This window comes from Vitis riparia, chromosome 18 (assembly GCF_004353265.1).
Source record: "Vitis riparia cultivar Riparia Gloire de Montpellier isolate 1030 chromosome 18, EGFV_Vit.rip_1.0, whole genome shotgun sequence".
Lineage (NCBI taxonomy): Eukaryota > Viridiplantae > Streptophyta > Magnoliopsida > Vitales > Vitaceae > Vitis > Vitis riparia.
Genome location: NC_048448.1, coordinates 37,390,133 through 37,525,073, shown reverse-complemented (window position 1 = coordinate 37,525,073; position 134,941 = coordinate 37,390,133). Strand labels below are relative to the sequence as shown.

The 134,941-nt window shown below is 32.2% G+C and overlaps 8 protein-coding genes, 1 long non-coding RNA gene and 2 pseudogenes across 14 annotated transcripts in view; 7 read left to right on the top strand and 4 right to left on the bottom strand.

The window, feature by feature from the left end:
• Window positions 1–18,856: 18,856 nt before the first annotated feature.
• On the bottom strand, window positions 18,857–21,115 carry LOC117907019 (pentatricopeptide repeat-containing protein At1g71420-like). Its single transcript, XM_034820343.1, has one exon. It carries the CDS (start codon window positions 21,095–21,097, stop codon window positions 18,872–18,874), a length of 2,226 nt encoding a protein of 741 aa, XP_034676234.1. The 5' UTR covers window positions 21,098–21,115; the 3' UTR covers window positions 18,857–18,871.
• A 107-nt stretch (window positions 21,116–21,222) lies between these two features.
• On the top strand, window positions 21,223–27,577 carry LOC117907021 (RNA-binding protein 7-like). 2 transcript variants are annotated; one of them, XM_034820346.1, is made up of 4 exons: window positions 21,223–21,261; window positions 26,348–26,559; window positions 26,886–27,054; window positions 27,173–27,577. In XM_034820346.1, the coding sequence occupies exons 1-4, from the start codon at window positions 21,228–21,230 to the stop codon at window positions 27,340–27,342; spliced, it is 585 nt and encodes a 194-aa protein (XP_034676237.1). In that variant the 5' UTR covers window positions 21,223–21,227; the 3' UTR covers window positions 27,343–27,577. The 2 variants fall into 2 exon arrangements, with proteins under 2 accessions (XP_034676237.1, XP_034676236.1); XM_034820345.1 differs by lacking the exon at window positions 21,223–21,261 and adding an exon at window positions 23,188–23,332.
• Window positions 27,578–32,047: 4,470 nt separating this feature from the next.
• LOC117907020 (endoglucanase 3-like) lies at window positions 32,048–35,648 on the bottom strand. Its single transcript, XM_034820344.1, has 6 exons — window positions 35,435–35,648; window positions 34,384–34,887; window positions 33,791–33,940; window positions 33,584–33,695; window positions 32,604–32,767; window positions 32,048–32,506 (listed from the first exon to the last, which is right to left on the bottom strand). Exons 1-6 carry the CDS (start codon window positions 35,645–35,647, stop codon window positions 32,174–32,176), a joined length of 1,476 nt encoding a protein of 491 aa, XP_034676235.1. The 5' UTR covers window position 35,648; the 3' UTR covers window positions 32,048–32,173.
• An 8,841-nt stretch (window positions 35,649–44,489) lies between these two features.
• LOC117905825 (mannan endo-1,4-beta-mannosidase 5-like) lies at window positions 44,490–46,211 on the top strand. The gene is made up of 5 exons (XM_034818689.1): window positions 44,490–44,819; window positions 44,921–45,115; window positions 45,219–45,341; window positions 45,464–45,666; window positions 45,818–46,211. The coding sequence occupies exons 1-5, from the start codon at window positions 44,490–44,492 to the stop codon at window positions 46,209–46,211; spliced, it is 1,245 nt and encodes a 414-aa protein (XP_034674580.1).
• Window positions 46,212–54,063: 7,852 nt separating this feature from the next.
• Window positions 54,064–56,508, top strand: LOC117906414 (mannan endo-1,4-beta-mannosidase 5-like). Of its 2 annotated transcripts, XM_034819430.1 has the most exons (6): window positions 54,064–54,401; window positions 54,941–55,045; window positions 55,151–55,345; window positions 55,436–55,558; window positions 55,665–55,867; window positions 55,964–56,508. In XM_034819430.1, exons 1-6 carry the CDS (start codon window positions 54,324–54,326, stop codon window positions 56,319–56,321), a joined length of 1,062 nt encoding a protein of 353 aa, XP_034675321.1. In that variant the 5' UTR covers window positions 54,064–54,323; the 3' UTR covers window positions 56,322–56,508. The 2 variants fall into 2 exon arrangements, with proteins under 2 accessions (XP_034675321.1, XP_034675320.1); XM_034819429.1 differs by having other exon boundaries at window positions 54,309–55,045.
• Window positions 56,509–58,022: 1,514 nt separating this feature from the next.
• LOC117907847 (mannan endo-1,4-beta-mannosidase 5-like) lies at window positions 58,023–59,913 on the bottom strand. Its single transcript, XM_034821508.1, has 5 exons — window positions 59,475–59,913; window positions 59,184–59,378; window positions 58,952–59,074; window positions 58,642–58,844; window positions 58,023–58,542 (listed from the first exon to the last, which is right to left on the bottom strand). The coding sequence occupies exons 1-5, from the start codon at window positions 59,805–59,807 to the stop codon at window positions 58,185–58,187; spliced, it is 1,212 nt and encodes a 403-aa protein (XP_034677399.1). The 5' UTR covers window positions 59,808–59,913; the 3' UTR covers window positions 58,023–58,184.
• A 1,291-nt stretch (window positions 59,914–61,204) lies between these two features.
• On the top strand, window positions 61,205–63,240 carry LOC117907566 (mannan endo-1,4-beta-mannosidase 5-like). Its single transcript, XM_034821153.1, has 5 exons — window positions 61,205–61,682; window positions 61,785–61,979; window positions 62,151–62,273; window positions 62,375–62,577; window positions 62,666–63,240. The coding sequence occupies exons 1-5, from the start codon at window positions 61,350–61,352 to the stop codon at window positions 63,021–63,023; spliced, it is 1,212 nt and encodes a 403-aa protein (XP_034677044.1). The 5' UTR covers window positions 61,205–61,349; the 3' UTR covers window positions 63,024–63,240.
• Window positions 63,241–69,559: 6,319 nt separating this feature from the next.
• LOC117905824 lies at window positions 69,560–71,213 on the top strand (annotated as a pseudogene).
• Window positions 71,214–78,496: 7,283 nt separating this feature from the next.
• On the top strand, window positions 78,497–85,005 carry LOC117906317 (annotated as a pseudogene).
• On the bottom strand, window positions 79,712–83,169 carry LOC117906318. Of its 2 annotated transcripts, none has more exons than XR_004649792.1 (2): window positions 80,201–83,169; window positions 79,712–80,111 (listed from the first exon to the last, which is right to left on the bottom strand). It is a non-coding gene; the product is annotated as an uncharacterized LOC117906318 (long non-coding RNA). The 2 variants fall into 2 exon arrangements; XR_004649791.1 differs by having other exon boundaries at window positions 80,206–83,169.
• A 39,279-nt stretch (window positions 85,006–124,284) lies between the features above and the next one.
• LOC117907546 (disease resistance protein RPV1-like) overlaps window positions 124,285–134,941 on the top strand; it is a 22,929-nt gene continuing 12,272 nt past the window's right edge. For 2 of the 3 annotated variants that reach the window (XM_034821123.1, XM_034821122.1), the window contains exons 1-6: window positions 124,285–124,879; window positions 128,488–129,574; window positions 129,700–129,981; window positions 130,067–130,169; window positions 130,252–130,401; window positions 130,633–131,027. In XM_034821123.1, the coding sequence (XP_034677014.1) occupies window positions 124,371–124,879; window positions 128,488–129,574; window positions 129,700–129,981; window positions 130,067–130,169; window positions 130,252–130,401; window positions 130,633–131,027 (2,526 nt within the window). In that variant the 5' untranslated portion in view covers window positions 124,285–124,370. The remainder of the gene's footprint in view (window positions 124,880–128,487; window positions 129,575–129,699; window positions 129,982–130,066; window positions 130,170–130,251; window positions 130,402–130,632; window positions 131,028–134,941) is intronic. The other variant, XM_034821125.1, reaches the window with a different exon arrangement.

Below are 134,941 nucleotides of genomic sequence, written 5' to 3'. Positions count from 1 at the left end.
AACGTAAAGAATCACTTAATTTTGTTTGTCATTTAAGCAGCCCAAGGCGCCCTGGTTGAGGAAAAAAAAAATAATAATTAAAATAATATTAATTATTAATTTATATAATAAATTTTTATTTAAAATTTTCTGTACATCCTTTTTTATGAGATGTAACAAGAGTCAAAAAGTAATAAAAAGAAGGACCCACCCAATGCAAAATTCAAAAGCACCTTTGTTCTTTCCGTTTGTACACTAGGAAATTTATCTCCTTCACTTTATTCCTTTGTACCGTCCCATGGTTAACCTATTACATTGAATAAAAAATATAATAATTAAAAAATATATATGTTTTTTGAATATGACAATTCAAAAAATAGTTCAAATCTATGAAAGTTTGCAATAATCTAATTAGAAATTAATTTTTGAAAATGTAATTTTATTTTAATTTTAAAAAACCAACATATTTATTTATTTATTTTAAAATTTTATTTAATAAATTTTTTTAATAATACTGTCAAATAAACTCCAAAATTATAACAAAATTTAAAAGGAAAAAAAAGGAAAAAACAGAAGTCTTTGGATATTGAAAGACTTCTCTTTGCCTTCTGAAACAAGTTTAGATATTGGTGGTTAGACTGTCCCTATCCTCCCCGAATTATTTCTCATAAGCTGTATCCCTATAGCATATATTGAATTATAGTGGGTCCACATGTGGCTAAGACCCTACTTCCCTCCATCATTAAGCCCAAACTTTCCTTACTCTTTTACAATTCTACTTTTATTTTTTTTTTCCTGTTTGGCATTCAACAACCAACCATCTTTCTTTCGCAATTTTCAATGTCATTTTGTACATTTTTTTCCCCTGTTACTTGTTCTTTTCTTTTCTTTCCCATTTGATCATATAACAGCTAAAGTTTTTTTCTAAAAGCATAAAAAATAAAAATATGTCAAATCCTAGTGGCTAAATTTAATTAGGCCATAAGACCTCTTCAGGGATATTAAATTGAGGTTATTAAATTATTTTTTTTTTATCATTTTCATGATGAGGAATATTACAATAGAAAATAAAAGTTTATCAAATTGATATGTGAGGTCAAGTCAATACTATTGGTATCATAGACTTGGTTCATCGAAAATAGAAAAATAATAATAAGTCATATCATAAAAATAAAAAATGATATCCACCAAATTAGGGGTATTATCGTGCACGGGGCATTGTGTTATTGGTTAGTAAATAGGGTAGATTAGTGACATAAAGGTAAGGAGCATTATGTAAGTGGGAGACACGCCATACAATTTTTGAGACTCATTTTGGTTGTTATACTATGATCTTGATAGGTGGAAAGAAGCATAAACCTCCATGAATTTTTTTAAGGAAGAATTCATATTTTTAAATCCTCAGTCTTTTCCTATTTGTAGTTGGTACTACTATTCATATGGAACTCAATTATATTTGTTTTAGAACTAAATGACATCAAAATTAGATTATATTAGACTTGAAATGAGTCCAAAACAGAGCCATCAATGGGACACCTCCAATTAAGAAAATTGTTTGACTATTTTCCAAAGTTAATTTTGATTTCCTGTAATTTTGTTGTGAAAGATAATCTTTAATTTATAAAATCCTTTAATACTATAATAATTAAGATATTAAATAACTAGAAAAGCTTATAAAATAAAATAAATTAAATAATTGAATGTATAACATTCTCTAACAGTAAGATGACTATTAGATACAAATATTTTTTAGTTTTAATTAATCAAAAGAAATATAAGAAAAAAATTACAATGAAAAAACTTTATAAATCAGTATCATGAAAATAAAAAGAAAATCTGAATAAGTATTTGGAAGAAAAAAATGTGAAAGGAAAACAAGAGCTTTAAAATATGATTAAATTTTATTTTTCTTCATATTACATTTATAATTTTTGCTATGTGCTTCCATCATTTTTATTTAGTGGTGGCAACTGAGTTGTGACTTTAAATTTTCAAGTGTATTTTGTGATGATATTATTTTATTCTTATAATTCTTATTTTACATTATTGTCATGATTATGCTTTGAGATTAATTCTAATTGGCAAAATTAAAAATATTTTTATATATTGTTGTTATTATGTTTCTAATTTCCTTTTAAAAAATTTATTTGGTGTTGAACATGCTATTAAGTAACGGATGGTTAACTAAGGCTAGCTTTAACTCATGGTTTGTTGAGCAATGATTAAAATTTCAAAATTGGTATGATGGTTTGGAGGATTCAAACCACAATTATTCAAATTTTAGTGCATGAAAGTCCTTGTGATGATTGTTCGTAGAAACTCTACGCTTCATGAACCATGGTTTTATAGAAAATTATTAGTGAAGAAGGTAGGGGTGTTCTTAAAAGGGGTTATGGACTTTAATTTAACAAAAATTAAGTCACATTACTAAGTTTTGTAAGTCATCCAAGTATATGGACTAAGGTGAAAAAAGAAAAAAAGGAAGAAAAAAAGAATTAAACTAAAGCAATATTAATTGTTTATTTATATAAAAAAATTATTTAAAATTAGTTGTTAATCAATTTATGACATATTTTAAGAGTCATTTGTTCACCAATGTGTTAAAATATAATGAATGGCGATGCATGGGTAGAAGACTCGGGTCAATACTTAAAACTCTTACTTTACTAAAAAGAAAAAGTAAGAGTTAGGTTGGTTTTTGTCATCTCTAAAAATTCTAATATCTTTAGTAGATAGAAAATGTGACTTCACAAGAAAGAAAGATACTTTGTTGACAAACATAGGTGGCCACTTTCTAGGCTTTTTCCATTGTACATTGTTTTATGGGGCATTGTGAGATTATTGTTTATTTTAACGTACAATTTAGATGAGTTTCATTTTTAATAAGAGAGTTTTTTATGGATTAATTATTTTCTTATAGATGTGATACAAATTTTTACTCATAGTAATATCATTATATCACAAATTATTTTGAAAAAAAAATAGAAATAAAATGATACTTTGTTTAGATTTTTACGTGATAAGATGAAGTCATTAATACCATAATTATCATAAAATTTGTATTTACAAAAGTCATATAAAATAATTATTCTTTAGAATAAATATCTAAAACTTATGGGAAAACTTGTTAACATCTTAAAGTCAAACAAGTCAACAAGTCAATACATTAAGGATCATTTTGTCATTTTAGTGCTTTTGTGGGGTTGCCTTAGTACCAACAAATCAATACTCGTTTGCTTTTATTTTTCTTTGAGTAGGACTATAGGAGTCAAGGTCTTCCCATGCTTGTTTTCTACTTTTGCTTTTGATTTTCTTATTTTCCCACTCGGTAACAAGGTCTTTAATGATAATTTGCTAGGGGTTTCCAAGCAATGATGAATACAATAATTGATGAAAGCAGAGATTCAAAAGAGTTTTACAGAGAGTAAAATCATACGCTCTTTATATTTATATAATATGAAGAGAGAAATCAAGCTTCACTTAGTAATAATATATTTTTTTATTACAAAATATCAAGGATATCCTACAAAAAACTATAGCATACTATTACATCTTTTATTACTTTTAATCATATAAAGTCTATATTATATTTTACACAAATAGTCAAGAATGACAACTTGTTATCTTTTTTTTTTTTTAAAAGTAATTTAATTTATAAAGATTGATATTAGCCTAAACAAAGTTGTTATCCTATCATCTTCAAAATTGTGACCTAGCTAATTAAATTGGTGCTACGATTATTAAATGAAAACATTTTTATTTTTTATTTTTTATGAAATAAAATAAGAAAAGCATTTTTATTCCAATTTCTTCTCATCCTATGAACTGATTAGTATATGTGGTGCATTGCTTTAGATAACATGAATTTAAAGAGAATATTTTAAAAAATAAAAATGAATAAATCTTACTCTTTCATTATCTTTTTTTTTTTTTTAATTATTTTGATTAAACTCTTTTTTTCTTTTTCTTTTTTCATTGGAAGTTGTTTTCTTTCATTAAATGAAGTGGTGTGTCCCACACGGTTTTGTAAGATTAAAGACTTTTTTGGTTTTTCGTTTACCAAACAGTATAAGTAGCCACAAGCTTTAGATAATATATATTTAAAGTGAATAAATTTCTTTTTTATTTTCAATTTCATATAAATACAGGGATGTTGCATAATGAGGAAAATTTTATAGTTCATTTGTTGATTAAATGTTATTTTTCTTCATATTACATTTATAATTTTTTCCATGTGGTTTCGTCATTTTTATTTGGTGGTGGTAACTAAGTTGTGACTTTAAATTTTCAAGTATATTTTGTGATGATATTATTTTATTTTTAAAATTCTTATTTTGCTTTGTTGTCATGATTTTGCTTTGAGATTAATTATAATTTTTAAAATTAAAAATAATTTTATATATTGTTTTTATTATGTTTCTAATTTCCTTTACAAAAAATTTATTTGGTGTTAAACTTTTAACAAAATAATAACAAATAAAATAATTAAACTCCTAACAATAGAATAAACGTTTTATCAGTAGTGGAAGATTAACTAAGGTTAGCTTCAACTCGTGGTTTGTCAAGTATGATTAAAATTACAAAGTTGGTATGATGGTTTGGAGGATTCAAACCACAATTATTCAAGTTCCAGTGCCTCAATGAAAGTCCATGTGATGATTGTTTGTAGAAACCCTACACTTCATGGACCATATAGTTTCATAGAAAATTAATAGTAAAGATGGTAGGGTGTTCCTAAAAAGGCCTATGGACTTTAATTTAACAAAAATTAATTCATATTACTAAATTTTGTAAGTCAATCAAGTAGCTACATATTGACTGAGGTAAATAAAAAAATAAAAAAAAATTAAAATTAGTTGTTAATCATTTTATGACATATTTTAAGAGTAATTTGTTCACTAATGCTAATGAATGGGGATGCATGGGTAGAAGATTCAAGACAAGACTTAAACCCTTTCTTTGGTAAAAAGAAAAGGTGAGAGTTAGGTTGGTCTTTTGTCATCTCTAAAAATTCCAATATCTTTAGTAGGTAGAAAATGTGACTTCACAAGAAGGAAAGATACTTTGTTGGCAAACATAGGTGACCACTTTCTAGGCTTTTTTCATTGTACATTGTTTTAACTTACAATTTTGATGAGTTTCATCTTTAATAAGAGAGTTTTTTTTATGAAATAATTATTTTCTTATAGATGTGATACAAATTTTTTTCTCATAGTAATATCATTATATCATAAATTGTTTTGAAAAAAAAAATAGAAATAAAATGATAGTTTGTTTATATTTTCACGTGGTAAGATGAAGTCATTAATACCATAATTTTCATAAAATTGATGTTTACAAAAGTCATATAAAATTAATTATTCTTTAGAATAAATATTTAAAACTTATGGAAGGGTCCATTAACATCTTAAGGTCAACAAGTCAACACATCAAGGATCATTTAGTCCTTGTAGTGTTTTTGTGGGGTTGGCTTTAGTACCAACATATCAATACTCGTTTTGCATTTACTTTTCTGTGAGTGGGAGTCAAGGTCTTTCCATGGTTGTTTTCTACTTCTTGCTTTTGATTTTCTCATTTTCCCACTCAATAACAAGGTCTTTTGATGACAATTTGCTAGGGGTTTTCAAAAAACTTTTTCAATATATGTTCTCAAAATTCAAAAGAAAATATAGAGAGTAATTTCTTATTGATGTTTACCAGCAACATTATTTTTAATTTTTCTTTTTTACTCTCAAATTATTCAAAAACTAAGATCATAAGAGAAAAAATGATGTAAATAGCTTCTTAAAAAAATTATATAAAATTATTATTAGTGAAAAAAAATATATAGTTTATTTGTGCTCAGAGGCCTTATTTGTAATTACGTATAAAGAATCACTTTAATGCACCCCCTTCTCATAAAAAATATATAGTTTATTTTCATATAAATTATAAGCAATAAAAGTGTTATTATTTATAATAACATACTATATCATACAAATCACGTGGAAATTATAGTGTGGAACTAAAGGTCAATTAAGGATTATTTTCAAAAATAGTTCCCAAACAACAATTTTTAAAAATAATTTTTTAATATTTTTTAGATAAAAAATTTATTTGAAAACTTAGAATATTCTCAATCTATTTTTATATTTTATAAATTTTCTTAAAAAGAATTTTTTATATTTTTAGTTATTTTTCATATTTATATAATTATTTTTTAAAATACTCTCCAAAAATAATTAAAATATATTATCAACATACACCTTATTTTCAAACCAAATTTAAAAAAAATCGGTTTCTAGGATCATTAGAGTGCATTTTATTATAATTTGTAAAATATGAGGAATATGAAGTCAATGTAGGACTGGGCAAAATAAAAAGAGTCAAAAAGTAATAAAAAGAAGGACCCACCCAATGCAATATTCAAAAGCACCTTTGTTCTTTCCGTTTGTACACTAGGAAATTTATCTCCTTCACTTTATTCCTTTGGTCGTTCAAAAGCACCCAATGCAAAAAGTAAGGTCGATGAAGTGTCATTCACGTGGAACGGATGACGTGGTGGGAGGCAGAAAATGACAAAAATGGAGAGACTTGAATGTGGTGGTGCCCACATGGATGATGAAGTGGAGAATGCTGGCAATTGCCTAGTTCCACGTATAGACGGTAGTATTAAGTTTTCCTTGTCATGTGTAGGTCCCAGTGCTGTGGAAATTTGGAAGGGTGATGTGGCTTGTCTAGATTTCTTGTCACGCGTTTCGATAAGGGATGCCGACACCATTAGACATGACTAGATCTCAAAGGTTTGGATAGAATGTTTACATAAATTTATTTATTTATTTTATTATAAATTACAAAAGAAAGTTTACCATTCCCCGCCTTCATTTAAACCCTAAATTTTATATAATTATCAAACAAATGATTTTATTTAAAATTTTCATAAAATAAATAAATATATTCAAAATTTTATATATATTAATGAATTATTAAGTTTAAATCAATTTTATTGCGCTTTGCATAAGGGATGTGGAGGTTGAGCTTCGATGAACTTGAGGAGAGATTGAGTTGCTCAGTCAGTTCATGAGGTTGAATGGACAACAACCTTAAATTTTTTTTATGTGGTGAATGACGATTTGCCTAATCCTATTACAATTTTTTGGGTTTTTTTCTTCATAAAGCACAATCACAATTGAGAGATTTTTTTAAGAACTTCACAATTTCAATCATTCTTTTCTTTTTATTAATGGATTGTTGAGTGTTGATGTAGTTTGTGGATGTAAGGATCATACTAATCGACAAACCACGTTAAAAATTTCACGTTTTTCTTTATTTTATATTCATGTGGTTTTAGTTAACATATTTGTCACATAGGTTTTTTAATTAGTCTCTCACAAAAAAAAATTAAAATAATTTAAAAGGAGGGATGAAAATTTAGACATAATTTATTATTGATATTGCTTAGAAAAAAAATTAGATGTTAGATTGAGATAAAAATCAAAGTATAATGATGAATTTTACAATTTATCATTTTTTTAAAATTTGGATTTAACTTGAGCTACCGTAAGTCAAGTCCTGCTAGAACAGGTTGAACTTACTCCAAATTTTTTTTCTCTAAATTATTTCATTTTTTAAATTTTATTTCCTATATTTTTATACTAAAATTTAAATAATAATTAAAATAGTCCTCAAATGGACTATAATACAAAAAGGCAATAAATTGAATATATAAGGTAAGATAATTTAATTTTAAAAATTATATATATATAATTAGAAAAAAAATTAATATTAGTTTGTTATTATGCCTGTTTTAGAGAAGTGTGGTATCGTCCCTTAGTACACCATGTCGGAGACTCCAAGCCAAAATGATGTAGTAGAGAGGTGAAATCGTACTCTTAAGGATATGTTAAGTATGATCAGTCATTCCACTTTGCCAGAATCACTTTGGGGCGAAGCTGTCAAAACCGTAGTTTACATTTTGAACAGAGTCCCAAGCAAAGTAATAGCCAAAACCCCACATGAGTTGTTATGGACTAGCAAGAAACCTAGTATTAGGCATTTACATGTCTAGGGTTATCCAGTTGAGGCTAGGCCTTACAAGCCAAATGAGAAAAAATTGGACTCTAGAACTGTGAGTTGCTACTTTGTTCGGTATTCTGAAAGGTCAAGAGGTTTCAAGTTATATGATCCCTCAACTAGGTTTTTGTTTGAAACGAGCAATGCTAAGTTCATTGAGGATGTTGAGTTAAGTGGGAAATAGCCATTAAAAAATATGGTCTTTGAAGAAGAATCTGTTAGTATTCCTATTATTGCAATTGGACATGGTCATATTATATTTGATGACACTATCCAGAATGTACAACCAATAATAGAGATTGTAGATACACTTGAAATTCCTCTTACTCGAGTTGTGGAACCGGTTCAAGTTCATGAATAGGTAAGTCAAGAACCTCAAGTACAAGTGCCATTGAGGAGATCTACTAGAGAAAGGAGAAGTATAATTTCAGATGATTATGTTGTATATCTCTACGAACATGAGTTTGACATGGGTCTGGAAGATGATCCAATTCAGTTAGTCAAGTCAAACAAAGTTCTGATTCTGAAATGGGATAGAAGCCATGAATGATGAGATGAAATCCATGAAAGACAATGGTGTTTAGGACCTAGTAGAGTTGCCTGATGATGTAAAACCGATTGGTAGTAAATGGATTTTTAAGACCAAACGGGATTCAAAAGGCAACATTGTTAGGTATAAGGCACGCCTAGTCACAAAAGGTTTCACTAAAAAAAAAAGGCATTGATTATAAGGAGATCTTTTCACCGGTTTCGTCAAATGACTCCTTTAGAATTATCATGGCACTTGTGGCTCATTATGATTTAGAGCTGCATCAAATGGATGTTAAAACTGCGTTTCTTAATGGTAACATTGATGAGACAATATACATGGTGCAACCTGAGAACTTTGAGTCTAATGATTCAAAGCAACTTGTATGCAAATTAAAAAGGTCCATATATGGTTTAAAGTCGGCATCCCAACAATGGTACCGAAAGTTTGATCAGGTGATTACTTCATTTGGTTTCAAGGAGAACACCGTTGATCAATGAATATATCTCAAGTTCAGTGGGAGCAAATTCATTATCTTGGTGCTATATGTAGATGATATTCTACTTGCAAGTTGTGATGTAGAACTTTTGCATGAAACCAAGTGATTTCTATCCAGTAAATTTGACATGAAGGATCTTGGTAATACATCTTTTGTGCTAGGTATACAAATCTATAAGGATAGTTCAAGAGGTATACTTGGGCTATCACAAAAGTCCTACATCGATAAGGTGCCAAGTAGGTTTGGCATGAGCAATTGTGCACCAGGAGACACACCTGTGGCAAAAGGCAATAAATTTAGTTTGCACCAATGTACGAGAAATGAACTTGAGATGAAGGATATAGAGAGGTTTCCCTATGCCTCGGCAGTAGGAAGTCTCATGTATGCACAAGTTTGTATGCGTTCGGATATTGCGTACATTGTTGGAATGTTGGGTAGATATTTGAGTAACCCAGGTATGGATCACTGGAAAAAGGCAAAACGGGTTATGCGGTATTTATAAAGAACTAAAGATTATATGCTCACATATCGAAAATCCAATTATTTAGAGATCGTGGGTTATTCGGACTTTGATTTCATGGGATGTCTTGACAGCGGGAGATTCACTTCAGGCTACATCTTCATGTTGGCCGGAGGAGTAGTTTCATGGAAAAGTGTTAAACAAACACTTATTGCTTCTTCCACTATGTAGGCATAATTCATAGCCTGCTACGAGGCATCAAACCATGGGATATGGCTGCGAAATTTTATCATTGAGTTGCAAATTGTTGATGGGATTGAGAAACCATTGAGAATCAATTGTGATAATAAGGCTGTAGAATTGTATTCTAAGAACAACCGAAGTTCATCAAAATCCAAACACATTGACATCAAGTTCTTGGTTGTGAAAGAAAGAATTTAGAGTCTTCAAGTATCAATCGAACACATAAGCACAAATTGCATGATTGAGGATCCACTCACTAAGGGTTTGCCACTCAAAGTATATCATGAGCATGTCACACATATGGGTGTTGTATTTATTAATGATGTGCTAGGATAGTGAGAGTTTGTATTTGGGTTATGTGTTTGTTTTCTTGATATATTATTATGTTTGTGTTATCTATACAGACTTTAGTTTTAAAGACTATTGTGTTTGAATACTCTGAATTGAAATGATGAGTTTCAAAAGCGGTTTAGCATTAAGTATTGAAAGTGGAATTTGACTATTTTTAGTTAATCTTCAAGTCTTGTGCATTTTTCTCTCATTTTTAACCAGAAATACGTGGAAGTGAGCCATTAATTAAAATTCAAATTGATGAAATAATATTCAAATTTGTGAATTTAACCCTTTTTATGTTTTTAATGGAAAAGTAACTCATTTTTTTACATGAATATCCTTTATCATTTCAAGTATTTATATATAGGTTTTAAAAGAAATTATTATTTTTATAAAAAAATAATGGAAGTTTTTTTTTTTTTTTTGGTCTAAATGAGGTCAAAAAGGGATAAAGGTTAAAATTTAAAATTTGAGTTTTCAATGATTCTTTTAATTAAATAATCTTTAAAAAATTTAGATATTGGTGATCATAATGTCTTTTTCTTTTCTCAATTATTTTAAATGTTAGTGATTAGAATGTTTATTTCCTTTCTCAATTATTTTAGACCTAGGTAAATAGAATGTCTTTTTCCTTTCTCAATTATTTCTCATTAGCTGTATCCACTTGCCCTTGATTTATAGTGGGTTCACATGAGCCAAGACCCTACCTCAATCACTAAGCCGACTCTTGAAGCTTTCCTTCACTCTTTTACATTTCACTTTTATTTTTCTTCCTTTCAGCATTCAACAACCAACACTCTTGCTTTTGCAATTTCCAATGATATTTTGTATATTTTTATAAATGGAGGTGGGTGGAAGATGTGACTTCATGAGAAAAGATTCCTTTGTTGACTATAGGTGGCCCTTTCCGTGGACATTGAATTATATTTTAGATGAGTCATATCATTCGTTCATCAATGGGTCAAAAAGTAATAAAGGGGGGTGGGTGGAAGATGTGATTGCACAAGAAGAAAAGATTCCTTTGTTTACCGGTATAGGTGGCCTTTTCATGTGGATTGAATTATATTTTAGATGAATTACATTTTTTGAGTTACATTTTTTTTAGATGATTTTCACCTTTAATAAAAAAGTTTTTGATGACATCATTATTTTCTTATTAATATGGTACAAATGTTAACTTATACTCATATCATTATATCATAAATTTATTTTAAATATATATAAATATAAATAAGACAATAGCTTTTTTGTTCCTCCAATTATAAGTTAAAGATACCAATACCTCAATTCTCATTATAGGAAAGATAAAAAAAATAAATAAAAATTGAAAAAGAGAATAGTTTAACACGTTGTTTCCACATCTCTATATTCCAATAAATTAAATTGAAAATGAGTGCATATGCCATCAAATAAAACTTTGAACAATAAGTTTTTTTTTAATAAAAAAAAAAGTAAAAAACAATTTTAAAAAATATGTTTTTTTTTTAAATATGACAATTCAAAAAATATTTTTGAATCTATGATAGTTTAGAATAGAACTCACACTTTCTAATATAATTTATCCACGTTTTAGAAAAATATTCTCACGGTTTTCCTAAAAAATGATGTGCAAGGCAAATCTTCCCTAGTTAAAAATTTTAAAAATATCATAATACACTTGTTAAATATAAAACAATCAAACCTCGTATTTTTACATTTATAATATTGTCTTTACCCTTCATATTTTTACATTTTACATTTTATAATAGTGTCTTTGTCAAAACAATAAGACAGTCTTCAATTGAATTCTGCCTCTGTGAAAGGTGTTGCAGAGGTGAAGAATTTAAGTTGGAGAAGAAAGACAAATTCTGATCTTAGTGACCAGAGAGAAAGGAATCGTAAAATTAGTAGCTGAGGAAGGAACCCAGAAATTTGCAGGAAGGGAAGTGGGCACTCTAAAGTCTAACAAAATAACCTTTGCCCTTTTGCTTTCACACTTGCCTTTTGCTTTGGCATTATTCATGTGGGCTCTCCAAACTTGTCATTTTTTATTTCCATTATTTATATCAAAATAGTGGAAGTCAATCTTCAAGTCTTGTGCATTTTCCTCTCCCTTTTAACCAGAAATACGTGGAAGTGAGCCATTAATTAAAATTCAAGAAAATATATGTATATCCATATTCTATTCCCTTATTTATCGTTTATAAACCTCATCAACCAAAGTGGAAGAGCGAATATTTATAAGAGAAGTTTCTCCTTTTCTTCTTTAATTTAACCTTTCAATTTGGGTTTAACAAATATTCTTTTAATCTTTTAAATTTAAAATTTTTAATCTAGAAACAAAAAATATATATATATATAAGTATAAATAATTCGATTACCTTCGTAACTTGAAATTTTTTGGAAATTTTAGTGGTTTCATATCCAACCTACACAATTTTCATATTTTAATTTAAACATTAAAAACAAAAAATAAAAGTAAAAAGAATCTATGAAAGTGTATATTGCAATTACTTTTGTATTATGGAAGAAGATGAAAATAAAATATTTATTTATTTACTTATTTTAAAATTTTATTTAATAAAAGACTTCAATTACAATATCAAATAAACTACAAAATTATAGCAAATTTTGGAAGGAAAACTTCTTGTGTCTTATAAAAAATTGAATTGATTCATTAAAATTGATGAAATAATCTTCAAATTTATGAATTGAACCCTTTCATGTTTTTAATAGAAAAATAACTCTTTTTTTTTTTTTACATAAATATCATTTATCATTTCAAGTATTTATATATAGGTTTTAAAAGAAATTATTATTTTTATAAAAAAATAATGAAAGTTTTTTTTTTTTTTTGTTGTCTAAATGAGGCCAAAAAGGGATAAGGATTAAATTTTAAAATTTGAGTTTTTAATGATACTTTTAATTAAATAATTTTAAAAAAATTTAATTAGGTCATAAGACCCCTTAAGATGTATTAAGTTGATGTTATTCAATCAATTTTTATTATTTTCATGATGGGAATATTACAATATAAAATAAAAGTTTATCAACTTGATAGGGTAAGTAAAGTTAAGGCATTACTATTAATATTGGACTCAATTATATTTGTTTTAGAACTAAATCATATTAAAATTAAATTATATTGGACTTGATGTGAGTTCAGGATAGAGTCGTTAACAAGAGACACTGCCAATTACTTTTATTTGATGACCATGAGATTTTTATATTAGTTAAAGATCTCATTTTTATATCTATCTAATATATAAAAGTACAATTTATATTTTCCTAAACTAAAATAATTTTTTTTTTCTATTTTAACAAATGAATTTTTTTTTTATTCCTCTAATTTCTAAATTTTCTCAGTAAAACATGAAAAACATAGAAAGAGATTGATTTAAAAACATATGCTAGTATTAATTTAGAAAAATTAAATATAAAAACTATTTTCTAATTAAGAAAATCTAAAAATTCTTTGATTATTTTTCAAAATTAATTTTACTTTCTTATAGTTTTCTTTTTTTCTTTTTTTTTTGACGGAGATAATCTTTAATTTACAAAATCTTGTAATATTATAATAATTAAGATATTAAATAACTAGATAAAATTATAAAATAAAATAAATAATTGAATTTATAACATTTTCTAAAAGTAAAAAAGATAGATATTTTTTTTGGTTTGAAGTTCTCGAAAGAAAAAAAAACTACAATAAAAAAATTATAAAATTGGTATCATGAAAACATAATATGAATAAGTATTTGGAAAAAAAAAATGTACGTGAAAGTAAAACAAGAGGTTTAAATATTAAGTTTTCTTTTTCTTCTAATTACATTTATAAATTTTTGTTTAGTGATTCTATTGTTTTTATTATAGTGGTGGTATTTGACTTGCAATTTTAAAATTTTCAAGTATTTTTTCTGATGATTTTATTTATTTTTTTAAGTTCTTATTTTTCTATTGTTATCATTATTCTACTTTGAGATTACCTTTAATTTGAAAAAATTAAAATAATTTTTTATATTGTTGTTATTATGTTGCTAATTTCCTTTAAATTAAATATTTTATTTTATGTTAATTTTTTTTTATAAAATAACAGCAAATAAAATAATTAGACTCCTTTTAAACATATATTATATACACAATAAGTAGTAATTGGAGGATTGAAACAACAATTATTAAAATTTCAAAGCATCAACAAAAGTTCATGCAATCCTTAATATATTTTTACATTTTATAATACTGTCTTTATCCTTCATATTTCTCTTTCTTTTGTTTAGTTTCGGTTGGGTTGAGTTCTTGCTCCATAAAAGTTAATGGTGCCATTTGGATCAGTAGCTTCCCACAATTCAAGCATCTGATCACCATCTTCACCAATCTCTCTCTTGCTAGCTTATCCCACAGGATGAACATTTAGATATCTGATCAAGCATAATGTCTCTTCAGATATCTGCTAGCTTGTTTGAATGTTTTCTCATCAATAACTTCTTTCAGATTTCAACTCTTCAGTCTGTCTCATTGCAACCTCTAGTTTGGTGTTGATGTCTTAAGTTTTCCTGATTTCCATTTCAACCATTGCCTTCTCAATAACTTCAATTCTGGTTTGCATACCTGTAAGTTCGAATATCCATCTGGCTTCATGACAATTTGATCTTCACTCAAATCTCGACCCCTTTCGGCACACAGGTGACTCACTGATTTAACTGACAACACTATTGTTGGGCTTTGCCGTGCTTGAGTGAGCAGAATCCCCTATTTCAAAGGAAACATAGAGCAGGGACCAGAAATTTAGGAACAGTGAATAGTATTGGGAAAGCCATGGTAGAAGCCATGCATGAGAAGCCATTCCATGAGGCTAAGGGAGAAAGCCCAGTGCATCAAGCAGGAAATCTATTCCTCGGTCAGAACTGCATTAAGATGGACAACCCATGGGGAAGTAATTTTTGTGACCAAGTGGATAGATTCAACAGAAAGAGTGGCTTGGTGGATAAAGTGGTGAGAGGCCTATCTTGGAGGCCATTCTCATTTTTCCTGTATGTGTATAGCATCATCTTGATGCTCCCTGGTGCATCCAATGGATTGCTACTAGAGGTGTCCAATGGGCTGTGGGCCGGCACGACCTGATATTGACTAGGCCATTACGGGCCAACATGCCGGGCCAGCACGACCCACATAAAAATCGTGTCGGGCTGGGCCGACCCATGCAAGCCAAATAGGTGGCCTAGCACAGCCCATAAGCCCGCAGGCTAATAGTGTCGTGCTTGCGGGCTGTGACCCATGAGCCACTCACTTTTGTTAAAAAAATTAATTTAATTTTTTAAGTCATTTTTTCTTAAGTTTTTTTCATTATTAAATAAAATTTCTTTTTGTTACTTTAAACACCTCTGATAATTATATTTTTTATTTTTTATACACCTCTAATAATTATACTTACATTTATATTTATCGAATTTGTGATTGTAAAATTTATAGAATTTATAGTTTTTAGTTTTTAAAAATAGTAAAAAAAAATTATATTTAAATTTTATTTTATTTTTTATCAAAATAACAATAAATTTAAAATAATGGAATATAAAAGGAAATGAAATATAAAAAAATAATTCTTTTATTCAATATTTCAACAAATTACATGAAAAAAATAATGAGACAAAAAAAAATGTGAGAATTGCATCACTATAGTTTGAGTACATCTCAACTGGGTTGACATCCAACCAACTATCAATCATATGCATTACTCAACCTTTAAAAATTAGCTATATTTAATAAATTTAAAAGAAACGAACAACATATAATTCTTCAATTATCATATTCACTTTTCTCTTCTTATTCAATCTTCATTCTTCTTTTTTCATCTTCAATCATCATCAATCTCTTGAACATCATTGTCTGCATTGAGATGCAATTTCTCGAAGGTTTCTATAAGTTCATCCTCTAAAGTTTGAAGTCTCATGTGTCGATCTTCCCAATCCTTCAAACATGTCAAAGTTTTTAGCATCTTTGCTGTAAGAGTTGTCCTTCTATCTCATATTATATTTGCAGTTATAGAAAAAGAAGATTCTAATGCTACAACAAACACTGATGGGGTTAGTACATCACGTGCCATTTTAGATAGTACAAGAAAATTGGATTCATGAGATTTCCACCACTTCATAATATCAAAATTTTGTACTTCATTAGGGGATAGGTATGAACAATAATCAATATCTAAATATTTTGAAAGATCAGACCTACTCGAAGGACCAACTTGTCGTTTTCCCTTAGCTAATTGTAAAAAGAATTGATCATTTCCAAATGTAGATGAAGTTATCGTACTTGAAGAGACATTACCATATTTATTCTCATAATATTTATATAAGTTGTTTAATTGTTCATCTATCTTACCCTCTGGTTCGGATGGTTGGTTCATACAAATAGTTATGAAATTTAAAATATTTTCTACACCTTCAACCTTAACCCTTGGATCCATAGAAGCAACTAAATAATAAAGTGATGGAATAGTCTTCTAACATTCCAATAAAAAAAAAAAAAAAATTTCCATTTGTACGCATATTTCACTAAAAAAGGGATGTTCCCTATATTGTTGAAACACATAACTCATGTTGCAAATACATCTAAGTGCTATACAAGATGTAGGAGTATATACAACAGAACACATGTTAGTAGTATAAAAAAAAACCTTCAAGAAATTTAAAAAAGCAAAACCTTTCTCTCAATCATCAAAAGTTATTATAATTTCACCTGTCTTACTATTGACATAATCTGATAGTATGTTATGATACTCTACACAAGATTTTAACATTAGGTAGGTAGTATTCCAACGATGACCGATATCACGATGAAATTTTCTCTTCTTCAAACCTATTGATTGACATAAAGTATAAAATTCTTGTAATTTGTTAAATGAATCAAGAAATAGTATGGTAGACCGTATAGCCTGTGATGAAGGTGATATTGATTTTAAACCATCTTGTACTATTAAATTAATTATATGGCAAATACATCTCACAAGAAATATTTCACTTAGTGGACCTTCTCTAATTGTTCTTACAAATAAATTTATGACACTTTTATTGTTTGAAGCATTATCAAAGATAATACAAAAATTTTTGCTTTGTATCTCATATTCTCTAAAAACACTTATCAAAGAATCATATATGGAAGGCCCATCATGAGGATGTAATACTTTACGAAAACCTAATATTTTCTTTTGTAATTTCATATTGGAATCTGTATAATGTGATGTCACACATGTAAAAGGTTCATTATTTTGATTAGTCCATATATATGAGGTCACAGATATAATACCACTATGATTTTAAATTCTTCAATTATTAATTGTTTTTCATTTAGGTAACATTTAATTACATCATTACAAGAAGTAGTCCTAGGAATTCTATGATAGGCTGGTTGAGCATACTTGTGCATGAAATGTACAAATCTAGGATCTTCTCCAAATGTCAATGGAAGCCCCATACTAGCTATCATTCTAGCTAACCATTCTCTTAGGAATTGTTGATTGTATATAAAGGGGGTCATTGAAGATATATTAGATCCTATTTCGTTTTGACTTATTTGGAATTGTCTAAGGTCTAATGCATCATTTTTTTCGTACATTGTTCGGCATGTCTTTTAAGGTGACCTGTGCCACCCTACTAGCTTTGCAACTATATGTTTTTTTTTTACAATATTTACATTATGCTAGATTTTCTACCTTTCATCTTGTATTTTGTCTATTTATTATAGTAAAGTGATTCCATACTATAAATGTGTGTATACTAGCCCTAGGTCTTTTGCCTGTGGGATTAGGTTAGGGAAGGTTAGAGGGAAGGACACTAGAGGAGGTGAGAGTCTCGTCATCTTTAAAAGGATTAAATTCATTACATGCATCAATACCAAAGTCAAAGTTTTTAACATCTAGGTGATGATGATCCATTTTTAATTTTAGAGGAAAAAAAATAAGGTAAAAGGAAGAGAACAATTAAATTAAATATATAGAATTAAAATAAATAAATGAAATAACTAAATATAAATATTTCAACCTTGTGAATGATGACCACTTGTAGAGTTAGTAGGTATCTTTAGTATTTGTAGAGTTAGAAGATATCTTTACCACTTGAACAGAATTTCAATTTAGAGAATTGTGAAAAAAAGAAATTAAAGAGAATTGTAAACAATATAAAGAGAGAGAATAGAGAATTGTGTGAGAAATAATTAAAATGAGGGTATTGATAGAAAAGTATTGGTGAGTCATTTACTTATTTACCCCTAAAATTAACCGTTATATAGTTGTTGAGAAGGGTATTAGAGATATTTGACATAAAATATTATAGTGAGTAATTTACTTATTTATCCCTTAAACTAGCCTAAGGGTAATATAGACACTTGACATAAAAAAAAAATAAAAAATAGCTTTTGATTTACTTTTTTACCCCTCAAGCTAGTCGTTATATAGTTGTTGAGAGGGGGTATTATAAACATTTGACATGTAATAAAAAGTAAGTAAAAACTGAAATTTAAAAGAGCCAAGGGGGTCGACACAGTGGGTTGTTTCTTTAGGCTCAACATGACCGATCCTTTGGGTCGTGTTGGCCCAGCCTGCTATAGTGTTGGGCCATGCCGGCCCAACCCGATCTTATGGCGTGCCGGGCCACGGACCAAAATGGGCGGCCCGACCCAATGGACACCTCTAGTTGCTACCATAAAGAAAATTCTTAGAAAGTTAATATTAACTGCAAATCATTTCAAAGCAATGGACAGATTCATCTTGATGATCTCCACTATGTTTAGTAATAGTGGTTTGTCACCAATAATCATTGCAAGAGCACACCTTCGCTTTAAAATGGTGAAAACGGTTTGAATCTCTCACAACAATCTCCATGTCAACAAGTTCTGATGCCAGCTTCATAAAGTTATGACAATCTACACAAATTCGGATATTCTTCATAATCTTTATAGTGTTCCCATTGCAACACATACTACCTACATTCATCAAAGCAAAAACCAAAGCCAGCTTCTCACTGTGGTAATACAGTTGCTCCTCTTTATGTTCATCTTCTATGTCATGCAAGGCCAAACTTATTTGAGGCATGTAACCCAAATCCTTCAATCGCCTAACTAGCTCTTCAAGCCTGGCACATATGGCCTCCTTTTCTGGATGTTGTTGGCCTCCAGAGGCAAACTCATGTACCTGATTTCCAACCTCAATCCAACTCAAACCTGGTTCCTTTCTCACTGTCTTCCCTTCCATCTCCCTTCTTATTAATCTTGCTTCATTAAAACGACCATCTGTACAAAATATGTTTGACATCAATACGTATCCTAATGAATTATTGGGATCCAACTCCTTTAGTTTCACTGCAGCTAACTTGGCCAACTTGGTTTCACCATGTTTCCTACAACTTCCAAGCAAAGCACTCCAGACCACTGAATCAGGCTCCATTGGCATTTTGTCTATAAGCTCCTTTGCCTCAGAAATTTGACCAGCTCGACCAAGAATATCAACCATGCAGGCGTAATGATCAAGTTGAGGAACAATACCATGATTGTTAGACATTGTCTCAAATATTTTAGCTCCATCTTCCACCATTCCAGCATGACTACAAGCTGAGAGGAGAGCAACAAAGGTGGCGCCATCAGGTTGAGCATCCATTTGTGAAAAGAGCTGCAATGCCTCCTTACCTTGCCCATGCATAGCATATGCCTTCAACATTGAATTCCAAGAAACTATATCACGGGATCCCATTTTGTCAAAAGCTTGCTTTGACAATGCAACGGAGCCACACCTAGCACAGGCATGAATCAAGGCATTTGCAAGTACAGTGTCATCCTCAAATCCAACTTTTAGAACATGTGACTGGACAGTCAATGCATGCCGCTCAGTTGCAAGACCAGCACAAGCTTTTAAGACAATGGAGAACATATGACGATCTGGAGCCAAACACTCTCGAAGAAACTGCCGAAAGAGGAGGAGTGCTTCTTTTGGGTCCTGTTCTGCAAACGCTGCTATAATCCCAGTCCAAGAAACAACATCTTGACGGCCATCCAATTCCAAGAAGATCCTATAACAATCACTAACCTCTCCTCCTAGACTAGAATAAGCCTTGACCAAGGCAGTGGCCACTTCAATTTTTGAGATAAACCCAGTTTTTATAGTAAGACACTGCAATTGAAAACAACATTCAAGACCATCACCCATTCCACACAAGCAAGGAAAAATGCTGACCAGTGTGGCACGATCAAACCGAATTCCACCAATGTGCATCTGTGAGAAGAGCTCAAGTGCTCGATTTCCACATCCACAGACCTGAAACCCTGCAATCATAGAATTCCAAGAAACCAAATTGCGAAACCCCATCGCCTCATACACATTCCAAGCCTCATCCGCGCCACCACAACTCTTGCAATACATCATAATAAGAGCATTCCCGACATAAACACAAGAATCAAAAGAAGTCTTCAACGCAAGCGCGTGTACCTGCCGTCCACAATTGTCGTCCCCACCACAAGCGCTAATCACGCTGGCAAACGCAAACTCCGTTGGCCGGTGCCAAATCAACATGCCCCTAAAGACAGTAAAACACTCATCAGACCGACCATGCTGGGCATACCCAGAAACGAGAGCAGTCCAGGAAACAATATTCGTCTCCGGCATTTCATCAAACATTTGGTGGGCATAATCCAATGACCCACATTTTGCATACATGTTGACAACATGATTGGTCAAAAAGAGGTTGAAATCAGAGTTGGGGTTGTGTAAAAGCATGTGGCGGTGGAGAGCTTGGCCTAGGGAGAGAGAACTGCGGCGGGCGCACGCCTGGAAGAGAGCGGCGTAGGTGTGGTGGGAATGCACGAGTGGAGGTGGTGGGGTGATGGAGTAGAAGAGTTTGAGAGCTTCTTGGAGGTGGCCGCGAGAGCAGAGAAGGCGAATGTGGTGGAGAAGATTGATGGCTTCAGAATTCAGGGAGACGCCGGTCGTGCTGAAGCCTCGGAAGAAACCAGAAAAAACATCCCCGAATAACCCCAACATCACCTTATGAATATAGAAGGTCCATTCAAAGTCTGATCCCAATATCCACTGGTGGGGACTGGATCCTGTGCGGTTCGGCTCACGACTTTTACTCTTCTTTTAGGGTTTCGATTCATCTCCCAGAGATATCATGTCCGCAAAATCTGGTTGCTCTGTTTACATTGGTAAGTTTCGATAAATTATTTTTCCCGTTCTAGAAATTGATTTTAGACTGGCACTCGACGGAGAAGATTTTGATTCCGGGTGGAATTTGAGTTGATGGATGTTTGGTGGGGAAGTTTTATAGGAAACTCGATTTTCCGAGAATGTTATTTTCTAGGAATTGTTTCCGTTGGAACAAGAGGGGATTCTTGGAGAGAAGTTGGTTGATTGGGTTATTTTGCTGTTTTATGGTGGAGAAAACTATGGTTTTTTTTAATCAATTACTCATGATAGTAGTTTTTGTTGTCTCTTCCCCTATTTGTTACCCCTTCTTTACTTTCCGAAAACAAAAGTGGCCCTGAAGAAAGTTGAATTGATTTGGTTGTTTCGCTATTTTTGTGGTGGAGATTGATTGTGTTTTATAGTTCTTAATTTCAGAATTCGTGATTTTATCTGCAGTTCGGAGAACATTTTGATTTAAGGTGTAATCAGTAACATTAATATGCTGTTTCATCATAACAAAAGGGTATCTTGTTTTAATTTGGTTTTGATGGCTTCAGAATTCAGGGAAAGTAATATTTGTTGCAAGACCTACGCAAGCTTTTAAATAAAAAAATGTCTTAAGACTTTATTTTTTTCTTCTTTTTCTCAATTTAAGTCCTATGAACCTTAAATCATTTTTGAGTAAGATAATTTTATTTTAATTTTTGTTTATTTTATGTCAGTAGAAAAGTCAGTTTTTTCTTTTTTTTTTTCTTTTTTAATCTTTAATTTGTTACAATTTTTTCAATCCAATTTATCACACAAAATAAATTAAAATTTAAAAATTTTGGATAGCTTTTTGTTGAATGGAAATCAAATTAAATGAGAAATGTAGTGTGAATTGATAGAGTTATCATAATATACATATATGAGTAAAATAAGTAAGATTTCAATTTATCGCAAATAGGTGAAATTATTATTCTTTCATCGATAAAAAAATATATAAAATAATCTAAAATTATTATTTTACTCTTAAATTTCATTTATCAAACCTCGATATCTCTTCATCCTATAATAAGACTTTTTGTTTTTTAATCTTATTGATTAGTAAAAAAAAAACTCTCAAATTTATTTTTTTTAAATGAAAATAAAAAATTATTTTAAATTATCCACATGGGTATTATTGTTAATTTAATTTTTTTTTTTCATTCTCATTCCTATTTTTACCAAATATTAGATTGAAAATGAATAATTATTCCAATTTTGAATTTCAGGTTAATCCAAACACTAGAAATAGAATCATTTAATTCATTTTTATTTACAAAAAAATAGAAACAAAATATTCATTCTCATTTCTTACTCTCACGTACCAAACACCCCTTTAATGAAATTATAATTTCAAATCATGAGAAGAACCAAATCAAAAAACACAATCATGATGTAATTAGCATTCGTATAAATACTGTTTCTCAAATAAAGATTTTAAAAATTAATAAAATGAGTTAAAAAAAAGAATAAATGTTTTAATTAAAAAAAATCTATCAATTTAATGATACAATATACAACATCGATAAAAAATTGTAACATTATCTTAGAAATTAAGTATAAAATAAGCATAATTAAAAACTCTAACAATTATCTAATTACCTGTATTCTAACTAAATGTTTGAATATAAGTTAAATGTCATTTTTTAACTATTTTTTATTTTACAATAATGGAGATTATTTTTTCGAAATAGTAAGTATTTTCAGCTTTTTAGTTCAATTATTCTACATAAATTTTAAACTTTTTTATTTCCTTTTACGAATATTATTATCAAATTTTTAATATTTTTTCTCTATTAAAAATATCTCACCTACTTGACGACGTGGATTTTTATGATTGGCCAGATTCAACCGCCAATACAGAGTTGTAATGAAATAAGAACTCGAAGGCGGTGATCGGATCAAATCTCTTTATATAGAAGGTCCATTCAAAGTCTGATCCCAATATCCACTGGTGGGGACTGGATCCTGTGCGGTTCGGCTCACGACTTTTACTCTTCTTTTAGGGTTTCGATTCATCTCCCAGAGATATCATGTCTGCAAAATCTGGTTGCTCTGTTTACATTGGTAAGTTTCGATAAATTCTTTTTCCCGTTCTAGAAATTGATTTTAGACTTGGCACTCGACGGAGAAGATTTTGATTCAGGGTGCAATCTGACTTGATGGATGTTTGGTGGGGAAGTTTTATGAGGAAACTTGATTTTCCGAGAATGTTATTTTCTAGGAATTGTTTCCGTTGGAACAATAGGATTCTTGGAGAGAAGTTGGTTTATTTCGTTATTTTGCTGTTTTATGGTGGAGAGAATTATGGTTTCATCTCTATTTGTTACCCTTTCTTTACTTTCCGAGAAATTCCTTTTTTTCTTTTTTATATATATTACTCTAGATCGTATATACCGCATTTGTATATTTAAACAAAACAAAAAAATTATTCAATTTGTATCAGATCAGATGATTTTATCTGTGGATCGACGCAAGCATTTTGTCTCGATAATCTTCCGCTAATTCATTCCTGAAAACAAAAGTGCCCCTGAAGAAAGTTGAATTGATTTGGCTGTTTGGCTATTTTTGTGGTGGAGATTGATTGTGTTTTATACAAATCAGTCATAATTGTTGAGTCTAATTTATAGTTCTTAATTTTCCATTTTTTTTTTTTTGCTTTATTATAATTTCAGAATTCGTGATTTTATCTGCAGTTCGGAGAACATTTTGATTTAACGTGTAATTTTACTTGAGGTTGTTGTATGGAGAGAACTTGTGAGAGATTTCACACTATACCGGAAATTCATTTTTACCAGAAAGATTTTTTTCCCTGGGAAAGTGTCTAAAGCTGTCTTATGTTAGATTTTTTATGTTTGTGTACAAATATTCATTGTGGTCCATATTTCTACTACTTTTGATTTTTTGGTCAAATGAGAAGCTTAATTTTTGGAGAAAAGAATTTTTCCAGGCAAGTGTTTCCATGGAAACGCACTGATCTGATGGAGAAAATTTTGTTGATTTGGTTGTTTTGCTCCTTGTTCGTGGAACAGTTAGGGTCTCATATAATATAGTCATAACTTTTTACTTTTTCATTTGATTTCCATTATATATAATTTTTGCATCAGTGGTAAATATGGAGATCTTGGATGTGCATGATTTCGCACACTACACTCAATATTTTCTAAAAAGGTTTCAAAGATTGGTGGTGAATGGAGAAATTATTTGCGTGTTGTTTTCAGTTTTTATCCTTTCATTATTTCATTTTTTTCATTTGTATATCCTTGCATATTGGTGCTGATGTGGGTCATCCATTAGGTGATGTATATGCATCTTAGGAGGTACTTTCCATAAAACTTGTTGCAACTTGCATAGTGTTTCTTTGGAATTACATATGTGTTGCAGTGGTTGGGGAGACTCATTTCTGATATAGCTCGGGAATATCTGGAAAGTTTTGTGTCAAAATATGCGGAGCTCACATTAAGCCTTGTTTGATTAGTGTTGGGATCAGGATTGGATCTCTCCAGCTATGGTGCTTATGGAGTGGACTTTGTTGCATGAAGTTTTTTGTGCATATGGTGGGCAGAACTGTTGACATGGGGATGTGCACACACTTTATTTGGAAGATGAACATAAGGTTTTTGGTAGGAATGGAAACGATGAGGGGAACATAGAAAAACTTAGAAATGATTACAGTTTTAACACTATAATTCTAAGGAAATAATCAATGGCAATAGGCTTGGTCAGATTCTTACATTAAGTGCTGAATGTGGGGATAACAAGTGGATGCCTTGAAAAGTTTGAATTCCATCATTCAAAAGCAACAGATTTGTGATGGGAGGGTTAAGATAGTTCCTATGTGCTAGGGGTGCCCCCTTTGTTGATTGGGTTATTTAATAATACTCTTATTTTCCTATCAAAAAATTAGGGTGGGGGGATGTTGGGGTTTGAAACGGATTTGCACTGTCAGTATAACATAGTATGAGAAAAGGTATATAAAATAATGACATGATCAAGTTGTGGTGAGTTGATTTGTGAATAGCATTATGAGAAGAACATGTAATTATTTATTTGTTGGTTGAATGTGTTTGGATATAAATGTCAATGGTGGAGCCTTTTGTTTTGTTTTTGTTTTTGTTTTTGTTTTGTTTTTTTTTTTTTTTTTTTTTGTGGTGGTGGGTTTGGTTGGGGACAGTACAATATTGCAAAATTTATTTCAGGAGGGACAAAGTTACAGATTTTCTTAATGTAGCCTAATGGAAACCATGGATTTGAATTGAGTGAAAGTGGGTTCAAATCTCTACAAATGCAATTTTCTTTTCTCTTCCTGAAATTTTCATGGGAGGCACTTGCCCTCTAGACTCAAGGTGGCTCCACCACTGGAAATGCTAAAGTGTCACACCCTAGACACTTGATAATATTGGATTATACGCTGTGCAAGAGTGTTATGGTTTCTAAAGTCAAGCTATTAGTTTCGTATTCTTCTTCTTCCTTTCTTTTTTGCTATGGTTGAAAGATTTTTTTACATTGTTACTAACTGATTATTTTTATTACTTCTTTTCATCATCATCCCTCTCTCATATACTTGCAAACTAAACATAAATGTTCATTAGGTTTCTTATTGTAACATGTGTCCAATGAAATGAATGTATTTGTGTATATATATATATATGTATGTATATATTATATAAAAGGGTCATATGTTTCTGAGAAATGAATAATAATTTGCAATTTTATAGTCAAATTCAGTTTCCCACCACTGTGGGGACTGTTGATTCGGCCTTTATCGTTACATGTGCATGCATGAACATGCACAAACATTAGGTGTTTCTTTCTAAATGCATGGACTTGCACGGTCATAAATTCCTTTTCTAATAATTTTACTGCTGAATGTTTTCTACTTTTTACAATCTTTTCAATCCTCCTACAGCTTTTGTCTGCTGAACTGCTTGATACTTGCTGTTGCATAGTCTGTCTTTTCTTTGCATAATGTTATTTATGTCTTTATGTTCAAGCTATTTTAATAGTCCATATTAATATGCTGTTTCATCATAACAAAAGGATATCTTGTTTTAATTTGGTTTTAATTTCTATTTTACATAGGTAATTTGGATGAGAGGGTAAGCGACAGGGTTTTGTATGATATTCTGATTCAGGCAGGGCGGGTGGTGGACTTGTACATTCCTCGTGACAAAGAAACTGACCGGCCCAAAGGTTTTGCCTTTGCTGAATATGAGACCGAGGAAGTTGCAGATTATGCTGTCAAGCTATTCTCTGGCCTTGTGACACTGTACAATCGAACACTGAAATTTGCGGTGAGACCTCATGATCTGTTGCTTCTACTTCCTAGCTATAGTCCCTAGTCTAATTGCTTTTTGGTAAATGCCTTGTTTGCTAGAAATGGTTACCTAGATTCTGTCATTTGGCTTAATTTTTATGTAGGATTAGGTTCTTTTGTTTATTTATTTATTTTTAACACATGGTAAATATATGGTAAGTGATGGAGGGTTAGTGTTATTTTGCATTATTTTCTATAAGATTTCTTAGCTTACGAATGTTGGGAGCCAAAACTTTTAGAGCGCTGGCCCAATAATCTCCTACATGGGGCTCTAGATAATGACAAATGAACTCTTCAAAACAGATTTCTGGGCAAGATAAGCCCTCGTCAGCAGCAATCACTCCCACATCAAATTCGTCCCTTGAACCAAAACCTCATCCTGTACCATTTAACAATATGGAAAATTCTCAACACTCCATGGGGTTAAGAACGCCTTGCAGATTAGCAGCTCACCCAGTAAATTATGCACAAGGTGATGTATCCTTCTTTAATTTTTTATTTTGTATGTCACCCTCATCCTTTTACTGTAGAAACACTCACAATGTTGGATCTTTTTACTTACATGCTGAACTTCCTTCTATTTTTGTCAGTGCCAGCATCCTCTGATACATTACACCAACCTAATAGGTATAGTTCACAACTCGATGGCCACAGTTATGACTACAGTCGAAGAGTTTTTGGGGCAACATTGGATAGCATTAGCCGCACTAGGTCAAGATACCATGATTCGAGTAACCCAATAACTTATCCCTCTTACTAATTTATCGCAAATTGATTAGGGAGGAACTCTCTTCTATGCCCTAGAATGGTAGTTTTTTATATTATTAGAGCGATTTAAGTAACATACCTGTTGTGTAATCTATAAGGTTAGTGAAAGATGACCAGCCATTTAGTTTTCTTATGTAGTTAATCATGCTAATTAGGTGTTCTGGTTTTGTTATTGTACTATGCTTATCATGGTTAGACTTTTGAAGTGGTTTTTCTTATTTTACTCACTCAAAGTATTTGAAACTTTCTATATCTTAAATGCAACCATTTAGTTTTCTTATGTATTTAATCATGCTAATTAGGTGTTCTGGTTTTGTTATTGTACTATGCTATCATGGTTAGACTTTTGAAGTGGTTTTTCATATTTTACTCATTCAAAGTATTTGAAGTTTTCTATATCTTAAATGCTTTTATATTAAGTTCAATTTTAGCTCTGATAGTATGGATCTATCCATTTTATGAGTGGTTGTGTCAAGAAAAACCCTACACATTCTAGCTCATGTAGAACTCTGCTCTTAGGCAAGGATAAGAATATCAGTTTTGATAGATATATCTTGAATTTTATGGATATATCGAGATATATTGGGAAATTATCGGCTGAAATTTTGAAGAAAATATCGATGAGATGGAAATGGATAAACTTTGTATTGGAGATTGATATATGTATAATTATTTTTCATTTTTAAAAATGTTTATAATTTCATTTGTTAATTACTATACAAGACTTTTGATTTCTATATTTTTAATAATAAATTAAAAGGAATTTGAAAATAAGATAATTAAATTTAATTAATTTATTATACTTAATTAATTTTTTACAAAAATGTTAAAGATTTAAGTATACTTATTGTATATATATATATATTATATAGTCACTTTTATGTAACAAGTGCAAGTTACATTAAGTGGAACAATGCACCGGAATATCCTAGTAAGTGGGAAACAATCCCAATAAATTTAAAAAGATTTGAAAATTTTGGTTGAAGGATATTTTTTAAGTATTGTTATGTCGGGGTTGCTGACTTTTAGTGACATTTTAGTTATTGCTCTTAAGCAATGTTTTGTGAAACTTTCCAAGCTTGACAATCGTCCACAAAATAGCACAAACTTACGCTAGAACTGGTGCATGACTAGAAGTTCTCTACTAACCACTCGGTAGGGCTTCATCTCTCCCTATTGACAAACCAAACAGGGGAAATGAAGGCTTAGTTTGGGAAGTATTTTACAAAACAGTTCTAAAGAATATTTTTTTAGAACAATTTTTAAAAGCTATTCTCTAATATTATGTAAAACAAAAGTCTGAAAAGTCTGTAATTTTATGTAGAACAAAAATCTGTTTCTAAACTTGAGTTGTCCTTAACCTATTTTAAATGCTTTTAAATATGTTTTAAAAATAATTTTTTATTTATAGGGCTTTATTTTTAATCATTTTTTATATTTGTATAATTATTTTTTAAAACAATCTTTAGAAAACAAGTGAAAAATAATTGAAAACAACTAAAAGATGTTTGAAAACGCTATATTTTTTATTTTTAATAACAAAAAAACTATTATCTATTTTTTGATTGTCAAATATGTTTTATGTTTTTTTTTTTAATCTTGGGAACATCAACGTGTTTTCAAAAACAGTTACCAAACAGGGTCGAAACTTAAAGAATTCTTGTCACTGAACTATCTAATTAAGAGTGTATATCGTTTTGAATGTTGGATCTACTCTAATCCCAGGAACAAGATGCTCAGGTTGGGTATTTGAATGGACACATGATTTCAAGTTGATGGGCCATCCTGGTCATATATGGCTTTGGTTTGCATTAGGCTCACTTATCAGGTCATATATCAAGTTGATTTTGAGTACTTAATTCCCAAATTGATTGTCTAAATCTATTATTTCTATAATTTCAAGATGAAACTATATAGGTATTCTTCCATTTTTCCCCTTTTCTCTGTCTGAATCTTATTCGACTTCCTAACAAATCATTTTGTTGCCATATATTAACTCTTGCCACTACAACCATTGTTCCTCCTCGGTTCTGTCTGATCCAGGCAATATTTTATATGGCACAAATATTGTCCTAGTCACTTCAGTCTACTGACTATCCCAATAGTTGAACTGCTATCTCAACTTGATGTTGAGTTTAAGTATGAATAATAATTATGTTATATAAACTATGTTATGCTAAATAGATGACTTGGGATGAATGGTAGTGGAATTAATGATCTACATTGCATGAGAAGAATCATAGAGATACTGAAAAATGATAACTAGAAGGGACGAGAAGGCTCAGTTTAGGGTCTTGGTCTGGGAAAATTTGGAACAACATAGATATCTTCTTCAAGGGTCCTAAACTCATGGTGATTATTTATAAACTAGCCTTATTTGAATTGAGCCAATTCCATTCAATAAAGTCACTGCGCAAAAGAACCAATTACTTGGTAGAAGCATGTTTGAAAAACTGACTGTTGCATATTGGAATTCTAGGCTTTGAGTTTGGATCGAAGCTATCTTTGCTTTATTTGTGCCCAGAAATTGGTAGTTTGGCAATTCTAAGTTAAAGATGCAGAAAAGAATTTGCTTGTTGTTTGATTCAAGAATGGGTTTTCAAGCCTCTGTATTTCTCTGTTCTATCCATATGGCAGAACAATCTCTATTTTCCTCTGTTTTCTTCAACCTAGCTACTGGAATTTAAAGTGTGTAGAACTTGTTTCTGGCCTTCTGGGTGTTGGGTTGGCCTCTTTTTAGGCTTGTGCTACAGTTCTACAAATTTAGGCCATGTTTTCTTATCCTTCAACGTTGGAAAATCCAATATTAGTTGAATTATCTTGGTAAGGTCCCTTTTTTTTTGGGTGCAATTCTTACTGTTTTAGGCTTCTTTCTTGATCTTTCAAGCTCCTACCATTCTATGATATTGAATTATCTCTTTTGATACCATATTGGTAAGTTGATTGAATAAGGTTACCACATGTCTAGAGAGACTCCGATGTTTAATACTAAATTAATAAACTATCAGCTCCTTTTTTTAATTATGTTCGGCGATCCCAATGTAACCCCGTTTATGTCAGTTTGGGTACTGAAAAATCAGTAGCATAAGATGATCCTTCTACTTCCAACACGAAAACCTAAAAACTAAAGAAAAGAAAAGAAAAACCCAAGAAAAATAAAAAAACAAGGAAATGTTTTGGTATCAAATATGTACAATGAGCACTCAAAATTTGGATTCTTCAAGTGTACGACTATAACGGGGTTTGGTAAATGGATTTGATGACTCAATATAACTTAATGATTTAATTTAAGTTATTAAGTATGTTAAGGATATTTGATAAATTAATTTAATATTATAATTTAAAGTTTAAAGTGAATTAAGGTGATAAAGTAAAAATAAATAACCTATTCTTAATTTTAAATATTTTTTTATGTTACTTATCTATATTTAGTGAAAGTTTTTTTTTGAACATTCATAACTCTATAACATTTTTTTTATCTATAATATTTTTAACATTGATGTTCAACGTTTGATGATAAATATTAATTAAAATTAGCATAGATAAATATTAGTTAAAATTAATAAGAGTAAATATGTTAATTTAATGATTTAAAAAATATTTTAAGTTAATTTTATAAAAAAAACATGAAATTAAAGTGAAAATTAAGTAATAAATTATAAGTCAATGACTTAAAAATAGGACAAATTTTAAAATTAATGAGAGTAAATATGTTAATTTAATAATTTAGAAAAAAAATTTTAAGTTAACTTTATAAAAAAAAATTTGTAACTAAAATAAAATTAAATAATAAATTTTAAGTCAAAATAAAAATTAAGTGATAAATTATAAGTCAATGATTTAAAAATAGGATGAATATTAGTTAAAATTAATGAGAGTAAATATGTTATTTTAATAATTTAGAAAAAAATTTAAGTTAATTTTATAAATAAAAAAAAGACTTGGAACTAAAATAAAATTATGTAATAAATTTTAAGTCAAAGTAAAAAATTAAGTTAACTTTATAAAAAAAGATTTGGAACTAAAATAAAATTAAGTAATAAATTTTAAGTCAATGATTTAAATATAATTTAACTTAAAAGTGAATAGAAGTATGTAAAAAATATTAAATTTTAACCAAATCCTTTAATTTTAATTATTGAATGAAAGTAAAGGAATTTTAACTACAAAAGAAATAGAATTAAGTTGCAAAGAAAATAGGACTTAGTACATGGCATTTAGGTGCAAAATGATGAGTGTTCTTAGGTAGCATTAAAAAGCACCTTTTCGATACAACCAACAGACCCAAAGGAGAAAAAAAGCACATTTTAACATAAAAAGACAGACAATTCAAAAATAACATCTCCTTATTTATCATATGCACCTTCTTCCTATTTATCATATGCAGGTCTTGGCATATTTTGCAATGCTTATTATTTTGATAGTATAAGATTCCACTTAAAATTTTTCTGCTCAAACAATTTTTTCCTTTTGACTCATAGGGTCACTATGAGAGCCCTTGTGTTTTTGCAAGTCTTCCCTACTTGAAAACCATTGTCCCTCTTCCTTTTTGAGATTCATCATGAGGTTCCATTTGAATCACAGAAACTACCAGAAAAGGATAATTAAGTATGTTTGGATAGCAGGAAATCCCCTTCTCTAACTTCAATTGTTTTACCGTTGGAAATTTGATTGTGTTACACTCTTATGAAAGAGAATTTTCAGGAGAAATAGCATTGATATTTCTTTTATTCCACCAAATCTTTTGTGTTGCACAACTCATTTTCTAGGATGAAATCAGACTGTATGTTACAATTGAGTAGCTAATATTTCTAGGCATGTCATCAACTAGAGTAGCTCCCAGCCAAGTATGCTAGAGGCCCTACAATGGCAGCATTGATATATGTAGCAGGCTCCGAGTGGCTGTAATCAGTCCGTTCATCAGGGAAGCCATCGTTCTGGTTCGGGCCTCCGACAATGGCTCCGGTGAGGATGTTAGGGTTAGGGTTTGACGTGTAGAAGAAAGACTGGAAGCCACTGTCGCAACCTATGGCCTCAGGATGACTGGCCTTGGAGGGAATGGAGGCGCCTCTGTGGTGAATTCTCTTTGGGAAGTTTGCCCCAAACCCTACCATATAAGACATCTTCAATGGATTCTCCCCTAAAATGTAGTCCACCTGAAAATTTTTGCAGGGTTAGTACAAGGAAGCAAATATATACAGCTAAAAAAAATTCTCATTGCAATGATATTCATGATAGAGAAAAAGAACATGCCTGTTGCTTTGCAAGGTTCCTCAAGGTAGTAGAGCTGACCCTGACGCTCCCACAATTAAAGGTGTGCTTTGAGGCTGTCATATACTTGGCATATGTGCTGAGCAAGAATGTTATTGATGTCACGTACTGTAAATTACTCTCAGCCAGCTTGAACATCAGCCCTCCTGCATTTTTCCCACGCCAAAACCATCACCAATGTTTTCCACAAAAAATATACAAATATAAATTTAAACACTAACTTGTGATACTGAGCAATAGGAGAACTAGAAGTAGAAGTTAATTTTGTTTCAATATTTTTTTTTTTAATTTTTTAGCTGTTTGTATTCTAAAACTACATTTTATGGAAAATAAAGTTAATTTTAACTTTTTTTTTTTTTTAAAGAAATTTTATTGAGGTGATCTTTATTTTTTTATTTAATTTTAAATAGAATTTAAAATTAAATAGTACTTAATTGGTTATTTGTTTTTGTAATATTTTATTTTTATTAAGCATTAAAAAAAAAACTTGTGTTACTTTTTCTATTTAGAAAAAGTTAAATATTCTGTATTTTTATATTAGATCAAAATTTTATAATAAGTCGGGAAAAAGTAAAATAATAATAATAATTTAAAGTTTGAAAGTAAATTGTTTTCAACAAAAAAAAATTAAAAAACAAACATCTTCATCTAAACCTATTTCTTATATTCAAGTTGGAGAAAAAAAAAAAAGAGCTATCAAAAATTCAACTTTTTAATATTTACGATTTTTTTTCCACTTATATTCTTTATATTTCCATTTTTTCATAAACTTTTACAAAAAAAGAAATGTCAATTTTTTTTATATAAAAAAAAACTATCATAATTCAAAAAATTATTTATAGCCTAAAGTTTTTTAAAATTATAAGACTCTTTTGCATCTTTAACAAAAAATTATTTATAATAACAATTTCCAAACTGCTCTCTATAAAAATATGGACAAACTGCGCAATTATTATATATACCTTGTGTGTAACTGGTACTTGAAGAAGGAGAATTAGGGAGGATTCTACACATGAAGTCCTCAGCTTGTTGCTTGAATGACTCAACACGCTTATCATTACCAATTAAAGCTCTCTGCAAGACAAAGTTGATTTTTATCTTCATTATTTTCCTCAACATTTTTCTAATTATAATTTTTTTTAGTAATTATTTATGTATTTATTTTATACCCGTGATAGCAGGACTCGGGCGCCGGCCAGTTTGTTGTCCCAGCTGAAGATGTCACTGGCATCGTTGGCTCCCAGGGACTGTAAGAAATTGAGGTATGAAGCATCGTTTGTTGCCCTCCATAGCCATGCCGCTCCCCATAGTAGCTCATCCTATCGAAACAAAATTGGAAATTATTCTATTCAATTCGCCTTTATGAATATATATAAATTATATTATATATAAATAAATGTGGCTGCCGATTCATTGGGTTGGGCCGCCCTGCAAATTTGTAAAAAGTATTTGATTGGCCCAACTCTTTCTAGCCCATATTCGTGATTGCAAAAGCAGCCCATTTTAGCACATGACCACTTTTTTCATATAAAATAAATAAATTAATTAACTTCCTTGAATTTTTGAAAGTAAGTTTTGAAGGTTAAGATTGATTTTCATGGATAGAGTAATGGTAGATGACCTAGAAAAGAAAACAAGTATTACTATTGGATTGGGAGCGTAGTCCAGGGTGCACCAAGGCCTGTTTGAAATTACAACGAGGCCAAGCCCAGTTTAAACCAGATGGGCCCAATGGAGAACTACCCTGAATATGAGAACTTACCTTATACCCAGAATACGAACAGTAGAATGGGCAGACAGCTGACCCAAGAGAGTCACTATAAGCCCCTCTATACTGCATTGCAAACTGCATCACCTTCTTTGCAGTGGCCAAGAGCAACCTTGAATACTTAGGATCAACTTTCCGGAAAACCATGGACGCAGCTGCCAATGCAGCTGCAGTCTCTCCCGCCACATCCGAGCCCGGGTTCCTAGGCGACACCGAGTACACTGTTCGGACCGTGTCCATGTCCTCCGGCCGCTCCCAGCACTTGTGGTCGGCAGTGGGATCCCCAACCCCGACATAGAGAGTGTTGGGGGTAGTCGTTGCACACTTGATGAGGTAGTCCGTGGCCCAGCGGATGGCGGCCCGCGAGTTTTGTAGCTGGGGCCCCATCCGCTTGCCGTATTCTAGGGTGCCCCATGACAGCATGGTGGTGGCGAAGGCCATGGGAAAGTTGAACTTCACATTGTCACCCGCATCGTAGTAGCCACCGGTTAAATCAACCTGTCATGAAAAGTTTGATGAGATTGGAGAGAGTATTAAAACCAAAATCCAAGGTTTAAGTTGGGTATAAGTGCAGCAAAATGAGACTTAAATGCCATGTTTGGTTCCCAAGAAAATGGGAGGGAAGGAAGGGGAATTTAGCATTTGATAATTACCATTTGGGTGATGGTAGACTAAAACAATCATTTAAAGAGGGCTATTAGTCAGGCAACAAATATCCGCTGAAATGGTGGAAACCCCTGATCTATATGCATATGGGATAATGTGAAATCCAAGTTCCACTTTTCCCTTTTTATTTTCTCTAGAAATCTTTTGACCCCAACCTTGACCTCAAAAAATTCAAACAAAACGTCCATCGTTAAGAACAAAATCAACAATCGTTTGATTTGAAATTAGAGAGAAAGAACAGTTACAACACTTAATGGGAAAAATATTTAATAATTTATTCGTAAAAAATAAAATAAAATATTAAAGAAATGATGAAAGAAATTGTAGTTGTAGAGATCAAATGCGAGAGGGGGGAGGGGGGAAGGACAAAGAAACGTACATGGGCAAGAGAGCCATCAGAGAGGCCAGAGTTGGACCTCCAACTCATCTGTTGGCCGGTGGGGAGCCTCCCAGACCTTTGCCCCTGAAAGAACAATATGGACTTTGCTAGGGCATCTTTGTAGTTAGGGTGCCCTAGGGAAGGGCACCCCAAGAACACCAAAGTGAAGAAGAACAAAAACAAGAGGCATGGAGAAGAAGCTCCCTTTCTCATTGCCATGATAAGTTGATACAAATGTGAACTTTTAGGGCAAATGGGTATTAGCCTATGACTTAGATTCCACAATGGACATGCCCTTATATAGAAGGGGGTGTGTCCCCAATCACTACCGCAAAATTAGGCTTTCCTTTCAAGGCTTTGCTTTAGTTTATTGTTGATAAGTTATTGGGTTTTGAATATGGGGTTTGGACTTCGGGTTTTTAGACATGTTGTCTTCCATTTTAGGTTTCGAATTATGAAAAAAAAAAAAAAAAAAAAGGAAAGAAAGGGAGTCCATGCAAATTTGCATATGGTTGAGTCGTTGGATATGGACCTAACTCCTGAGTTGACTCAGTGATTGGTTGGTTTGTTTGTAGCCTATTCTAATATCTTTTGACAATTTAAGGTCACCTTTTGACCTATTGCATGTCCTTATCTGTTGGAATGAGAAATGAAATGAGAATGAATATTTATGTTTTCATTCTTATTCCCTTTTGAATTTAAATGACTTTGGTAATTTCAATTCTCGTTTGATGCACATAGGAATGTAAGTTAAAATGATAATTTATTTCCATTTTAATATTAAATAAAAAAAAAAGAATGAAAATGAAAAAAAAAATTGTTAATAATATTTGTATATATAGTTTAAAATAATTTTTGAATTTTTATTTTTATTTTAAAAAGCTCACAATTTGAAATAATTTTTTTATTTTCATTTAAAAAAAATCCTTGAGAGTTTTCTTTTTAAGCTAAGTAATGAAAACCTAGCATGTGATTTTAAAACAAAATTGTTTTTAAAAATTTATACCACTATTTTGGTTGTTGTTATTTAAAAATAATTTTTAAAAATAAAATAAAATAGGTAACTATTCTTCCATTTTTTTCATTGGACAAAATGAAATTCAAATTAATTAAGATTTTGTATTAAATTTATTAATAAGTTTAATAATTTTTAAATTATTATTATTTATTTATTTAAAATAAATCAATTAATACTAATATCTATATTTTTATAATATTTATAAAAATATATATTTTATGATTTTATTATATTATTAATATTCATATTTTATTAGAACCTATTTATTTTTAATTTATTTGTTATTAAAAATTATTGTTATTTTTAATAAAACATGAATTAATTTTAGTTTACATTATATAAATTGAATTTAGAATTTGTGGGTTTTTATAAAATCAAAATAAAAATTTATTTTTAAAACAACTTATTTAAAAAAATCTTTAAAATTTTAATTTTTAAAAGGCATTTTTAAAAATAATTTGTAATAAGGAATCAAAATACCTTTTAATCGAGATGAATTGAAATTTCACCAATGAAATAAAATAATTTTTTATTTTATTCCTATCATCATTTAAGTTATATAAATATGCCGGAAAAAAAAATTTTTATTCCTAATTCTCACTTTTGTATACCAAACACAAACACGACTTGAAAATAGTATGTATGACTAATAAGAGAAAATATTAAATTTTTACTTCACGTAAATATTAAAACTCATAAATGACTCAATTTAAAGAGGGGCCTTACATTCTCATCTAGAATCAATTCCAACAAAATAGCCTTAATCATCGATAACATTTGACCCATTCATTCACACTTCACCGAGTCAACTCAGTCGAGTTCTTCCACCGTCAACTATTGCTCTTAGACCTAAACTCGTGGAAAAATATTAACAACGTATTTTTTAAAATTTCAACCACTCCACAGCATTCGATCACCATCAAACGGTGCCAGATGCGGCACCACCATTACCACCATACACCAGCAACACACAACATCACAAAATCAACCATAATGAAATGGCACTTAACATGCCAGGCTTATGCCCGACCAACCCATCAAAATTGGTGGTTAATGGGTAAAAAGAATGGCATAAATTTTGGTCCTTTTCGGTTAGGGTTACAAACACTAACCGAAAAAACCGCTATTGTAACGGCTACTTTATAACTATCATTATTATTTTAAAAATTTTCAAAGAAATAAATTTGGGGAAAGCGAGAATGGCGGGAAAAGAGGGCCATGGATAGCGCTACGAAATCGGTGAGGAGAGAAGAATGGAGAGTGAAGAGTGTGGGGATGAATAATTGGTTGCTTTTTAGGGGTATGTTGCTTTCATTTGATTCTCTTTCTTGGGATTTCCTCTTATCCACTTTCTTCCGATGCTTTAGGACTAAGACATTTTTATTTTTGAATTTTATTTTTATTTTTTTTGATTTTTTTTGAAGTGGGGTAATGGAGGGGTTGGCTATTTTTCTTGAAAGTTAGGTGTTGATTTGACAGGAATTCTAAACGGTGGGGATGATGGGTTGAATTTGATTATATTGGTACCTAACTTTATAAGAAAAGTGAGAATGAATTTTTATTTTCAAGACTTTTTTAGGATTACGAGGGATTTTGAAAACGCTTTTTATTTTAAAAATATTTTTTAAAAAAATTTAGATTTGAAAAAAATCACTTCTAAGAAACATTTGAAGATAAACATTGTAAACTGTACTATAAATTTATATTAAAAAATTATTATTTTTAAATATTTTTATTAAGAAACAACCATATTTTCTTTATTTTTAAAGATTTAATATTTTGAAATGTAAATAAATAAAACCGAGAAATATAGGATTTGTTTAATAACATTTTTAAGACCGCTTCCGAAATTCTCAAAAATAGTTTTAGTTGTGTTTTAGAAACAAAATTATGTTTAAGAATCTAAATATGTTAGTAAAATTTTGAAAAATATGTAAAATTATTTTATTTTTGCTATTGCATTTAACAATAATAAATCAAAGAAATTTTGGGCCCAAAAGAACAAAAAAGATTAAAAAAAAAAAAAAAAAAAAACCCATTTAGAGCTAATCTCATACCCATTAATTAAGGTAAAGTAGGTCAACAAAAAACCAATCTTTTAGTATCCCATTCCACAAACTTTATTATAAATTAGGATTAATGTAAATTTTTTAATGATTATGTCTAAGGGTGTGTGACACACATTACATTTTTCTTTACTTTTGTCATCGAGCCTTGGATTTTTTTCGGCGCATGGAATTGGGACTTGATCCTCTTTTGTATCCTTTCTTCCATTCTTACTAATTTATCCAATTTTGGGCCATACATGCCGTAATAATTGGCTTCTTAACTAGGGGATGGGTATTTTATATATTTAATACATATAACATGAATTTCTAAAATTTTTTTAATATAATATTTCAAAAAATTGAAAAAATATTATATCATGGAGAACTCGGTTTTGGTATTATTTATTTATTATGGGGGAATGAAGATAAAAAATTTGGAAACTTAGAGAGAATTTGATAAAACTTAACACTTATTAGTTAATGAATTATATTAGTTTTAATTAAATTATACTTAAGTTATTGACTTAAAATTTATTACTTAATTATCACTTTAAGTATTACAATTATTTGATAAAATTAATTTAAATTTTATTTTAAATCGTTAAATTAACATATTTATCTTCATAAATTATAATTAGAATAAAAAAAATAAATAATAGTGGAAGTCTTAAAATATAAAAGAAGATCTATTATGGAAATAGTTAAGGTAAAGTAGGGTTGAAAAGTAAAATAAAAATATAGTCTTAAAAATAAGTTATCTATTTATATTTATTCCTTAAAGTATTTTTTGAGTTTAAGTAACACAATCAAGTTATTTTAGTAAACATACTTAATTTATTTAATTATTTAAATTAAATTATTAAGTGATTTAAGTTATTAAGTTTGTTTATCAAACATCCACTTATTTTTTTTATTTATAGTTAAATTTCAATTTTTTAAATATTAAAATTTTATTTATTTATTTATTATAACTCGCATGTGGGTACGTAAATAAAAAAGTCCGACCCATGTTTTTCTAAAACATATTATAAAACATAAAAAACAAAATATCCGTCAATTAAGATGAAGTAATGGCATATAAACAACTCATACTTGTTGAATTAATTGGATAAAATAATAATACAAATCAAATACTTTACCTTTTTTTTTAAATAAAAAAAAATTTGTTGATTTCCCGCTACTCAAAACCCAGACACCGTTCCAAGAATCCCACACAGTACACCATGAAACAGCACACTTTCTTATAAACCCTAGTCAAACCCACCAATATTTGCTCTTAAAAAAATGGGTTGATTAGATAAAAAGCCATGAATAATCCTACCCATCATCACTGGAGATCCCTTTGGGGCAGTGCTTTAGTGTCAAATTGAAGGGTTTGAATGTTGAAATAACAGAGATTTTATCAACTATAAATAATAGAAATGAATGATTCTCACGTCTTTTAATGCATTGCATTGTGTTTAGTGTTATGAATTTAATTAATGTATGGTATCCAAAACTTGATTCTTACTCTAAATTGATAATCAATATGATGGTGGGATATTGCTTTAAGTTTGCTTGATTTGGTGGCATGCATGCATGCAAGTCCATTCAACCAAGTCAAGGTTGCATGAACTTGTGTTTTTAATTAGTTGTTGAATTGATTGTTTTTTCTTGGTATTTTCCCATCTTGTTTTTGAAGGCCCTAATCCATATGGGATTTTCTTGGTTTATTTTTTTATAGCTCTCTTTGGGAATCATAATAAATTTAGGTTGGCAAGATATGATAATATGCTTATCTTAGGATTTAGGATATATCTAATGAATATGTTGTACAAGCTTATGTTTGATTTGTATAAGAATTAAAAAATGAAATGAAAAAACATATTTTGCTTTAATATTTAATATTTATTTAAAAGAATTATTTGAAAATCATTTGTTCTAAATCCTATCATTTAGTAAGTATTTTTTTTATTAATAATATTCATAGTTAAAAGATTTGAAATTTATAAATAAAAATATTAATTATATTGTTAAATATATAAAAATATTTTGTAGATATTAAATAATACACATATTAATATCATTTTTTTTAATTCTTTTTTTTTTCAAACTATAATTTTACTTTCTTAATGAAAGTTTTATATTTTTCAAAATGATTAATATAAAGAATTTAAAATTTTTGAAGAAAATGAATTAAAATAATGAATAAATCATAAAATAATACAAAGTTGAATAATATATCTTATTACTTACCTTCTATTTAGTTGAATAAGAAATAAAATAAGTCAAAGGATAATTTCTAACATATCATGTTACATCTTGTTATTCACACACACACATACATATATATAATTTATATAGAAATTAGAAAAAAAAAGAGAAGAAATTTAAGTTCTTGAAAACTTTATTTGAAAATAGTTTTAAATTTGAAAAACACATTTTAAAAGTTTTTGACTAAATTTTTTTTTAAGAATATATTTTAAATATATATATTTTTTTGAGGCTTTATTTTGAAAAAAATATTTTTTTTTTTAGGAATAAATTGACATATTTTCGTATGTTTTTTGATAGAATATTCTAGTAAAAATTTGAAAATATGAAGACTAATATTTGAGAAACTTTTGTATTGTAGACAAGGAGCACAAAATATTCTTAAAGAATAAGATGAGAAAAATATTTTCTATATTTGAATTTTCAGGTAAAATTTAATTTTAAAAAATAATTTAAAAATGTTATTTTAAAATTATTTTTTAAAAATATTATCAAACATGTCTTCATACTTTTTCTTTTGTATCTAAATTTATTAAAATAGATGGAACCATTTTTATTTCCTTATCCCAACTTAACATAAAGCTACCCATCATTATTGATAATTTGAATATACCCATCCAGTGAAGGCTTTACTTGGAAATTGGAATATTGAATTATAACACTCCAATTGCTGTCTCAAAATTTATTGGATTGATCGGATAACTTTTAGTGATCGGATAAAGAAATGATCAATAAGTTGATTATGATGTTTTTCTTTTTTCTTTTTTCTTATATATATATATATATATTTGGTTGCTTTGTAGTACTAAAAGTGACATTAAGAGATTTAAAATAAGGTGGAGAGAAAAATCTCTATATTGATTCCATGAATAGTATAAATTTATTTAAATACAATTGATCTAAATCAAATCAAACAAATACTCATACCAATAAAAATATTTATTATAATATTTATTAAATTACATTTGTTATCTTTATATCTATATATATCTGAATTAAGAGTTGATTTTATTCACCTCTCCTAGAGTAAATATATCTAATTCTTATAAATTTGAAATTTCATCAAATACGTCTTTATCATTTATTTTTTTCTTATTTTCATTAATCTCTTTTTCTATTTAAAATAAGAGAGATATGTGATAAAATTTTAAACCTATAGAAATTAGATGTATTTAACCAAAATTTTAGATGAAGTAAATAATATTAACTATATGAATTAATTACAATTTTTAAGACCAAAACTACTTCTTTGGCCCAACTAGCCCTTGGTACAAGGTCTCAAATGGGCTAGGTTTAATACTTGGATAAAGCTTACGTTAAGTTTTTTTATTAGATTTGAATCAACCATTTACACCATTCGCGGAGCCAAATTTTAATATTTTAATATTTTAATAATATTTATAATCTATATTATTATATATAATAATATTTATATTTACATGTTTTTCAAATAATTTTAAAGAAAAAAAATCATATTTTATTATGCTATGGATAATTTTATTTTCTAGAATTCAATTTTGCTATAATCTTAAAATGTTGTGCTATCTATAATTTAATTTTGTTATAATTATATAAAAGAATAAATTAGAGAAAGAGTCATTATGGGCATTAAATCCAAGTTGAATTTGACTCATACAAGGCAATCAACTTGACTCTAACACGATGAATCCAAACTCAAATTCGAAAGAAAAGATCAATTTGAATTGTTGTTCTACCCATCAACTAATTTACATCATCCATGTTCCAAATATAATGAAGGATACATTCACTATTGATTAGGGAAATGATACATATCAACCTACAAGTTATGTGGATAACTATAGTCCCCTCTTTATATTAGATAAGAATCATGATGTTATCTTCTAGAATCTTCTTTTATCCTCAATTTTTTGTAAACATTTAAATTATATACTATTTCATTTTTCTTTTTCTTTTATCGAATAAGAAAATAAAATATGTTGATTTTATTTTTTTCACTTTTATTTATCATTCCCTTTATTGCTTATAAATATTATATTTTTAATTCATTTTAAAAATATTTTTAATTATTGATTTATATGGACAAATGACAAAAAAAAAAAAAAAATTTATAATCCTAAAGTCAAAGGGTCAAAGGGTGAGGAAGGCTTAGATCCTATCACCATCTCCATGCATGCACCGCCACAACGAATGCATGAGAGCATATACACCTATGTGGCTATATATAGCTTAGTCATTCAATCAACCTCTTATATGCTGACACCTGGCATGGTGATGTGTATATTATACACCTACGATGCATGATTTACGTTAGGGTGGAATTTGGTACGTTGGCTCCATTATCCACATTTCAATTCAAACTATTGAATGGACATGTTAGAATAGACTTGGATAAGAATTTTTAGTACATTAAATTATGGTAAAATATTTGTAACATGAAATTTATTTGGGTTGAATTCTGACTAAGATTTTGATGACCTAAATGCAACCAATTGACCAAATATGATTTAATAGTTTCATAAAATTTAAATCATCCTATATAATAAGATTTATTTTTATTTTTATTTTTTAAAATATCATATTATAATTATATCCAAAAATAAAAAATTTCTTTTTAGAATATGTTAAAAATTTCAATTAAATTGATAATATGTTTAATAAATTTGATGATTGTTTAAAATAAGATCATAAATTGAATTGTATTAAAAGATTATACTAATTGGAAAAATCTAGTTCAAGTTTAATTCAAATTAATTTTATTCTATCAATATATTTAAACTAAAATTAATTAATTAATATATTTTCAATAAAATATTTTTTTTTTTAAATTCAAATTAAAATGATCCTTAAATTTTACCAAATGATGAAATATTATGTAATAATAAAAAGGTTAAGGGTATATTTGGAAAGTGTTTTTTTTCTTTAAATAAGATTGTTTTTAAAAACTATTATATGATATTATGTAAAAATGCTCTTATACTATTTTCTAAGTTTTAAAATATTAATTAAAAGTAATTTTTATTCGTAGAAGTTTATTTTTAATTATTTTTTATATCTATATAATTAGTTCAATAGTTCTAAAAAAAAATAAGTGGTGAAAATAATTGAAAATAACTAAAAATGTTATTATAAAATAATTACAAATATTATTATAAAATACTATTTTCTATTTTCAAAATAGAAATAAAAAAGTATTTCTATTTTGTTGTTGTTAAACATGTTTTCAAAATTTTTTATTGTAAAAAACAAAAAAACTGATTTTGAAAACAAGTTAACGGAACATACCCCAAACATCCTCGACAGTGGAAGTAAGAGTCAAAAACCGCTGCACAAGAAAACTCTTATCCAGATGAGTAATGTGAAAATATGGATTTGAAGGTGGTGGATAAGAGTCACTGCTCAGATTAGTCCCACATGCACACCACATAGATTACACTCTCTCTATATTTAGAAACTTCACTGAAAAGAACACCAGACCCTATGTTGATTCTCCGGACCTTTCAACCAACCGCCTTCCTCTCTGCTCCCTTTTCATGCAACCACATCGATTAGCCTTGAGCTCTTTACTATTTTTAGCAAAACCCGCAATCTTTGACCCTTCAAGATCCCAAAACCCTACTTTTTTTCTTCTGGGTTTTCTATTTTTAGCACATTTCCTTATCTCAAAAGGCCTATAAGTAGTTGCCCCATGAATCCACTCATATACCACAACTTCCCTTGAATTCCACCTAATACTTTTCGTTTATAGAAAGGCCTAATGTCTCGGTCCCATAAGGTTGGCTATGTCGTGGGAGTTTTGATCACTCTGGCTCTTGTTTGTCAAGCTAGGGTTCATTCTGATGGAGGGTTTGTTAGAACAGAGGGAACCCGGTTTGTACTTGATGGGTCGTCTTCTCTTTTCAATGGTTTCAATTCCTACTGGATGATGCATGTTGCAGCTGAGCCCAGTGAGAGGTATAAGGTCTCGAACACTTTCCGGGAGGCTGCTGGTGCTGGCTTATCGGTGTGTCGGACTTGGGCTTTTAGCGATGGAGGCGATAGAGCGCTACAGATATCGCCCGGTACCTACGATGAACGTGTCTTTCAGGTACAAGTATAGCCTAATAACCTCAAAATTAATGCCATATTGTTGCTATCACTGTTACTTGATTAATTATAAGATGGAAGCTGATTGTTAATGGAATTCAGGCACTGGATTTTGTGATCTCGGAGGCAAGACGATATGGGATTCGCTTGATTTTAAGTTTTGTGAATAACTACAAAGATTATGGAGGACGTCCGCAGTATGTTGAGTGGGCTCGAAATGCAGGAGTTAATGTTGATGGAGAGGATGATTTCTACACAACCCCAACGGTAAAAGAATACTATAAAAACCATGTTAAGGTATGACAATCAGCACATTATTTTTCATGCAAATATGCTTTGTTTTGTAAGAGAAATTATTCGATTTTATCTAACTTTATCGCTCGGTTAACATCGATTCCAGAGAGTTATTACGAGGTTCAACACCATCACTAGAATTGTGTACAAAGATGATCCTACGATCATGGCATGGGAACTGATGAACGAGCCTCGCTGCCAAGCTGATTCCTCAGAAAAAATGGTTAATGTAAGCATTGATACTCACAAATCTTATATATGACTAGAGAAATGAACTGATTTTTCGAAATTAACGTACTGAAATCTATAGAATATGGTTTCTTTTGGCTAAGCTTTACAATCGAATAACAGGGTTGGGTTCAAGAAATGGCAAGTTTTGTGAAATCTTTGGACAAAAACCACCTGCTTGAAATAGGCATGGAAGGATTTTACGGCGACTCTATGCCCGAAAAGAAGGTCAACAATCCTGGTTACCAAGTTGGCACTGATTTCATCAGCAACAATCTCATCAAAGAGATAGATTTTACCACCATACATGCATATCCTGATATTTGGTACTTCAATTCAGTACCCTAATACTCCTATTTAGTTTAACTAAAAACCCGAAAAAATTCCCACTATATGTTAATAACATGCCATATAAGTAGCATAAATTAATACCAAATTCATGTTGAACATATCTGATCAAAGGTTATGTTATTGTAGGCTGTCTGGACAAAATGAATCTGCGCAGATGGCCTTTATGCAAAGGTGGATGCAGTGTCACTCTATAGATTCAAAGGGAATACTAAAGAAGCCACTGGTCATGGCTGAATTTGGGAAATCAAGCAAAGATCAAGGATACAGCTTGGGTGCAAGAGATCAGTACTTGAGCACAGTCTACCAAAGCATGAACAACTTTGAGAGCACCGGAGGAGGGATCAGCGGCAGCCTTGTTTGGCAACTCATGGCCGAAGGGATGGACTCATATGGGGATGGATATGGTATAATCTTGTCACAAGATGCCTCAACAAGGGGTGTAATTTCGGCAGAGTCACATAAAATGACGACTTTTCGCCATATGTTGCTCGGAAGAAAACATGGAAAGTCGGTTCCTTGAAGGCCTGGCCTCATCTCAACTATGGTCTTCTTTTTTCGTCATGGTCTGCTGAATGGATGGATTTTCAAATCCATTATCATCTGGGTCATTTTTTTTTTTTTACCTTTGATTTATCAAACAAAGTATGATCTATTGTATCCATAGAACAAGTCAAGTGAGTTGAAGTCCGAGCCTCGTGAAGCTAAAGTTCTTTGTAGTAGAGTAGGATATATTCAATAAAAGGCTGGCAGTCTGATGTATGTTGAGATGAATTTAGAAAAAAATTTACTTAGAATTTTTGTTGTCCTTAATTTTCATTGTTGAGGTTGGTGAATCTGTTGCTATCTTGACTAAGAATATTACCATTGATGAAAAGCACAAATGGTGGTTTCTATTTCAAGTGTGCATCAGTGGCAAAAAAGAAAAAAGAAAAAAAAGAGAGAAAAAATATAGAAAATAGGAGTCTAGATAACAATGGGTTGGCTTGGAATCAAATTAAGAAAGTAGAGAATTAATACTTTGTTTATGTTTAGAAAGTGTTTTCGAAAATATTTTTGAAAAATAGTTTATGATGTTTTGTAAAATAAAAATTTATTAGGGAACTTGAAATATTTTTTTTTATCTATTTTCTACAATTTTTTTTAATATTTTTTTACTTATCTATGATTATATTTGCAATCATTTTCCAATATTTATATAATTATTTTTTAGAACAATATTTAAAAAACAAGTAAAAGCAATTGAAAACAATTAAAATATGTTATTAGAAAACACCATTTTTTTTTTATAAATTTTTATTTTTTATATTTTCTCACTTGAGTTCAAGCAAAATTATAAGTTCAATTTGAACATGAACAGATTTTGAAGGCAGTCTTCCTAGGTTACGGTCAGTCCAACATCATTTGCTTGAATTTAAGAAATTCAAGCAAAGGCAGTTTTGAAGGTGGGCTACTACTGCCTCAATTTTCAAGTCCAAGTGATGCAATCTTTTTTCATCTTCATTTCTTCACTGTCATCATATATTTCAATAAATAAAAGTGACATATTTTGATATGAAGTGGATATACAGACTGTTTGGGCCCACCCATTATTAGCCCAAAATTCTGGCCTTCGGCCTGGCCTAGCCAGCCCATTTAACTCTTCAATTTGAGGTATTTTGAAGGAGCTATGCATATTTACAATAGAAAAATAGCATATTTTCTCACCTCATAAGTCATAAACACTATTCTTTGGACCCTTTTTCTTTCTTTCTCTCTCTACTCTTCTCCGTCTCTCCTTTCTCTTATAAAAGACCATAGAATTAATCATCTAAGCATATTTGATTACTTATATAAAAGTTGAGGTTTTGTTTGATATACTACTTATTTTTTATTTTTAAAAATAAAAAAATTAATAGTAGTGCCTATATAAAATGCAAGAAGTATTAAAAATTTACCTTTAAGATGGTTTTTAAAAACTATTAAAAAAATAAAGTATTAGAAAATTTTTAGTACCTCAAATTTAAAAAGAAAGTTTTCACTATAAATTAAAATTTTTAAAAATATTTTTTAGGAACATAAAATATATCGATACCTCTTATATGAAGACTTTTTATATTTTATATAAAAATTACTATTATTTTTTATTTTTTAAAAATAAAAAAATGAAGTGTATCCAAACAAGACCTAGTTTATTTAATTTTATCTAAAAAATTCACTTAATTTTCATAATTGATTGTTTTAAATAATTATATTGACATTTCATTTGTATTAATAACTCCTATTTTGCCTTTTTGTATCAAATTTTATCAAATTTAATTAACTTTCTTATATGTGATTATCTCATAGTTGTTGTAAGGTAATATATGGTAAACACTTTTGCAAAGCTATTGCTAACATAACTTCCCATTATTACACCAAATTACTACCCTTTTTAAAATTAGAAATATGCCCATTTTTTTCTACCATGGCCCAAATCTTGAAATTTCACATAAACTATTCTACAAACACTTAGCCTATACTCATCTTTGAGTATCCTATCCTTGGATCCTAGGTGAAGGTTTAAAACTTCAAGTGTTAATAATAAAAAGAGGGAGATTAAGTACCAACAAAAAATTAATGCCTACAAAAGTAAATAATTCAAAAGAGTAGATTTACGAACCACTTTACCAATAACTAAATCTATGTGAGTTGTGAATTTTTAAAAATGCAATAAAATCAAACCTAAGAACAAGTATTTAGAGTCCATTTTATTGAAATTTTATAAAATACTTCTACTTTAAAAATGACTGATGAAAAAAAAAAGAATTAAGTGTTTGACAAATTTTAAGAAAGGTTTTTCAAATCTAAAAAATAATTTTAAATATTAAAAAATTATTTATGGTATTTTTGAAAAAGTAATTTATAAATAATTATCTTAAAAACACTTTCAAATAAAACACTTTTATTAAAAATATTTTAAATAAAAACACTGTAAATCACATTATCTATGAAAAACCAAATTTAATGCGTTGAATAAATAAAGATGAAAGCTTAACAATGATTTTTAACTGTAAAAGTAAGATTATAACCCTAAGCTAAACCAACCTATAACATCAAAGAGAAGAAAAACTAAGAAACTAAGAGGGCTCCTGAGGGATGGAGGAAAACTTCTCTTCATATACAAAATGAGAGTTTTATATCTTCCAAAATATTGCCCTAGACCTAGGACACATGGAAGCATTAAGATAGGAGAAGTGGAGATCCAACGGTTGCAAGAAATTAAAGACTCATTTTTAGCTTACATGCACAAAACGAAACTAGATGGCAAGGTGGCCTAGGGCACATTTTTGGCAAACACCACTAAGCTCTTTCTTTGGCAATTTTATGATTTTTTTGGCCCAAATTTTATTGATTTTAGGGCTAGACAGATAGGATTCAAAATCTTAATTATGAGAATTGGTAGCACTGAGAGTTAGAAGAATGAAAAACATATCAAAGACTCAGGAAAAGATGATAATTAATGATCAAACATACCGGAATAGCTCCAAAATAATTGATGATGATGGGATAGAAACCACATTGAAACACTCCAAATATATGGTAGATATTAAGGATAGAGAGGAGTTTCAGTTGCTAGTCATCTTGGTATTAAGACGCCGGACAAATGATAGAAGTGGTGGTTGAAAAAGGTTTAAATTTCTGATCCAAAACCCGTGTGAAACAAAGAGAATCCCTTTGGACAAAATGAAAGAAACAGTGGGCGCCATAAAGAGAAGGTCATTGAACTGCATGGAACAATATGTCATCAAACTAACTCCACATGCAATGCAGCTGTCCCTCGTCACCCTTGGGCTTCTCCCCAACTTCTCCTCAATTTCATTGGCCATGAAATGAACCCACAAAGCACTTATCCATTTCCTTCACTTTGCATTGAGATAAGATCGCAAGACTTTCATGGAGAGTCCCCTCGGCCTTTTCTCTCAATTCACTGCAAAAACCTAACAAACCTAGCTTCTTTAATTCTCTGAGTACCGGCCCCCACTATGCAACTGTCCACAGACACATGTATATGATTCTTCTTCTTCTTCTTCTTTTTTAGATCATCAGTCCAATGGAAAGATTTGCAGTTGCAACCATTAATCTTTCTTTCTCTATCCATTTCCTCATTTCCTCTGGTGCATCGGCACATGGGGGTCCACTTTTTCTTTGCAATTACAGCTCTCTATCCTACTAGAAGCCGCTAGATTTCACTGCCGGTTTTCTCGACACGCGTCCCATGCATTAATTTAATAGATATATAGCTTTTTACTATTTTTAGATTACTATTTTTCTTTTGTTTTTTCCTTGATATTTAGCCTTTTTTTTCCTAGATTAGAAATGCCCTGAATTTGAGTATATTAGATCACCAATCCAGTGTAGAGATTTGCAGTTTCAACCAACCATCTTTCTTTCCCTATCCACTCCCCCATTTCTGGTGCAAAGGGTCTGGGCCTTTCACTTGCTTTGCACTAGCACCTTTCTCCATCCTACTAGAAGCTGCTAGATTTCATTTTCTGTTCTCTCAACATGTGACCCATGTATTAATTTATTAGATTTATGGCTTCTTACTTATATTTTTTTTTAATGGAATTCTCATGTAATATATGAGGCTAAAGGGTAGAGATTTTTAGGTTAAAATCATAAAAGTATATGTTAAATAATTACCTTACGTCCAGAGAGGAATTAGATCATTTTAAATAGGGGATGACAATGCAAGTTTGAGATAGACCAAACTATCTTGCCCTAAGAAAATAATTAAATGGGGAAGAACATGACAATTTCCCATACTTGCTCTACACTATTCATTTGATTTTTCGTTTTTTAATTTTTTTAAAATTTAAATTATATAAAAAATAAATATTATAAATTTTTATAATTTATTTTAATAGGAAATGATTTTTAATTTTATATGTATAAAAAAAAAATAATTATATATATATAAAAGGGATAAAGTAATATACATTGAACTTAGTTTAAGTTTTTTTTTTTTTTTCAAATTCTTCTTATTAAGAGCGGGATGGAAACGTGAAAAAACCCATTTTATTATCATTTTTATTTTTAATATCTTTGACCATTAATTAAATACATTGTTACCTCTTGGCTACTTATTTATTTGCTTAGCCCTTTACATTATGCCACATGAATAAAATTTGATACATTCATTAGATTAATTGACTTTTATTTAACTTCATTATTTTTTTTTCTTCGAACATAGAATGCTCCTCAGACCTCACTAAAAAAATTGAAAAAAGATTTACTTAAATGAAAAATAGAAGAAGATCTAGTAGTACTCTATTAACTTTTATTGTGTAACTGCCCGAGGAACCAAATCAGGAAACCCATTTGATATGGCAGGATCAAGAGTGCATCAAAGCTGGTCAATCTTGAATCAAGGAAACTAGAAGTTGACTCAATTTTTAAAATCCATAGTTGTTTAAAGTTGTTGCATGTATAAAAAAAACCATATGTTTCAGCTCTCCTACATTAATATTTTTTAAAACTACTTAAGATATTCTTTAAGATTTTAAATAAGAGATCCTCCTTCTCTAACCTTCAATATGAATGTGACTTGTTATTTGTTTTATATTTTCAAATTTGCACAAAACTGTGTCCTACCCAACGTGCATGTGTGAGAGTAATTTATAAATTTTAATTGCTAGTTGTTTCTTTTTCTTAGAAACTTGGGTAGTTTTTTAACTTAGGAGCTTTTGCTAGGTGTGTGGTTAAAATTTTCTTGTCAAGAAAATGACATGCATTATACAACATCTTTCCGCCAAAAAGCACTATCGAAAGTTACATTAATTTTTAAAGATTTTTTAGATTGATAATTGGAGAATAGACTATTGGCATTGATTTTGTTAGAATGCATAGTATTCATTGTGAGCATAATTCTTCAAATTTAAATTTTTAGGAAAATTGATTGTTCCATATGGTATTAGAGTTTCATTTGGTTGGAGGTCATGTATTTGAATCTTATCATTGTATATATATTTGTTTCCCAATTTATTAAATCAACATGTAACCTCAAGTGAGCCTAGACGTGAGTAAGTTAGAGTGCATGTTATATATTATGAGTCCAAATCTTATTGATTAGGTATCATAATAGAAAGTTCAATACTGTTGTCACTACCTAAATTATTTGAATTACTTTCCTTTCAATCATCCCTAACATTACCATAATTTTTTTCCTTTTGATTGACTAGCCTTTCAATAGTTGTTTAATCAATGTAATTTATAGACTATTTGATGTACTTGTATATGTTGCCACAATCGAAATAAATCAAGCAAGGAATTCTTTTTTGTTTATCATGTTATTCGTTTATTGTTCTTCCAAATTACTAAAAAATTTAAATAATTAGAAGGGTTGTGATATGATTTATGCTAATAGTAGAGAAGGTTTGTAAATTTCTCACATTGGTAATACCAACTTACATAATCAACATGATATATAGCGCCCTAAAACTAAATAATGTTTTTATTGTACCTAAATTAAAGAAAAACTCATATCTCTATAGACAACTCACTATTGATAGTTCTTGTATATATTTTTGAGTTTGATCCTAATAGTTTTGTGATAAAGGATAAATGCAAAAAGATATTGTGAGGGAGTATGATGTGATTAACTTTATGCACTCGAGGATAAATAAGAAGAAGCCTTAATTGTTATTAGAAGCAACACTATGACCTCAACCATTCGGCATCAAAGACTTGGACATCTCATTCTAAAGATTATTTGAAGCTTTAAAAGATAAAATTGATATTTCCAAATGGATCAAAATACCTAGTATTTGTTCCTCTTGTCAAATGGGTAAAAGTTGCAAACTACCTTTTATTAATCTTTCAAATAAAGTTTCAGATTTCCGTTGACAGAAGATACATTGTGACCTTTGGGACCTTCCTCCTATTGCTTCAAGTAAAAAAATATAGATATTATGCTTTATTTGTAGATGATTGCACTTGATTTCATGGATTTTTCCATTAAAAAGAAATCTAACTTTTTTTTTTCTTGTTTCCTAAAATTCTAAAGGCAAATAAAAAATCAATTGGATGTAAAAATCAAGATTTTCTGGTATGATGGAGATGGTGAATTTCAATCTATTTTTGAATCACTTGGATTTATGTAGTGTAGCTAAACAAATATATTATCTTAAAATCCCCGACCCAAATGGGGTTTTAGAAAGGAGGTCACGCTTCATGATGACTTACCTCTTGAGTGGATGTTTTTCTTACGACAATTTATCCCATAAATAGATCATATATCATGGCCCACCATATATTGTAGATTGTTTTTAAAAAAGTCACAAAGGCATGTGAGTCTTTTCGTGCATTAATGGCTCATTCATCATGGTGAAGGTAAATGGTTGCTTTCACACCATGTGAGGATGGGACATGAATAAAGTAAGAATACTTTTTAAGGAGAAAGATGTTAATATACTCTTATTTGAAAAAAAAAAAATGTATTTTTCAATAATCCCAACTTTCACATTATACTTTTTAGGGAGAATGATGTTGACATGCTCTGATTTGAAAAAAAAAAAAAAAGTGATGATTTGATGTCGATTGATTAACCCATTGATTAAAGTACATTAATTTTGGTTCAAGGTGACCTCTTTTTAATACAAAATAAATTGGAAAAATGAGTATACTCCTCCCCTCCCAATCGCCTTCTCTACATCATGCTTTAACATCATTTTCTGTTTTTATTTTTTTATGTGTCCACATCTTACTTTGATATTTTAAATATATATATATATATATATATATATATATATATATATTGAAGTGGCTACACTTTCTCTAATTGTAAAATCTATTTAATTTCAATTTTCTTTTACATTTTATCTTTTCATATTTATTTGTTTTAATCATTTTCTTAAATACATTAAACATGAAGTTGATAATATATAATAGATAATTAATTGGAGTAAATTAAATATAACATTGATATACAACAAAGAAAACACTATTCTACAAATAATACATTTCATAATTTAAAATATACATTTAATAGTTGAGAATTTAGATTTAAAAGTTAAGTTTTATTATTTTTAGGTTTAGGATATAAGATTGATATTACTCAAAGATTTGCTTATCACAAGTAAATAAAATAAAAATATTTTTATTATAGTATTTTTATAAATATGTTATTTTATTTTAATTTTAAAATTTTTATATCGAGATCACCATCATTAAGATACACTATATGAATGTTATAAAAGGTATTTACCATTAACTAATGATCATAATCATCGGCCTATATTTCCTTGCCCAATCATATATGTTTGAAGATTATTTACTTTCATTTATATCAAAGGGGTTAAATACATTCTTCATTTCTTATGGTATATCTTGAATAGAATTCGATATATCATTAAGCCGAAGTAAAGAAGAAAAAAAATCTACAATGAGATTATACTGAATATGAGTTACATTGTATGAAATGAAAAGTTGTATAATGAAGTTCATGCGAGGCATACGAGTCTTTTCATGTGTTGGGTCGTTCATCATCGAGGTACTAGGTTGCTTTCATAAGATGTGAGGATATGAGGATATGAGACGGATAAAGTAAGAATACTTTATATGGGAAAGTTGCAGGTATTCCAATTCCCAAGGCCTTTGTTTCAATTCTCGGAGGATGTCCACAACAGCCCACATGTATGCTGCCGTAAGCTGGTTACTATTTTTAGTAACATATTTTATGCCTTATCTTAAGGTATGTCTGTTGAATCTTTAATTGCCTCGAAAATTCCATGTTCACTTTAACTAACACTTAACCAACACCTTCAACTAACTTCATCTTCTTCTTCCTCCTTCACATTAATCTCTCTTCATTCATTATGGGTTAGGCGCTAACTTTTCTCTCCGTTTCACATGTCATGTGATTAAGGCTCTCCTCTCCTACAAGCTTTTCTATATGAACAAATCCTTTCCTCTTTGTTTCTCAAGTTTCCCTATAAATACCTGCCAAACTCAACACAGTTCTCCACATCCCTCCTTTGGGAATTCATCAACCAATCTTGTAGCACAATGGTATGCTTTAGTAGAATTGGCTTCTTTTGGGGGCTTTTTCTTCTTGCAGCTCTAGCTTGTGAAGCTAGGGTTCTTCAAAATTCAGGCTTTGTTCAAACCCGAAACACCCAATTCATCCTGAATGGTTCCCCATTCTTCTTCAATGGATTTAACTCATACTGGTTGATGCACATCTCAGCAGAGCCAAGCCAAAGGAATAAGGTCTCTGATGTGTTTCGACAGGCTTCAGCTGCAGGTCTCAGTGTCTGTAGGACATGGGCATTCAGCGATGGAGGTTACCAAGCTCTGCAAATCTCTCCCGGAGTTTATGATGAACGCGTCTTTCAGGTTTCCAAGTCTTGGATAGTAGTTGGCCTGAGTAAATGATGTTACTAATATACATGAACTTGGAATACTTATGCATGCTACTTTTGTTATACTTTTGTTTTTTAGGGACTTGATTTCGTGATTTCGGAGGCAAGAAAGAATGGAATCCGCTTAGTCTTGACTTTGAGCAACAACTACCAAGACTTTGGAGGAAGGCCTCAGTATGTGAATTGGGCTAAAAGTGCTGGTGTCTCAGTTAACAATGATGATGACTTTTACATTAATGCAGTCATAAAAGGTTACTATAAGAACCATGTCAAGGTATATATATGTACAAATTATAGCCATAAAAGTCTTGAACATTACATACTTTTGGTTTTTTTACCAACTTTTTGTTTCACTTTTGTTCAGAGAGTGATAACAAGGGTCAATACAATCACTGGAGTTGCTTACAAAGATGACCCAACAATCATGGCATGGGAACTTATGAATGAACCGCGTTGCCAAATCGATTACTCTGGAAAAACCCTAAATGTGAGCCTTGATGCCCAAAGCATGGATAGACTTTAATGCATGTAGTTGTGATTGATTCAAGGAAAGCTGATCCCTTCAGTGAACTAACTAAAATTTTCAATGACAGGGATGGGTTCAAGAAATGGCAAGCTATGTTAAATCTATTGACAACAAACACTTGTTGACAGTAGGTATGGAAGGATTCTATGGAGATTCACTGCCAGAAAGGAAGCCAGTCAACCCCGGCTACCAAGTTGGCACAGATTTTATTAGCAATCATCTTATTAGGGAGATTGATTTCACAACCATACATGCATATCCCGATATTTGGTGAGTACTACATTTTTATTAATCCTTTTTTTTTTAGTGTTACTAATTATTGAGGACAAGTTGAAGCTAATGGATTGGATATTTAATTTCCAATAGGCTGAATGGAAAGGATGATAATGCACAAATGGCTTTCTTGCAAACATGGACGACTAGCCACTTGACAGACTCTAGGACAATAATAAAGAAGCCAATGATTTTTGCTGAATTTGGAAAATCAAGCAAGGATCCAGGATATAGTATAAATGCAAGGGATTCGTTCTTGAATGCTGTTTATACAAACATATACAGCTCTGCGAGAAGTGGAGGAATGGGTGGCGGCTTGCTTTGGCAGATCATGGCTGAAGGGATGGAATCATATTATGATGGATATGAGATTGTTCTATCCAAAAATCCATCAACAAGCAGTGTCATTACTCAACAATCTAGAAGAATGGCAGCCCTTGATCATATGTGAGCAGGCCATGGCTAGTATGGTTTGAACCCCATGTACGGCTATCTTCAAGAGGCTAAAGATGCAGAGTCTTAGTAATAGAAGTTTAATTGATGCTTAGAAGCTAGGGCTTTTATTAGTTAATAAGAAACCCTATGTATTTCACATCCCATAATTCTCAATGTTATGGAATGAGAGTATTTTGGTTTTATTATTCTGATCGAATCTTTTCTGATAATCAATATATGATGGTATAGTACTTAGCGTCAACTGAGGTTGGGATTGATTAATCTCCTAGTGATTTTTTTTCATACTTTCTCAATTATTTGACGTTAAGTGCAATAACAATAATGACAGTTTAGCCAAAAAGAAACTAGAATGTTGTATTCTTCAATACAAATTTCAAGAATAGTACTTTTGACATCCTTCACTACATGGTACAATAGATGCAGTAAGATATTTAATACTTTTAATAGGAATACGGTTAGACGCACTATAAATATCCAATAGACTACAGACTATGATTTCTGCCATTTTCATGTCGGTTCATGTAATTAATCTAACATTGAGGTCTTGATAACGAGTTCTCCCAAGACTAATTCCAAGGTGTGCAAGGGCAGAAACATGTCATATATAAGCTATGTCCTTCAATTAATGTGATTTCATTTATTGATCATCTCTATCCAGTTTGCTAAAATGGCAATTACGTACGAAGACGAGTTGGCTTCATACGGCTTGGTATGCCATTACGTAACCAGAACTTTTAGGTCATATTGATGACATCACATGCATCAATCTTTCTCTTTTAACCATGGACACATACATTATTTTTTTACCTTCCACTTTCAGGTGTATCTGCAAATTGGGCAGGAAGCGTTTCAGGGAAGGCCAAGATGGAATTTTCATGAGTATTAATTAGGTCATCATCTCGGTTGGTTTATATGGAATGGTTGAAGAATAGTTTCTTTGGCCCTCCATTTGTTTGACTTGCTTTTGTATAATTGGTTTGATTAATATTCATCTGAAAACTTATCTGAGAGTCCTTTTAGTATTCTCTTTTTACCCATATTCTTAATGGTTTAATTAATTACATCCGTTTTTTCTATTTTGCATGTCATTCATTTACTTCAGTGGTGTTTGTTTTTTGGTTGAATAGAAAAAATCAAAATATTTGATTTTTTCGATTCAGTTAAAAGTAACCCGTTGACATCATCCAATATAATTAAAGTGAATTTGTTATTAATAGGTTTGGTTTAAATATGTTGGATAATGTTAATATGTTACTTTTAGTTGAATAGAAAAAACCAAATATTTTAATTTTTTCTATTCAACCAAAAAACAAATATCACCTTAGTAAGCCTCAGTTCCATACAAAATTTGAATATTAGGGGGCATCACAGGATATGTCAAGTTTGAAGACAAAATTGAAACCCAATCTATCCCAACTTTATGACCCATTATTAGGATTTTGCATCAATTTATCTGATGCAAAATTCTACTTGAATCCCACTTAGCCAGTACTTGGAATGGCTTTTTCAAATAAATTACCAAGCTTTAGAGACTGATAATTTCAATTAGTACATGCATGTTGTGAGGGCTGCTTTTCCATTACAAAGCCACGAATAAATAAAGTAATACCAATTTGTCATCCAAATCTTATAGATATTATCACATCGAGAAACATCAGCTAAGCAAAAGGTAATAAAATTGATAAAGAATTCCTTTGTCAGAGTTGAGAAAAAAATTCATCAGTACACCAACATTGAAAACACTACCTCCTAAAGCCTAATTCTAATACTAAGGTTCGATCAATCTCAGTGCTTTCAACCAGCTGCTTCATTGTCGTCCGCATTTGCTTCAATAATCACTAGTCATGTGCTGCTCAAATTAAATATGATCAAGGGCTATCATTTTATTGGATTGTTGAGTAATGATGCCGCTTGTCGAAGGATTTTGAGACAGAACAATCTCATATCCATCATCATACGACTGCATCCCCTCAGCCATGAGTTGCCAAACCAAGCCTCCACCAATTCCTCCACTTCTTGCAAAGTTGTAGATGTTGGTGTAAACAGCATTCAAGAATGAATCCCTTGCACTTGGACTATATCCCGGGTCTTTGCTCGATTTTCCAAATTCAGAAAAAACCATTGGCTTCTTTATTATTGTCTCTGAGTCCGTCAAATGGCTCGTCGTCCATCTTAGCATGAAAGCCATCTGTGAGCTATCGTCCTTCCCAGACAGCCTATTGAAAATTAGGCATAAAAGATGTTAGCTCCAACATGTTCTTAATGAACTTACAATTATAATTGGTAGCGAGAAGTAATTAGAATGTATTACTCACCAAATATCAGGATATGCATGTATGGTTGAGAAATCAATCTCCTTAATAAGATGATTACTGATAAAATCTGTGCCAACTTGGTAACCAGGGTTTATTGTCTTCTTTTCTGGCATTGAATCTCCATAGAATCCTTCCATGCCTACTGTCAACAAGTGATTGCTGTCAATGGATTTTACAAAGCTTGCCATTTCTTGAATCCATCCCTGTCATATTGAAAATTGTGATTAGTTTAAGGAAGCACTCCACGATAATTATAAACATATGCACCAAAAGCTACCAACTAATGTTATGGGGGCGTGTCAAGGCTCACATTTAGGGTTTTTCCAGAGTAATCAACTTGGCAACGTGGCTCGTTTATCAGTTCCCATGCCATGATTGTGGGGTCATCTTTGTAAGCAACTCGGGTGATTGTATTGATCCTTGTTAGCACTCTCTGCAAGAAATTAAGCCAATATTAATTAGTATCAAGAATCGAGTCATTAGAAAAAACAATGTCGGCCAGAGTCCTCAGCAAATCTAAATTAGGTATTTATAATTTGTACCTTAATGTGGTTCTTATAGTAGACTTTGACGACTTCATTAGTGTAAAAATCATCATCACTATTTACTGGAGCACCAGCATTCCTAGCCCAACTCACGTACTGAGGCCTTCCTCCAAAGTCTTTGTAGTTGTTGCTCAAACTCAAAACCAAGCGGACTCCATTCTTTCTTGCTTCCGAGATCACAAAGTCAAGGCCCTGAATATTTGTTGTCATATGTATCAAAGGAGTTAGTAAATTAAATCTATACATAAATGCACCAAAAAAAAAAGGGATTTCTGGAAATGCTGGAACCTGAAAGACACGCTCATCATAAACTCCAGGAGATATTTGAAGAGCTTGGGTGCCTCCATCGTTGAATGCCCATGTCCTACAGACACTCAGCCTTGCAGCTGCAGCCTGGCTAAAAACATCCGACACTTTACTCCTTTGGCTTGGATCTGCAGCCACGTTCATCATCCAGTATGAGTTAAACCCATTGAAGAAGAAAGGGGAACCATTGAGGGTGAATTGAGTATTTCGAGTTTGAACAAATCCTGAAGATTGAAGAAGTACTCTAGCTTCACAAGCTAGGGCAACAAGTAGGAAAAGCACCGAAAAGGAGATGATTCTACCGAAGTAGGCCATTGTAGTAACTGGGTTTTGTTTTAGGATCGGAATTCTTGTGGGTCTGGATATGAAGCACTTGTGTTGTGCTTGCTGCTTATTTATAGCAAAAAAATCGAGAGAGGAAGACAGAGAAGTTTGCTAATTTAGGATTAGCAGAGCAGCGGCTTAGTCATATTCCATGTGAAATCATGAGGAAAATTGGGAGGTGTAATCAGTGGAGAGAGATTGTGAAGAATGAAAAAAATAGGGAATGAAAGATATGAAAGTTGAAAGAGTTGGTTAAAAGTTAGTTGAAGAGAACATGGAATTGTTAAGGCACTAATAAATAAAGATTTAACCAAAATTCCTTAAGGCTATATTTGGCTCCTGATAAATACGAAACAAAGAAAAAAAAACGCTAAAAAATGTAGTTTTTTCATGTTTGATTTCACATAAAAAAATAAAAAAAAATAAATTAAAATTTGTCAAAAATTTATATATTTTTAAATTATTAATCTTTATATAATATAAAGAAATAAGTAAAATGAGTTTAAAAAAATATATAAAAATAATTTATTGAATTTAAACATACTTTTTTTTTTTCACTTCTTATTTCTTCCATTTTTTTTCTCTATCTATTTTCCCTCACATTTTCCTCCTTCAAATTTTCCAAAACCAAACATATCTAAGGCTCAAAATTTGGTGCTAAATATAGCAAATAGGCTGCTGATAAGGCTGCAATCGATGTGGGCTGTTGATGACAAAGCCATCTGCAGCCTACCAAGAACTTAAAATAAAATAAAATAGAATAAAAAGCCCCGTCTAACTTTATCTTTCCTTCAAAAGTAGTTCCTTCATCTATGTCACATTGTCACATGGTCTGAGGCGAATCGACCTTCACGATAACCAATCAACACATGGAAAGAGTCATATGGCTTGAACAAGGGTTCTCTATCATTCTGTACTTTGCAATGGACTCGTGTTTTCATATTTAGCATTGACCCCACTTGCTCCTACCTGTATTGTATCATATGACTACCCTAAAATATTTTGTTGAGTCAGTCATGTGAAGCTGATTTCACACCATGTGATCATATGAGATGGATAAAGTGCAACCCTTTAGGGGAAAGTAGGAGTTATTGAACCGCCGTTTTTTAATCTTGAGGGGCTGCAAATAGTCGTGTCATCACCAGCCCACATGTATTGCAACCATCAGATGCATGTTTCCTATATTTAGTAACATATTTTGAGCCTTAACTTAAGGAAATTGCTATTGAATCCGTAATCACTGACGCCTCAACAATTCCATGTTCTGTTCAACTAAAACCTAACCAACACCTTCAACTACCATACCTTTTTCCTTTATGTTTTTCATTCTTCACAACCTCTCTCTACTGATTACACCTCCCAATTTTCGTCACCATTTCACATGTAATATGATTCAACCTCTCCTCTGCAAAAAGCATCCTTAAATTAGCAAACTTCTCTCTTCATTTTCTGTCTATAAATAACCAGAAAACTCAATGCAAGTTCCTCACATCTAAACCAACAAGAATTCCTAAACCAAACCCATTTCGTATAATGGCATATTACCGTAGAAGCAGCCTTCTTTCGGTGCTTTTCCTTCTTGTAGCCCTTGTCTGTGAAGCTAGAGTCCTTCTTCAATCGCCAGGATTTGTTCAAACTCAAAATACTCAATTCGTCCTGGATGGTTCCCGTTTCTTCTTCAATGGGTTTAACTCATACTGGATGATGAACGTAGCAGCCGACCCAAGCCAAAGGAATAAGATATCTGAGGTGTTTGGCCAGGCTACAGCTTCACGACTCAGTGTCTGTAGGACATGGGCATTCAATGATGGAGGCAATCAAGCTCTTCAGATATCTCCTGGAGTTTATGATGAGCGCGTCTTTCAGGTCTGTACTACTCCCAAATGCCCATCTTTTTGTATTCAGAAAAACATTTCAGGCACAAATGCAGTAGTAGTGGTTGCATGACTAAATTTAACATATTTTCAGGGACTTGATTTTGTGATCTCGGAAGCAAAAAGGTATGGAGTCCGCTTGATATTGAGTTTAAGCAACAACTACAAAGATTTCGGAGGAAGGCCGCAGTATGTGAATTGGGCTAAAAGTGCTGGTGCCCCGGTGAACAAGGATGACGATTTTTACACTAATGAAGTCGTCAAAGGCTATTATAAGAACCATGTCAAGGTACAACTATGAACACCTAACTTTAGGGTTAAATTTTCCTTGAGAGTCCAAACCGTGAGCTTTCATCATGGAATGTTGCTATACTGAACATTTGCTTTCCTTGAGATATAATTATTAGATCATGAATCAATATTTATATACTAATAACTTGCTTTTGATACTTTCTTGCAGAGAGTGCTAACAAGGATCAATACAATCACTAGAGTTGCTTACAAAGATGACCCAACTATCATGGCATGGGAACTGATAAATGAACCACGTTGCCAAGTTGATTACTCTGGAAAAACCCTGAATGTGAGCCTTTCTGCACACCTATCACATTAGTAGCCTTTGGTGCCTATGTTTGTAATTAATTTGAGTGCTTCCTTTAACTAATTATGTTTTCAATATGACAGGGATGGATTCAAGAAATGGCAACCTATGTTAAATCTATTGACAACAAACACCTGTTGACAGTAGGCATGGAAGGATTCTATGGAGATTCAATGCCAGAAAAGAAGGCAATAAACCCTGGTTACCAAGTTGGCACCGATTTTATTAGCAATCATCTTATTAAGGAAATTGATTTCACAACCATCCATGCATATCCTGATATTTGGTAAGTAATACTTGCTAAATAATTATGGCTATTAAATATCATTATTAGTCAAAGCTAATTAACCAGTTGCTTACTTAATTTTGCATAGGTTGTCAGGAAAAGATGATAGCTCGCAAATGGCTTTCATGCAAAGATGGACAATGAGCCACTGGACAGACTCAAGGACCATAATAAAGAAGCCAATGGTTTTTTCTGAATTTGGAAAATCGAGCAAAGACCCGGGATATAGTCTAAGTGCAAGGGATTCATTCTTGAATGCTGTTTATACCAACATCTACAACTTTGCAAGAAATGGAGGAATTGGTGGAGGCTTGGTTTGGCAACTCATGGGGGAGGGGATGCAGTCATATGATGATGGATATGAGATTGTTTTGTCTCAAACTCCTTCAACAAGTGGCCTCATTACTCAACAATCCAATAAAATGATAGCCCTTGATCGTGTATAAATATTAAAGCGCTTAATTAAGCAGCAGGCTGAAAGCACTTAGAGAGAGTGTTAGCAATTTAGTGCTTATGAACTAGGTTTTTATAGACACAACCAGATGTACTTCACCATTGATTATTTATTCAAGAATTCGTTTCAATCAAATTTATTGTTGTTTTTAATATTATGTGATGCTAGCAAGATACAACTGATGAGATCATGTGGAGAAGTAATCAAACAGTATCATACTGAATATTGAAATGGTAGGTGCTCCTAATTTGGTGACCATTAATTGTTGTTTTTGATCCTAAATACAGATTGGTTCCATTGCTTTTTCCTACTTCAACCTTTCTGGTTCATTGGAAATATAAGAAATCGGGTTTTCATTTTGTTAACTCAAACAATCTGGCCAGTGGTTTACTATCATCAAAGGAATTAATTTACAAAATTACAGTCCCTTGATGGACTAGTAAATTCTAATTCACAAGAATGTTACGAAAAGAGGTTGCTATTTAATATGAGAAAAGATCATTTTCAAAATTTGGTATCTGTTCTTCTAAACTCCACTGCAAATGTGCGTATGTGACTTAACTTCAGAAGCCAACTACCTCATCTTTTTCCTTTAATAATAATTTCACTTACAAAGTAAAACCGAACATTGATATGCTTCAAATGTGTGTGATATACTTGGTTTTAAGCTAAAGTGATCAATAGCTCTTTGGCTAGCAAATACAAACTAATATGCTTTTGAACAACTTCAAAGTACTCTGCCTCTATTTGACAAGGCAACTGTAGATTATAGAGTAGACTTCCAACTTACTTGTCCTGTAGCAAGAGCAAATACACAATGTTTTCAGAATCGGACCGGTCATCGAACCGGAAAAATTACCGGTTCACGGTTCACTGGTTGGACCGGCGGTCGAACCGGTTGAACCGGTGATGTAATAAATATATAATTTATATATTATATAAAATTAAAAATAATTATAAAAATTAAAATATATAAATTATAATTTTAATCATGTTTGGTTTTTATATTTGGTATATTAAATTAAGTGATAAAGTTTAATATTTTAAATTTTATTAAATAGAAATATGTAACATTTAAGAATGAAGATATATTTAAGATGAAAAAATTTATAATATTTAATTTTATCTTTTTTTTTGTATTTTATTGTTTTAAAATTATTCTATTAATTAGTTTATATTATTTTTCATAATTATTATTACAAAAATAAACAGGAATTTAAATATTTACATTTCTTTACAGATTTTATATGATAAAAATTTGAAATAAAAACATTAATCTTAAGTCTTATTATATATATATATTTTAATAACATTGCAATGCTCCATGGTTCAGCCCTCATGCGTCCAGCCCTCCTAGAGGCCATGTTGGTACTATTCCCAGTCCCACATCGGAAGCACATGAAGTTCATGTGCTTCAAGTGGTCTATAAATAGATACCTTGCAAGAATCTTTGTAAGCTAAGTAAGTCAGCAAATGGGGCTTGAAGGCAGGGCCCAAGGGAAAGTTTTATAAGTTAATTTTTTGGATTGGGCCTGGTGGCTTGAACCAAATGTGGGTTTATAATTGTTAAGTTTTAAAAATATTGGGCCTGGAATGGGTTCAATCGTTAATGGGCCTCTTAATAGTAACAAACATTTGTAGGATAGGAAAAAAAAAAAAGCCTTGGCCGGTTTGTAAAAAATCGGACGGTTTGACCGGTTTGGCGGTTCAACTGGTGGTTTGACCGGTTCAATACCGGTTTGACCATAGAACGGTTCATTGGGCTGGACCGAACCGGAAAGGTCACCGGTCGACGGTTCGACCGGTCGGACCGGCCGGTCCGGTCCGGTTTTTAAAACATTGCAAATACATAAACTATCGTCAGTTTGATATTTTTAAAGTCCGTTGTATAATCAGATTTGACATGACTCATGACTACACACTAACCAATATCATCATCCTGCTGAAAAACCAAACTAACGTTCAAAGTTTGCATGATGTATTGCAAAATCCATTTCATAACTTGCCAATGTCCTTTACTAAGATTATTCGCATACCGCTTACCAAACTAACAATTTGCAAAGTTAGGGCGCATACACATGATAACATACATCAAGCTGCCTAAGACATTAGAATAAGGAATTGCGACATGTATTCTTGTTCTGCATTTATGCTAGGAGATGAAGTTGCACTAAGCTTGAAATGAAAATCAAATAGGGTACCTTACATGTTCCGATTACTTAGTCATGCCACTTTGTACTAGTTTCTTTAAATATTGCTTGTGTCAAACTAGCCTTGGCGTTGCTTCTACCTTTGCAGATTTCTGTGCCTAGAATGTTTCTTTTCATTTCAAATTTTTTATTTAACCGAGTTTTCAACATTTCAATTTCCATTTTTCTCTTAGATGCTATTTGTATGTTGTCATCATATAAGAGCAAGTATATGAAAGATCCATCATGTAGCTTGCAAAAACACATACAATGATCAAATTCATTTTTTGTGTGCTAGGCTCTTGGAGTTGCTCAATCCATATGGAAACTTTCTCAATTTGTATACCCAATTTTCTTTTCTGACAACCTTAACCATATGGCTGGTTCATATAAATCTCTTCTTCCTCCTCACCATGTAGGAATGTTGTTTTTATATCAAGTTGAACTTGTTCAAGGTCCAACAATGCAACAATGATAAAGGAATGCTTTACCATTGTAGAAAACATGTCATCATAGTCAATGCCTTCCACTTGTGGATATCCCTTGGTACCAACCTAGCCTTGAAACTATCTTATTTCTTACCCTTGTGTAGTTAACTCCTAAGTCTTGTTCTTTTGAAGGGACTATATTTCTTCATCCATTGCATGCTTCCAATGTTTACTAAATTTATTTTTTCACTGCATTTCTTACTCTTCGTTGAAACTATCATATCAACAAATGAAATAGGCATTTGAATATCTCTCTTCTTGGTCTAGTAATTACAATTGAATCTTGGTATTGCGGAAGAACTTGACCTAAAGTATATTCTCCATCTGTCATTTGAAGGTTACTAGTTGTCTCATTGACATTTGTTGGGTCAATTGATGTTTTCTCAAACTCCACATGTTCTAAAGTACAATAGTCTTCTCTTCTTTAGAACAATTTTCTTGTCATGTTTCAATAGAGAAGATTCATCAAAAGTTATATCTTTGCTCAAATCTATTTTTTCTTTTTTTAAATATGGGCACCAAAGATGATATCGTTAATTCACACCTATACTAAGCTTCATGAATAATAATCTCTTGGCTTTCAGATCTAATTTAGATTCCTTCACATGAAAAAAAGGCAAAGAAACAAGAAAGTGATAAGGAATCATAATCCTTTATAGGTTTTCCAGATTGTACCTTAACAAGAGTTCTACCTTTAATTATAATTGATGACATACAATTGGTGAGATGAAAGGCCTAAAAAACTGCCTCAACCCAAAATTCTTTATTTGCTCATTCCATCATTTGACAACATACAGCGAGTCTTTTCCAACAATGCTCAATTTGTTCACTCTGCTTTCCCATTTTGCTGTGGTGTATCTCTAACCATGGAATGTTGAACTATACAAGCTCACATTTTGACATGGAGAATGGACCACTTTTTTATCTACCACAATTTTTCTGATCTTAGCCATTTGATCTTCCTACTAGTTTAAGTTTCAATCATCTCGTTCCATTTAAGCAGCACTCCCAAAACTTCATCCATAGTTTTCATGACTTATACCCAAACCCTTCTTGAGAAGTTATCAACAAAAGTAACAAAATAGTACATAACTCCTTTAGAAGCTCCTCTGGTTGATCTCCAAACATCCTAGTGGAAAAAATCTAAGATAACTTCAGTAGAGTGGAAGATTGCAGTCTCAAATATCGCTCTTGTTTGCTTTCCAAAAATATAGTGCTCACAAAATCCTAGTTTCCAAAAAATCAGCTGCAGCCTAGTGAAACACAGAAGATACCATATTCCTTTGGCTTGGTTCTGCTGCTACGTTCATCATCCAGTGTAAGTTAAACCCATTGAAGAAGAAAGGGGAACTGTCCAGGATGAATAGAGTATTTTGGGTTTGAAAAAGTCCTGAATATTGAAGAAGCACTCTAGCTTCACAGATTAGGGTTACAAGAAGGAAAATCACTGAAAAAAAAAGGCTGCTTCTACTGAAGTATGCCATTCAACTAAGTGGGTTTGTTTTAGGAATTCTTGTTAGTTTAGATCATATGAGGAACTTGCATTGAATTTTCTGGTTATCTATAGATAGAGAATCAAGAGAGAAGTTTGTTAATTTAGGAAAGCTTTTACACGTGAAATGGTGACGAAAATTGGGAGGTGTAATAAGTAGAGAGAGATTGTGAACAAGGAAGGAATAGAGGAAGAAGATAGGGTAGTTGAAGGTGCATGTTGGTTAGTTTTAGTTGAAGAGAACATGGAATTGTTGAAAAGATTCAATAGCAATTTCCTTAAGATAAGGCTCAAAATATGTCACTAAATATAGAAAACATGCATCTGATGGTTGCAATACATGTGGGCTGTTGATGACATTGCTATTTGCAGCCCCTCAAGATTTAGAAAATGGCGGTTGAATAACTCCCCCTTTCCTCCAAAAAGTTGCACTTTATCCACCTCATACCATCATATGGTGTGAAATCAGCTTCACATGACTGACTCAACAAAAAATTTTAGGGTATGATATCATACAGATGTTGAATTCTATAGATAAATTAGATCATTAAGATGAGGCTCAAAATATGTTACTAAATATAGGAAACATACGGCTGATGGTTACAATACATGTGGGCCGTTGATGACATGGCTGTCTGCAGCCTCTCAAGATTTAAAAATGGCCCTTGAATAACTCCCACATTCCCTGAAAATTTTAAAAATGGTACTTTATCCACCTCATATGGTCACATGAATTTTGAACATAAGCTTTTTAATATATAAATCTGGAATGCTGAATAGAGATTATTATTATTATTATTATTATTATTATTATTAAAAAGAATTAGATAGGAACAAATAAGGTGAAAATGTTAGAAATGATATCCAGCCACAAAAAAGGTTCTTCCCGTTGGGTCCATGCTTTTAGCCCATCTTTGAATTAATAATACTGGCTATAAAATAAAGTCGACTTCGACTGCCCTCTCTTTTTTCATTAATATTGGAGCTTTGGCTAAAACAATGACCACTAAGCTAATATTCCTTTTAATAAATACATGATCTAAATCAATCAAATACAACTTTCGAATACTTTGAATACTCGATTACCTAGTAAGATAATAAATGTAAAAAGTAATATAGGCAAAAATTGTCATATATGGCTGTGGCAATGGAGTTAAAGTTGCATAATTTTATTTCATTTTTAAATAAATCTTCTTAACATTTAAATATATAATAAAATTAGGAATATTAATACATTGCATTTTATCCTCATCATCATTTAATAAGTGAATATCAAACAGAAAAAATGAAGAATCTATAAGTTATGTTTGGTTCCCAGAAAATCTGAGGGAACGGCAAGAGAAAAAAAATACAAAGAAAGAAAAAATGAAGGAAAATAAAAAAATTAATTAAAAGTCGATAAATTATTTTTTTTGTTACTTCAAACTTATTTTATTTATTTTAACTTATCAATATAAAGATTAAATAATTTAAAAATACGTAAATTTTTAATTAGTTTTAATTATATTTGATTTTCTTTTATATTTTTCCTAAGACAACCAAACATGAAAAAATCATTTTCCTTTACATTTTTTTTTCTTTCCTTAGTATTTTTCGAGAACCAAACATAACCTAAGTTTTAATTATATATATATATATAATTAATATTCTGAACCGATAATTTTTCTAATTTTAGAATCACTTTGGTTTACAATGGATTAGACTATTAGATTTTTCTTTTCCTGTTTTCTTTTTCATTTTTCTTTGATTGGTTCAATCCAATATTTAAACCTTTGCCCGGACTCTCACAAGTCCATGTTCAAGTCATGTGACTCTTTCCATGTGTTGATTCATCATAGTGAAGGTAGGTTGGCCTCACACCATGTTATAGTGTGACATAGATAAAGCAACAACTTTTGAAGGAAATATGGGCTTATCCAGGGGCTTTTCCCTTTATTTCTTGGTAGGCTGCAGATGGCTTTGTCATTAACAGCCCACATGGATTGCAACCATCAACAGCATATTTGCTATATTTAGCAACAAATTTTGAGCCTCATCTTAAGGAATTTCGGCTAAATCGTTAATTATTACTGCCTTAACAATTCCATGTTCTCTTCAACTAACTTTTGACCAACACTTTCAACTACCATATCTTCTTCCTCTAATTTTTCATTCTTCAAAATCTCTCTCTACTGATTACACTTCCCAATTTTACTCATGATTTCACATGGAATATGACTCAACCTCTCCTCTGCTTAAAGCTTTCCTAAATTAGCAAACTTCTCTCCCCATTTTTTTGCTATAAATAAGCAGCAAACTCAACACAAGTGCTTCATATCCAGACCAACAAGAATTCCCAAAACAAAACCTAGTTACTACAATGGCCTGTTTCAGTAGAATCATCTCCTTTTCGTTGCTTTTCCTACTCATTGCCCTAGCTTGTGAAGCTAGAGTACTTCTTCAATCTTCAGGATTTGTTCAAACTCGAAATACTCAATTCATCCTCAATGGTTCCCCTTTCTTCTTCAATGGGTTCAACTCATACTGGATGATGAACGTGGCCGCAGATCCAAGCCAAAGGAGTAAAGTGTCGGATGTTTTCAGCCAGGCTACAGCTACACGGCTGAGTGTCTGTAGGACATGGGCATTCAACGATGGAGGCACCCAAGCTCTTCAAATATCTCCTGGAGTTTATGATGAGCGTGTCTTTCAGGTTCCAGCATTTCCAGAAATCCTTTCCTTTTTTTTTTTTTTTTTTTAGCGCCTTTATGTAGAAATTTAATTTACTAACCTTTTTTTATACTTAAATATGACAACAAATATTCAGGGACTTGACTTTGTGATCTCGGAGGCAAGAAAGAATGGAGTCCGCTTGATTTTGAGTTTGAGCAACAACTACAAGGACTTTGGAGGAAGGCCTCAGTACGTGAGTTGGGCTAGAAATGCTGGTGCTCCAGTGAACAGTGATGATGATTTTTACACTAATGAAGTCGTCAAAGGCTACTATAAGAACCACGTTAAGGTACAAATTATTATAAATACCTAACTCACATCAGGTTAGATTTGACGAACGTGGTGTCTGGCCGACATTGTTTTTCCTAAGGACTTGATTCCTAATACTATTATTGGCTTAATTTCTTGCAGAGAGTACTAACAAGGATCAATACAATCACCCGAGTTGCTTACAAAGATGACCCCACAATCATGGCATGGGAACTGATAAACGAGCCACGTTGCCAAGTTGATTACTCTGGAAAAACCATAAATGTGAGCCTTGACACTCACCCATAACATTAGTTGGTAGCCTTTGGTGCACATGTTTATAATTATCGAGGAGTGCTTCCTTAAACTAATCACAATTCTTCAATATGGCAGGGATGGATTCAAGAAATGGCTAGCTATGTAAAATCCATTGACAACAACCACTTGTTGACAGTAGGCATGGAAGGATTCTATGGAGATTCAATGCCAGAAAAGAAGGCAATAAACCCTGGTTACCAAGTTGGCACAGATTTTATCAGCAATCATCTTGTTAAGGAGATTGATTTCACGACCATACATGCATATCCTGATATTTGGTAAGCAAAACATTCTAATTACGTCTCTCTAACATTTATCATTACAAGTTTATTAAGAAGATGTTGAAGCTAACAACTTGCATGCCTAATTTCCAACAGGCTGTCCGGAAAGGATGATAGCTCACAGATGGCTTTCATGCAAAGATGGATGACGAGCCATTTGACAGACTCGGAGACAATAATAAAGAAGCCAATGGTTTTTTCTGAATTTGGAAAATCGAGCAAAGACCAGGGATATAGTATCAGTGCAAGGGATACATTCTTGAATGCCGTTTATACCAACATCTACAACTTTGCAAGAAGTGGAGGAATTGGTGGAGGCTTGGTTTGGCAACTCATGGCCGAGGGGATGCAGTCGTATGATGATGGATATGATATTGTTTTGTCTCAAATCCTTCAACAAGGGGCATCATTACTCAACAATCTAATAAAATGATAGCCCTTGACCACGTTTAAATATATAGGATATGAAAAGTTATTATGAAGCGCACCTATAGAGTAATGGTATTGAAGCAGCAGGGTGAAAGCACTTGAAGAGAGTATTAGCATTAGAATTTAGTGCTTATGAACTAGGACCTTATAAACACAACCAGATGTACTTCACCATTGATTATTTGAAGGATTCATTTCAATCAAATTTACTATGTTTTTTTTGTTTTTATTATTATTATTATTAGGTGGAGAAGCAATGTACAACTGATGAGGTCATGTGGAGAAGTAATAAATATTATTGTAATATTTATTTTTGTTTTTGATCCTCATACTTTGTCCTTTCTGATTCATTTTCAAATATAAGAAATTGGGTTTTAATTTTGTTAACAACGTCTATCTGGCCAATGGTTTACTGTCATCAAAGGAATCAATTTACAGAACTACAGAATTTTAGTTCATTAGAATCTTAAGAAAAAGTGGTTGCTATTGCATAAGAGAAAAGATTTTTAGTTTTGATATCTGTTGTTCTAAACTCAAACAGCAAATGCTGTAAGTAACTCAACTTCAGAAGAGAAGTTTTAAATCCTAATTCTCTTCTTTAACAGTGTAAAGATATACGTACTGACCAAATTAAAGACATTATAATATTTTTTCTTCTTCCCTATCCATTTTTAGTAACAGGCTAGGTTTTAGGATAGGTATTGATACCAAATTAAGTAACAACCACTATGTTGAGGAATATCCCATTATAGTGGTATTGTTGTCAAGTAAGATTTCAAGATCATTTTCTTTCATTCACTTGTCTATTATCAATGCAGGCATGCTTATTTTTGGTGATAACCCTCCATTTGTATCTCATAGACTGATCACAGCTTTCACTGCTCCATTAATCCATTCCTATGCCCACACACTCCATTGGACCCTATCGGAATGTCTGTCTATATATGTGTATTTTTGGATCAAACTTGCACTAGTCGTTGCATTTCATAGCTTTTTCATCAATTTCAGGGAGTCTGAGAGTAGCTTTGTCATCAACAGTCCACATGTATTATAGCCATCCTATATTTAGTAACATATTCTGAGCCTTATCTTATATTTACAATTAATGTTCATTAGCCAACCTTGTAATCAGGCACAATGGCATGCTTCAGTAGAATCAGCTTCTTTTGGGTGCTTTTTCATCTTGTAGCCCTAGCCTCTGTTACTAGGGTTCTTCAGTCTTCATGATTTGTTCAAACTCGAAATACTCAATTTTGTCTTCAATGGCTCCCACTTTTTCTTCAATGAGTTTAACTCACTGGATGATGAACGTTGCAGCAGACCCAAGCCAAAGGAGCATAGTATCTGGTGCGTTTCCCCTGCAAAACCAATTCATAAGCCAGAGGACTTAGACTTATTTGTAGTCCCTCAAACCCCAGCAAAACCAATTTGTAATCATGTGGGACAAGGATTCGAAAAAAAATAACAAACACTAATTAAGTCAAAAACTGACCAATCTCAACCTTGGCAAATTAGTCCTATACTACCAACTACCAAAATTCTTCTTTACAAGTGAACCAATTATCATCTCCTGCAAACGAACCTTTAGATGCCGTACACCCGAAAGGCATTCAAACTCCAAGGTTTAAATCAAGTTCAACAATGCTTGAACTTGAATGTTAGTACCACCTTAATAAAGATATCTGCCAGATTATTTGCAGTTTCAATTTTTTGGATGCAAATATTTCCTTCAATAATTTCACTAACAAAGTCAAATTGAACATTGATATGCTTCAAATGTATGTGATAAGCTTGATTTTTAACTAAGTGACAACTTCAAAGTTCTAAAGCAGTCCATGTAACCAAATCACCTTCTTAACAACCTCAGAGAATACCATGTACTCTGCCTCTATTTGACTAGGCAACTATAAGATTGTAGAGTAGACTTCCAACTTGCAAGTCTGTAGCAAAAGTAAATACATGACCTATAATTAATTGACATTTATTTTAAGTCAGTTGTATAATCAGAATTGACATAACTAACAGTACATTTACCTATACCATCATCCTACTAAAAAACCAAGCCAACATCTAAAGTGTGCAGAATGTACATATTGCAAAATCCACTTCATAGCTTGCCAATGTCCTTCACCAAGATCATCCAGATACCTGCTAACCAAACTAATAACTTGTTAAATACCAGGCCTCATACACACGATAACATACATCAAGCTCTTTACTGCTTTAGAACAAGGAACTTGCAATAGGTACTCATGTTTTGCATTTATGCTACCAAGCTTGAAATGAGAAGCAAGTGGGTACTTACATGTTTGGATTACTTAGTCATGCCACTTTGTACGTGCTTGTTTGTTCAAATATTGCTTTTGTCAAACTACCCTAGCCTTTGACTCTTATCTTTGCAAATTTCTATGCCAAGAATCTTTCTTTTTCTTTTATTCCATTTTGTTGACTTAATTGAGTTCTCAATATTTCAATTTCCATTTTTCGTTGGATGCCCCCAATATATTATCATTATATTGGAGCAACTATATGAAAGATCCATCATATAGATAGCAAAAACATACACTATGATCAAATTGATTTTTTGTGTACTATTGTCTAGCTTGGATTGGAGTTGCTTAATCCATATAGCGAATTTCTCAATTTGCATGCCCAATTTGCCTTTTGGACAACCTTACAACCATCTGGTTTATTATTCATATGAATCTCTTTTTTCTCATGACCATTTAAAAATGTTGTTTTTACATCAAGTTGAACTTGTTCAAGGTCCAACAATACAAACGAAATTCGGATAGAGGAATGCTTTACCATTGGAGAAAATACATCATCATAGTCAATGCCTTCTTCTTGAGGACAACCCTTGGCCACCAACCTAGCCTAGAAATTGTTTTATTTTTGTCAAGAAATCCTTCCTTCTTTGTATATACCCATTTGCTTCCAATTTTTTTCTTACCCTTGCATAGTTGAGATAACTCCCAAGTCTCAGTTCTTTTGAAGGGACTACATTTCTACTACCGTTGCATGCTTCCAATGTTTACTAATTTTATTTTTTCACTGCCTCTTTGTATGAAGTACATCATCATCTATTATTGGAAATACATATACTATCATATCAACAAATCAAGTAGGCATTTGAATATCTCTTCTTGGTCTAGTAACTATAGTTGAATCTTGCTATTGTGGAAGTACTTGAGTTGCAGTATCTTCTTCATGTATGGTATCTTTATTTGACATTTCAAGGTTACTAGTTGTCTCATTGACATTTGCTAGGTCAATTGATGTTTTCTGAACTCCACATGTTTTGAAGTACCATAGTCTTCTCTTCTTGAGAACAATTTTTCTTCACATGCTTGTTACAATAGAGAAGATTTATCAAAAGTTAATCCTTGCTCAAATTTATTTATTTTTATTGGCACCAAAGATAATATCTTTTCACACCTATACAGAGCGCCATGAACAATGATCTCTTGGCTTTCAAATTTAATTTAGATTCCTTCACATGAAAAAAGACAGAACCAAAAACTTGATAAGGAATCATAATCATTTGCAGGTTTTTTAGACCGTACCTCAATAAGAGTTCTACCTTTAATTATAGTTGATGACTTACGACTGGATAAGATTACAAGCATAAACCACTGCCTCAACCCAAAATTCTTGATTTGCTCATTCCATCATTTGGCAACATATATTGAGTACTCTTTTCCAACAATGTTATTTGATTCATTTGCTTTGCTATCCCATTTTTCTGTGGTGTATCTCTAATTGTGAAATGTTGAACAATGCTCTCATTTTGACATGGAGAAATGGATCACTTTTTTTATTCACCTACATTTTCTAATCTTAGATATTTGATCTTCCTACTAGTCCGACTTTCAATCATCTCGTTCTATTTAAAAAACACTCCCAAAGCCTCATTCTTAGTTTTCATGGCATACACCCCAAACCTTTTACATTACATACAGCCAAACCCTTCTAGAGAAGTCATCAACAAAAGTAATAAAATAGTGCGTACCTTCCAAAGATGCTACTCAGGTTGGTCCCAAATCATCTGCATGGAAATAATCTAAGATACCTTCAGTACAGTGGAATATTGCAGTCTCAAATATCACTACTCTTGTTTGCTTTCCAAAAATATAGTGCTCACAATATTTTCCAAAAATTCAGCTGCAGCCTAGTGAAACACAACAGATATTTTATTCCTTTGGCTTGGGTCTGCTGCTACGTTCATCATCCAGTAAGGGTTAAATCCATTGAAGAAGCAAGGGTAACTGTCCAGGATGAATTGAGTATTTTTGAGTTTGAAGAAATCCTGAATATGGAAGAAGCACTCTAGCTTTACAAACAAGGGCTGCAAGAAGGAAGGCTCCTTCTACTGAAGTATGCCATTGCACTAAGTGGGCTTGTTTTAGGAATTCTTGTTGGTTTAGATCACATGAGGAACTTGCGTTAAGTTCTCTGTTTATTTATAGATAGAGAATGAAGAGAGAAGTTTGCTAATTTAGGAAAGCTTTTACACGTGAAATGGTGACGAAAATTGGGAGGTGTAATCAGTAGAGAGAGATTGTGAACAATGAAGGAATAGAGGAAGAAGATAGGGCAGTTGAGGTGTTGGTTAGTTTTAGTTGAAGAGAACATGGAATTGTTGAGGCATCAGTGATTAAAGATTCAATAGCAACTTCATTAAGATAAGACTCAAAATATGTTACTAAATATAGGAAACATGCAGCTGACGGTTGCAATACATGCGGGCCGTTGATGACATGGCTATTTGCATCCCCTCAAGATTTAAAAATGGCGGCAGAATAACTCCCCCTTTCCCCCAAAAAGTTGCACTTTATACATCTCATATGATCACATGGTGTGAAATCAGCTTCACATGACTGCCTCAACAAATAATTTTAGTATATACATATATATATGTATAGGATCATTGAGATGAGATGGGGGTCAAAATATGTTACTAAACATAGGAAACATGCAGCTGATGGTTGCAATACATGTGGGCCGTTGATGACATGGCTGTCTGCAGCCTCTCAAGATTTAAAAATGGCCCTCGAATAACTCCCACATTCCCTGAAAAAGATTTAAAAATGGTACTTCAGCCATCTCATATGGTCACATGAGTTTTGAACTAAAGCTTTTTAATATATATATTAGTCCATTGCAAAGTACATATTAAGATATTATATTTATTTGATCATATGCCCAAATTAAGTCCATGTTCTAGTCATGTGACACTTCCCATGTGTTGATTCATCATTGTGAAGGTAGGTTGGCCTCGCACCATGTGAGTGTGATAGATAAAGTAACAACTTCTGAAGGAAATATGAGGTTATCCAGGGGCGCGCAGTTTTTTTAATTTCTTGGTAGGCTGCAGATGGCTTTGTCATTAACAGCCCACATGGATTGCAACCATCAGCAGCATATTTGCTATACTTAGCAACAAATTTTGAGCCTCATCTTAAGGAATTTCGGTTAAATCTTTAATTATTACTGCCTTAACAATTCCATGTTCTCTTCAACTAACTTTTAACCAACACTTTCAACTACCATATCTTCTTCCTCTAATTTTTCATTCTTCACAATCTCTCTCTATTGATTACACCTCCCAATTTTCCTCATGATTTCACATGGAATATGACGCAGCCTCTCCTCTGCTAAAAGCTTTCCTAAATTATCAAATTCCTCTCTCCATTTTTTTTTTGGCTATAAATAAGCAGCAAACTCAACGTACAAGTGCTTCATATCCAGACCAACAAGAATTCCTAAAACAAAACCCAGTTACTACAATGGCCTGCTTCAGTAGAATCATCTCCTTTTCAATGCTTTTCCTACTCGTTGCCCTAGCTTGTGAAGCTAGAGTGATTCAATCTTCGGGATTTGTTCAAACTCGAAATTCTCAATGCATCCTCAATGGTTCCCCTTTCTTCTTCAACGGGTTCAACTCATACTGGATGATGAACGTGGCCGAGATCCAAGCCAAAGGAGCAAAGTGTCGGATGTTTTTAGCCAGGCTGTAGCTGCACGGCTGTGTCTGTAGGACATGGGCATTGAACGATGGAGGCACCCAAGCTCTTCAAATATCTCCTGGAGTTTATGATGAGCGTGTCTTTCAGGTTCCAACATCTCCAGAAATCTTTTTTTTTTTTTTTTTTGTGCATTTATGTATAGATTTAATTTACTAACTCTTTTGATACTTAAATATGACAACAAATATTCAGGGACTTGACTTTGTGATCTCGGAAGCAAAAAAGACTTTGGAGGAAGGCCTCAGTACGTGAATTGGGCTAGAAATGCTGGTGCTCCAGTGAACAGTGATGATGATTTCTATGCTAATGAAGTCGTCAAAGGCTACTATAAGAACCACATTAAGGTACAAATTATAAATACCTAACTTAGATTTGCTGAGGAGTCTGGCCGGCATTGTTTTTCCTAATGACTTGATTTCTTATACTAATTTTGGCTTAATTTCTTGTAGAGAGTGCTAACAAGGTATTAAAGAATTCATTACAATAGATTTTCTTTATCTTTTTAAATTCTTCTAATTAGTTGTAATTTCCTATTTTTGTTGTAATCTCTTAATTTTAGGATTGTTTCCTATTTTTGTATTTTGGGTAGATTGTTTCTTATTTTTGTCTTTTAGGTATATATATATATATATATTTATTCTTAATCAATGAAAAAATCAAGTCATTGTTTCTCAATAATCCTCTCTTTACTTCAACATAGTATCAAAGCCTAATCTTCTTGGGTGTATTTTCTTTTCTTTTTTTTCCCCGAAAAACTCTACAACCACTCTCCTCAATGGCTTCACTCCCAAGATCCTCACCATCCCTTCCTTACAATCAATCTCTCAAATATCACCAAATTGTCATCCACAAATTATCTCACATGGAGCCTTCAAATCCAATCTCTTCTTGAAGGTTATGATCTTCATCACTTCATCGATGGCACTCAACCATCTCTCCTTGGTGCTATCTCTGTTTCACTACAACCATTTATTGCCCGCACCGCCACTTCCTTTGATGCATGGCAAACCTTAATCAATACCTATGCCAAACCATCTCGTGGTCATATTAAACAATTGAAGGAATAATTACAGCGGTGTCCAAAGGGCTCTCTAACTTATTGGACTTACGCCTTTGCAACTACTGTATATCTCATCAATCATATGCCCACACCCACACTAAATTCCTAAATTAGCACACTTCTCTCCTCATTTTCTGTCTATAAATAACTAAAAAACTCAATGCAAGTTCCTCACATCTAAACGAACAAGAATTCCTAAACCAAACCCATTTCGTATAATGGCATACTACCGTAGCAGCAGCCTCCTTTCGGGGCTTTTCCTTCTTGTAGCCCTCGTCTGTGAAGCTAGAGTGCTTTGTTAATCGCTAGGATTTGTTCAAACTCAAAATACTTAATTTGTCCTGGATGGTTCCCCTTTCTTCTTCAATGGGTTTAACTCATAATGGATGATGAAAGTAGCAGCCAACCCAAGCCAAAGGAATAAGATAACTGAGGTGTTTGGCCAGGTTGCAGCTGCGGCTGCACGACTCAGTGTCTATAGGACATGGGCATTCAGTGATGGAAGCAATCAAGCTCTTCAGATATCTCCCGAAGTTTATGATGAGCGCGCCTTTAAGGTCTGTACTAGTCCCAAATGCCCATATTTTTGCATTTAGAAAAACATTTTAGGCACAAATGCAGTTGTAGTAGTGGTTGCATGACTGAATTTTACAAATTTTCAAGGACTTGATTTTGTGATCTTGGAAGCAAAAAGCTATGGAGTCCGCTTGATATCGAGTTTAAGCAACAACTACAAAGATTTCGGAGGAAGGCCGTAGTATGTGAATTGGGCTAAAAGTGCTGGTGTCCCGATGAACAAGGAAGACGATTTTTACACTAATGAAGTCGTCAAAGGCTATTATAAGAACCATGTCAAGGTACAACTATGAACACCTAACTTTAGGGTTAAATTTTTCATGAGAGTCCAAACCATGAGCTTTCATCATGGAATGTTGCTATACTGCACATTTGCTTTCCTTAAGATATAATTAGTAGACCATGAATCAATATTTATGTGCTAATAACTTGCTTTTGATACTTTCTTGCAGAGACTGCTAACAAGGATCAATACAATCACTTGAGTTGCTTACAAGGATGACCTAACTATCATGGCATGGGAACCAATAAATGAACCACGTTGCCAAGTTGATTACTCTGGAAAAACCCTGAATGTGAGCCTTTCTGCACACCTATCACATTAGCAGCCTTTGGTGCTTATGTTTGTACTTAATTTGAGTGCTTCCTTTAACTAATTATGTTTTCAATATGACAGGGATGGATTCAAGAAATGGCAACCTATGTTAAATCTATTGATAACAAACACCTGTTGACAGTAGGCATGGAAGGATTCTATGGAGATTTAGTAACAGAAAAAAAAAAAAAAATATATATATATATATATATATATATATATATATATATATATATATATATATAAACAGAGAGTATTGAGAAAGAAAACAAAGCCTAAAAGAAAACATCAATGATTTCTGTACAGTTCCGGGATGCACAAAAATGGTGACCTATATGGAGCTTGGAGTCTCACAACCACACTAACTACTCCAGCTCATCAAAAGATATATATATATCAACTGAATTGGGAATTGCTAATTACAAAAATGTCATAATATTCTAATACGACCCCCCTTCCCCTCTCTCATGATGGAGAATGCAAATTGTGAATTCCCATCTTGTTGAGCAAAAACTTGAACTGAGCTAGAAACAATGCTTTAGTAATAACCTGGTGTTTGGATGAAACATGCATTGTTTTAAGACAACATGCTTGAATCTTCTCTCGCACAAGATGACAGTCGATCTCAATGCGTTTTGTCTGTTCATGGAACATGGGATTGGCTGCAATATGAAGTGTTGTTTCATTATCACATAATAATATTGGTGGCTGCTTGTGTTTAATTTGAAAATCTGGAAGAAGAGAAATCAACCAAACCAGTTCACAAGTAACATTAGCCATTGCTCGATACTCTGCTTCTACAGATGAATGAGACACGGTGCTTTGCTTATTTGATTTCCATGAAATCAGTGACTCTCCAAGAAATACACAAAAAACCACTAATTGATCTCCTCATTTCTTTGCAAGCAGCCCAATCTGAATCTACAAAAGCATTTAGTTGAACTGTTGAAGATGAAAAGCAATAAAGACCCTACCCCACAGTTCCTTTGATATATTGTAAAACACAATGAACTGCTTATAGGTGAGATGTCCTTGGATTTGCAAGATACTGACTATAAGTCGATTCACTGCATATGACAAGTCTGGTCATGTAATTGTCAAATATAAAAGCTTGCCAATTAAGCGTTGTACAATTCAGGATCTTCGAGTGGCTCTCCATCATCTTGAATAAGCTTAATGTTAGTTTCCATGGGGATAGTTGCAGGTTTACAGCCCAGAAATCCTACTTCTAAGAGTAGTTGAAGGGCATAGTGTCTTTGGCTAACAGAGATTCCCTTCTTTGACCTGGCTACTTCAAGACCAAGAAAGTATTTGAGTTGTCCAAGATCCTAAAGCTTGAATTGACAATCAATAAAGCATTTGAGATTTGCAATACCGTTAGAATCATTGTTGGCAACAATGATATCATCACATACATAAGAACTGCAATGAAAGAGTCAACATTATTTTTAATAAACAATGAATGATCTGAGGATGACTGAGTGAAACCTTTCCTTAATAGTACTCTTGAAAGTTTGGCAAATCATTGTCTTGAAGCTTGTTTGAGGCCATAAATTGACTTGTGCAACCTACAAACAGTGTTAGGAGGAGGAGTCTCCCCCTCATGGGAATATCCTTGAGGCAAGCACATGTAGACCTCCTCAATTAAATCATCGTGAAGAAAAGCATTGTTAACATCCAATTGGATGAAATGCCACCCATGAATAGCTGTTAAAGCCAACAAAAGTTTAATTGTTACCAATTTAGCCAATGAGGAAAATGTATCTACGTAATCCACAGAGTCTTTTTTAGTATATCATTTTACCAATAAGCGTGCTTTATGACGCTCAAGTGTACCATCAGCTCGAAATTTTAATTTGTAAACCCATTTACATCCCATAGCTCATTTACCAAGAGGAAGGGTGGTTAAGGACCATGTATCATTCACCTCAAGAGCTTGTAGTTCTGCCTGCATAGCTTGCTGCCACTCTAGAATTTCAACAGCTTGGGTGAAAGAAGTGGGTTCAACATGTGAAGAGATAGCATGAACTAAGGCACGATGAGAAGATAAGAGTTTATCATAACTAAGCCCACTAGAAAGAAGATACAAAACAGGAGTGGGTTGTGAAACAATGGCATAGCAGTGGTGATCTCGGAGATAGAAGGGTGGCTTTGTGACTCAAAAAGGGTGAGAATGAGCAGTGACAAGATTTTTCTTGGGAGAAGTAGGAGTTGGATCATTGACCAAAGGAAAAGGTGAAGAAAAAGTGCTCCTATGTGCAGAAGGAAGAACATTGTCAGAAAACAACTCAGAAACAGAAAGTTCTTGGTTATTTGTCCAAAAATGAAACAAAGCTTCATGAAATACTACGTCCCTGCTAATGTAAATTGCATTAGTATCAAGATTTAACAATTTGTAGCCTTTATAGCCTGGAAGGTAACCGAGGAACACAAACCGAATTGCCCTATGAGAGAAGTTATCACGATGACGAGTGAGTGTAGATCTATAGCATAGGCAACCAAAAGTATGAAGATGACTATAGGAAGGAACCTTATGATACAAAGCTTCAAAAGGGGTTTTATTAGACAAGATAGGGGAAGGTATCATTTTTCTGAGATATGTAACAGTTAAAATGCAATCACCCCAATATGCTAATGGGATATGAGATTGAAACAATAGAGCTCGGGTTACATTCAAAAGGTGTTGGTGTTTTTGTTCCACAATAGAGCTTTGTTGAGGAGTGTCAACACAATAATGGAAAGACAATATCCCTTTGTCATGAAAGAAATCTGTGAAAGCTAATTCAGGTGCATTATCACTATGAACTGATTTGATTTTAACACCATATTATGTGTGGACAAGATTATAAAATGGAGGAAAAATGCTAGCAACATCAGATTTAGCTTTCAACAAATACACCCAAGTAAAACAAGTAAAATCATCCACAATGGAAAGGAAATAATGGAACCCAGCATGGGTTAGTAAATGGAAAGCACCCCAAATATCCAAATGCAACAATTCAAAAGCAGAAATTGACACAGAATTAGAATTAGGAAATGGTAAATGTTCTGCTCTACTAAATGACAAATTGAACAATGAGATGTTTTATTAAGGAGTTGTTTAAAATGCAATACATTTTTCAAAACATTAAGTCTAACATAAGAAGGATGTCCTAAATGGGAATGTCAAACTTCATGTTCTTTCTTAGAGACATTATTACAAACACCTGAGATGGGAAAAAGGTTGGTTGGATCCAAAATGTAAAGGTTGCCCCTGTGTTTATCCATCCCAATCATCTTCCCCTACAAATGGTCCTGAATAAAACAAGATTCAAAATCAAATTGAACAAAGCATCTATGAGACTAAGTAAGGGCACTAATGGAAAGCAAGTTGAATCGAAATTGGGGAATATATAAGACGTTCTCAAGCACAAAATGATCAAATAGTTTTATGGATCGTATACGAGTAGTGACTACGGATTCCCCATTAGGAAGAGTGACACTGGAATTGAAAGATAGAAAACTGGATTTGAATAAACTTAGAGTGCAGCAAACCTGGTGCGTTGCCCCAGTATCCATGACCCAAGAATTAAGAGGAATTGAAGAACAAGAGGAAAACAAAATGACTTTACCACTGAAGCTGGAGACGGAAGGGCCACCCTGTTGTTGCGATTCCACAGTTGAAGGTGAGCTATGCTACAACTAGGACCTAAGCAAGGCAATGAGTTGTTGGCATTGACTACAAGGGAGTGCACCAAATGTCAAATCTGTAGCAGCTGGCTCATTAGAAACAAGTGAGGAGATTTGATTCGCTTGGATCTGGCCCAATTGACTCTTTGACTTGGGCTTGTACCCAAGTGGGTACCCATGAAGCTTGTAACAGCGATCCATAATATGCCCTTAAAGCCCACAATGGGTACATTGAGGTCGTTCATGCTTGGGTTTAGAAGCAGAGTTGCCATTATGAACATTTGTGGAGACTTGACTTGAATCTCTTAGAACTAAGGACTCTAATAAAGAAGAGAAACCTTGATTGATAGATCGTTGTCTCTCCTCTTGAAGAACAAGTGTGAAAACCTTCGCTAATGGCAGAATAAGAGTCGTTCAAGCCCATTAGAAATTGAATCACATGTTCCTACTACTGATACTCCACCCAAGCTTGCATTCCTCCACAGTGACAAACTGGTAATGGTTGAAAGTTTTTAAGTCCTTCCCAAAGAACCTTGAACCAAGTGTAGTACGTATTAATGTCAAGAGTGCAATGAGTTGCTTACGAAGCTAAAAAATCCAAGGAGCATTACTCTGACGAAAGAGATTGCGTAGATCCATCCAGATCTCTGAGGTTGTTGTAGTATACATTAAGCTATCAACAATCTCCCGAGAAACTGAGCTTAAGAGACACGAAATCACCATGCTGTTGCAACGATTCCAAGCATTGAAGAGGATATCATTGGGCGCTGCACGTGGAATAGTTCCATCCACAAATCCGATTTTCTTTTTCGTAGTTAATGTCATAATCATAGCTCTGCTCCATGTATTGTAATTATTCCCAATCAAATGGTGATCTTCGTTGTGAAGATAAAATGGACTCCCAGTGTCTTCCATCGGTGATAGTTCAAAGGATTCAATCACAGCTCGTGTCTTCCTTGAGCCATCAGACAAAAATGGAGATAAATGCAGAGATGAGCAGAAGCATAAAGTTCTCTGATACCATATTACAAGTATTGAGAAAGAAAACAAAAGGCTAAAAGAAAACATCAATGATTTCTATACAGTTCCGGGATGCACAAAAATGGTGACCTATATGGAGCTTGGAGTCTCACAACCACAATAACTACTCCAGCTCATCAAAAAACAGAAAAAAAAAAAAAAAAAAAACCCACCAATATCAACTAAATTGGGAATTGCTAATTACAAAAATGTCATAATATTCTAATAAAGGCAATGAACCCTGGTGACCAAGTTGGCACCGATTTTATTAGCAATCATCTAATTAAGGAAATTGATTTCACAACCATCCATGCATATCCTGATATTTGGAAAGTAATACTTGCTAAATAATTATGGCTATTAAATATCATTATTAGTCAAAGCTAATTAACCAGTTGCTTACTTAATTTTGCATAGGTTGTTAGGAAGAGATGATAGCTCGCAAATGGCTTTCATGCAAAGATGGACAATGAGCCACTGGACAGACTTAAGGACCATAATAAAGAAGCCAATGGTTTTTGCTGAATTTGGAAAATCGAGCAAAGACCCGGGATATCATCCAAGTGGAAGGGATTCATTTTTGAATGCTGTTTATACCAACATCTACAACTTTGCAAGAAGTGGAGGAATTGGTGGAGGCTTGGTTTGGCAACTCATGGCGGAGGGGATGCAGTCATATGATGATGGATATGAGATTGTTTTATCTCAAACTCCTTCAACAAGCGGCCTCATTACTCAACAATCCAATAAAATGATAGCCCTTGATCGTGTATAAATATTAAAGCGCTTAATTAAGCAGCAGGCTGAAAGCACTTAGAGAGAGTGTTAGCAATTTAGTGCTTATGAACTAGGTTTTTATAGACACAACCAGATGCCATACACCCGAAAGACATTTAAACTCTCATGATATTAATCAAGTTCAAATAATACTTGAACTTGATTGTTATTACCAACTTGATAAACGTATCCACAATATTATTAGCAAGTCTCAATTTTTTGGATACAAATATTTCTTTTAATAATAATTTCACTTATAAAGTGAAAAATAAATCTCACCTATGGATAATGGGGGGAATGGGACCGGGTGGAATGGATGTTTTTTAAAACAATTTGAGATGGTATCTCACAAATGCTCATAATTTTCTTGTTTTTTCTTATGAGTTGATCTTCTTTTTCAACCTAACAAACGAACGAACAAATAAAATTTTTTATGTATTCAAATTAATATTTTTAATTATGAAAGACGGTTTAATTTATTCCTTATTTAAGTAAAATAAATAAAATTTTAATTTATATAAAACTTTTTTTATTTTGCCCAATTTGTTTCTTGGAACACAACATAAGTTAAATAAACTACAATTTATTTCATTAATTAAATTATATTCTATTTATTAACTTAACATCCATCATTAATATGATTATTATACCATAAGCTAAACTAACATTTTACTTTACCTCATTTTATTTATATACTTTCAGATTTTCCCAACAAACATATCATGTTCCGTAACAACTCTATCTCTTTGTTTGTATTAGTTATATATATATAAATATATATGTCCTTCACTCACACCACTCCCAACAGAGTATGTATTACTTTATAATTATTGTTATTTTTTCTTTTTCTAATATACTTAACTCTTCTCATACCCACATGCTTTTTTTTTTTTTCTTTTCCTAATGGTCACTATGCACACGACCACAAAACCTGTTTTTTTTTTTTTTTTTCACGCTTCCAGAGATTATGTAAACCCTATTGTAGACCCCCATTTGGGGGATCTTAGTTTTTTTAATATAGCATTAGAGGAGCCGGGCAGCACGGAGGTAAGTGGGGGGGCCCCTTTTCCCTATACCCGGGAAATCAGCTACATGGGCATGCCACAGGCCATGCTGGTGGGTAAAAGGCACCATACTTGCTGATGCATGAACAGGAGGAGGCAGGTAGTGGCTTGCTGTGGAAGATAGAAACAGGAGAAGATAAAAGGAGGTTTTTGGCTTCAAGCGATGGGGGCCAGAGCAGAGGAGGGGGAGTAAGCTGGAAAGGATCTGAAGATCCATTCAGCCGGAGGCTCTTGGTCCAGGTATGCTTTTTTTATTTTTAGTTTGTTTTGCTTCCCCTGTTTTAAACTGCCCTCCCCTGTTTCTAATCACTCGTGGATTCCTTTGACACTTGAAGACCGCTTGTGCACTCTGTTTTCTATTTTGGGATGTCCTGAGTTTGGATTCATCATTGCATTTGTATTTATTCTTAGATGTCATGCCCGTGTTTTCTTCCGATTCCACCCAAACCCCTCCTATAGACATCTATGGAATGGGGTGAGACTTGGCAGCTTTCTTTTTTGGGAGAATTATGTTTTGGGGGTAGATGGGCCCCCAAATTAACAAAAGGTCCATGTAACTCTTCAAATTGAGCCAAAGACCCAATGAAAGTATGGAAATTGAATTGAAGGATATCATCCTTCAGTATTTCCAAAAATGCCCTTTGTTGATTTTGAGAAAAAAAAATTAATATTTTTGAAAAATACTTTTATTTAATTTAATATTTTTTATTTAATTTAATATTTTTAAAAAATACTTTTATGTAATTTAATATTTTTTAAAATACTTTTATTTAATTTAATAATTTTTAAAATAAATTTATTTAATTTAATATTTAAAAAAATATTTAATTTAATATTTTTTTAAATACTTTAATTTAATTTAATATTTTTGAAAAAAAATTATTTAATTTAATATTTTTGAAAACTACTTTTATTTAATTTAGTATTTTTGAAAAAAAAAATTATTGAAAAAAAATTATTTAACTTAATTTTATAAAATATTTTATATGTGTTCTTAAAGGGTATATTTGTCCGTTACTATTTCATATCCTTCAACTCAATTTGAAGAGTTATATGGACCTTTTGTTAATTTGTGACCCCAAAAGATAATTCTCCGTTCGTGCTCTGTTTTTCTTGCACCTATTTTCCTGTCAAGTTTTCTTTTTTTCTTGAAACGTTGAATGCCGCACCTGATACCGGTCATCTGGGCTGAGGCGTTTGCGGGAAAGCTCAAGTCCATTCCATAGTTGCAGCTGTACGAGAAGCTAAGAAGCAGACCCTTATGGAAGCAGTAAGTCACAGTCTGGCGTTGTCTGATATCTAGATTTTTTAAGGAGTGTTGCCCTTTCCAGCATTCTTGTCAAAACAAAGGACTATTATCAAAGGTGACTCTCGTGTTTATACGTTGGACATAATCTGGATCAGTCTAGATACCGCGACCTGGATGAGAAACCCTTGCAAAAGTCGGAAGGGTGAACTAGCCTTGGACCTAGTTCTTGAGAAAGCAGCTGTTAAGCAAAGAGGTGATGCATGGAGGATTGTCCTTGATGCATGTCTTCCTATGCTCCATTTGATCGACACCAGGTGTTCCATGCCATAGGCAATAAAACGGGTGCAGGAACTACCAGAGACTTTTTGAGTTTTTGGCCAAGCTGTCCAGTGCCTTTCAATGCTCAAAGAGCATCTCATTCTCTTAGCAAAGAGCTAGAGAACGGCTGGACCCCAGAAGTTGATAATATTTAGAAAGAGTTGACCCTCCGCCGGGTGTTTCGCCTCTGTGGTGACGCCAAGTAGCGTAAGAAGAGGACCCATACCGAGACTAAAAAGGTCAAACGTAAGGGAAATGAAGGCACTGGTTATAGAGACTACCTGGTCGAAGAAGGGCAAATCCAATTGGTTTCGAGTTGTGGCAGTGTTTGCATGGGTATTGGGGTCCTTCAACTCCACCGGATAAATCTTGTTCGAGCCAAACATTGATTTCGAGACGATCCCAGCGCCGCCTAGTTGATCGGAGGCAACAGAGTGATGCTGTGGTGACTACTCTGTATAATCACCTCAGCGGTGAGACTCCGCACACCGTAGGTCCTGCGAGCGACGTGGGGGATGCAGTCATGGCGCGATGGCTCCAGTCCGCCGGATTGCAGCAGCTGGCCTCTCCACTGGTTTCCACTGGAATTGGTCATCGCCTCCCTCCTGATCTTCGATGCGAGTCCCACCAATCACAGGAGAGAGAAGCAAATTTCAGTGAAGCATCGCAAAAGCTTGATTTCCAGCTTGCAGCTATGGCGATCATGAGGGTGTCACGTCTGGGAGCGGATACTTGGATTGCATGAGCATGAATGACTTGCCAATGAACTGTTCTGGGAACACAACCAAAGGTCCACTTTCCATCAAGTTCACCCTTCATTAACCCATCTGAACCTCATGCATGGCCATTTCTATTCCTCACCACCCTACCTTCCTTACTTCCTACCTGTCAAAACCCATCATCATGCCCATTGACAATGTCCATTTCTCTCCTTAACCACCTCGTCCACTTCATGCATACATGCGTGAAGCCCCATGCATGGCCTCATCAACTTTCATACCCATTCTCTACCCTTCATGCACCCCACCATCCTCTAATACCCGACCTACCCACTTTTCATCCACCTTTTCTCTCACTACATATCTGTTTCCTTCATACCCATCAAATCTTCCATTCCACACCTATACACCCATTTCTCTCTCTAGACTTATTCATACCCATTTTCTACGCTTCATGCACCTCACCATCTTCTCATACCCATTTTGTAACCACTCCACTTACCCATCTCAAGCACCCTGCTTCCATCACCCATGCCACCCATGAGCAAGAATGCTAGCCTATGCCTCTCACTCTCTCTCACTACTCGTTCTCTACTTAACATCAACCCCCATGCATGGCCATCCGTCACTCCTCTCACACCCTTCTCCACTCTTCATACCATTTCCTCACCACTCTTTCACCCTCACTACCCATCAGAAACATCATCCCCTCATTTCCATTATCTCTTTCGCGTGCATGGAGCCCCATGCATACGGCCACCCCAAGCGCCCTCCATGCTTGCTTAACCCATCTCCTCTTGCCGTTCATCCCTCACCCCACCAAGTGCATACATGAAGACTCATGTAACTTCCGGCCATATAGTTGTCCATGTTGTGGACGGGAGTGCTCCATTACTCTTGATGTTTTAAAGTGGGTTGATTGAGGAATTTAAGAAAGAAATAAAGCCAGCAAAGCTGTCCTCGAACGACACCGGCGGCTTGCCACCGGCGGCGAAACGCCTCCGCCCATCACCGGAACGCCAAGCAACCACATCCATGCCACTCAAGATCTCTAGGACTCCTAAGCATCTAGGAAATAGAATATTTGGGAGGAGTTAAAGATCGAGCCAGAAATTCCCCTATACATTGTGTTTGGAGGAGACCGAGGGTCGACGAGTTCAAAGAGATGGCGGTAGAGCTGATGATCCTGGTCGGATCCTTCAGCATCGGCGACTTTGTGTCGGCGCTGGGATGTTAGGATCTATAGGGTGTGGCTTCCAAGATGAGGAGGCTCCATGCTCTGTTTGACGCTGTCCCGGGCACCATCGTGGAGGAGCACGAGACCAGCAGCTCTGCTGGTTCTGAACGTACGTCATGTAGACGCACTCAGCAAGATGGTCTCGGTGAGGTATAATGCTGACGTAGAGTGGGCCATTGCAAGGTCCACTTGCCACCCCGAAACGCTGGATCTAGTCCAACAAGAGCTGGACGCAGTAGTGGGCCGAGGCAGGCTTGTAACTGATTGGGACTTGCCCCAACTCACTCACCTCCAAGCCATAATCAAAGACTTTTTCATCTGGACCCACCTTCACATGTTTTTTTTAGTTGCATGGCCACCTTTGGCATGCACATGGTTTTCCTACTTTTATTTATTTACCTAGTTATCCATTTGATTTGTTTGTTCATTATTATTATTCTTATTTTAAAAATAATTCCCATATTCCCATTTCTTCAAATAATTTCCCCCAAAGTCCCGTACTTCAAGAAAATTTTCTATATTTCATTGTTTATTTATTTGTTGCCTATTTAGTTATTATTACATATATATGTATGTATATATACATATTTATTAAAATAGTTACTATTATCATTTTATTTTATTTTATGTTATTTATTCATTTCTATTTATTATTTATTTATTCATTATTATTATTATTTTTTAAAACTCTTCCGTTTTTCACCTTTAACATTTCTCTTAGGTTTCAAAGCATCTACCCTTCAATAAACTTTGCTGCCATCTTTCTTTCTGGCACGCAATTTTCACAACATCCGTGTTTTTATGAAAAAAATGTTTTGAAATAAATAAGGATTGACTTCTATAATTCCAATTAAGGGAATTTACGAAATTAATTCATGCTAAAATAAATGGGCTTTGGTGGGGGCCCCACATACGTGATTTTGATGATTGATTGATTGATTGGTTAATTTATTTGCCATGCATGATTGATTTTATTTTGTTCTATGGAATGCTCGAAATTATTACTTAATTGTGCACTGACCTCACTTCTTGATAGCGCATGGCGGCTCGTTGCCCAAGTATGTACCCATTTTCCTTTTAATCATTGTCTATACATGTCTCGACTCTTATGTGTGCATGATCATTCGGGATATTCATTGATTTACTCGTCAATTGCCACGTCAGCTTCATTTTATTAGTAGAGACCCGACTTTAGGGACTTAAAGGGGTGCTATGGTCTTTTACCGTACCTTCCCAATAAGTAACCTGACCCCCGAACCCGATCCGGTTTTTCGTAGATCACCTTTTCCAAAATAAAGAGTCGCACTTAGGGTTTTCTTTCTTATTTTGTTTACCCTTTAAAAATAAAACAAAAATAAGTGGCGACTCCAAGTCAATTTTTCTTAATCAATAAAAATCATTTTTCGAATAAAAATCGAGCTCGCCATTCGAGTGGGAAACGCATTGAGCCGAAATGCGGGGTCCACACCTATTTTATTTTATTTTAAATTCCATTGTTTAGATCTATTAATTCAAAATTTCAATTTTTTTTCTATTTTCATTAATAAAACAATCTATATTCATAATTTTCAATATTTTGATCCAAAAAAATTCAAATATACTCACCCCGGCATAGATCGAAATCTTTTGAAGATTTTTTTTTTTTTTTTTTTTTTGAGATTTGAAACTAATTAACAAATCTAAAATAATAATTTAAGAATTAAAATCTTACCTAAAAATTCTGGACTTCAAACCTAGACCTCCAAACTTTCAGCCCTATTTTCCAATTCTCTATTGTTAATAGAGTTTTATGAATAAAGAAGACAAAAAATAAAAAATAAAATCTAATTTACACCTAAAACTATTAAAAATGAAAAGACCTCTTTATCCTAATTTAATTATTAATTTCTAATTTACTATTTTACCCCTAAAATTAATTTGGAGTGTTATAGAATTACTCAAATAAATGGAGGCAGTTGACAGCTTCATTTTGTGGCTACTTACATGGTAAAGCAAGAAAGTGAAGGAGCGTGGGAATCGGTGGGATCCATCTTATATATGGCCATGATCATGAACAGAACCATGGTAAAGCAATGATGCCCACTATTTGCTGGAAATGTCAACAGGATATGCAATCCCGACGAAGCTTTGTTTAAAGGGAAATGCAATGAATGAACTACCCACTATTGGGTGTCCCTTAAAACTTGATAGCTTATGTTCGCGGGATTGCAAAAACCTTAAAACTTGATACCCACTGTATATCAACAGGATAATCAAGACAAGTCAAACATTTCATGCCAGTTTTAAATTTTGATTAAAGTGGTGTCAATTTCGACTCACACTTTATTCAATAGTGTACTTTAGAATTTTTTTTTTTTTTGTTGTTGTAAAAAAGAGATAGAATCTCAAAGGTATAACATTATAATTTCAAATATTTTTCTTTGGAACATTTTGAGAAGTACTTCAAATGAGTTAAAAATAGAATTATGGCAGAGATTTTAATAAGTTGTTGGCGTTGATTCTTTAGTTTGTAAGCTATCCCTTTTGAAGCATTAAACATTTTGTAAACTAGTTCATTATAGAAAAATTACACAATTTAATGCCTTATCCTTGGGTTACATTGTTAAGTGAAACCTTCAAATGATTAGTCTAGGGCCTAATGCTTGATTGGTGAATCTTTGCATCCTTTTTATTGAGGCAAGTTAGATGTTTCACCTAAATTTCCAATTTTGATTAAACCTTTATTAAGTTAAACTCACACTCTATCTAATTTGTTGGTCTACTTTTCACTTTTCTTTTTCTTTTCTCCATTTCATTTTTCACCATAAAGGTAATGGGAATGTAAAATTTTTAATGGACAATCAAATTGAAGAGGACAAGAATATATCTTCATTTTTAAATGTTTTGAGAGAGGTACATTGTGGCCTTGCATTTTTACATGCATTCTCTCGATGGCGAGACTCACTTCTTATTTTATTTGTAAAAAACTATTTTTATAAATAGTGGAGTCACCACTTATTTTTATTTTATTTTTAAAAAAAAAACCCTAAATATGACTTCTAAAATAAATTATAGGTTTATAAAACTCAAATTAGGTCCGAAGGTCAGCTTACCTATCGAAAATATACAACGAAGAACTATAACACCCCTCTAAGCCCTAAAAGCTAAGCATCTATTAAGTAAGTTGAGATAATTATTAACCAATAGATATTGTGAACCAAATAAACACATCAAAATAATCTCAATGCAATTCATCAATTTAATAAATAAATAAATAAATAAAGGCATACCTAATTTGCATTCCAAATTAAATAGCAAGTAATAATATCAAATTGCACTATAAATATTACATATCCATGACAAGTCAAATTCAACATCATATCATTTCAACACATCAAACAAACAATTATAGATAAAGTTCAATCAAAAGCCTTAATTTAAATAAAAAGGCAAAGGAAAATTTTGCCTACCTTGTTTAGCAAGCATAGCGCTTTCTCAAGGGCAACATTTAATTTATAAAATACAATAACATTAAGACAAACTTAAATCTAACCAATTACATGTATATTAATAAGAAATTAAATATGATTAAAGAAACATGATCAAATTCATAACCATACAAAATCATAATATAACTTGAAACTATTTTGTTTGATTAATCCTAAACTGCTCTGTAACTCAATGATTCCTAATATTGAGAAGAATTGAAATATCCCTTAAAAAATGTAAGTTATAGTTTTGGAATTCATTATTTAAGTATATCAAAATTTATATAAATGAAACCAAAATAAAACTTTTAAAATCATTTGATATATTGGTTCTAGTTGGGTCTCGTTTCGACCTCCACAAGTTTATGCATAAACCTTCATTAATTGGAATCTTGAATTCAATTTCATATATATCAAACATGCTCACCAAATGAAATTAGGTAGCATCCACTTTTAGAATAAAAGTTTTTACCACGAAAGGAACTAAATTATTTCAATTCAAAAACTAAATGATTATAATATGATTCAAAATTGATTTTAAAACAACAGATCATTTAACATGTATATAAAGTGTCATTTTGAAATTAAAACAACAGTGGGAGAGATTTTATGGACCATGTAAAAAAGGGAAACCAAGGTTACTAAAATAGGGAATATTATTTCAAAGCCCATACAAGGGCTTTAAAAAAAACAGGATTTACATTTTCTCAAACAAATTTTAGAGTTGAAAAAAAAAAAACCTATACAACAATATTTTGTTCTTTCCTATGTCCTGGTAAAACAGAATTTAGCTAATTATCTAGATCAATTACCTCCAATCACATTCCTTGAAATATTGGTTTGTTGTATTATATAATCAATTAATTAAAACTATATTGATTATTTCATTTTTCTTGCTTAAACAACAAAATCTGAGCTACTTTCTTAACTTTTTCTCCATCCATTCTTATATATCTTAAACTTACGGTTCATTCACTTATTTACCTATTCAACGACTGCATTAATCCAAAACTGTTAATATCACTAAAAATTCATCTCAAAATGATTGCTTGGCTATTATCCCGTTCACTTATAATTTTCTATGATGAATTTGACTTTTGGATCATTACAATTAAAGAAATTTATTTTTTCATATTATTTTTAAATTTTAAAGAATATTTTTATAAAGAATATTTTAAAAATTCTATTATGATAAAGAATATTTTAAAGTAATATTATGATAAAGAGTATTTTAAAAATAATATTATGATAAAAAACATTTTAAAAATAATATTAAAATCACAATACCATTGAAACGGAGGTGGTTTAAAAATATTTTTGAAGCCATAGTACCAACTATGGTTTTTAGGAAAATTGTAAAACCACAATCACAGACTGTGATTTTAAGGATATTTCTAAAACTTTTACGGTCGCTAATGATAGTTTTTTATACTAAAAAAAACTCACATAAATGATCATGTGGATAAAAAAATATTACTTTGACAAATATTTTTGAGATGGTACCATTTTTACCTTTTTTTTTCTAAAAAAAAGAATCATTTTGGACTTAAACTCAAAAATAGGTGATGTAGACTTGAATAATATGGCCTTGGGATGGAGATTTGGTAGAGGAAAGGTAATGAAGAACGGCTGGTGGGTAATTGAAAGTCTATTTGTCACAAGATGCTTCAAATGACCCTCCCCATGGGCTTATATAGGAGGAGGGAAGCTTCTGGAGACTCCTGGAACCATCTACACTAAGCCATTGGTGGGAAGAGTGTGGAAGGTTCTAGAAATGCCTAGAGATGTCCACACATCTCTACACTATGGTGGAAGGCATGAGAGAAGTCCAGAGCTTTCTAGAGAATTCTAGAGATTTCTTGTACATAAGGATGTACATAGATTAGTGTAGGAAGTTCTAGAATATTCTTGATTTGTAAGGAACCCTCCAAGGTTCCAGAGAGTTCCCTTGGTGCCTATAAATAGGTGAGGGTCTCATTTGGCCAAGGCACCACCCAAATCACTTCCTAACCAAGCAAGTGAGCATCCAAGCACTTGTAAAGGCTTTCTTGAGTCAATAAGAGCTTCCATTCTTTAAGGAGTTGCCTACCAAGCTTCTTAAGCTTTTGAGTCGCGAGTGTCTTAGCCTAGCAAGCTAAGCATTGGGAGCAAGGCTGACTTAGCAAGATCAAGTGTCTTGGCTTGTCTAAGTGCCGCACGAGCTTAGTGAACGACTAAGTCCGTGACAAGTGGTATTAGAGCGTGGTTACGAGGTGGGCATAGCAAAGGAAGTATGTCGGGCTCTAACGTGGAGGAGACTAGTGAGCAAACTCGGGAAGGGAGACCGAGCCTACTGCACGAGGCAGGGGCAAGAAGGATAAATCTCGTGATGCCGTTGCCAACATAGAGGCAAGGCTAGCCAAGGTGGAGCTAGCCATGGCGGACACTCGGGAGGGGTTGGACTTGATTGAGCAAGGCATGGAGAAGGGCTTAGAGGATCTAAGGGAGTAGATCCAAGACCTTCGTGAGGGGGTGCAAGTCTCACAAGTTCAGCCAGTGTCACACGAGGAGTTCATGTCCTTCCAAGGCAAGGTCATGAGCATGTTCGCTAGTGTGGAGTCAAGGATGGAGGCCTTGGCTGCATGCATGGAGGCCCGAGACTAGGAGATTCGGCAGGAGTTGGCCATCTACAAGGCTGCTGTGTCAGCTCGGGTCATGGCCACACAAGGGGCATCTAGGGTGGAGGTGCCGAAGCCACAAGGGTTTAGTGGCAAGCGGGATGCCAAGGAGTTGGATAACTTCTTATGGCATATGGAGCGATACTACGAAGCTATCGCATTGACGGATGAGGCGGCTAAGGTGAGAACTGCGACCCTCTACCTTACTGACACAACTACTCTATGGTGGCGTTGAAGGTTTGCCGATATGGAGAAAGGCATTTGCACCATAGAGACGTGGGAGGACTTCAAGAGGGAGATCAAGAGGCAGTTCTACCCCGAGGACGTGGCTTACCTGGCTAGGAAAAACATGCGGCGTCTCAAGCACACAAGCTCGATACGCGATTATGTCAAGGAATTCTCTTCGCTCATGCTTGAAATTCCTAACATGACTGAGGAGGAGTTGTTATTCAACTTCATGGATAACCTGCAAGGGTGGGCCGAGCAGGAATTGAGGCGTCGAGGTGTTTAAGACTTAGCCACTGCCATGGCAGTAGCAGAGTCTTTAACGGATTATAAGAGGGAAGACCCCCCTAAGGTCGAGTCTTGGGAGGATAGCCACGCCATGGGTAGGGGAGACGAGGCTTCAAGGGACCACAATGCTCCTAAAAAGAGATCAGGCAAGATGCCTAACGTCTGAGAAGGAAGGGGTAAGGCGGAAAGGAATGAGTTCACGCCTAAAACCAAATGCTTCCTATGTGACGGTCCACATTGGGCGCGGGATTGCCCAAAGAGGAAGGCGCTTAGTGCCATGATCGAGGAGAGGGAGTAGGAGGACGAAGCACATATGGGCTCAATGCAGCTACTAGGTGCCCTCCAATTCAACCCGAAGCCTAGTACGCCTAAGACCTCCTTACTAGCAGGGGTGCAAGTAAAGGAGGAAAAAGGGGAGCGAGCTGAGGTAGCCCGCACACACATGGAAGAGGTCACCAAGGGAAAGGTGAACTCAATGGGTAAGAAGAAGCAGCACTCTAAGCATCGAAAGCGCACGGGTCTGCATCCATCTGGAGCCTCACGGGAGAAGGAGGTGAAGAGTATCCTGGCTGAACGGGTCACCAGGAGACAAGGGGTCCCTCCTGTGATAGAGTATCTAGTCCAATGGAAAAGACTACCTAAGAGGCAGGTAAGCTGGGAACATGCAGATGCCTTGAGAAAGTTCTGGAAACACATCGAGAGGTTTCAGAACGAGGCAACGACGAGGACGTCGACGGCATCGGTGGGGGAGAGTGTCACAGGATGCTTCAAATGACCCTCCCCATGGGCTTATATAGGAGGAGGGAAGCTTCTGGAGACTCTTGGAGCCATCTACACTAAGCCATTGGTGGGAAGAGTGTGGAAGGTTCTAGAAATGCCTAGAGATGTCCACACATCTCTACACTATGGTGGAAGGCATGAGAGAAGTCCAGGGCTTTCTAGAGAATTCTAGAGATTTCTTGTACATAAGGATGTACATAGATTAATGTAGGAAGTTCTAGAATATTCTTGATTTGTAAGGAACCCTCCAAGGTTCCAGAGAGTTCCCTTGGTGCCTATAAATAGGTGAGGGTCTCATTTGGCCAAGGCACCACCCAAATCACTTCCTAACCAAGCAAGTGAACATCCAAGCACTTGTAAAGGCTTTCTTGAGTCAATAAGAGCTTCCATTCTTTAAGGAGTTGCCTACCAAGCTTCTTAAGCTTTTGAGTCGCGAGTGTCTTAGCCTAGCAAGCTAAGCATTGGGAGCAAGGCTGACTTAGCAAGATCAAGTGTCTTGGCTTGTCTAAGTGCCGCACGAGCTTAGTGAACGACTAAGTCCGTGACACTATTAGTTCAAAAGCATGGGGCTATGATGCCTGGGTGCAGTATGGGTTGATAGGTAAGAGACTTTGGATGATGGTCAAATAAAAATTCATTATTTAAAATATGTAGGATAATATAAGAAATGAAAATAATTTATTGTTAAAATCTACAAATACAATATAAATAATATATTTGTTAGCAATCAAAACTAACTTATTTTCATATTATTTAAGCATAGATTTAATAATAATATAAAATTCAAGTTCTTATTTTAATTTACAATTTATAAGATATTAAACAAAATATTATTTCAATGTGCTTGTTATTAAGAAAAATAATTTATCTTATTTTACATTTGAATTATGAATTTGGTAATTTTAATTTTAATTTTATGGTCCATGGAATATTAAGAAGAAGATCATTTTGGCATAAACTTAAAAACACATTCAATAATCATAATATATTAATCTTCAATTTATCAATTTGACAGATTATTAATCTTCAATAATCATAATATATATAGATATATGTATGTATACATTGCCAAATCCTTATTGTACATCTTTAAAGGATATGAATCCAGTTGTCAATTAAGTTGAATCATGAATTTATTTTATAAAAAACCAGATTATCCTTTACAAATTTAAGTACACTTAAAAGGAATAATATGTTCAAGCAATAGAGAATCCTAAATTTAAGATAAAATAAAGAAATGTCAGAGGTTTATGTGATTATATTAAAGTTCCATAATTGTCCTCTAAGAAGCTCCTGAAAAAGGATCAAAGACTACAAGTCATATTTACAATAATTATTGAAAGTGTAATCTACACGAGTCGAGGGCAAAATGAGGAGTCTACATATATGTCCCTAACTACAACAAAGAGATAAAGATAAATTAAATTATGGTATTGATTTTGCTTAACTAAAACCTTTATTGGATTGATTTCTTTAATTCATAAGTTAACAAATATTAGATGTAATAATATTTGGGTGCATATGCTAATTTTAAATTCTCTAGTCACCATATTATTTGAATATTTTGGAAACATGCTTTAAGTATAAATTTATATGATTTCATATATATATATATATATATATATATATATATATATATATGAGATACAAAGTTTAATTTGTTTATTATTTATAAGTGTAAATATTATCAAATTGAAATATGGTATTTTATGATCACCATTAGGCAGAAGTTCCTAAAGATGGTCAAGATAAGTCCATACCTGAATGTGAGAATTTAGAAACACATTGGATAAGCTATTTTTATATATTAGTTAGAAAAGTATGGATAATAAGTGAAAACACCTAAACAAATATTCATTTAATATGTCCATTGGTTAAGTAATCTTATTCTAGAAAAATACCAATTAATGGACTCATGTGCTTACCATATTCAAATGAGATTAATGAAATTTAAACTCTTATCACGAAAATTAGGAACACATTCACAACAATAAGGCATCAATAAAAGTTGATTTTTTTTAGTTTGAGGACCTCAAGGTTTTACTAACGGGTTAATTAGTTAAAATCTAGCGAAGTCAAACATCTCCTAATGTTCATTCTCATGATCAAGAAAAAGACTGCTATATGTTTGTTTGTTTGTTTTTTGTTTTTTTTTTTTAAGTTTTCATGAGTTTTTGGTTGTGTATGATCTTATTTGTACTATGGTGCTAAAGTAGATGATACAGCATTTCTCCATCTCATGCCAATGTCAATCTCTACAGTACAACATTCTAATAATAATTCCTACCCTAATATTATATATTCCTATGCACTCTTTTATACTATGTATCAACTATGACAAATCCAAATTGAAGCTAAACTAAGGATAAGATGGCTACTAATGCATAATGGTATAAAATGAACAATAGAACCAAAAAATCCCGAAATTTTCCAAAACAAAGACGTGAAAGAATCGATCAAGATCATAACTCTAAAAAGACCCTTACCACCATCAATTGAAGTTTGGCTATGTGAATTATTTCTTATATTGATTGTGCTTTCTATATGAGAATATATGTTAGATCACAAACTAACCACTCTATTTTTTATAACCACGATCCAAATTCTTGTTAGACTTTCCCTTATTCTTGTACCACTTTCAATTTGAACAACATCAATCACTTGTAATTTTATTGTTGACTCTTTCATCTAATTAGAGCCACCTTTTAACTTTTTATCAATCTTTTTATTCTTATTTTCTACTCAACCCTGGTGAACAATATGTTTTGAAGACCCTACCTATGTATGCCATAGGAAAAGTTTGAGAGAAGGAAAAGAAGAAAGGGAAAAAGAAATAAAAAGAAGAGAGAGCTCCATCCACAAAGAAAGATTAGTTTGAGACCAATAAAAAAGTTGGAATAGTTCTAGGACTTTTCTTCCAAAGCATCGAAAGCCTCACAAAGTGAGATGAGACGAGAGGAAACACACCGCATCAACAACAATAACAATAAAAATTGTCATGCAATCACAGTAGAAACTAACAACACAACATTACTAGCAGAGCATCAAACCACTCAAAAATGATAATTCATTCATTTGTATGATTTCAAAACTAAACTACAGGTTATTTTTAAAAAATTAATTGGTAGTATAAGATATCATTTATGTAGATCCTTGCAAATCTAATTTTTTGACATCATTGTTATGAGGTATGCACATGGTTTGAAATACTGGATTTTTTATTTTATAGATATATTGAAAATATCAATGGATACTTTGATAAAAATATCAGTAAAATGAAAATTATTCAAAATTCATGAAAACATTTTTAAAAACTAAAAAAAAAATGATAAAATAAATAAAAAAATACATATGTTAAAGTTATTTTCTAAGTGTAATTGACATAAATATGGTCAAAGAGAAAAATATTGATAAACAAGGATATACCGGTCTTAATAATTTATTATTTATCTAATTAAATTAATTTTAATTCATAAAATATTAGAATTTCATTATTTTTTTATATTTTAGTATTTTTGAATAAATTTATATTTTTAATATTTTAAAATAAAAACATTCAAAATTAAAAGAATAAATATAAAAAAATTTAAAGTGAAGTCATATTAATTTTTTTAAAATGAGATTAATGAGATAAATGATGATGTATATATGACTTTTTAATATTTAATTATCATATAAATGGCATTAAAAAAATATTTGTTAAGAAAATTATAATGATGGTTTGTTATACATTAATTAATTTATTAAAATTTAAAATAAAATGATTAAATTTTATTTATTTATTTATTAATAATGAACTTTAACATATTTATTATCATCATATATTACCAAGTAGTAACTCGACCTAATGGTAAACAAGCTTGAACCTATGCCTTTTAGCCTAGGTTTGAATTCCTCTGGTAGCGCAACGTAAACCTAAAAAATTTGAAGGGATGGGTAGCAGCTTGGCATGTTGACTGTCAATCAACGGAGTTCACCCTTGATTTCTCGAAAAATCGATGAAATCGTCAATAAATCGATAAAAGAGCCAATATATCGACGATTTCACCGGCTTTGGAAAAAAAAAACGATATTTCAAACACTAGGTATACATGTGAATTTTAAATATTTCAATTGATTTTGAATCGTGTTATTGATTTTTATTAGATGTTTATCATGCATATTGTAAGTCACCTAGAAACCCAAGTGTGAGAATATTAAGACAAAAAGTGGGGTTTAAAGGTCCTTTGAAAAGTTTAATTTCAGTGAAAAGCATAAGTCAAATAAAATTATGTATGTTTCAAGAATATACAAGAGGGTAATACATGTCAGCCATAGGCACACTTTGATTCAAATGATAGTGACATCCCTAGGATTTAGCATATAGTTGAGGCAATGGCTGTAGAACTACTCAAAGATCTCACTCAATTTAATACTAGCAATAGAAGACTAAGTGCCATGAGATAGCTTATGGCTTAATTTTCTCAAGCCTAAGCTACACTTCATGGCCATTTCCATCACTTCACTCGATTCAATATTTGTGTTGTATATACAAAAGCTTTGCATGTACTTGACACATACCTCTCACATGGAGCAAGTGTAACATTGCTCTAAGTGACTACAAACATCATGAATCATCTTAATTTTTTTTCTTAAAAGTCCTTTCATACATTTAGCAATTGATCATTGTTGTCTCAAGGAACTCATCAATAGTGCTCCAATTGTAATCCCCATATCTCACATTTTCTAGATACTCCACTCTTATTGTTGCAACCCATCCTTAAAGAAGCCTTTTAAGAGATGATGAGTTGAGAAATGGAAATCTAAACTAGAGTCATCATCTTGATAGATATATATAGTGTTGAATTTTTAGGAAGTAGTTAGAATATTTTATTTTTCTATTAATTAAATAGAATTTGAAGTCATAATTAGATTGTAGTTAGGGGGTTTATATTTTTATGCAATAGTTACATTTTTCTATTTTATAACTGAATTGGTTATAGAACTGGTAACTAGTTTCTATTATACATCTATGTTGTCACACTTTATGAAATTTAAGAACAATTATTTTTCTTCTAAAAAATTACATAGTATCATAGCCTTGTGATCTTGATCCATTTTTCTCTCATGACGATCGATGCAACAAAAAACTCTACAACTTCAAAAAATCCATCTAAGAGCATCCAATCTATTGCTTCAACATCAAATGACGACTCTTTCTCCCAGAATTTCAACCTACTACTCACGGTTCACAAGCTCAACGGGAAAAACTATCTTGAATGGGCACAATCCGTGAAATTGGCGACTGATGGAATAGAGAAATTAGGGCATCTAACAAGTGAAGTGAAACAACCTGCAACAAATGATCCATCCCTAAAAAAATGGCAATTTGAAAATTCCCTTGCCTTTATGTGGCTCATCAATTCTATGGAGCCGACGATTGGGAAGCCTCATTTTTTTTTTACCAACAACCAAGGCTGTTTGAGGGGCTACGCGCAACTATTATTCTCATTGGAGAATTCGTCCCAAATCTTTGATTTGAAGACTTGACTTTGGCAATCCAATCAGGGTGAAGGTGACCTTACTACCTATTACAACGAGATGGTGACTTTATGGAAAAAACTCACACATTGTTAAGATGATGTTTGGGAATATTCCAATGATTGTGCTCACCATAAAAAGAGGGAATACAATGATCAGGTCTACATATTCCTCATTGGTCTTAATCAAAATCTGGATGAAGTTATGGGACAAATTCTAGGCTAGAAGCCACTGCCCTCCATTCGTGAAGTTTTCTTTAAAGTCAAGCGTGAGAAGTCCCAAATGAGGATTATGCTGCAAAATCCAAAGTCTAGTTCAAGCTAGGAACCTGAAGACACAACCCTTGTATCAAGAGGGTTTGACTTTAAGGCAAATAAGTAGAAAAAACCATGGCATACAAAAAAGACTTGTTGGAAGCTTCACGGAAAACCATTGAATTGAAAAAGAAAATATGATGGAGATGGGCGTGCTTTTAAAGCCACAACCAAGGAGTCTCTAGAGTACCAAATCAATTCAGAAACAGTCTCATTCACGAAGGAGCAATTAGAGCACTTATACAAACTTTTTCAATCTCCAAAATTGCCTGTAAACCTTTCTTGTTTTTTAGCTTTAAAAGGTAATTATTTCACTATTACCTCTTTTAATGTCATACCGAATTCAGTAAATCCTTGAATCATCGATTCTAAAGCAATTGATCACATGATAGGTTGCTCGAAACTATTTTCCTTTTACAATCCTTTGAAAGCCATAAAAATGTCAAAATTGCATATGGTTCCCTCTCTACCATAGCTAGAACCGGATCAATCCAACTCTCTATTTCCTTAATATTTCATAATGTACTTCATGTTCCTAACCTATCTTGCAACTTACTATCCCTCAGTAAAATAACTCTTGATCATAGGTGTTGTGCTAATTTTTATTCTTCATATTGTGAGTTTCAGGAATGAAGTTCAGAGAGGACAATTGGCAGTGCTAGAGAGTGTGTTGGACTTTATTTTTTTGAAGACAAAAGCAACTCAAGTAGACCAAACCAATATACGTGTTTCAATTTTGTTTATGTTTCTGAGGATAGTGAAATAATGGTATGACATTATAAGTTAGGCTATCCAAGTTTTCAGCATTTGAAGTACTTGTTTCCATTTTTTCTTTCCCAGAATAAAAGTCCATTTTTCTTTCAATGCGAGATTTGTTAATTAACTAACTCAATCTCAAGGATACTAAATGAAAATGGGGAAATATGCCCCAGTATAAGATCCGATATCAAAGTCATGAGGTAAACAACCGACACTAATCATCCATCCTCATACCACTGCCCAAACAAATCTCGTAAAGGAGAGGGGAATATGCCCCAGTATGGATATCTGATGTCGAAATCATGAGATAAACAACCAACAATGATCATCCATCTATGTACCGCTGCTTGAACACAATCTCATCAAGGATAAAGGAATATGCCCCAGTATGGATGTCTGATGTCGAAGTCGTGATGTAAACAACCAACAATGATTATCCATCTATGTATTGCTGCCCAAACATAATCCCACCAAGGATAGGGGAGTATACCCCTGTATGGATATCTGATGTATAATAAAGAATCTATCAAAATCAATCAAACATCTCTATAACCATAGATAGGAATATTCATACCGTCCAATAACAACTAGGAACCCCAGAGGAAAGGGAAAATATGCCCCAGTATGGATGTCTGATGCACGATAAAAGGATGAATCTGATATCATCAATGAACTGTCTCCAAACTCAAAAATCCATCAAACATCATCATGCCAAGCTAGAGAGAGACCAAATGCTTCCAAAAGTATATTCCATGAAAGAAAACATAGTAACGACTATACTTCAACCAATCTACAAAAGCTTGTCCAAGTGAAGACTGTCAAAGATAACGTCTGATCTCATAGCCTCAGGGTGGTCTTAAGACACGGGACATAACATAGGCCAGGGTGATAGGATGAAAGAAATGAAAGGAAACGAGGCTCAAATACCCAATGATCAAACCCATACCCTCGTGTACCAGATGTAATGCATAGAAAAATCTCATGAGCTATGGACTTAGAAGTAACCAAAGGAAATGTTGATATTAAAACAAGAGGGAGAATAAGTGGTCAAACTATCGATAAAACATGTGAATGGTGTGTAGAAGGTACCGAACCAGAAATGTGTGTCAATATGTAGAGAATGGATAAAAGGTGGAATGAAGATCTGGACAGAGGTAATGGGATACAAAAGAAGGCAATGAGAAAGTGGAATGAATGATGATCAACCCATGTTAGTACAATAAATGAAAGTCATATTGTAGACCCTCAATTTTGTCCCTTTAACACATGTCTTTAAGTTCGTTTTCAATGCTCCACAATAGTTCCTTGGTGGCCCAGTACTACTCACCACTTACCTTTTTTTTTAGTCACCTTGAAGACTTTGGTTGAGGGATTATTTGATCCCTTATTGTGACCTTTGGTAGCCCTAACTTAGACTTAGGTTTTTCTTGTTTTTTTCAGGATAGCTTTTAGATACACTTGGCCCATTAGGCACCACCCTAGGCCCACTTAGTCTCATCATAGGCCCGTTTAGGCACACTTGGCCCATTTGGATATTTTTTAGTGTGACTTGTATGACTTGCATGGTTACATGGCTTTTGGGCTCGACTTTCATTTATTGGTTTATTTTTATTTTATTTTATTTTATTTTATTTTATTTTTAGTTTTAGTTTTATGATTATCATTCACTTTTTATTGGTCATCTTCCTCTTTATGTTATTTTCCTTAACTTATTTATTATTTTTATTTATTTATTTATTTATTTATTTTTACCATTTCCTAATTTATTTACTTGCTTATCCGTTCATTCAATTATTTAACTTCAAAAATTTCATGTTTTTGCAAGGAAACTTACTATTGGAGTTTAAGGAAGATGGGACTCTCTTTGGAAGGTTTTGGAGAGGAATTTGAAATTGGGAAGATTGCTTTTGAATTGGAAGATTTAAAAAAGGATAAGGAGAAAAGAAGGAAAAAAGGATAAGAGAATTTTCCTTTTTGGAAACAAATTTAGGTCTTGAGGGGTGATATATATAGGTGAGAAAAGGAAAAGAATAGAGGGTGGAAGCACGCATTGGAGGATTGGGAGAAATTAAAAGGGGATTTTTTTTTAGAGAACACGCAAGAGAGAATTTTTGGAGCAAATGGTCGCGACATTCTTTTTGAAATAGAGAGGAACAGAGGATTTTCGAGGAGGGGCTACTTTAACGCATCAAAGACGAATTTTTTCCATAACACAGGTTAGTTTTTTAAAGAGTTTTCATTTTTTTATTAGATATCTTTTTTTCCTTTTTTTTTTAATTCCAATTTAATTTAGTATTAATTTATTTGTTAGTTTGGCTTGAATGAGTTTGTGTGTTTTAATTTTGATTCATTATATTAGAAAAAAAAAATGATTTGATCCCTATTTAATTTTGATTGATTGCATCAGATTGAAAACATTTGAGTTTTATTTATTCATTTATTCATGTATTTGCTACTCTTTTAATTACTTGTATTTCATTTATTTATTTATTGATAAAGTTGATCCCATATTTGAAAGTTCATATTTTTAGTATTCTTTGATTTAATGTGATTCATTTTAATTAGTTTAGATACTTTTATAATTTTAGTTCGTTAATAAATTGATTCTATATTAAAAGTTCATGTCTTTAGTTTACTTTTGATTTAGTTTAATTCATCTATTTAATTCAAATACATTTATAGTTTTAGTTCATTGATAAAATTGATTCCATGTTTGAAAGTTTGCGTTTTTAGGTTACTTTAATTTAATTTGATTTATTATAGTTAGTTTAGATATTTTTTATAGTTTAGTTCATTAATAAAATTGATCCCATGTTTGAAAGTTTCAGTTTTTTTTTTTAGTTTGCTTTGATTTAATAATTTATATTCATTATTTTAGGTGTTTTTATAGTTTTAGTTTATTAATAAAATTGATTTCATGTTTGGAAGTTCATATTTTTAGTATCCCATGTTTGGAAGTTCATATTTTTAGTATTCTTTTATTTAATGTGATTCATTTTAATTAGTTTAGATACTTTTATAATTTTAGTTCGTTAATAAAATTGATTCTATATTAAAAGTTCATATCTGTAGTTTACTTTTGATTTAGTTTAATTCATCTATTTAGTTCAAATACATTTATAGTTTTAGTTCATTGATAAAATTGATTCCATGTTTGAAAGTTTGCGTTTTTAGGTTACTTTAATTTAATTTGATTCATTATAGTTAGTTTAGATATTTTTTATAGTTTAGTTCATTAATAAAATTGATCCCATGTTTGAAAGTTTCAGTTTTTTTTTTTTTATTTTGCTTTGATTTAATAATTTATATTCATTATTTTAGGTGTTTTTATAGTTTTAGTTTATTAATAAAATTGATTTCATGTTTGGAAGTTCATATTTTTAGTATCCCATGTTTGGAAGTTCATATTTTTAGTATTCTTTGATTTAATGTGATTCATTTTAATTAGTTTAGATACTTTTATAATTTTAGTTCATTAATAAAATCGATTCTATATTAAAAGTTCATGACTTTAGTTTACTTTTGATTTAGTTTAATTCATCTATTTAGTTCAAATACATTTATAGTTTTAGTTCATTGATAAAATTGATTCCATGTTTGATAGTTTGCGTTTTTAGGTTACTTTAATTTAATTTGATTCATTATAGTTAGTTTAGATATTTTTTATAGTTTAGTTCATTAATAAAATTGATCCCATGTTTGAAAGTTTCAGTTTTTTTTTTAGTTTGCTTTGATTTAATAATTTATATTCATTATTTTAGGTGTTTTTATAGTCTTAGTTTATTAATAAAATTGATTTCATGTTTGGAAGTTCATATTTTTAGTATTCTTTGATTTAATTTGGTTCCTTTTAATTAGTTTATGTGTTTTTATAGTTTTATTTATTTATTGATAAAATTAATTCTTTATTTAAAAGTTCATGTTTTTAGTGTACTTTGATTTAATTTAATTCATCTATTTAGTTTAGACACTTTTATAATTTTTGGTTTATCAATAAAATTAATTCTATGCTTGAAAGTACATATCTTTAGTTTGCTTTGATTTAGTTTGTCTCATTTTAATTAGCTTAAGCACTTTTATAATTGTGGTTCATTAGTAAAATTAATTCTATGTTTGAAAGTTCACGTTTTTAGCTCGTTTTAATTAGTTTAGGTACTTCTATAATTTTAGTTCCTTACCCGAATTGATCCTTTTTTAGTTTTTATTTCAAAATCATTAATGTTAGTTCCTGATCATCCTTATCTTAGCTTATATGCTTTTAAAATCCTAGCTGTTAGTTCATGAATTGATACTTTGTTAGTTTGTCTAATTTAGAATGTCTTGCCTGTTAGTGATCCTTCACTTAATTTGATTTCTTTTTCTGAGGCTTTTGGAAACTCATGAAGATTAGCCTCCATTATCACCTTCAATTTTCTTGGTTGTCAAACATTCTACTTTGTGATTTTGTTCTCTTTTGTTTTGCTTGGTATTTTGATTCATACACTTTATTGCTTTCAAATTAATTTCTTTTTATTTTTAAAATACAACACTATTCTCAAAATCTCATTTTCCTTAAAAATCCATCTCAAAAATTCATTTAGAGTTCTTAGAATCAAAATCTCATTTTTTAAAATAATGTGCAACCATGTTTTGATCGGTTCACATCTTTCAAATAAAATTACGGTTTTGAATAAAACACGAATCAAAGCTTGTGGTCCCAAACAAATGGGATAATTCTAAGATAAATTCGTGTATATCGATTGGGGAATTGGTGAAACCCCTACATAAGAAAATCTTTTCAAATTTTATTTTTGTTGCCACATCTGACACTTGTTGAAATCATGTCTATCTATTTTTTTAGGAATTATATACAAGATGTATGTGATAATTGATGATTCTATATACTTTGATCACTTTTGCTATGCTAATTAAATAATGAGCATGCTAGGATTTCTATATTTTATTATTTGTTATCTAACCCCTTACAACTTGAGAAAGCACGTTACAAATTATCTATGCTATCCAGGTATGTCCTCTATTACCTACTTTCTGAATTATGTGAATATGCTTGTCATTGTGAAATAATGCTTATGTCTAATAATGCTTGAGTGTTCTAATATACATGTTTCATTGTTTGATTATTTCTAATAAAATACATGCTAGATGATATATTGTTTAAATTAACCTTTGATGTCTTGTGATAGCGCTTAAGAAGCAGTCCAGGTACGTACCCTAAATCTTTTTTTCATGATTGTGATTAGTTTTCTTGCTAAGCATGCTATTTTTTGAAATCACCCTAGCTCACTTAAGTATCCATGATTAACCATTTAATTGTCACGTTTCCCTCAACTTAGTCAGTAGAGACCTTTTTAGGGCTTAGAGGGGTGCTACCTCCTAGAGGTACCTTCCCAATAAGTAACCTGATCCCCGGACTTAGACTCGGGTTTTTCAAAGACATGCCTTTTTTCCAAAAATTATGGAGTCACATCTTAGGGTTTTCTTTCTTGTTTTATTTTCCTTTTAAAATGAAAATAAAATAAGTGGCGACTCCAACTTTTCTAAAATTAATTTTTCACAAATAAAAAGCGAGTCTCGCCGATCGAGTGGTGACGCACGTGAAAAATGCGGGTCCACACATATCACCAATGATGGAGTGGTGGGTAAGACAATGATCCGGAGACCCTAGTAAAAGGATTACTCATCTCTCATACCTAATACGTATCAACCATGATCCAAGAAGCATAAGATACCATAGAACTATCACATGAACTCTCGGCACTCGAAATGCATAACAAGAGTGTCTCAAAGAGTGGAAAGCTCATAAAAACCTCACAAGAATCCACAATGACAAATATACCCAATAAATAGACCCTAAAAGGCGACATAAGTGCCCAATGGAGTAAGATACCATAGACAAACATATCACTGTGTTATTTATTTATTTATTTATTTATTTTGAATACGAATGTTCTGATCATCAATAAATCAAACTCCAATAGGAAAGATACAAGGAGAAAACAAACTTTCTCAAACCACTGATGAATACATGAACCCCAACCCATGAGACAACCTCTCAAACTAAAATCTCCGAATCAATGTCAAATGATGGGATAGATGGAGTGATATGACTGCCCTCTTTTGCACCAAGATGTGAAGAATCATCAACCCAAGAAAGATAAGAGATAAGATGAAGCAAATAATGATAAATGCAAGAAAGATAATGAAAATGTGATGATAGTAAAATAGAACAAAAGGGGTGATAAGGGGATGGTAACAAGAATGAGAAAATAGGCATATAAGTCTAAAGCTCATGAGACTTTCCTAGCAAAGCATACATATACATCAAAGGGCCCCAACCCGAGTGTAGAAATGATAATCAAGACTATAAGAAAGAAATGAGGCTATAACATACCACGTGAGGCTCAATGGGCTAGCAACGATTTAATATATTAATAAAGGTGATAAGGTGTAAGGCTAACCAAAATGATGGCCACCCATCCTATGACCATAATCTCAAACATAATACTTCTTCAACTGATCCACATTGGTAGGCTCTGAAAACTAGTTTCCATCTAAGTCAGTCAACCATGCAGCCCCTTCTAGAGTCAACTCTTGAATAACATAAGGCCCACTTCAACTAGGTCTGAACTTTCCTCTAAGGTCTCCAATCAAACCTCTAAGAATCCTCAAAATTAAATCTCCTTTTTGTAATGGTCTAGGCTTAACCCGTTTCCTGAAGGCATGAGCCATCTTCCTCTGATAGGCCTGAATATGATTGGTTATTCTCAATCTCTTCTCATCTAAAAGGTTAAGCTAGTCAAACCGAGCCTAAGCCCACTCTGTCTGTCTTAGAAATCTGCTGTTCAAGGGCTACTCTCAAAGAACCCATCTCTGTCTCAACCGGCAAAACAACCTTCATACCATACACTAGAGAGTAAGGTGTAGCTCCTATAAAGGTACGAAAAGAGGTACGGTATGCCCACAATGCAAAAGGGAGTTTCTCTGGTCAATCTCGAGAAGTTTCAACCATCTTCCTCAAAATCCTCTTAATATTCTTATTCACAACCTCTACTGTCCCGTTGGTCTGTGGCCTATGTGTTGAAGATCTATGATGTCGGATGTCATACTTCTGCAACAAAGTATCTAGCTTAGCTCGGAAGTGCACCCCTCTATCTGAAATCAACTCATGGGGAACCTCATAGCGGCAAATGATGTGTGACCTGATGAAACTGGCAACCCTAGCAGATGTCAACCTCGCATATGATGCGGCTTCCACCCATTTAGTGAAATAATCTATGGCAACTAGGATGAACTCATGACCACTGGAAGATTTTGGTGAAACCTTCCTAATAATATCAATACCCCATACTGAAAATGGTCATGGCAAGGTCAAAACGTGTAACTCTGATGGCGGTACATGAATGAGATCACCATGAATCTGACACTCTGGGCATTTCTGAACAAACTGACAACAATCCGTCTCCATAGTTAACCAAAAATAACCCATCCTCATAATTTTACGGGCCAACATATGTCCTCCTATATGCGAACCACAAACTTCTGCATGAACCTCTTTCATCACTCGATCTGTAAAGACTCGATTTAAACACAATAAAAGCATACCATCAGCTGATCGCCTGTATAAGGTATCTCCACAAATCACAAATCTAGTGGCCAAATGCCTTAATGCTCTCCAATCCTTGGCAATGTCTACCTCAAGGTATGTGCTAGATCTAAGAAATTGATAAATGTCATGATACTAAGGTAGATCATCGTGGACCTCTGTTTCTCCAATCAAACAACAATAGGCGGGTGCAAACCTCAACTCAATCAGCAATGACCGTACAACTACATCAATCGGAATGTCCATAGAAGAAGCTAGGGTAGCTAAGGCGTCAGCAAATCGGTTATGCGCTCTAGGCAGATGAACATATCTCAAGTCATCAAATCTCGCAACCAGTAACTCCAAATAAGCGTGATACAGCCTAAGCTTTACGTCCATAGTCTTCTAATCTCCCTGAATCTGTCTGAGTACTAGGTTAGAGTCACCAAATACCTTCATCTGTCTAATGTTAAGCTCCAATGCAGTCTCTAAACCAGGATACAAGCCTCATACTCAACTATATTGTTCGTGATAGGATGTCAATTAGGGAATGCCAAACGAACAGACCTTGGAATATGATCACCTTGAGAGGATACCAACAGAACACTTATCCCATACCCTGACTGATTGGCTGCACCATCAAAGTACATGCACCATCCTGATAAGCTAGTCATAGCAACAAACTCCTCATCTAGAAAATCGTCATCAATTGGTCTACCCTCAGATGTCGATAATGAGGCTAAGTGATCGGTGACAATACTTCTCTTAATAGACTTCTGAGAAACATACTGAATATCGAACTCTATCAAAAGTACAAGCCATCTTATCAGCCTACCAGTCAACGCAGGTTTGTCAAATAAATATCTCAACGGGTCTAGGCAGGATATCAAATGCACTGAAACCTCCGTCATGTAGTGCCTCAATCTCCTGGTAGCCCAAACTAGTGCTAGGCAAAGGCGCTCAATCATAACATATCTCATCAATTACTCCAACATCCTCATACTCAGATAGTAAATAGCTCGCTCCTTTCTTGAATCATCAAGCTGAGCTAACATACATCCTAAGGCCATGTCTGAAACTGACAAATATAAAAGAAGTGGACATTCTGGCGTGGGAGGCACTAAAACAGGAGGAAAAAGCAAATACTCCTTAATATTCTCAAATGCAAGATGGCAATCATCGTTCCAAACTGTTGGTTGGTTCTTTCTCAAAAGACGAAAGATGGCCTCACATATGTTTGTCAATCTGGCTATGAAACGACTGATGTACTGTAACTTGCCTAGAAAACCCCTGATCTCTTTCTCAGTCTTCGGTGCAAGCATGTCAAGTATGGCTCTGATTTTATCTAGGTCGACCTCTATGCCCCGCTCACTGAGCATATGTCTCAATAATTTCCCAAAAGTCACTCCAAAGGTGCACTTTTTGGAATTTAACCTCAATCTAAACTTTTGGATCCTCTCAAAGAATCTCTCTAGAGCCTATAGGTGATCTGCTCTACCTCGGTATTTCACAATCATATCATTCACATAAACTTCAACATCTCTATGCATTATGTCATGAAACAAAGTAGCAGCGGCCCTTTGATAAGTGGCTCTTACGTTCTTCAACCCAAATGACATAACTTTGTAATAGTAGGTACACTCAGTAATAAAGGTTGTCTTCTCCATATCCTCTAGAGCCATCAAAATCTTATTATACCCTGAAAACCCATCCATGAAAAACAATATTGAATGGTCTGTAGTGCTATCAACTAACAAATCAATATGTGGGAGAGGGAAGTCATCTTTAGGCTGGCTTTATTAAGATCTCTGAAATCAACACAAACTCTAACTTTGCCATCCTTTTTGGGAACTGAGACGACATTAGCCAACCACTCTAGATACTCAACCACTAATATGAATCCAACATTGAGTTGTTTCTGAATCTCCTCTTTCACCTGCAAACTCCAACTTGGATGTAACCGTCTCAATTCCTGCTTAACCGGTCTGGCATGTGGTAGGATGTAAGTGGTATTGAACTATAGAGGGATCAAGACCAGGCATGTCCTCATATTACAATAAATGAGAGTTAGGGTGCATACCTGGACTGTTTCTTAAGCGCTATCAAAAGACATCAATGATTAGTTTGGAAAATAAAACACACAACATATATTTTATCCTAGTCTCTTAATCAAACATGGCAAGCTAAACAAACAATAAAAAAGATATGCTAAACAGGTTGAGAATCGCATACGAAGCAATACATAACGATCATATATAAAGCAATACATAATTTATGGAATTAATATACGAAGGTAAGAAGCATACTTGAATAGCATGGGTAACTCGTAATGTGCTTCCACAAGACATGAGGGGTTAGATAATAAATAATAAGATAAATCCCAGCATGCTTGTTATCTTATTAGCATAGCAAAAATTATCAGAGTATACTAATTCATCAATTATCGTATACGTCTTGTTTATAATTCCTAAAAAAAAATAGATATGATTGTAACAACCAACAAAGGTGGTAGCAAAAATAAGTTTTGAAAAGATTTTTTTTTTTATATAGGGGTTTCACCTATTCCCCAATTGATATACACAAATCTAACCTAGAATTATCCCATTTATGTGAGACCACAAGCTTGTATTCATGTTTAATTTAAAACCAAAATTTTCATTAAAAAACCAAGAAAGATGCAAACCGATCAAAAAAATGGTTGCATATTATTTTAAGAAAATGAGATTTTTGATTCTAAGGACTCTAAATGAATTTTTAAAATAGATTTTTATAAGGTACACTTTGAGAAAAGTATTTTATTTTAAAGGGAAAGACATTATTCACAAACAAACAATTCGCAAAGATCAAATATAGGCAACCCAAAATAAAACAAAATCACAAAATAAAAATTTTCTCAGTAATCAACAAGACTAATAAAGGTGAGGGTAGACGCCAATCTTCATGATTTTCCAATGACCTCTAAAAATTAAACTTCACAAAAAAAACAAAAAAAAAACTATCAAAGCAATAAACTAAATGACTTTAGATTAAATAAAATTAGAAGATATTAATCAAGAATTAAAAATGGGGAATCGAACACAGAAGAATAATAAAAAACTAACATAAGATCAATTAAGCTAATTAACTAAAATTTTAGAGAAACATATGAACTAAATTATGATCAATCCAAGAATGAAAATTTATATATTTAAGATAGAAATAATACAACTTAAGATCAATTAAACAAGTTATCTAAAGCTTTGAAAAACATACAAACTAAAAGTGGATCAACCAAGAAATAAAATTAACAAGTTCAGAATATGAAAATGACATGGAACCAATCAACTTAAACGACTCAAGTCCTAAAAACTCATGTACTAAAAAGATGAAATAAAAATAAGATTAATATTTAAAAACATGTATTCAATCGCATAGGATCAATTAAACTAATAAACTAGAATTCTAAAACCACTTAAACTAGATAACATGAATCAAAACAAGGATAAACAATTTTAAAAGACATGAGATTAATTACATGGATCAACCAAATTGATAAACTAAAATTCTAAAAAAAAACCTAAACTAAATAGATAAATTAAAACAAAACTAAAACAAGGTTAAAAACATGAACTTTATCAATAGAATTGATTAAATTAATGAACTAAGATTATATATATAAAAAAATGCAAACCAAACAAATAAATTGCGATTAAACTAAAACAAGGTGAGAAGCATAAATTTTATCAATAAAATTAATTAATCTAATAAACTAAACTAAGATTATAAAAATACATCAACTAAAAAGATGGGACAAAACAAAATCAAAACTCGTTTTAAAAACATAAACTTTATCTAATAAAATTATCTAACTAATGAATTAAAATTACTAATACACTCAAACTAAAACATAAACTAAAATTAAGCCAATCCAGAATTAAAAAAATAAACTTTACTTCACAAATTACTTAAACTAAGGAATAAAAGTCACTAACACATTCAAATTAAATTATAAATTAAAATTAAATTAATCTAGAATTAAAAAAAATAAACTTTACTTCACAAATTACTTAAACTAAGGAATAAAAATCACTAACACATTTAGACTAAAAGATAGATTAAAACTAAACTAATTCAGAATTAAAATACGAACTTTATCTAACATGATTAATTAAACTAAACATAGAAGATAGATTAAAATTGGATTAAATAAAAAATAAGAACAAGAACTTTTCTAATAGGAATAATTAAACTAGCGAATTAAAATCACAAACACATCTAAACATATAGGATAGATTAAAATTGAACTAAATTGAAATTAAAAATAAGAACTTTTCTAATATGAACAATTAAACTAACGAATTAAAACAACAAACACTAAACATAAAAGGTAGATTAAAAGTGAACTAAATCAAAATTAAAAACAAAAACTTTTCTAATAGAAATAATTAAACTAACGAATTAATATCACAAACACATCTAAACATAAAAGATATATTAAAATTGAACTAAATCAAAATTAAAACTAAGGACTTTTATAATAGAAACAATTAAATTAAAGAAAACTACAAACACATCCAAACGTAAAAGATAAATTAAAACTAAATCGAATTGGAATTAAAAAAAGGGAACTTTATCTAATGGGATAAATTAAACTAAAGAATTAAAACCACAAACACATCCAAACTAAAAAAAGAAAAATAAATTAAAACTGAATTGAAATTAAAACTAGAAATTTATTATATAGGATTAATTAAATCAAAGAACTAAAATCATTAAAACACTCAAAACTAAAAGGATGGATGAAAACGAAATCAAAAATAAATTTGAAAACGTACACTTACCTATAAACCGTTGTTTGTGGAGATTTTGTGGGCTGCTCCCCTCTTTTCTATAGTTATGTGTCGGCTCCTCAAAGTTCTTTGTGCATCCTCTCAAAAGAATCGCTCTCATGTCGATCTCCAAAAAATTTCCTTGTGTTCAGATCTCTAAAAAAATCTCATTGCCAAAGAAAAGAAATCTCCTCTCTCTGCCCCTTCCCCTCTGAAAAATCTCTCTCTGTCTGGATCTCTCTACTAAAGAAAAAAATATATTCTCTCCATCCCCCTCTGCCTGTTCCCTGCCTTCTTATTGGTCCATCCACCTTGCGGGCAACTCATCCTCAGTTGTGACCTACTCTCTTTGACCGCTCCAAGTGACATGCAAAATTAAAAAATAAAATGGAAATAAGAAAATCTTGTGCTTGGAAATATAATGAAATAAAATCGAAAACCAAACCACTCACCACAAAAAATCTAAGATGTCAATTCATTGGAATTAAAGAATATATAAATAGGTGAGTAAATAAACAAATAAATTGATAAGGGTAACAAAAATAAATATTAGATGTGTGCAATTAAAAAAAAATCAAGAAATTAAATTAATGCGACGGATCATAACAATTTAAATGTCAAACTCAAACCCTCAAAAATAAAAAAAATAATAATAAAAAATTCATTTCATGTAATATATAGTCAAGCCAATACTCATCCTATCTCAAAAAAAGAAGTAACCAAAATCTAGAACACACCTAAGTGGACTATGCCAAAAGAAGTGTCCAAGTACCTATTCTGGAAAGGTGCCTAAGTGAACTAAGTAAGACTAGGTAAACCTAGGTGGACCAAGTGTACCTAAATGGTCCTAGGGTGCCTAAGTGGGCCTAAGTGTCCTAAACTGATCGGCATATTGTCTAAATGACCTAAACATGCCTAAGAACTATCCAAAAAGGAATGAAAAGCTTAAGTCTAAATCAAAACTGCCAAGGGTCACAATAAGGGGTTAGGCAATCCCTCAACCAGAGTCTCCGAGGTGGCTCAAGAAAGGTAAGTAGTGTGAATAGCTATGAGCCACCAAGGAATTATTATAAAGTATCGAATAACTATCTAAAAGGACATGTCCTAGGAGGACAAAATTGAGGGTCTACACTACATGTCATATAGAGATTTCTCACCCAATTTTTGTGTTTTTACCTCGTAAGTGTCTTGTATGGAGATTCCAAAAAGTATGCAGGATGCTCTAAAGATTCCTGAGTGGAAGAAGGCTATTTTTGAGAAGATGAAGGCTCTTGTAAAAGACAAGACATGAGAGATGGTGAATTTGCCTAGAGGAAAGACAACTATGGGGTGCACATGGGTATTTACTATTAAATACAAGTTAGATAGATCACTTAAAAGGTATAAAGCTAGGTTGGTCGTTAAAGAATTCACTCAGACTTACAGCATTGACTACCCACTGACCTTTGCATCTATAACAAAGCTAAATACTATGAGAGTTCTCTTATCACTTACAACAAATATCAATTGGCTTTTGTAATAATTAGATGTGAAAAATGCTTTCCTTAATGGAGACTTGGAGGAAAAAGTATATATGGATGCACCCCCGGGCTTTGATGGAAGGTTTGGTTCAAAGGTGTGTAAACAAAAGAAATCTTTATATGGGTTGAAACAGTCACCAAGGGCTTGGTTCGATAAGTTCATTGAGTTTGTTAAAAATCAAGCGTACACTCAAGGCGATATGTTTGTAAGACAGTTACAAGATGAGAAGATAGTTGTGTTAATTGTGTATGTAGATGACATAATTCTCATTAAGTTGAACTGATTGAAGCAATTTCCCTCATCAGAGTTCGAGATCAAGGATTTGGGATCCTTAAGATACTTTCTTAGAATAGAGGTTGCTTGGTGAAAGAAATGATTAGTTGTCTCAAAATGAAAGTATGTTCTTAATCTCCTTAAAGAAACCGTAATGAGTGGTTGCAAGCCAGTAGACATCCCAATTAACCCCAACCAAAAACTTGGAGATGACAAAGAAGGTGATTTGGTGTATACATCCTGATAGTAAAGACTGGTAGGGAGGCTAATTTACTTATCACATACACAACTATATATTGCATTTGCCATGAGTATGGTAAGTCAATTCAAGTACTAACCTAATGAGAAACACCTTGAGGCAGTATATCAAATCTTGAGGTATTTAAAAAGTACACTAAGCAAAGGTCTAAGCTTCCAAAATACCACACAGCAAAACATTAAGGTCTACACTGATGCAAACTATTCAAGTTCAATTACTTATAGGAGATCTACTTTAGGATATTGCACATATGTTTGGGATAAGTTGATCACATGACAAAGTAAGAAACAAAATGTGCTTGCAAGAAGTAGTGTCAAAGCAAAATATAAAGTTATGGTTCATGGAGTTTGTGAGATGTTATTGCTAAAGAGGGTATTAGAAGAGTAGAAGATGTCAATTAATCTGCCAATGAAGTTGTATTCTGACAACAAGGCTACCATCAACATTGCATAGAATCTAATGCAAATGATCGTGTGAAACCAAGGTTTAGTTAATCTTGATTTTGATGATAACAAAACAAGGTTTAGAACTAATGATCATATTTCAAGTGTGATTAGGCAAGATGACTTCCAGAGTGGTAATCCAAAGACAAATCAAGCCAAGGAGAAATCATGAAGAAGAAGACCACCTCAAAGAGAAGAGTTTTTCAAGACCAAAGCTTCTTAAGATCTCTTTGTAAGGTTGTTGGTGTACTAGGACTTTCATGCATTTCATTATTTATTTATGCACCAAAATCATCCAAGAGTAATATTGTTTTAAATATCTTAAGAATTGGATGATTCCATGTTTTCAACTAAAACCTTGTGTTAAATGATTTTCAAACTTGTGTTAAAAGGTTTTAAGTTGAAAAAGTTTGAGTGTTGAGCCAAAAGAATGGCTCAATCGGTTCAACTAGTCGACCGGTTATGATCGTCCAGTCGAGAATCGGTTGAGGGAGCCAAAAAAGTTTCTCTCTCTCCCAGTGGCTTCCTCTTCTCGGTCAAGGTTGAACCTCAACCAGTTGAGGTCCGGTCGAGATCCGGTTGAGGCCCAACGGTCACTTTTCCTAACGGCTAGTCAACCGGTCGACCCCTAACTCGACCGGTTGAACCCCTAACGGCTAGTATGACTTTTTTCTTCTATAAAAAGGCTCCAAACTTCATTGTTTCATAAGCTAAACCTTTCCAAATCTTTCTTGATTATATCTGAGCCTTGGAAGAGTAATTTTGAGTGCACCATTATTCCAAAACTTGCATATCTTTAGTGCACCATTCAATCCTAGTTTCTCTTGTATCATTTGAGCTTAAAGTTCTTGTGCTAGGATTTTTGTGAGATCATTATTTGTATATCTTTGAGAGGAATTTTCTCAAGTGAGGGGTATCACTTGAGAGGTTGTTCAAGAGTGGGATAACTCTTGAGAAGTGTAAAGGGTGCTTGGAGCCAAAAGTCCAAGAGGGTGAATTGGAACCATAATCCAGTTGTAAAGAGATTGGAAGCTTGGTTGAAGCTTCAAGATAGTGGAACCCTCACTTGGTTAGGAGGTTGAGGAGAGTGGACGTAGGCAAGGAAGTGCCGAACCACTATAAACTCTCGTGTTTGCACTATCTCTTCCCTAACTCTTTTAATTTATATGCAATTGTCTTTACATTGCTTATTATATACTTGCATATAATTGTCTCTTCATTCACATAGTTTATATTTGCGAAAAGAGACCATCACCCTATTCACCCCCCCCCCCCCCTCCCCTCTAAGGTGATTATCATAGTTTGGATTAGCCTCAAATTCCTAACAGATCGGATAAAACATGTTGAAATTGGTAGACACTTCATAAAAGAAAAGATCGACAATAGAGCTATTTGTATGTCATTTTTTCCAACAATGCAACAAATAGTTGATATCCTTACCAAAGAAATGTTTAGTCCTAACTTCAAACTTCTTGTTAGCAAGTTAGGCATGATTGATATCTATGTGCTAACTTGAGGGGAGGGGGGGGGGGGGGAGGGAGGGACGGTGTCAAAGTTTTAGGAAATAGTTAGGATATTTTATTTTTTTGTTAAATAAAATCTGAAGTCAATAATTCAAATTGTAGTTAAGGTTTTATGCAGTAGTTACATTTTCCTATTTTATAGTTGAATTGGTTATAGAGTCGGTAACTAGTCTCTACTATATATCTATGCACTCATACTTTATGAAATTTAATAAAAACAATTATTTTTCTTCTCAAAAGATCGTATATGAATAAAATACAACTAAATAATGCTAATAAAACAATAATTGGATAACTTGGTTATGAAGCAAATGCTTACAATATTTCATAAAACCACGAACAACTAAATTAAAACTAGAAGATGATTCTACCTTCTCAATAGGCATGCAAAAGTCTTCACCTAAAAAATATTAAAATATATGAAGTGAACACAAGATCCAAATTAATAGTTATCATACACAAGTCTTAAAGAGGATTAGTTTAAGAAAAAATATATTTAAAGAACATATTATATAATAACCTTGGTATACAAAAACTAGCATAGCATAATTAATCATAATGACATTTAAATAATGTATTAGCACATGTAGCCATAGGTTTAGACATATTTGTGGTCAATCCATCGGTTATACACAATTCCACTGCTCGTGGTCACTCAATGTTAGTACAGTACTAAGGGTCTCACTATCTTGAACTTATAGGGAGTCTTGAACTACTGATTGGCCCTAGATCAATTATGTGCATGCAAAAACTTCCTAAGTTTTTTTAGATCTTAACAACAAAAGCAAAATAGTCTTTAAAACCTTTTACGAATCTAGAAAGAGAGTTAAATGTGCATACCAATGATTTAGAGGTTCCTAAATCATTTTATTGTTAGTGAACATTGTTGTAGAAATGTAGATGTTATTGAAAACTATTCAATCTTTCACTCGATGGCTCCTCCTTGAATCCCGACACTTTAATGGTGGAGATCTTGGAGAGTGAAGGACATGACTTTCTCTCTATCTAGAATGTATGATAAAATGAGTGAATGGAAAATGTTAAATCACTGGCCCTAAAAGGGTATTTATAGACTTCCCATACGCTTAAGTGTCTTGAACCCATCTTGGATTTGGGCCACTTATTCTAGTCCAAAAAAGGTCCTATTTGATTAATTAACCCAATTAAGTTATAATTAATCAATTAACTCAATTTAAAGATATCATTCACTTACTCTTGTGTAACCTTATGCATTTACTAAAACGCACTTATGCAAATAAGTGAATCAAGATCCTCCAAACCCTCATAAATTGTGTCTTCAAGGAATATGAGCTCAAACAGGGATCATTATGATTAATAGAATAATACTAGCTTTCTCATCATCCAATTTTGAAGTTAAATTAACATCCCACTAAAAGAGTCAACAACATTCTAATACTCTATGTAAATAACAACTAAATATAAAGTGTTTGGATCCATGATTTGCTATCCAATGTAAATAATATTCCCATGAACTAGCATTTATAATCTAACAAGATAAATATTATTAGCCGTTAGAGATTATATTTACCATTATTGAGTTATAGAAACTAAATTGATAAATTTGCTAAGGAGAATATGAGGTCTCTCCTCCACCCGTGCACCAATACTAGATTATAGGTGTTTATCACATTGTAATAATCGTGTTTTCTTGAGTGATCTTCTTCTTTCCATGGATTAATTAAATAATTATTAATTTAAAGTAGTGGATTTGATTAATTCGTTTACTAAAAGGAAATTGATGAATGGAGAAATTGACTTGGAAATATGTTCACGAGAGAAGTTTTTTATACACACTAGTGGGCTCCTTTTGAAAATGACATTTATATATCATAAATCATGCATATGTCATATGCACAAATGGGAAATAAATATAGCTAAAATATTTAGCAACTTGTCAATATTAGTTCATTTATTTAGGAATATTGAATGCATACACGGTCCCACTAATAATGCATGAAAAGATTAGAATTCAAGTTTTAAATTTATTGGTTTTAGGGACCTCCCGATGCCTCGTTTAAGTAAATTTATATAAGTATTTTTGGGTGTAAGAATTTATTTTGAGCTCCACTTGATTTTTACAAAATTTATTTTTATGTATATTCAAACTAAACCATTATGAACATTATCATGAAGGAAGAAGAGCTCCTCTCCTATTTGTTTTCCTTATTCATTTTCATTACCTAGGGCTACTTTTATAACAAAAAGAATGTTCTCTTATTCATTTTTTATCCAGAAATTAATTATAAAATGAATAGTATTAAACTAGACATTCCATTTATTCTAATTTAGTCAGTGAAAGGATTTTATCAACATCTATTAGTATTTTCCAATATTTAATATGTAGATTTCGGTAATTGAATCAAATCAAAGTCCCTTTGATAGATAAATTGAATAGTCAACTTGATCAAATCTTAACCACCTCAATAAAAATGTAATAAATAAATAATACATAAATTATCGATCAAACCAAAAATATGCTTTTAGTCTAGTTTTTAAAAATTCACAAAGAAAAGTAGTAAACAAATTATTACAATACATCTACTTAGAGTTTTCATCTTTTGACAACATCATTGATTAAATAATAATCATAAGTTTTTTACAAGTTGAGGCCCATCACATAGATAGTTTCTGTTATTATTTGATTCTTACATGATAAATTAAGTGCTATTTCTTAGTCTTTAACAAGAATTAAAAAAATAATTATGTTTGCTTCAAAATTGAAGTTTCTCTCTATGGTTTACTTTGGGGATTCATAAGATTGAACATTCTTCCTATCATTAAAATTTATTAATATTATAACCTCCTCCAAAAAGAACATCAGACAAGGTTCCAACACTATAATACAATGCGGTCCAGTGGTTTGCCTCCCCCGGCCCTACATTTCTGGCTCCGCCAGTGAATGCACTCACCTAGTCTCCCTAAACAAGGGAAAAAGCCAAAATAAACAGGGGACCACCTAAGTTGGGTCAACAAAGGTGTCTTTCTTTCTCGTGAACACATTATCTCCACCCACGGGTGATCTTTGATTGAATCTTTTCTAAGATGACGACAAAAAAGCCAACTCAGCTCCCACCATTTTTTAAAATAAAGGACTCCTAGCATCATCTTTAGCCATCCTCATAATAATGATGACAAGGACTAGAGTAAAAAAGGTAAGGTCATCCGAGCATACAATTGCTACGAGACAATGATTCTTTCGGATTTTCGCGTGATTGGCTCTTCTCTTCTTTTAAAGGGGACCGGCCTCCACTCAGTGCCATAATGACCCACAATAAATGAATTTTATAATAGAGCTACTTTTGAATTTCTACTATTCTTTTAAAACACACCCGCCCAATACCTTCATCACTTAGAACAAATGACCAAGGTACTCTTATTCTGACACCAACCTTCCCACTCTTTACCAATACGATACGGAACCAGCGACTTTTGATGAACAACTTATTTTATATATAATTATTAAAAAATATAACAAAATTAGAAGAAATTGAAATATTTGGAAAATAGTGAATTAAATTTTAGATTTTATTATTTTTAAAAATTATTTCTTTTATAATAATAGAAATGTCCTTATGAAGAATATATCTTAATAGAATAATATAAAAAATAGTTGAACTTGCCCCGACAGTCCTGGACTCATATCAAGTCCAATTTAATAAAATTTAATTTTAAAAAGATTATAACTATTACAATATTCATGAGTATGCATTTATTAATAGTAACACTAACAGCAAATATAAAAGCACTTTGAGAATTTAAATTTCAAGTTTTGAGCATTGCCCTTCTTTAAAATTTGTTGGGGGGTTTTGTGCTTTTTTTTTTACTTATGGAAATCACAATTTTCTTTTCCTTTTGTCATATAACCTATTCTCTTTTTCTCTTTAAGAAAAAATAAAGTTTATAACACCAAAGTTCTTAGCTTTAGTTTACAGACCAACTTAATAAACTTTTATTTTCTATTGTAATATTGCCCATTATTGAAAAAGACAAAAATTAATTAAATAACTTCAATTTAATGTGCATTCAGGTGATCTTATGACCTAGTTAAAAGGCACATGGATTTGATAAATTTTTATTTTTATATTTAAATTTTAGAAAAATGCTATAGCTATTATCCTATCAATTAGTTGGAAATAAAAGCAAAGAACAACTGTGTATTGCAAAACCAAGTGTTCGTGTTGTTAGAATGCCTACAAGGAGAAAAATGACAGTAAAATGTAAAAGAAAACAGTGAATAGAGCTTCAAGAGTGGCACTGATGATTGAGGTCAGATCTGGACTAATAAAAAATGATTGAAAAAAAAAATGGTTATCCCCACCACCAATATCCAAACTCTTTAAAAGGCTAAGGGAAAGTCACTCAGTACTCAAAGACCCTTCTATTTTTCCTTCTAATTTCTGCTGTGACTTTGTTACAAACAATCCAACCATGGCCTCCTCTAGCACCGAGAGACCCTCTTCTTCTTCCACTTTTAAGTTTCAATGGAGCTACGATGTGTTTTTGAGTTTTAGTGGTGAAGATACTCGCAGAACCTTCACTGATCATCTCTACTCGGCTTTGATTCGTAACAATATTGGAACCTTTAGAGATGATGAAGAACTTCCAAGGGGAGGAGAGATTAAACCAGAGCTCTTTAGAGCTATTGAAGAATCAAGAATTGCCATTATTATCTTCTCAAAAAACTATGCTTCTTCCAAATGGTGTTTGGAAGAGCTTGTCAAGATCATGAAATGCGAAGAAGGAAAAGGACAAGAAAAAAGATCAGTTATCCCAATCTTCTATCATGTGGAGCCGACTGAGGTGCGGAACCAAACTGGGATTTATGGGGATGCATTTACCCATCATGTGGGAAACGCAGATGAGGAAAAAATAAGGGAATGGAGGTCTGCCTTGGCGAAAGCGGGCTATTTGGCTGGATATGAGGCGAACAAGTACAGGTAATTGTAACTTCTCTTCACCATTCATTCAGGTTATATTTGGTTCAGAAAGTACCGAGAAAAAAAAAAATAAAGAAAAATGATATTTTGTTTGATTTTACTATAAAATTTAATAAAAAATTAAATATAATTAAAATTTTATTTACTTTAAAATTATCTAATGATGTAGGAAATGAGTTTAAAGAAATATATAAAATTAATTTCTCTATTTATTTTTTTTACATTTTCCGAACCAAACATAGCTTTAATCTTTTGGGTAAGTACATCTTGTTATTTATCTTCATTAACTTAACTCCAACAACCATCCAAAAAACATTAAATTTGTTTTATAAGAGATAGTTAACTACCCACTTAAAGCTAAGTGAATTTTAAACTTTCATAACTTTTTTATGCATTTTTTTTTTTATAAAATAAAGATTTGTTCATTAAATTTTCAAACTTGATACCATAAAGTTAAAATTTCTTAAAAACAAAATTTTATTTTATTTATTTATAAAAATGTACTAAATTATTTTAGGTTAAAATTGATATTCTTTTAAAATCATTTAAAAAAATTAATTTAATTAATCTATAAACATTATTTTTCATTAAAGGGTTTTGAAAAATTCTTGTTCATATAGTTAGATTAAAAAATAAATGCAAAAATACCATACAAGAAGCTTTTAAGTTATTTATTTTCTATTTTTTACTGGCACATATTTGTTGTGATAATTTATTTTAAATTTATAAATTTTATTAAATGTAATTGCATGGTGATAGAGTTGTTGAATATAATATGTAAAATAATTTTTTCGGTAATTTACGTCAAAGTATGAACCTTTTTAATGACATTACGGAGTTCTTGAATATTTTTATTTAAAATATAGTAATTTTATTTAGAAATTTATATTTGTCTTTTATTTAATTATTATATAAAAAACATGATAAGATCATTAACATTAATTTATTTATGCTAATTTCATTTTAATTAACATATAATATAATATATATATATATATATATATATATATATATATATATAAAAGGTAGTATATGCATGCATATCTAATTTTATGTTCTATTATGGCATCAAAACTCATTCAATTTGGTGATAAAAAACATCTTTCATGGTGAAGATCTTAGGTTCAAATATTTGCTCCTGCATGTGTGGATTATTTACTATTTAGCTTTAAAAATGTTTGAAACTTATTTTTAAATATGTTATAAAAATAATTTTTATATCTAGTGTTTTATTTATAATCATCATACATGATTATATAATTATTTTTTAAAATAATCATTATAAATAATATAAAACAATTTAAAAATGTTTTCTAAAAACATTATGTTTTATGTTTTTAAGAACAGAAAAAAGAAAACAAATTTGGTTTATCAAACGTGTTTTCTTAATTTTTTCTTTTAGAGAATAAAAAACTTTTCGAAAACAATTGTTAAACAAACCCTAATACTTGAATTTTGGAGGAGGGAATGATGTGGCCCGAATAATTAAATAAAATTACTAAGCTTGCTAGTACTAACCTTTCTCCTTTAAACTTATATTCTTTTCAAATCTTCTTTTTTATCCTAAACTTTTTTGTTTTAAATTTCCTTTTAATAATTAAAGAAAAATAAGAAAAATCCAATTATACAAAGAGACCACGACATACATGAATAACCACTCAAAAAGTTTCTCAAAGACTTTATGAATGTAAAAGCCACGGGGGTCTATATCAAAAAAAAAAAAAAAAAAAAACATAGAATTACCTAGTGAATGCTATGTCCAGGTCTTACACCCCTAGAACCAATTAGTCCCTATGTCCTCAATATGGCAATGGCACTATGCGTGCTCCTTAGTAGACACTTTAATGTCTTAATGGGATGCAAAACTCTCCTACAAATTGAAAAAGAAATCACCAACTATCTGAAAGTGTTGGAATACAAAAAGGCTAAATTTTTTTCTAGAAGTTCACATTAAGAGAAAAAGATTTTTCATGCATAATATTTATAGGGATGAAACCCTGCTGGACCAAAATCCTAAATTTCCAAGAACTGATTTTAGAATATGGAAAATAAAAAATAAAAAATCACAATATTTATTTATTTATTTAATTTTGGAAAATTTGCTTCAAATTCTTGAATGTTGGTTAAGGGTGCTCGAGCATTGGGACTGCTAAGTGTTCTTTGCCAATGCTTGAATGCTGTATCTGGGGGTTGCTTGATCATTTTTTTTTGCTTTTAAAAAAATTTAAAACCTTAAGCTCAATTTAAATCCCCTAAAGTCTAAAATTATCCCACTTGTTAGAACTACTAGTTCTTACAAACCGTTCTATACTTACCTATACTATCATTGGTTAATCCTATAATAATCTTAAGTCTTCAATGGAGTGTAAGATACAATATATACAAAAAAGACTTAAGCTAGAATGAAAGGGACAAAATTGTCAACTCAAACTAAACAATCTAATATACTAACACAAATGTATGAAATTTTCCTTATGATTATGCTATATCTCTTTGAAAAAAACATGGGGACATTAACTAGGAATGAAACTTATGTAATAGTAGATTGATAGAACTTAATTAAATATAAATAAGAATAGAAAAGGGCCTTAATCTAAAAAAATAGTGAGAGAAAGTCATGCAAGTATAGAAGATCATATTGATTGACCCTCTAATAAGTAGCAAAATTATTAGGTTAAAAATCTTGGATGTGGATTAGTAGTTAATTATATGATGGAATTCCCTATCAAAATAGGGTAGTAATATTCTAGACAAGTCATCTTTATTTTGGACCTTCCAAAAGATTAAGTAGCATAAATTAGCACAAAAATATTTAATTTTTTTCTTTCACTTTTTCTAATGCAAATCATATTTACATTTTGTTCCCTTGTTTCTATTACATGTGCATTTATATAGACTCATGAAATTGTACATATATGTAGTTCAATAAATATCATTTATTTCCTCCTAATTCAAATTCTTTTTACGCATACTAAGGGGGTATTTGATAAAACTTGATACTTATTATTTAATAACATAAGTTGTTTTTTAATTAAATTATACTTTAAAGTGTTTGATAAAACTTACTACTTATTATTTAATGACTTAAGTTGACTTTAAATTAAATTACATATAGGTTGTTAACTTAAAACTTATTATTGAATTCTTACTTTAAGTATTAAGGTTGTTTGATAAAATTAATTTAAAACATATTTTAAATCATCAATTGACATATTTATCCTCATAAATTTATAATTAGGGTAAAAGAGGTCAAGTAATAGTAGAGATGGTGGAGTAGCAAAGGAGATTGTGTATATTATTAGGGCAAATGAGGGTAAAAATGTAAAATAAATATGTGAATTTAAGAATAAGTTAATTAGTTGTACTTATTACTTAAAATTGTTTTTACCTCAATTCATATTATTAAGTTATTTTATCAAACATATTTAATTTATTTAATAACTTAAATTAAGTTATTAAGTCATTTTAAGGTATTAAATTAGTTTACCAAACATCCACTAAGTTATAGTTAGAAAACTAGGCATCATTAAGTTTACTTTATATAATTTATTGTCTTTTGTGACTCATTCTGATGCATCACATGTCCTATCATGCTTTGAAATTTGTAGGTATGAATCAAATCTTCTTGATGATATTATTAAGGAAATCCACAGAAGGTTACCTAAGCTTTTATATGTCGACCAGAACATCGTTGGAATGAATTCTCATTTGGAAAAACTAATGTCATTATTAGAGATTGAACCAGGTGAGGTTCGCATGATTGGGGTTTATGGATTTGGTGGAATTGGTAAGACTACCATCATCAACGCTCTTCATAATAAAATCTTACATAAATTTGAGAGCGTTAGCTATCTTGCAAATGTTAGAGATTCTGATTTACTTAAGTTACAGCAACAACTTCTAGATGATACTCTAATGACAAAAGGACGAATAGCTTTAAAGAATCTTATTGAAGGTAAAACAGCAATAAGTGAGAAACTTTCCTCAACAAAGGTTCTTATTTTTCTGGATGATGTGGATGAGTTAAAACAATTAGAACACTTAATTGGAGGGCATGATTGGTTTGGTCCAGGAAGTAGAATTGTCATAACTACAAGAAACAAAGGTTTGGTAACTAGATATGTGGATGATACATATGAGGTTGACAAATTAAATTATAAAGAAGCTCATCTACTTTTCTGTCACTATGCCTTTAAACAAAATTGTCCTAAGGAAGGTTATGATAGTCTCTGTCACCGTGCAGTGCAATATGCTGATGGTCTTCCATTAGTACTTAAAAGGTTGGGTTCTCAATTATCTAGAAAGGGAGAACATGATTGGACAATTGAATTGACTAAACTGAAAGAAGTGCCTAACATGGAAATTGTAAAAGAGCTTAATATAAATTTTCATGAATTAGATCATACAGCGATGAATATATTTCTCGATATTGCATGTTTTTTTAAAGGACATGATAGGCAAAGAGTTTCAAGGATATTGGCTCGTTTCCGACACCATGCAGAAAGTGGGATAAATGGTCTACTCAGTAGGTGTTTGATCACCATTTCAAAGATGAATACAATAAATATGCATGGTATCTTAGCCCAAATGGGTAAGGAAAAAGTTGATATAGAAGATCGTCGTGAACCGGGAAACAGGAGCAGATTATGGAGACGTAAGGATATTCATCGAGTATTAAAAAAGGAAAAAGAAATGGTAAGGTCATATATATATAGCTTTAACAATATTTTTTTTTTTGTTTAAGAAGTTATTTATCTATATCATTTTAGTCAGGTTTTATATATATTGTGTTTTGCTTATTTTATACTCTTATTATCTAGGGGACCCAAAAAGTTGAAGGGATATTCCTCAATGAGTACAGAACAAAACAGATGCGGTTTATGGGCGAAGCTTTCCAAAGGATGAATAGACTTAAATTGCTTGAAGTCAACCACAATCGTGTGCAACTTTTTGAAGATTTTGCATTTCCTAAAGATGGCTTGACATATCTCTATTGGGACAGATATCCTTTAGAATCTCTACCATCAAACTTTCATATGAGAAATCTTGTTGAACTCAATTTGAAGAATAGCAAGATAAAACAACTTTGGAAAGAGAATATGGTATAATTATTATTTATGCTTTTGTTTTATAATATTTTAAGTTCTTAAAATTTGATTTATTAAAATAAATCCTATTTTGTTCCAGCTTCTTAAAAATTTAAGGCGCATCGATGTCAGTGGTTCACAACAGCTCACTGAACTACCGGATATCTCAAGTGTGCCAAATTTGGAGGATCTAATTCTTTCAGGTTGTGGTAGTTTACTTAAGGTTCAGGCACATGTAAGAGTTATGAAACCAACTTTTTTTTTTTTTTTCCTTGGATTTGACAGGGTGTGTGAGGCTTGGGAGTCTTCCTGGGAACATTTATGAGTTGGAACACCTTTTAACTCTTGATTGCAATGACTGTTCAAAACTAACTAGTTTTCCAAAAATCAAGTGCAATATTGGAAAACTAGGGGAGCCTAGTTCAGATGAAACAGGTATAAAATAGCTACCACGATCAATTAAATTTCTGGAAGGTCTTCACTGCGTTTGAATAATTGTAATAATATTTAGTCTCCTGAACAGCATTTGTGATTTGAAAAAGCTTAAAGCTCTTAGTCTTAATGGCTGCTCAAAACTTGATAAATCGCTGGAGGACCTGGAGAGAATGCCATGTCTAGAGGTTCTTTCTTTAAATTCACTTAGTTGTTGATTGCCTTCTTTGTCAGGTTTATCTCTCTTAAGTGGACTGCATTCAGATCAATGCAATCTAACACCAGGAGTAATAAAGAGTCATAACTGCTTGAGCTCATTGAAAGAATTAAGTCTAAGAAGCTGCAATCTAAAAGAAGGGGAAGCCCTCAATCATATTTTCCATCTATCTTCATTGGAAGTATTAAATCTAAGTTGGTTCAATTCAAAGGAAGGAGGAATCCTCAGTTACATAGTTGAGCGTATTGGTCAACTCTCTAACCTAAGAGCCCTTTACTTGAGTCACTGCAAGAAGCTTCCACAAATTCCAGAGCTTCCTTTGAGTCTACGACTGTTAGATGCGCACAGTTTACATGGGACCTCATTGCCACCGATGCATTCCCTGGTGAATTGCCTCAAATCAGCAAATCAGGTATGATTCTCATGTGTTAACCTACAATGTTTGTGTAAGTCGTATATATACCTGTATGTTGGCATAATTAGGGTCAAAATTGTCTTTCCCATGTAAACTAGCATTCGTATTGTAGTGTAATTCTTGGATCTCATGTTTGATGCATCACAAGATCAAGCTAGGTAGCATATTAATGCAGAGCAAAAGAAGCAAGAAAGTGGAAGAAGTTCAAATCGCGCTTCATTTTTGCCAGCCCATTACTAGTGACTCAATGATGTATGACAATACAAATAGTTGCGCTAGCATGGTATGAATTTGATGGAGCAAATGGGGTTGGAAAATGGGATTGAAAGGATAAGCTACTGGTTCAAGGTTGCTAATAGAAGTCCTGGTTCGCTGGAGCTAATCAACTGAGAACCAGCAAATCAATCCAAGTCTTCTGACATGATTTCACTGGTGGAAATTGGTGTTCACATGCAATATGAGGGAAAGACGGGACTGATTAGAGAAGCATTTTTCATGAAAGAGAGTTTGAAATAATGGGAACCGTCTGGGACACATTTTGCTGGATGATGGAAACAAATGGCCGGGAGCGAAAAACATTTGTTTAGTTAGTTGGATGCTCCTCCGCCTTGAAATTTGCATGACAAGAGACCAATAAGGGTATACCATGTGTCCCTCGGCACTTGGTTCTACTCTCATTTCAAAAATGCAGAGCAAGAGAAAATCTTGGTGGGAGATTTTGAAATTTGTGAGAGCTTTGTCTTTGATATTTCTGAGAGTGAATTTGCATGAAGTTCTCTGAATCCATATGAAGAAGTAGTTGCTTTGCCAATAGAATTTTTGTTTTCTAGTTTTTGGAGATCACTTGAATGAGGTGTGGATTGAAGAAATACTCTAGGTGAGAATTGGTGACTGATCTTAGAGGACTTATAGGGAAAACTAGGTTCGTATTCATAGTGGATTTGCAACTATGAAGACACCTATTGTTTTTTCTTTCTTCCGTTCTTTTTTTCTTCACGTCTTGGAGATTTTTTATGTTATATCTAGTGCAATATTGGTGTGCTTGTTTGCTGAGATTTCATTAGAGACTTTCTAGTCTGTGATCACTAATCACTCAATCACATTCATGTAGATATGTTATTTTATCATCTAAAAGAGATTTTAAGTTGATGACATATTAAAAACTCATAAGTTGTATCAAAACAGATTTGCTCATGTTCTCAATATTGATTAACTATATTCTCTTAAAATGGAACTTCATCGAGAAAGAGCCTCTATAGGTAGACTGGAGGGCTGTTAAATTTGGTTGACATCCTCATGTATATGGTGCTAGATAGAGATGGGATATCCACTGGGGTAGAAAAACTATTTAAAGTTGGGATGGTTCAAGGAATGAACTAAATGAACATAATGCTGGAGGCCTCTTTAGTGTCGGAAGAACTAATGAATTGCCACTTGTAAATCAGCAAAAGAGGCTTAGTTACACATGAAGGAACAAGTGTCATAAAAATTTCCAAACTTCAAATGCTCACAACAGAATTTAAGACAATTTACATGGATGAACATGAAATATTTTGTGAATATATTACTGAAATCATGGACATTGTGAATGCTAATTTTCAATCTAGGTGAGCCTATACCTGATTCCAAGGTTATCTGAAAACTATCAAGATCCACTTTGATTGTTTTAGACCTAGGTTAGAACAACAGAGAAATAGAACAATGTTGATTCAATTAAGCTAGATGATATAGTTGGCTCCCTTTTAAACCTTGGAAATGACCTCAGGTGTTCCTAAGAAGAAGAAACATTATTGAACTAAAAGTAGATGAACACGAATCTGGATCAGAATAAGAATACAAATGATCAATATTTGAATGTCTAGGCTTGATAAACTTTCTAGAAGTTCATAGAACTTCAAGAAACAAAGGTAACCTAGTTGAGATAGTAAACAGGGGAAAAGAAATGCAATAAAAGATAAAAAAGCACAAAAAGGATCTAGTTGATTCAAAGTTTTTTTAGTTGTGTCAAGAAACATTACTTTACCTTTAAATGTCAAAAGAACAAGGTCATACAAGTAATTTGGTCTATTCTGATGAAGATTGCACAAATTTCATTGCATTTGCTACAAACATGCATAAACATATTTATGATTTATTGTCACTTGACATTGATGATATTTGTATCTTTTGAGTATGATAAGCCTGATGATATTGTTCATATACTTGTTACCTTCTACATCGCTTTGCAATGAAAAGAAAAATGTTCAATTTGAAAGTGAATCTGAAAAATTTTAAGGTTCATCTCATGATTCAACATATTTGGTAGAAGAGTTGTCTTTGAGAATGCTTACGAAGCCTTGTATGGTTAGTGCCTTAAGATGAAAATTGTGAAGGCTGGATGAGAATAAAAAAAATATTAGAGAAGACTTGAAACTTTGAAGAATGAGAAGACTTCCTTGCTTGACAAAATCTCTTGTCATGAAAATGTGCATGATACTTTGTTAAAGAATTTGAATTGCGTGAAATCTGATTTTGAGTCATGTAAATCAAAATTGACTAAATTGAAAGAAACTACTCATCTTAGCATAATTACATTGAAAACCTTAGTTCCAATAGGTCATCTAAGTACAAAAGTGGTCTAGGATTTTTAGCAAAGGAAGAAATCCCACCTAGCTCCATTCTTATGTTTGCAAGAGAAGTTGAACTTAAGTGCCAGTTATTTCATTAATATTTAGACAAACTGAATGCTTTGGTAAAAGGAAAAGTCAATTAAAGAAAAGATTCCAAGATCATTATAAGATTTGCAAGACTAAGAAAATCCAATGACTAAAGAGTGAAATTAGTGCAAAACCTCATCATTTAGATCTCCAAAATTTAAGGCCTGTTTGGAAATATTTTTTAAAACAGTTCTTCAAAAAAAATTTTTGAAAATTATTTTTAAAAATAATTGTTTGATATTTTCTAAAATAAAAATTTGTTTAGAGACTTGGAATGTTCTCAACTTGTTTTCCGTGTTTTCAAATATTTCTTAAAAAATAATTTTATTTGTAGTGTTTTACCTTTAATCAATCATTTTCCATATTTGTACAATTATTTTTTAAAACAACTTTAAAAAACAAGTGAAAACAATTAAAAACAATTAAAATGTGTTATAAAAAAACACTATTAATTTTGAGAATAAGTTTTCAAAAATCTGTTTTCTCTCGAAAAGTTACCAAATGACTTTTTAGGTTGGAAAACTATTTTTTGTTTTAACAAACAGAAGATTTTTATAAATAGTTTTCAAGCAGCTCTAAAGCTCCCATTAAAAAGGAAATCTAGGTTAAGGAGAGGCAAAAAGCCTTAGTTGACTATAGTACCCTAAGAGCTAGAGAAAAACACACTTTGACTTTTGAGAGTGGCAGCTCTAGTCATATGGCAGGGAGCTTAGAATCTTTCTCCACTTTTGAACCCATAGAGGGAGTTTGGTTGTATAAAACAACCAACTTGAAAGTGACAGGTAGCATTGAAGGAGTTACCATATATTGAGGGGTTGAAAGCAAACTTAATTAGCATGAGTCGGATTTGTAATTGTAGGTTCTTTGTTCATTTCACTAAAAATCAGTGCCTAGTCAAGGATGTCTGTTGGTAAGAAATAGAATTTCTAATATTTGTTATGCCTTCACATCTCTCTGCTTATTTCCCATCTAGTGCACATTGTTGTAAAATGTGAAATTTGAACCCAAATAAGTGTGGCACAATAGGATAGGGCATTTAAACAAAGAATTTGCTTTAGATTTCAAATAAATAACTGATCAAAAGCAATTCTGAATTTAGGAAAGCCAAAAAATCTTGTTTGTCCTTGCTTAAGGGAAAATGAATTCATGTGAGGGAGAAGAAAAAGATGATTTTCTCTTTTTCTTAGGATCTTGGAGCTGTTACATATGCACTGA

What these genes read in the sequence shown, in the direction of transcription:
- LOC117907019 (XM_034820343.1), bottom strand. Translation starts at nt 21,097, where the DNA reads ATGTTGGGGTTATTCGGGGATGTTTTTTCTGGTTTCTTCCGAGGCTTC.
- LOC117907021 (XM_034820346.1), top strand. Translation starts at nt 21,228, where the DNA reads ATGTCCGCAAAATCTGGTTGCTCTGTTTACATTG. An exon ending in TGGTTGCTCTGTTTACATTG is followed by an intron (nt 21,262 to 26,347) that starts GTAAGTTTCGAT and finishes TATTTTACATAG; the next exon opens with GTAATTTGGATGAGAGGGTA. An exon ending in ATCGAACACTGAAATTTGCG is followed by an intron (nt 26,560 to 26,885) that starts GTGAGACCTCAT and finishes TCTTCAAAACAG; the next exon opens with ATTTCTGGGCAAGATAAGCC.
- LOC117907020 (XM_034820344.1), bottom strand. Translation starts at nt 35,647, where the DNA reads ATGAGAAAGGGAGCTTCTTCTCCATGCCTCTTGTTTTTGTTCTTCTTC. An exon ending in GTTCGTATTCTGGGTATAAG is followed by an intron (nt 33,941 to 34,383) that starts GTAAGTTCTCAT and finishes TTGTTTCGATAG; the next exon opens with GATGAGCTACTATGGGGAGC. An exon ending in CCCGAGTCCTGCTATCACGG is followed by an intron (nt 33,696 to 33,790) that starts GTATAAAATAAA and finishes TTTGTCTTGCAG; the next exon opens with AGAGCTTTAATTGGTAATGA.
- LOC117905825 (XM_034818689.1), top strand. Translation starts at nt 44,490, where the DNA reads ATGTCTCGGTCCCATAAGGTTGGCTATGTCGTGGGAGTTTTGATCACT. An exon ending in ACGATGAACGTGTCTTTCAG is followed by an intron (nt 44,820 to 44,920) that starts GTACAAGTATAG and finishes AATGGAATTCAG; the next exon opens with GCACTGGATTTTGTGATCTC. An exon ending in ACTATAAAAACCATGTTAAG is followed by an intron (nt 45,116 to 45,218) that starts GTATGACAATCA and finishes CATCGATTCCAG; the next exon opens with AGAGTTATTACGAGGTTCAA.
- LOC117906414 (XM_034819429.1), top strand. Translation starts at nt 54,716, where the DNA reads ATGGTATGCTTTAGTAGAATTGGCTTCTTTTGGGGGCTTTTTCTTCTT. An exon ending in ATGATGAACGCGTCTTTCAG is followed by an intron (nt 55,046 to 55,150) that starts GTTTCCAAGTCT and finishes TTTGTTTTTTAG; the next exon opens with GGACTTGATTTCGTGATTTC. An exon ending in CATGCATATCCCGATATTTG is followed by an intron (nt 55,868 to 55,963) that starts GTGAGTACTACA and finishes AATTTCCAATAG; the next exon opens with GCTGAATGGAAAGGATGATA.
- LOC117907847 (XM_034821508.1), bottom strand. Translation starts at nt 59,807, where the DNA reads ATGGCCTACTTCGGTAGAATCATCTCCTTTTCGGTGCTTTTCCTACTT. An exon ending in ACTATAAGAACCACATTAAG is followed by an intron (nt 59,075 to 59,183) that starts GTACAAATTATA and finishes AATTTCTTGCAG; the next exon opens with AGAGTGCTAACAAGGATCAA. An exon ending in CATGCATATCCTGATATTTG is followed by an intron (nt 58,543 to 58,641) that starts GTGAGTAATACA and finishes AATTTTCAATAG; the next exon opens with GCTGTCTGGGAAGGACGATA.
- LOC117907566 (XM_034821153.1), top strand. Translation starts at nt 61,350, where the DNA reads ATGGCATATTACCGTAGAAGCAGCCTTCTTTCGGTGCTTTTCCTTCTT. An exon ending in ATGATGAGCGCGTCTTTCAG is followed by an intron (nt 61,683 to 61,784) that starts GTCTGTACTACT and finishes ACATATTTTCAG; the next exon opens with GGACTTGATTTTGTGATCTC. An exon ending in CATGCATATCCTGATATTTG is followed by an intron (nt 62,578 to 62,665) that starts GTAAGTAATACT and finishes AATTTTGCATAG; the next exon opens with GTTGTCAGGAAAAGATGATA.